This window comes from Antechinus flavipes, chromosome 2 (genome assembly GCF_016432865.1).
Source record: "Antechinus flavipes isolate AdamAnt ecotype Samford, QLD, Australia chromosome 2, AdamAnt_v2, whole genome shotgun sequence".
Classification (NCBI taxonomy): domain Eukaryota; kingdom Metazoa; phylum Chordata; class Mammalia; order Dasyuromorphia; family Dasyuridae; genus Antechinus; species Antechinus flavipes.
Window position 1 is genome coordinate 40,137,874 of NC_067399.1, and position 144,179 is coordinate 40,282,052.

General features: G+C 43.1%; 2 protein-coding genes across 9 annotated transcripts; one reads left to right on the plus strand and one right to left on the minus strand.

Annotated features, from left to right (window-relative positions):
* Nucleotides 1–10,958: 10,958 nt before the first annotated feature.
* On the plus strand, nt 10,959–27,959 carry KATNB1 (katanin regulatory subunit B1). Of its 4 annotated transcripts, none has more exons than XM_051974555.1 (20): nt 10,959–11,159; nt 12,926–13,246; nt 16,154–16,284; nt 17,360–17,477; nt 21,025–21,125; nt 21,414–21,455; nt 22,012–22,095; nt 22,351–22,466; nt 23,012–23,083; nt 23,318–23,468; nt 24,246–24,433; nt 24,645–24,775; nt 24,878–24,928; nt 25,019–25,095; nt 25,185–25,304; nt 25,507–25,656; nt 25,962–26,038; nt 26,182–26,256; nt 27,072–27,188; nt 27,402–27,959. In XM_051974555.1, the coding sequence occupies exons 2-20, from the start codon at nt 13,207–13,209 to the stop codon at nt 27,532–27,534; spliced, it is 1,974 nt and encodes a 657-aa protein (XP_051830515.1). In that variant the 5' UTR covers nt 10,959–11,159; nt 12,926–13,206; the 3' UTR covers nt 27,535–27,959. The 4 variants fall into 4 exon arrangements, with proteins under 4 accessions (XP_051830515.1, XP_051830511.1, XP_051830512.1 ...); XM_051974551.1 differs by lacking the exon at nt 10,959–11,159 and adding an exon at nt 11,199–11,304; XM_051974552.1 differs by lacking the exon at nt 10,959–11,159 and adding an exon at nt 11,716–12,162.
* A 3,011-nt stretch (nt 27,960–30,970) lies between these two features.
* KIFC3 (kinesin family member C3) lies at nt 30,971–89,901 on the minus strand. 5 transcript variants are annotated; one of them, XM_051974556.1, is made up of 21 exons: nt 89,755–89,901; nt 78,169–78,367; nt 75,565–75,704; nt 71,400–71,541; nt 66,606–66,805; nt 55,287–55,352; nt 53,386–53,526; nt 53,071–53,310; nt 51,577–51,750; nt 50,302–50,449; nt 49,962–50,092; nt 49,453–49,564; nt 47,779–47,960; nt 46,799–46,903; nt 42,409–42,539; nt 40,818–40,941; nt 39,716–39,845; nt 38,926–39,155; nt 34,685–34,819; nt 34,404–34,515; nt 30,971–32,942 (listed from the first exon to the last, which is right to left on the minus strand). In XM_051974556.1, exons 2-21 carry the CDS (start codon nt 78,329–78,331, stop codon nt 32,917–32,919), a joined length of 2,832 nt encoding a protein of 943 aa, XP_051830516.1. In that variant the 5' UTR covers nt 78,332–78,367; nt 89,755–89,901; the 3' UTR covers nt 30,971–32,916. The 5 variants fall into 5 exon arrangements, with proteins under 5 accessions (XP_051830516.1, XP_051830519.1, XP_051830520.1 ...); XM_051974557.1 differs by lacking the exons at nt 30,971–32,942; nt 34,404–34,515 and adding an exon at nt 36,343–36,479 and having other exon boundaries at nt 34,691–34,819; XM_051974559.1 differs by lacking the exons at nt 71,400–71,541; nt 78,169–78,367; nt 89,755–89,901 and adding an exon at nt 77,759–78,162.
* Between the last annotated feature and the right edge of the window lie 54,278 nt (nt 89,902–144,179).

Here is a 144,179-nt window from a genome sequence, read left to right on the forward strand (position 1 = left end):
CTCAGTTTCCGCCTCCTTGACTTCCCTGTGCTAAATCCTGGGTCCTGCCAAAAACTCAAACTTATTATATCTGAAGATAGGATTTAGAACTGGAAGAGGCTGTAAAGATCATTAAGTCTAAATCCTCCATTTTATAGATGAGGAAACTGAGGCTGAGAGAGATTAAATGATTGACTGACCCAGAATCATACAGCTTTTAAGTGTCTGAGATAGGACTAAACTAAGGGCTTCCTAACTCCAAGCCTCCTATTATGCTATCGTTTTTCTCTCTTCTGCTACTAAACCTTGTCCCTCCTGCAAAATTCCCCCCTGTCAAGACTGCCTTTCAATCATGGAAGCTTACAACCTGAGTTACATGTCCATCTCCTATATCTGATCACCTCCCATATCTTATTGATTGACCTCCACAATAACTCTGACATCCATTGGTTCCAATGCCTTTTATTTGAACTATTGTAATAATCAACTAAAATTCTACCTTCTGCAAGAAGCCATTTCTGCTCCTTGAAAACTAATGCCTTTCCTCAGTTGATTACCTCCAATTTATCCTGAATACATCTTGTTTGTACCTAGCTGTTTGCATATTGTTTCCCCAATTAGAATAAGAACTATTTTTGCCTTTCTTTGTATCCCCAGCACTTAACCAAGATGCCAGGCACCTAGTGGGCACTTAATGTTTGCTGACTGACTTAACTGACTGGTTGATATTACTTCTCCTCATATGGCTTCTATTCTAGCCAAACTGGACATCTGTTCTCTGAATTCAACAGCATTTAGACTCCTATCCTTATGCATTCTGCCAGGCATTTTTTATGGCAAGTATGTGCTTCCACCCAATCTCTGACTTTCCAAATCTTAATATTCCTTCAAAGTTTAGCTCAGATGCTGCCATCTTTGGGAAGACTTAACATCACTTCTATCATCCCTGGTATTCTCCTATTTCCTCTCTTTTGAAAGCATTCAATATTATTTATATTAATATTTATATTATTACCCTGACTTATATTAGACCTTACTTGTGCACATGTTGTTCCTAGACCTCCATTAAATGTGAGATCTTTGAAACCAGCATTTTTTTTAGTCTGTGTAATCCTCCCCTAGCATGACACCTTCCATATAGTAGGTGATTAATCGACGTTTTGGGGAGTGTGTATGTGTTTAATTAAACTGATGGAAAAGGGAGGTTTTGTTCACTTCATAATTTTTACTGGTGTTAATCTTGAAGTTTTGGGAACCCAGACCCAGACTTTTCTCCAACAGGGTCTCTCTCTCTCTCTCTCTCTCTCTGTCTCTCTCTCAGACAGACAGACACACACACACACACCTCCCTTCTAATCTCCTGAAATGGGTTGATAAGGCCCAGAGAATTTATCTAGTGCCAACTGGTCCCCTCTGATCAATCATTAGCTTCCCACCCTAGTCACATGATTGCCATGTGGTCACTGTGGTAGTCTCTGGACACATCATTGCAACAGACACATAAAGACTATTTTTTTATAATCCTGCTAAGGTTACAATGGCCTTTCCTAGAACTCCAGGGCTATCTCCCTGACCCCATCCTTTCCTAAGGACTCAAATGATTAAGTTTGTGGTCTTTTAAAAATCACTTTAAGGATCATAGAATGTAAGATCATCAGGAACATGGTCCTCTTTATCTGGGAGCCGTTTCCTTAGCCTGGATCCATCTTTTTACCTAATTTTCTCATTAAAGCTAAGCTAAGCAATTGGTATTACCCCTCCTAGCACTGAACACCAGCTGAATAGTGATTTATGCTTCTATGTGCTCAGCCCTAAATATAGCCCTAAGGGACATAGAGAATTAGAAATGTAGCCTTGAACACACACGACCAGTTTCCAATACATGAAGCAGTGTGGCTTGATATACTTGGAATCAAGAAAAATGGAGTTCAAATTCTTTCTCAGACATTTATGTGTTTAACTGACCTCAGTCAAGTTATTCTGAGTCTTGGTTTTCTCATCTGAAAAATGAGAAGACCGAGCACTGATCTTAAAATTTTCTATTTTATTATTTAATTGGATTTTTAATTTGGTTTTCTAGAGAATTTTTTTAATTGCACATCTAATTCATTGATTTATTATTTCTCTATTTTAGCAAGGAAAGTATTTAGAAATAAACATTTTCCCCTAAGGACTAGTTGGGCTACATTCCACAAATTTTGATCCATATAGTTAAATATTGTCTATGGTGTCTTTCAGCATAATATCAGTTCCTTGTTTATCTTTTTTAATCAAGGTTATTTTTGCTGTTGTCTTATCTGAGATCATGAATCTGCTTTTTCTAAGTTCAGCTGAAGAATAATAATTTTTGTTGTTTTGGCCCCATATTTTAACTCCATGTATTAAAATTTTTTGGATGGTATTTCTAATCAAGTCTACTTTCTTTTTATGAATGAGTTTATCCCATATTCAGAGTTATGATGACTAATTTTCCATTTCCCTACAATTTATCTTAAATTTTCTTTTTCCCCCCTCCCTCACCCTCTTCCCCATCTTTACAAAAAAAGAGTGATTAAAAGAGGAGTGTATTCAGAGGAATGATTTCATCTTTCTATGGCCCCTTCTTATTATTCATTAAAGTTACCTTTTTATGTTTCCTTTTAACTCCTTTTTACTTTTTATTAGGAATATTCAAAAATCTTCTGTTTCATTAAAGGATAATTTTTCCTTTGCAGAATTATACTGACTTTTGCTGGATAAGTTATTTTTGTTGTAAGCCTATATCTTTTGCCTTTCATAATATTGTATTCTAAGATTTCTATTCCTTTAGTGTGGTAGCTAATATAGTTACAAACTTGAATATGGATCTTTGATATTTGAATTCTTGCTTTCTGCCTGCTTGCAATATTTTTTGTTTGACCTAGAAGTTCTGGATTTTGGCTAAAACATTCCGGGGAGCTTTCATTTTGGAATTTCTTTCAGAAGAGGACCAATGGATTCTATTTTCGCTTTGCCTTCTGGTTTTAAGAGATCAAGGCAATTTGCTTTCATGTCTTCTTAAAATGAATATACAGGGATTTTTTGTTTTTTTGTTTTTTAGGGTTTGTTTTGTTTTTGTTTGGGGGGGGGGGGATCATAGTTAACAGGTGACTTATTTTCCCAACCAATTACTTTTCATAAATTAGTTTTCTTCTCTTTTTTTTATTATAGCTTTTTATTTACAAGTTATATGCATAGCTAATTTTACAGCATTGACAACTGCCAAACCTTTTGTTGCAATTTTTCCCCTCTTTCCCCCTACCTCCTCCCCCCTGTCCATGGCAGGTTGACCAATACATGTTAAGTATGTTAAAGCATGTGTGTCTTAACAGTTATTTTGCTGTACAAAAAGAATCAGAGTTTGAAATAGTGTACTATTAGCCTGTGAAGGCAGACAAAAATAGAGGGATTGGGAATTCTATGTAATGGTTCATAGTCATCTCCCAGAGTTCTTTTGCTGGGTGTAGCTGGTTCAATTCATTACTGCTCTATTGGAACTGATTTGGTTCGTCTCATTACTGAAGATGGCCATGTCCATCAGAATTGATCATCATATAGTATTGTTGTTGAAGTATATAATGATCTTTTGGTCTTGCTCATTTCACTAGCATCGGTTCGTGTAAGTCTCTCCAAGCCTTTCTGAAATCATCCTGCTGGTCATTTCTTACAGAACAATAATATTCCATAACATTCATATACCACAATTTATTCAGCCGTTCTCTAATTGATAGTCATCCACTCAGTTTCCAGTTTCTAGCCACTACAAAGAGGGCTGCCACAAACATTCTTGCACATACAGGTTCCTTTCCCTTTTTTAAGATTTCTTTGGGATATAAGCCCAGTAGAAACACTGCTGGATCAAAGGGTATGCACAGTTTGATAACTTTTGGGGCATAGTTCCAAATTGCTCTCCAGAATGGCTGGATGTATTCACAATTCCACCAACAATGTATTAGTGCTCCTGTTTTCTCATGTTCCCTCCAACATTCCACATTATCTTTCCCTGTCATTCTAGCCAATCTGACAGGTGTGTAGTGGTATCTCAGAGTTGTCTTAATTTGCATTTCTCTGATTAATAATGACTTGGAGCATCTTTTCATATGGCTAGAAATAGTTTCAATTTCTTCATCTGTGAATTGTCTGTTCATATCCTTTGAATAGCTTGGTTTCTTATAAATTAGAGTTAATTCTCTATTTTGGAAATGAGGCCTTTATCAGAACTTTTGACTGTAAAAATGTTTTCCCAGTTTATTGTTTCCCTTCTAATCTTGTCTGCATTTGTTTTGTTTGTACAAAAACTTTTCAATTTGATATAATCAAAATTTTCTATTTTGTGATCAATAACGATCTCTAGTTCTTGTTTTCTTCTTTTTTTCAGGCTTTTGATTTTATCTTGATACATTTGGTTGTCTCATGGAGCCATTAATTGCTATTTGATAAAATTCTAATTTTTAGAAAATCTTTTACTTGAGCAAGGTTTTACATTTTTGTACTAAATTTTAAATTCTCCAACTTTTCTCTCTGGTGCTTTTTCTTTTTTTCTTTTTTTTAAAAAATATTTTATTTTATTTTATTTAATAATAACTTTATATTGACAGAATCCATGCCAGGGTAATTTTTTTTTTTACAACATTATCCCTTGCACTCGTTTCTGTTCCAATTTTTCCCCTCCCTCCCTCCACCCCCTCCCCTAGATGGCAAGCAGTCCTATATATGTTAGATATGTTGCAGTATATCCTAGATACAATATATGTTTGCAGAACCGAACAGTTCTCTTGTTGCACAGGGAGAATTGAATTCAGAAGGTAAAAATAACCCGGGAAGAAAAACAAAAATGCAAATAGTTCATATTCGTTTCCCAGTGTTCTTTCTTTGGGTGTAGCTGCTTCTGTCCATCATTTATCAACTGAAACTCAGTTAGGTCTCTTTGTCAAAGAAATCCACTTCCATCAGAATACATCCTCATACAATATCGTTGTCGAAGTGTATCATGATCTCCTGGTTCTGCTCATCTCACTTAGCATCAGTTCATGTAGGTCTCTCCAAGCCTCTCTGTATTCATCCTGCTGGTCATTCCTTACAGAACAATAATATTCCATAACATTCATATACCACAGTTTATCCAGCCATTCTCCAATTGATGGGCATCCATTCAATTTCCACTTTCTAGTCACTACAAACAGGGCTGCCACAAACATTTTGGCACATACAGGTCCCTTTCCCTTCTTTAGTATTTCTTTGGGGTATAAGCCCAGTAGTAGCACTGTTGGATCAAAGGGTATGCAGAGTTTGATAACTTTTTGGGCATAATTCCATATTGCTCTCCAGAATGGCTGGATTCGTTCACAGTTCCACCAACAATGCATCAGTGTCCCAGTTTTCCCGCATCCCCTCCAACATTCATCATTATTTTTTCCTGTCATCTTAGCTAATCTGACAGGTGTGTAGTGGTATCTCAGAGTTGTCTTAATTTGCATTTCTCTGATCAATAATGATTTGGAACATTCTTTCATATGAGTAGTAATAGTTTCAATTTCATCATCTGAAAATTGTCTGTTCATATCCTTTGACCATTTATCAATTGGAGAATGGCTTGATTTCTTATAGAGTCAGTCCTCTATATATTTTGGAAATGAGGCCTTTATCAGAACCTTTAACTGTGAAGATGTTTTCCCAGTTTGTTGCTTCCCTTCTAATCTTGTTTGCATTAGTTTTGTTTGTACAAAGGCTTTTTAATTTGATATAATCAAAGTTTTCTATTTTGTGATCAGTAATGGTCTCTAGTTTCTCCGGTGCTTTTTCAAAATTTTTTCTCTAAAATATTTTTATTTATATTTATAAATTGAACTCTTAAAAAAAAACAACTCATTTATTCATTGCCATTGGTAGACATTACCATCCCTCAGCAACCTCTCCCTCATTGAATTTTATGCTATTTAAATTTGTCCAGACCCACATGTGGCTATTTTACTAATCTCTAGGATATCTTCTTTTTCTCAGTGAATTCAGTATATGATTCACAGTTTAGTTGTATGCTCAGTGCCTAATACAGTACCTACCACATAATGCTTAATACTTAACAGATAGGGTACTTGTTGAAATCAAGCAACCTCAAATAACCCAACTTCTTATTTCCCCACTCTAATTCCTATGACCACCTACTTAATTCTCTCAGTGACCCACAGAGATTGTCAAATTCCCTTATCTACCCACTATCTATGACTGAGAACTCAGAAACTTCTTTATCTGATACAATGTCCTGTCATACTATCTCTCCCTGTGTCTTATATTCTTTTCCATTCCATGACAAGTAATCTCTTTTTTTTTTAATAATAACTTTATATTGACAGAATCCATGCCAGGGTAATTTTTTTTTTTTACAAATTATCCCTTGCACTTGCTTCTGTTCCGATTTTTCCCCTCCCTCTCTCCATCCCCCCCCCCCGATGGCAAGCAGTCCTATATATGTTAAATATTTTGCAGTATATCCTAGATACAATATATGTTTGCAGAACCGAACAGTTCTCTTGCTGCACAGGGAGAATTGGATTCAGAAGGTAAAAATAATTGGGGAAGAAAAGCAAAAATGCAAATAGTTTACATTCATTTCCCAGTGCTCTTTCTTTGGGTGTAGCTGCTTCTGTCCATCATTTATCAATTGAAATGAAGTTAGGTCTCTTTGTCAAAGAAATCCACTTCCATCAGAATACATCCCATGACAAGTAATCTCTCTCCCCTTTAGTATCACAGAATCACAAAATGTGACAGTTGGGACAGTCTTCAGTGATTTTCTAAGAAAATCCAATCTATTCACCAAAGGAATACCTACTGTAACATACTATACAAGTGGTCATATTTGGCCACGCCATCATTCTTGCTTTGACTATCTTCTTCTATCTCAATCTTAATCTTTTAGAGACCCAATTGGACTTTAAACTATCTCCTCTTGAGTCTTTTGCTCCCTTTTACATTCAAAGATCAAGTCTTCCCAAAACCTGACCCTGGATTTACTTCCTTCATTCCTACTAAAGTATTGCAAGTTGAAAAAAGTTATGCAACTGTAATGACTAGGAGTACTACATATCTGTTATCAAATCTCAATTGTATAATTCCTGAAAATTCTATGAAAAATCCTTTCATTATCCTCTAGCCCATTCTCCATAATGGCTGTTCCAAAACTTTTTCCCCTAAATTTCTACAATACCTACTTCCCCTACTCTCTTAGCTAAGCCCTCAATTATTGGGGGGAAAAAATCATGGCCATTCACCAAGAGATCCAACAACTTTCATAGCCATTCACCAAGAAATCTCTACTCTCCATTCTCCCTACCAAACAACTCTCATAGCCATTCACCAAGGGATTCCTACTCTCCATTCTCCCCACCAATAACTCCTACTCCCCTCCCAACATCATACTCCATAATCTCTTATTCCAGTCTTTGTTAAAAAGGAAGTCCTTTTCACCACGCCCCCCCCACATGTTTTTAATTCCACTCCATCCTGTTTTATCCATTAGATTGCTCCCACTATCATCAATTCTCTATTCTTCAATTTGTTTCTATTTTCCTGCTGACCTAAGTCTTCCTGATCCTTAAAGAAAAACTCTCATTAGATTATTCCTGCTTATTATCATTGTCTCTACTCCCCTTTCCTAGAAAATCTTAAAAAGGCAATCTTTATATAGAGCCTCTACTTTCTTTCACTCTTTACATAGTGCACTGCAATGTGGTTTCTGATCTCCTTATTCAATTGACCTTGCTCTCTCCAAAATTACCAGTGATCTCTTAATTGATAAATCTAATTGCCTCTTCTCTATCCTCATTTTTTTGGTGGGTCTCTCTTTAAGATGTGATCATCCTGGGCAGCTAGGTGGTGCAATGGATAGAACACCAACCCTGAAGTTAGGAGGGCAGGGTGCAAATTTGGTTTCAGACACTTACCAGCATCCTACCTGTGTGACTCTGGGCAAGTTACTTAATCCCAACTGCCGCAGGGGGGAAAAAAAAAAAAAAAAGGTATGATCATCTTCTCCTGGATATGCTCTCCTCTCTAGGTTTTCAAAATACATTTCTCTCCTTTTTCCTTCCACCTAATGCTTCCTCAATGTCTGCTTTCAGATTCATTATGTGTATCATTCACTACTGAGTAAATCTCTTTTCACTACTTTTCTTAATTGTCCACTTCATTTGCTCCTATAAATTCAGTTGCTACTTCTGTGCAGATCTTTATATCCAGTCCTAGTCTCTTTGCTGAGTTCCAGTACTAGATCATCAAATGCCTATTCAACACATAACAGGCTATCTCAACTTTAATATATCTAAAACAGAATTCATTGCCTGTGTAAAACCTTCTTCTCCCCATCCACTTCCCTTCCTTCCACTTCCACTTCTATCATTGTCAATGTCCTTCCAGTTATCCTGGTTCATAACCTTGGTGTCATCATACATATCCAATTATATTGCCAGATCTTGGCACTTCTATATTCACATTTCTACCAAAACTGTTACCATCCTAATTCAAGTCTTCATAACCAGACTATTACAATACCTTCTATGTGGACTGCCTGCCTTGAGTCTCTCCCTACTTTCTCCAAAGTGATTTTTCTGAAGTGTAGTTCTGATCATATTATTCCTTTAAATAAACTCTATTATTTAGTAATGACCCACGTACCTGGCCCAGGTACTAAATGGGTTTGCTATTTCCTTCTCCAGATCATTTTACAAATGAGGAAACTGAGGCAAATGAGATGAAGTGATTTGCCCAGGGTCACACAGCTAGTGTTTGAAGCCAGATTTAAACTTACATGTTCCTGACTCCAAGCCCCACACTGTCTACCCACTGCCCCACCTACCTGCTCCTCCTATAAACTCTGGGTCAAATATTTCTGTTATTTAAATCTCTTTACAATGTCCCCTCATCCTACTTTTCCAGTTTTCTTAAATTTTACTTCCCTCCTAGCACTTCTTGATGCACATTTTCTACACACATAATTTCTCATCTTGTCTATATGCTTTTTCATTGGTCATCCCCCATGCCTCAAGTGTACTTTCTCATTGCCTGGGCCTTTTAGAATGCAAAAAAAAATTGTGATTTCCTTCAAAACTCAGCATATCATTGTCTTTAAGCCTTTCCTGATCCCTAAAGTCCTGCCCTATTACTAGTATATTCTCTTGTGTATATTATATATAGCAAATATAATCACAATATGTGCAGCATGTACACATGTTAAAAAAAAAAAAAAAAAAGAATATAAACCTCTTGAAGCCAGGGCTTTATTTTTGTTTGTTTTTGTAATCCCATAAGACTTTTTTTTCTCACTTTTGTCCTTGTATTCTTCAAAAAAAAAGAATATAAACCTCTTGAAGTCAGGGCTTTATTTTTGTTTGGTTTTGTAATCCCATAGACTTTTTTCTCACTTTTGTCCTTGTATTCTTCGTTTTTAGCAAATTTCCTGACATATAATAAGGGCCTGATAAAAGCTTGTTGATTGATAAAATCTGAAACAGGTTAATAAAGTTAAAGTTTCCTATGATTTTTTTTTTTGGCTGAGGCAATTGGAGTTAAGTGAAGTCACAGGGTCACACAGCTAGGAAGCATTAAGTTCTGAGGCTGGATTTGAATTCAGGTCCTCCTGACTTCAGGGCCAGCTCTATCCACTGTACCATCTCGTTGCCCACCTTCCCCCCTTCTCCCACCCCATGAATTTTTAAAAAAATGTCTTATTAATGTCTTCTTTTTTATGTCACTGTTCTTTTTCCAATGACTCTCTCTCCCCCCTCCCCCAAACATGATCCTCCCTCTAAGAAAGCGAAACAAAGCAACAGACTGGCCACGTGTGAGAGCCACCCCTGTGTTCAGTCCATCACTTTTCTGAGAAGTTGAGGCACATTTGGCCGGTTCAGTCTCTGGTCATGATTCTTCGTTGCATTGATTGTTGTTCTTTCGCCATTTCACTCCGCATCCGTGTATACAAGTTGTCCTAGGTGTCTCTGCCATCTTCATCTCACTATTTCTTCGGAAGGAATATTCCGTTCCATTCACAGGCTACAATTTGTGGCGCCATTCTCTCTCTCAACGAGTTCCCGCTTTCCTTCTTTAATATATGTATAGATTATTGATCTACAATGGATCATATAATTGATATAGAATGGATCTATATATTATTGATCTACAATGGATCATGTAATTGATATAGAATGGATCTATATATTATTGATCTACAATGGATCATGTAATTGATATAGAATGGATCTATATATTATTGACCTACAATGAATCATATAATTGATATAGAATGGATCTATATATTATTGATCTACAATGGATCATATAATTGATATAGAATGGATCTATATATTATTGACCTACAATGGATCATATAATTGATATAGAATGGATCTATATCAATATATTTTAACAGACATCTGATAGATTTTATATGTATGTATGGGAGGCTTGTCCCAGCCTTCCTGGCACTGGGCTCTCTGGGCCTCCCTTCTTCATCTGTTAAAGCGAGGTGGATTTAGAGCTCCAACTTCTTGGCCAGCTCTAAAACCCTACGACCAATGAAGCATCTCTTTCTGAATGACTTTGAACACTTGGCTCGTCCTAGTGACACTGGGCTCCAGGACTGGAGTGGAAAAGCGACCACCGCTTTTGGAGACTCAAGGAGTCTAAGACATCAGGGTATGGGAGAAGGGGGAAGGGTCTCGCCCCAGATTTGCCCAAAATCAACATGACAGCCCAGCGACTTCACGGTTCTTTTTAGGGCTCTTTCTATTGATTGAGACGCGACCAGCCTCTCAACAATAACATCTGTGATTGGTTAGAATCTGATTGGTTGCTAAGGGGATTGGTGCGGACGCCGTTAGAGGCGTGCCGCAGATTTTTAAACGTAAATGAGAATGGGGAGGAAGGTGATGGGGGAGGGACCAGGAGGGATGGAGCTCCGAGGTAGAGGCGGGACTTAAGAAATCGCAGGAGCACATTGGTTCACCGTAAACCGGGGAGGGAGGACCTCGAACTCCCTTTCATTGTGATTAGTCGAAATAAGTAAAAAAGAGGGGCCGTGATGAGAGAGAGCGGCACAAGGGCCTATTTTGATTGGTGAAGATTTCCAGGAGGCGTGGCATCGACGGCGGCTGATTGGCCTGAAGGCAAAGGTAGGCGGGGACGGAGGCCGGAGGTTTTGTTGTGAGGGTCGGTTGTCAAGCAGCGGCCAATCAGGTCGGAGGATGGAGTCAGGTGGGGGCCGCGCTGGGAGCGGATCCTCCACCATCCGAGCAGCCGCCGCTGCCGCCGCCGCAGGTGTAGCAGGGGGCGAGGGCTGGGGATTGTGGGCCCGCAGGGGCGGGGGGCGATCCGATCCGTGCCTCCCTGAGCCGCGGAACCGGGACCGGGGTGCCGCGAGAGGTCGAGGGCAGGTGGCCTCCCCCGGCCCGGCCCTGGCCCCGTTCCCACCAACCCCCGGTCCGGGAGGAACGGAAACGGCGCGTGCCTGGGGGAGGGGGGAAGAATAAAGAGGGGGACCTGAGGGGGCGGGGCCGGGGCACCGAAGGAAGAGGGTATGGAGGATGGGAGGGAGGAGAAGGAAGAGGGACAGAATTGGGGGACAGAAGGATGGGGGATGGAACGGAAAGGAAGAAACTGGAGAGACAGAACTGGGGGACAGAAGGATGGGGGATGGAACGGAAAGGAAAAAATGAGAGGGACAGAAGGTTGGAGGTAGTGGGGGATGGGGTGCAAAGGAAGGAAGGAATCGGACAGAAGGATGGGGGAATGGAATAAAGAGGAAGAAAGGACAGAATTGGGATCAGAAAGATGAGGAGAAGAAGGAGACAGACCTGGGGACAAAACGAGGGCTTCGAGGGCGGGGATGTGGAGGAAGAAGGAAGAGGGACAGAACTGAGAGGCAAGAATGGGAGGTCTGGGGGAGGTGATGGAGAGAAAGGAGGAACAGAAGGAGAATGGGGGCAGAATGGAAGCAGACAATGAGGGACCGAAGAGAGAAAGGAGGAGGACAATGGGGACAGAATGGAGAGTGAAGCGGGATAATGGGAGAAGGAAGGATGGAAAGCAGAATGAAGAGATAAACAGGGAAGTGGAAGAAGAAATGAGAAGATGGAAGTGGACGGGAGGAAGGAAGCACTTAAGGGCAGAAGGAAGGTAGGGGAGAATAGTGGGGGTTGGGAGAAAAGAAGGGAATGGAGGAGCGACTGATAAAGGAGGGAGGGGGAAGGCGTGAGTATCGTGGTAGAGGAGGGAAAGGGGACTGAATGAACTCGGCCGGCGTGGCTGGGGAGGGCGGGGAGAGCTTGGCAGCTGGGGTGTCCAGTTTGGGGTTCTCAGCCCTTTATTCCAAGTGAACACATTGAGAGGGTCCTGGGACAGTAATGGGAAAGTAGGTGATTTGGCAGAATGGGCTTCCTTCATTCTGTTACAAGGAGATAGTCCCCCTGTGACCCATGAGGCCTCGCCTCCCTTGCTTCCATCGTGTCTTTGTTTTGAAATAACCCCCAGAAAAAGGTCTTTCTGCTCTAACTGCCGCGTGTTGGCTTTCTCAGCCTGCTGCAAGGGAGGAGTAGGGCAGGATCTCTAGGGCTTTGGATTTTGCCATTGTAAACATTGGGCCTTTCCCTGAATTTGTTTCATGTTGGGAAACAAGCATGGTGTCGTCTCCTTGTAGTCACATTGAAGATTTCACAAGCACCCACTTATTTATTGCTAATCAAAATTATCATATTTAAGAGAACCCACTCTTTGGGTGCCACTGCTGAAATGAACAGTGTCACCACTCGGCGTACCTCATTCCCCCAAGCCAAAGTTTTTATTAAGGTTGGTTTGTGTTGGGGATTTTTTTCTTTAGAACAAAAGCTCTTGCCCTTGCTCATACTATGTCAGGTTAATGTAAGTGGGTTTTTTTTTTCAGATTAAGATAACTCTACAATGGACCAAAACTGATTCTCCATGGTCTGGGATGTATGCTGGCAGACACAAACTGCTTGCTTGGATGTCATAAAACAGGACTTAACAAAGGGCCACAAAACAGGGAATTGTCTCTGCCTGGATGTGTCGAAACTACGCTCCAACTTGAGACTTGAATCTGGGGGGGTTCTTCCCCCACCCCACTGGGGAAGTGGAGAGCTCCCCTTGCAATCCTTTCTGGTTGGTTTGGGGGTACACGCCAACTGAAAGGAACTGGCTACAAAAATGGCAACCCCAGTTGTTACCAAGACCGCATGGAAGCTACGTGAGTCTCTTGCTTTTCTTTTTCTCCTGCTGTCTGCTTATTTAACATCTTAGCCACCTGTTGTCCCCTGGGGAATGGAGTGTTCCAGTGGGATGCTCATGTTAGTCCCCCCGTGACCCTTCTTAATGGCCCAAGGATTTTGAATTAAGACTAATAGGACCAAAATTAGACAGAATGAATCAAAGAACATGCCTTCTATGATTTTCCTCAACCCTTAGGGGACTTTTGTACTAGAAATAAGGCTTGTTTTTCTGCTGCCAGACACGGCAGCATGAGACCCCCTTGTTCCCATGGTCGGGCTCCTGGAATATTGCTTGCTGTTGTATTGCCGGGATGGTGGCAAGACAGAAAGTTGAGTTGGAGGTGAAGACCAGAGTTTGTGGGTTGGGCCGCTGCTTACAGACCGTATAAGCTTAGGCAGGTCACTCCCCCTTGGCCTCTAGGTCAGTGATCCCGGCACTCAGGTACTAGCCAGGAGCCCCTAGAGCCACAACTGTCCAAGGTAGACAGGACCTGCCCTGGGCTCTGACTGCAGGGACCAGAGGCCAAGGCAGCAGTGGGGATCTAAGCCTGGGACTCCCCCCTTCCCCTTCTCATGGGGAGGTGACGCAGCTCCCTGTTTCTCTGCTCTGGCCGTAGCTCCTGGCTGACCTTTGCCTGTCAGAGGGGTCCGGGGCAGTGCCGGAGGGCAGGCCCTCACCTTAGTCACACCCCAGCAGATGTGATGAGGTTTTAATGTAGGCCGGGAGGCCGGGGTGGCCGACTGGAGGCTGGCTTACAGCAGGTGGCAGCAGGCGGGCCTCGCTTTGCTTTGGGCTTGCAGCCGATTTCCTCTCTCGGGCACTGGTGGGTGACATCACTGCTGTTTTCCACAGACAGCTAAGCCATCACTTTTCTTGTTGACTGGGTGCCTGCCGCCCGGGCCCCTCCCAGCTCAGGAGCGCCCTCCCTTCCTGCTCAGCTCTGTCCCCTGCAGCGCCCAGTCGGTCATTCCAGGCCGAGAGGCTGTTTTTCCTGATGACCATCTAATCTCAATGCAGCACTCGCCTCCCTCTCCCCTCCCCCATTCCTGCAGAGTCACTGCCTGGGCCTCTAGGAGGTGTGTGCAGCTGCAGGAGGAGGAGAGGCTCTGAAACCCAGCCGACAGCTCCATTTTACAGCAGGGAATACTGAGGCCAGGGCTGGGACGTGACTGAGCCAAGATCACTCAGCAGCAGAACTGGTCCCCAGGCAGGAGCTAGAAAGGGATGGCCATGACAGCTTGGCTGGTGACATCAGGCCCCTGAAGAGGAACCACTCAGGGTGCTATCCTCAGTGGGAGAGGCCGGGAGCCCAGGGCACCCATATGGGGTGCCAGGGAATGTGGAGAAGGCCCAAACCGAGTAGGGGCCCAGAGCCCAGCATCCTGCCCTCAATGCCCACGTGGCCCTGCCCTCGGTGCCCACGCAGCCCTGCCCTCGGTGCCCACGCGGCCCTGCCCTAGGTGCCATGCGGCCCTCCCTCAATGCCCACGCGGCCCTGCCCTTGGTGCCCACGCAGCCCTGCCCTAGGTGCCATGCGGCCCTCCCTCAATGCCCACGCGGCCCTGCCCTCGGTGCCCATGCAGCCCTGCCCTAGGTGCCATGCGGCCCTCCCTCAATGCCCACGTGGCCCTGCCCTTGGTGCCCATGCAGCCCTCCCTCCATGCCCATGTATCCCTGCCTTCAATGCCCACGCAGCTCTGCCCTAGGTGCCATGCAGCCCTGCCCTCAGAGCCCACATGGCCCTGCCCTCGGTGCCCATGTGGCCTGCCCCTGGTGCCCTGTCCCTTCTTGCAGTTTGTAGCTACTTCCTAGATGATGCTGTTGTGCAGGAGTGTACTCTGAGGTCCCCAAGGCCATCCTCACCTGAGCAGGCTGCCCTCCTGTGCTGTCAGCAGCCCAGGGGGCTCCCCGGTCCCAGGGGATCCGGGGCAGAGGGTGCGTGCATGTCTGGCCACGTTCCCGGGGCACACCCCGCCTGCCCTCCCCACCATGATTTTCAAGACCTGTCGTAAAAACAGAAAACTTAGCTCCCGAAGGCTGGACACAGCCCTGCCCTGAGACCCTGGGAGGCCCAGACAGGCCCTGCTGCAACAGCTCCCTGGGGACCCTGCCTCCCAGGACATTAAGGCATGAAAGCAGCACAGAGGCCGCCTGCCTGCAGCCCCGCCCTGCAGCCCACATCAGGCGTCTCTTTCCCCCAGAATAGCCTCCCTCTTCCCTCCCTCCTCCCCTCCCCACTTTATTCCCATCACCTCCCTGGGCCTCAGCTTCCTTCTCCTTAGAATGAGGGGTCGGCCTTCCAGGCCTCTGACCTCCTGTCCTGGGGCTGCTCCTGCCCATCTGGGGCCGTTTCCTCATCTTCAGTAACAAGAATTCCTGGATTGCCCGGTTTGTAGGCATTCCGTGAGGATCAGTAATGGGGTCATTCTTCTAAATTTGGAGACCTCCCCCTCCCCCCTCAGCTCATCCCTTTATTTCACAGAGTAGGAAATGGAGGCCCAGAGAGGCAGCAGCTCGCTGGAGGTTACACAGAAATAGTGGCCTTTCTCACCCTGAGACCACCCCCAGCCACTGGGCCATTCTCCTTCCTTGAAGATGGATGTCAGCGCCTTTTGTGGCTGGAAAGGGGATCCTTGGGGTCCCTTCCTTCCCCGTCTCTCTTGCACCCGCAGCCTCATGGCAGCCATTCAGTTGTTGTCTGGCATGGGAATCCCAGCCTCTTCCCAGCCCTGAGCCTTCTTCCCACAAGCATTTCAGTGACATGAGGGAGGCTGGGGTCTCTGGGCCCCAAGCTGATGGGGAACAGGTGGCATTGGGGGGCTCCCCGCCCCAGGCACAAAGCTTCCAATGACATTGGTCTCTTCCATTCCATCCCCTTCTGCAGAGGAAATTGTGGCCCACGCCAGCAATGTGTCCTCCCTGGTGTTGGGCAAAGGCTCGGGACGGCTTTTAGCAACAGGAGGAGATGATTGCCGGGTTAACCTGTGGTCAGTGAACAAGCCCAACTGCATCATGGTAAGCAGCGCCAGGGCGGGGGGAGGCAGGGCCTGGAGGGGCACGGAAGCAGGCGCGCCCCCAGACTGGAAGCACTAGTCATCTCAGCATTCCTGCTCTTCTCCTAAGTGACTCCAAGGGAATGGGGAAGATGCCCACCTAGGCCCCCTGGGGCCTGAGAGCCAATGCGCCAAGAACCGCAGAGACGGGAGGCAGGCCCGCAGCGCAGGGCTTGAGGCCGAGTACCCGGCCAGGGTCCCAGCTCCATTGTTACACCAATGTGACCTTGGGAAAGCCATTCAGGTTCTCAGGGTCTCAGTTTCCTCCAATGTAAAATGACAGGATTGAGCTACATAATGCGCTAGAACCTCTGATCCTGAGAAAGACGTAGTGAGAGCAGAGGGCAGAATAGCAGGATCAGCCCCGCTTCCTCATCTAGCCTGAGGCTGCCTCGGCACTGTGCTGGAGACAGAGCATGGGCTGCCGCCCTTCATCTCCTGGGGTCCCAGTTTACGGCCATGGCTCTCACCTGCTCTGAGCCCTGTGAGAATCTCATCTCCCAAACAAGACTTTCTCACAGTCTGTGCTAAGTGAGCCCCTGGGGAGCACGGCAGAGCCGGACACTGCAGTCAGGGTGGTAGCAGCATCCCGGGGACCAGGTAATACCAGGGGGAGCCCGCATGCTGCAGCAGTATTCATCCCCCCCTGGAGCATTGGCTCGGGATAGGCCAGGTGCTGGAAGCCTTCGTCCCGGCTCTGAGCGCAGTCTCCAGGGGGCGTGCGAGGGTGTGAGGGGAGCATGGAGAAGGACCAGGGTCTGCGTTGACTGCTTTGGGCTAAAAGGGTCACATGTGAAGAGCAGTAAGTAAGCGAGGGCAACAGGATCAAATCATCTGAAATGACACTGTCCCCCCTTTGAGAGTTGGGGAAACCGAGGCAAAGGAAGGTGATCTTCCCAAAAGTGAGCCACAGAGGCCTAGTTAGGACTCCAGCCCCACCTCCTCAGGTCCGCACTGTTTCTGCTTAACCAAGAGAAGGCTCTGGCCCTTCATTCTAATAGTGCTGCTCCTCTAGGCCACTTGTCTTTTATCCACAGAGCTTAACTGGCCACACGTCACCCGTGGAGAGCGTCCGACTCAACACCCCCGAGGAGCTCATTGTGGCCGGATCCCAGTCAGGCTCCATTCGCGTTTGGGACCTGGAAGCTGCCAAAAGTAGGTTTGGGCCCTTGTTTTTCTCCATTGTTTTTGTCTTTATGTTCCCATTGAGAGTCCGATGGCTTCATGTAGCTGGAGAAGGCTCCTCCCAGAAGTCTTGGTGAAAGGTTGATTGAAGCAGTCAACTCTGTAGGCTTAAGGACTGTCTGGCTGCCTCTGCCACAAGAGGAGAATGAAGGACCAGATCCCCTGATCGAGGGCCCAGAGCCAGGCCAGGCTCTTAGGGCCCAGTGCCCCTAAGCCAGAGATGGCACACAAGCAGTTCTGAGCAGCACGCAGGCGGGGACCAGGCTCACCTTCTACCCAGGGCCTGGTGACGTACAACAGCAATGGGCATTTTGGTTGTTCTTCCCATTACATTCCTGTCATTCAGTATATTGGCCCCCGCCCTGGAAAGCCCTCTGCCCCATCTGGGCTTGCCAGAATCCTATCCAAGGCCCAGACCAGATGCCCCTTCCTCCTTTAGTCCCTGGTCCTGCCCTTTTCTCCCAAGCCAGAAGGGATCTCGCTTTCCCCTGCTCTCTTAGAACACTTGATTTATCAAGCTCTTGTGACATATTTTTCTTCCTATGTTGTACATTACATACAGTAGCTCCTAAACAAACATTGATTTAAATGGAAGGCAAAAGGAATGGAGGAAAGAGAGGGAAAAGAAAGAAAGGGAAGAAAAAAATGGACTCTTGGGGGAAACGTATCATCGATAGTTAGCCATGTGCTCCCCAGGTGCTGGGAAAAGTTGCCCACAAGATAGCTTGTGATAGCTAATTAACGTTAATTGATAATTATTCAAAATGATTTGGATTTTAGTCAGAAAAGGCAGGAGGGGAAAAGGCCATGAGAGTGTTGTTGCCCGTATTGTTTATTTTTCTATTTCATTTGCATTTCTGTGGAATATTGACCTAACAACTATATATATTATATCTGTATATAAAATGGAGATTATATACACATAAACAACAGTATATATTATATACTGATGTAACTAAATTATTGTAAAAGCACTTCCAACCAGCACCCCAATGGCTCCAAGTTCAGAGCCGGGACATAGGCTTCAAATGGCTTTCTTTCCAGCATTCTGTCTCCTCTCATGGCTCCCTGCCCACCACGAAAGCTGCCCTCGTGTGCCTTTGGCCGAATGCCCTTTTTCATCTCCGCCATGGAGCAGCAACAATTGTAGACCATAAGGCGGCTGACTGTCTTGTTACCATTTTGAAAACCTGCTCTTGCTCAAGAACAGAGAACTGCTTGGAAGGCTTAATTCCCAACCCTCTTGGAGAAACACCCATCAGATGGCAAGAACAAATGGTGGTTGTAAAGTACAGCATCCCAACGAACTGGTCTTGCGGCTCTGCACCAAGCCATTGCATCAGGAGTAATGGCGCACAGCCTCCAGCCCTCCTTGGGATCTCCTTACTCAGGCTCACGGTGAGGGAAGCCCGGTTTCTGAGACGCCCTGTTAAGAAAGAGAAGCTTTGGGGGTGGGGCCTGAAGCCCCACTGCAGAGTTGAGGAGTGGGGAGTGTTGTGTGCCCCAATTATCCTTCACCAGCCACACAAGCCTGTAAGTTTCTGGGAACACTAGACACAAGGCCAGACCCCCATCCTAAACAGAAGGTCCCCCAGGGAAGGGTGGGGGAGCAAATGGAGGGGCTTGTTTATGTTTGAGGAGATAAAGGAAAAAGGGAATCAAGGAGCTAGTGCTGGGCTTGTTCCAGAACTCAGTCGCCAGGATGGGGTGCCAGCAGCACAAGAGGCCACCATCAAGGCCCGTCTTCACTGACTCCTTGGACTGGATGGCTTCAGCCTCATCATCCACAAAGTGGGGACAGCAGCCTCTCTTGTGAAAGTATCTTGTGATGAGAATCAGAGCAGGTCATGCATACAAAAATGGCATACAAAAATGCCCTGAAAAGACTTAAAAAGCAGGAAGCGGTAACAAGAATAATTTGTTTTGAGGGAGTGGAGCTAGAAGGTGAGCCACTTGGATTCGACTCCATCCTGTTCCCTCATCCCTCCGGACTAAATTCATGGCGGACACACACACTCTGCTGGGGGAACAAATGCCTTGAAAAGCTGCAAGCAAGGTAGCAAGTCAGTTAAAAGATCTTTTATTAAAGGCTTTCAGTGTGCCAGGCACTGTACCAAGTGCTGGGGCACAAAGAAAGGCAAAGACTGGGAGTCTGCCCTCCAGGAGCTCACGTCCTAATGGGGGGAGGCAGCAGCCATCTAGGTACAAGATAGAGACAGGAAAATCGGGAAGCAGCCTCAGAGGAAGCAGGACATTCATCAAGGGACTCCCCTCTGAGACCTGGGCCTGGCCCATTCCCCCAGACCTCCCAAGCAGATGTGCTGATCTGCAGAAGGTGGAGGGTCTGCCAGGCTCCTCTCCAAGTTTGACGTCAGGGTTTGCAGCACTACTTGGAACACAACGGCAGAAGAGACTCGTTTGAATTGTTGAAAAGTTGGAATTCATTCTCCCTAGAGTGGGGCCTTCACAGGCTGTAGTGCTTACCCTTTACTTGCTGGGCAAACTTCCTCCTCGAGGCAGAGAAGGCCATGGCAGAAGCTACCGGGATTGCCCAGGCCCTCAAGCCTCTAGCAGCTGCATCGGGGACTGAGATGTTAGCGTGTTCTAGGGAGCCCTCGTCCCCAGCAGTGGGCTGGCCTTCCTAGGCCGGGCCCTGTGAGAGCATGGCAGCCTGGAGGAAGTGGCTGAAAGCCAGCTCATCCCTTCCCTCTAAGAGGGTCTACAGATACCCTCTAAACCCTCCCACAGAGTGAGGGGCACCCTACTTCTCATCAGGTGCTGAAGGATTCCACAAACCTGCTTCCTGCCGAGGCCAGGGGATCCCCGGGGCTGGCTCGAGGGGCGCCCGGTGGGGTACACTGATGCCCTTCAGAAAACAGGCTTTATAACACGCCAGGCAGAGCGCACAGTGAGGCAGCAGCGGCTGAGAATTTATAGGCGGCTTCACTGCAGCCTGACGGAAAGGCTCTGGCCGCTGATCAGGCTCCTTCTGTCTCTTGCAATGGAGGCCTGCTGGTTTTCCTTCAGAATGCTGCTTGATCATTCTTAAAAAGGGAAAAACGCAGTGGAGAAGATTAAAGACTATAAAGACGGGTCACGGGATCAGGGTTTGGATAAGTGTGTCTGTGACCCCGAGGCTCATTTATCATGCTCTTAAAACAGAGTAAAGTTTCTTTAATGTTGTCCAAACAACTCTCCCAAGAATTGGTGCCTTTTGTCAGAGGGATCCCCCAGCGAGGCCAGACTTTTGAAAGGATCCCTTGGGCCGAGAGCTTTAGGGATCCTGGTCCCTTCTGCTGCCCCAGAGCCTTGAACAGGAAGCTTCCCCCTGAAAACCAAGGGGCTCACAGAGGCTCCTCTCCCAGCAGCATGGGCACGGATGACGGGCACACAGGGAGCGAGCGCTGCGGGCTGGCTTCCTGCTTTGCCTTTCACCCGTCCTGGCAGAAGCAGCTGCCCTCGTGTTCTGTCAGACAACAAAACCCACATCCCATTCTCTTGTCTTCCCGCTTGGCAGTTCTTCGTACCTTAATGGGGCATAAAGCCAACATCTGCAGCCTGGACTTCCATCCCTATGGGGAGTTTGTAGCCTCTGGTTCTCAGGATACAAACATTAAGGTAAGGCAACCACCGATGGAGACCCCATAGCTCGCTTGTGTGACCCTCAGTGTTGGGAGCGTGGTGAAGACAGAAGGCTTCCCAGATGAGGGCACTGTTTCTGGCCTCTCAGTATGGCCTCCCCCTGACTCCTGGGGCTGATCATGGGGGGAAAGGGGGAGCCCCGACCTCAGAACTTGTTCCTAGATTAGGAGCCAGACTCAGTCCCCTTCTAGGTATTGTTATTGCTGAGTCTGTGGCCTTGACCACCCACCCTCCTGACCTCCCCTCTGCTTCTTTTCTCCCCAGCTCTGGGACATACGGAGAAAAGGCTGTGTGTTCCGGTATAAGGTATGAGGTCGTTGTTGATACAACTGAGAGAACTGTGCTGTGTTTTGGGGCAGAGGAGGAGAGCAGGCATCTGGTTAAGGGAAAAGTGGAAGAGGTGGCCCTTGAGCCTCTCCTTGGACATTACCCTTTCCCTGGCTTTACTTCCTCCCCTTGTCCTGCCTGTGCCCAGCCCTTGCCAGACACAGGCCTGGAGCTCCTCAGCATCCACCTCCTCTTCCATTCTCATCTACTGAACCGAGCAGGAGGCGGCCACACAAATGCCGGCTGAGGACACGCGTTCCCTCCCCGGGCCTTCCTTTTGTTCCTCTCAAGTCGGTTCTCATCACAAGCAGACTCCCGATTTCTGCCAAAGGCACGGCCACCGTTGGGGTCCCCTAGATTAGCGGCCTCCACATCATCTCCGACTTCTCCCTCTCCTTTAACATGGCCAGCCACTCATCAGGACTTAGCATTTCTCTGTTCCCAACATATCCAACACGGAAAAGAAATGGGAAGTGTGGGTGCTGCTGCCACGCCTCCTCAGCCGGCCTCTTGAACAGGCTTGTTTCTCTTTCAGGGGCACACTCAGGCCGTCAGATGTCTCCGGTTTAGCCCCGATGGGAAATGGTTAGCGTCTGCTGCAGATGACCACAGCGTGAAGGTAGATCCCGGCCCCCCCTTCTTGCATGAGCTCAGAGTTGGGACGACGGGTCATTTCTGTAGTCTCCTGCCCGGGCCCAGTGGAGCCTGTTTGCCCTTAGGCCGATGCCAGTGTTTCTGTGGGACAGATTATCTCTCTGATCCAAGGTTTTCCGTGCTCTGTGCGCGAACCTTGTCCCAACCTAGAGACGAGGAGGTAGCTGAACACCCCTCAGTGAGTTCTATGCTCAGGCCTGGCTCTCTCTCATCTCCCCAGCTTTGGGATCTGACTGCGGGGAAGATGATGTCCGAGTTCCTGGGACACACGGGGCCCGTCAACGTGGTAGAGTTTCACCCCAATGAGTACCTCCTGGCTTCTGGCAGTGCAGACAGGTGAGCAGAGCCCTCATGGCAGGGGTTCGCCCTGGGAAGGGCAGCCTTTCATGCCATTGTAACCTCCCTCTTCTGCTGAGAATTTGGGGCACACTTTGGAGCAGGAGAGCAGGGACTTCCCCTGGGAGCCAGGGCCTTTCTGGTTATTGTCCAGAGGGGTCCAAATGAAAGAGCAATTGGCAGGCTAAGTCTGACACAGCTTTAAAAGTCCTTTGAATGGGTCTTCCGGCTTCTTACCTCCTGGCTTTTCTATTTGTTACACGCCCCCAGGCCTTTCAGGTGCATTTGTACCTTGTGAGCCCTCAACCTGCGCTTTTTTCATTCTCTGCTTCCCCTGTGGAGCCTGCCAGGAGGAAGTCTCTCTCTGGGTGTGCTTGACTCCCAGGCCCATATTCTGCTGTCTCTGGTTCCATCCCTAGACAGATGTTTTGGGAAAGTCTGGGTCCCTGTGATTTATTGCCATTTAGAAGTTCTTTAGGAGAAGGACCCCCACATAGGGCTAGGGACAAGCCTACCTATGTCCTGGGGATCGTTTCCTCTTGCAGGACAATCCGCTTCTGGGATCTGGAGAAGTTCCAGGTGGTCAGCTGCATCGAAGGGGAACCTGGGCCTGTCAGGTATGTGGGCGTGCCCTCAGCGTCGGGCTTTTGGGAGATGAGGCTCCCTCGGTCCCTCGTCAGGCAGATTTAGGCCCTTCTGGACCCTTGGGATTCAGGCTGAGCACAGACAAAGCTTGTTGCAGAACCACCCTGGGCTTCTGAGGGCCTTGGCCAGAATCTCCCTTGGGTGGCAGGAGTGGTTTCCCAGTGGCTCCTGGGTGACCCCCTTCTCCATTCCCTGTCTGTTGCCAGGAGTATACTCTTCAACCCTGACGGCTGCTGCTTGTACAGCGGGTGTCAAGACTCCCTCCGGGTGTATGGCTGGGAACCGGAGCGTTGCTTTGACGTGGTCCTGGTGAACTGGGGCAAGGTGGCCGACCTGACCACCTGCAACAACCAGCTGGTGAGTGCAGCCCGCGGGCGGCCGCCTTCCCACAGTCCAAGCCGTGACTGGAGCCGAGTCTAGTCGGTGGAACTAATGGCTCCATCTTTAGACAGCACTAGGTCCAGCCCTCCCCATCATTATTTATATATATATATTTAAAACTAAATCTAATTTTAAAAAGAAACTAAAAACCCTATTTTCCTTTCCTACCTGCTCACCTCATTGAGGGGAAAAACACCCAAGCACCCTTGTCACAAACCCGCATAGTCGAGCAGTCCAGGCTCCTGCGCTTTCATGTCCAGACATTTCCGCTCCCATCTGCCCCAGGGCCAGTCCCTTGCCTCTGGCTCCATCAGGGCCTCCATTGTGACACTGATCCCGGTTCTGAAGGCCTTCAGGCGTGTGTTTGCACAGGGTCGTGGTGCCGGTATAAGTTGGGCAGTCATCCCCAGTGCGTGGCCCGACCAAGTGCCGCCGAGCCCTCCTGGGCCAGCTTTGCCAGGCGGAACCCCGGGCCTTCGTGTGCGGCTCTCCACTTGTCTGTGATTTGGAGCCTGTGTCCGTGGGGCTAGTGATAGTTTGCCAGCATTTGCCAGTTTAGAAAAGCCATCCAGGGAGAGACTGAGCTGAGTGTCCGGGCATGGGGCCGCCCAGGGACCAGGAGGTGCCAGCTCGCCGGGCCCCCACTCCCCAGGCCAGGGGCTCCCTCACCTCGTGCATCGAAAGGGAAGGGCTCGGGCTGCCTGGTCTCCACAGGCCCTTCCAATGCTGACATTCTGGTTTCTTTGAGCCCAGATCGGCGTCTCCTTTGCCCAGAGCAATGTTTCCTCTTACGTGGTGGATCTGAACCGGGTCACAAGGTCTGGGACTATTGTGCAAGACCCAGTGCAGGACAGCAGGCCCGTAGCTCAGCCCACACCCACCGGTTCCACCATCCGCCGAGGCTACGAGAGGCCGGCCACAGCCTGCAGCAAACCCCAGAGGTGAGCCGGGAGCCCGGGGCGCCCTGGGCCAGGTGCAGAGGGGGATTCTTCCCAGGGGACAGGCTTGAGCAGGTGCCGGGCCACGTGTGGCCCTGAGCTCCCTGAGAAAAGCAGAGGCCGGGAGGCCGGCCTCACCCAAAGGCTTCCCTCTCCCATCTTCTCTCCCCTCCTCCCTCGGCCTCCTCCCCCTCCCCCCGGCCCGGTACGTCAGGGTGAAGCAGAACTCGGAGAGCGAGAGGCGGAGCCCCAGCAGCGAGGATGACCGTGACGAGCGGGAATCCCGGGCCGAGATCCAGAACGCCGAGGACTACAAGGAGATCTTCCAGCCCAAGAACAGCATCAGTGAGTCCCGGGCCCCGGGCGGCCAGAGAGGCCGAGGCGAAAGCAAGGCTGCTCTGGGAGTTGGGCCTGGCCTCCCTCCACCCCTTCACTTTACTTCTGCAGGTCGGACCCCACCCAAGAGGAGTGAGCCATTCCCCGCCCCTCCAGAGGACGGTGAGTGGGGGGGAGGGTGGCGGCCTTCCCCCCTCACTCCCCCAAGCCCCTCCGAGTGTGAGCTCAGAGAATCTTTGTCCTTTTCCCCAGACGTGGCCATAGCAAAGGAGGCGTCCAAGCCCAGCCAGGCCATGGACGTCCAACTCCCGATGCCAAACAGAGGAAACGTACGTCTTGGGGGCCTGGGGCCGGGCCGGGTGGCGAGGGGGGAGGGAGGGATCCGCCCTGACACCCACTGCTCCTCTCTCCCCTCTAGTCTGACTTTGTGCCCAGGGTTCCCGTTGCCACCTCCACCCCAATGCCCAAAGCTGAGCCTGCTGTCATTCCTGCTGCCAGAAATGAGCCCATCGGGCTCAAAGCCTCCGACTTCCTACCTGTAAGGAAAGTGGGCACAGCCAGGGGGGTTTCAGGGCCTGGGCGGGGGGAGTAATCATGGGGCCCGCACTCACCTTAGAGAGGATGGGCCCTCCCAGCTCCGGCCCCGGGCCTCGTGCACCCGCTGGGGTCGGAGGAGCCAGAGACCCAGGCCCAGCTCCTCCTGCACACAGCCCAGCAACCAGCCTTTTGCCTCTGCCCAGGCCGTGAAGATGCCCAACCAGTCAGAGATGGTGGATGAAGATGCCATGTCCCAAATCCGAAAGGGCCACGATACCATGTGTGTGGTTCTGACCAGCCGTCATAAGAACCTGGACACGGTGCGGGCCGTCTGGACCACGGGCGACATCAAGGCAAGGAGGGCCTTTAGCTGAGGGGTTCACCGGGGGCTGCTCCACCACTGAGCCTGGGGGGTTCTGGCGGGGCCCAACCAGAACCAGACAGGTGGGCCTGAACTCGAAGCTCCACAGGCCCATGCGTAGATTGGGGACATCCAGGGACTTGGATGGAAAATGCTTCTTTCTGGGGCCCTTTGTAGTCATACACTGCATGGAGGAACCTGCTTCTGAGGGGCGTTCGGGGCTTCACCAGGGCTTTGCTTTGGGACTCAGAGGCCCAGGCAGCTCCTGACACCAGGGCCACGCCTCTGTCTCCCCAGACATCCGTGGACTCAGCCGTGGCCATCAATGACCTGTCCGTGGTTGTAGACCTCCTCAACATAGTGAATCAGAAAGCGTAAGTGCCCGGGCCCGCGCCGGGGCAGGGACTGGACCAGGGGCCCAGCGTGGGCGGGGGCCCAGCAAGGACGAGGGGCCCGGCAAGGACGAGGGGCCCGGCAAGGGCGGGGGCCTCAGACTGGCTGCTCTCTCATCCTGCAGGTCTCTTTGGAAACTGGACCTCTGCACCACTGTCCTCCCACAGATTGAGAAGCTGCTTCAGAGTAAATATGAGAGGTGAAGGCCGAGCATCCCACCCACCCTCACGCGCACACACAGGCACCCACAGGCCTGCCCCACCATGTGTACACTCTCCCTGGCCCCTTGTCCCCATTATCAGGAGTCTCTGGCTGACCCCGCCCTATTCTTTGGGGAGTTCCTGCCCCCTTGGAGCCGGAGGCAGCATGTGGAGGCGGGTCCCCCTAGAGCAGCCCCAGCCTCTGTGCCTTTCACTTGGGAGGCTTGGCTTACAAAGTGTGTGGTTTGGGGAGAGGAGGGACCCTTCTCAGCCACAGCTGGCTCCCCCTGCCTCCAGCCGAGTGAGATCCGCTCTCTGCCGCCCTGCGGGTACCTGAAATCCCGGGGCACTCGGTCACCGCAGTCGTGTCCGACTCCATGAAAAACCCCATTTGGGGTTTTCTTGGCACAGATCCTGGAGTGCTTTGCTATTTCCTTCCCTTGTTCATTTTATAGAGGAGGAAACTGAGGCAGGAAGGTGAGATGACTTCCCAGGGGGTCACAGCGAGTGAGTCAGACTGTGTTTGAACCCAGGTCCTCCTGACTGCCCGGTGCTCTGTTCCCCGAGTTAAGACTAGGAGGCCCCTTCCCCTGTTCTGTGAAACAGCCCCGTCACCCAGGAGCCAGAAAAGCTGGCTTAGCCCATAGCGCGACTCTCCCTTTCCCCCTCCTCACCCCCCCAGGAGCAGAGGCCAGTCCTTTGCGGCCCCCAATCTCTCGTTTTGTGATTGAGAGCCTCCACAGCCTCTCCCCAAGTGGGTTTCCTTGGGAGCCCACCGGGGCCCAGTCCCCTGACTCTGAATCTCTCCCCAAAGCTACGTGCAGACGGGGTGCACCTCCTTAAAGCTGATCCTGCAGCGGTTTCTACCCCTGATCACAGACATCCTGGCTGCCCCGCCTTCAGTGGGGGTGGACATCAGCCGAGAGGAGAGGTGAGGAGCTGGAAGGGGGGCTAGATGGGGGCTAGATGGGGTGATTGGGCAGAGGAAGCTGGGCAGGGCTAGGAGGACACCAAAGGAGGAGCTCTAGGAATCCCATTGGGGATTCCTCCTACTGCCCCTCTTCCCTGGGCCTCCCGGGAGGGTGATGGGAGCTGGCCAGGGGGCGGGGCCCGGCCTCCCTCACCCAAGTCCTCCTGTCCCCAGACTCCACAAGTGCAGGCTGTGCTACAAGCAGCTGAAGAACATCAGCCACCTCATCAAGACCAAGTCCGGCCTCAGCGGCCGCCACGGCAGTGCCTTCCGGGAGCTGCATCTGCTCATGGCCCCCTTGGACTGAGTGACCAGCACATCCCCGGGCTCGCACGCGCACCCTCTGCCCGGCCCCTGCTCAGCCTGTCCCCAGGACCTCCACACACAGAAGGGGACGGGGCTGGGCCGGGACTCGAGGCAGAGAACCCCCCTCCTGCCCCTCGCCCCCCAGGCTTAGAGGTTCTGGAAGCCCGGCTCTCCCACTCAACGTCGCCTCTCCGTTCTCCCCGTCCCGGACCCGCTCTGGGGCCCAGCCACGTCTGTTGGGTTGGGACCCGTGTGGGCTTTGTCCCGAGAGACTCGGACCTCCACCCCGGCGTCCACACGGCACTCAGAAACTCCCTGCCAGCGGTGCGGGCTCCCAGCTCTGCGCGGCTCCTGCAGAGGGAGGAGAGGGGCCAGCCGGGGGCTCCTGCAATGACTTTGTTCTCCAATAAACAGCTGTCCAACTTGGCCCCTTCTCCCTCCTTCCGGGCCGGCCTGGAGGGCGTCATGTAGAGGGGCTCTGGATGAAATCTGGATCTGGGCTCCTTTGGGGAGAGGTCTGGAAGCTTGCCCCTGAGGACTCCAGCAGCCGGGCGGGCGGGCACAGCAGCCATTGATCCTGGCTCTACCACGGCTAACCCCCAAGCTGGGGGGCAGTAATAGCTGGAGGGCCTCCCTGAGGACCCAGAGCATTGGCAAGGAGCTTGGTGTGAAGTCAGGGTGGCCCCCCTGGAGCTTGGTGTGAAGTCAGGGTGGCCCCCCCTGGAGCTTGGTGTGAAGTCAGAATGGCCCCCTGGCAGGATCACCCCCTGGTGGGACCCGCCACCCTGATAGGATCAGTCTCCTGGCAGGACCGGCCCCCCCCCAGCGGGATAAGTCCCCCTGACCCCCGAGCCGAATCAGTGTAGGACTGCGCTCTGACCACCAGAGGGAGGCCGAGACCCAGCCTTCCCCGTCCTGGGGCTTCCCTTTTGCTGCTGGTCCTCTCTCATGAGAAGGGCCAGAGAGACGTAGTGGGAAGAGGCGTCCCTCCATCTGTGTACACACGTGTGCCGGGGCCACCTTGAGCTCTCACCGCTTAAAACTTAAAACCCCTCCATGCAAAGCTGCAGATGCCCAGGGTGGGCGGGAGGGCTCTAAAGCAGAGATCCTCTGATGCTGGGCCCACTGACCCATCCCCCTGCGTGGCCAGAGCAGACCCAGAGAAGCCCTGGCTCCGAGCTGCCCATCTGGGGCCTGCGTGACTGGGGCTGGCTTAGGGTCTGATCCCCGCAGCTCCCGCTGGCCTTGGTGCTTAAACACTGGGCACTGCCGGCCGAAGGCTCGGGCTAAGCATTAGAGCGCCTAGGCAGGACTGGGTGGGCAGCCCGGACTGGGCCCGGAGCCTGACCCTGGGTCCTGAAGGGGCAGCGGAGCAGGAGCTAGGATGGGGGCACGGGTCCCCTTGCTTCCCTTCCTGGCATCTCAGTCCGCAGGAGCTATGGGGGTGGGGGGGAGGGAGGGGGGGAGGGACACAGGGTTCTCACGGTGAAGTTCACCAGTGACACCAGCACAACTCAGGCCATTTTAGGAGCAAATAAGGAATTCATAGAACTGTTGGACAGCCCGGGGGGGGGGGGGGGGAAGAAGAGTGACAATATGGGGGAGCCCCAGAAGCCTTCCACAGCCCTGTTGGACATTCCAGGTTTGATGGGGCCGGGTCTCTGCTGCTCATTAGGGATGAAAGCTGGCTGTCCAGTGCACGTACTCTTCCTTTTCTCGTCCCCATCCCCGGTACAGTCCATCTGAAGCGGGGCAGACAAACGTCCACTTCCTCTTGGGACCGGGTCACCTTCATGCTTAAGGAATTATCCGGCCTGCAGCTATTTGCTGAATGGACAACTGCGGCAGGTTAAGGGTCTCAGCCAGACTCTGAGATGCCACAAATCGGATTAGCTCCTGAGGTCAGTAATCCGTCTGACCTCGGCCCTTGAGTGTCCCAAGGAAGGGCCATTGGATAGAACTTGAAAGCACATTGGCAGAGCCATGGTGAAGGAGATCTATCCCATATTTGACCACCTTTGCCTGGGGCTTCAGCCAACTGAGACAATCAGCCTGAGATGGGTTAAATAAGATGCTTACAGAAAGATGGACCCATCCCTAGCCAAGTGCCTCACGGAGCGGGCTCGAAACGGCCAAAGACGAATGATCTGGCTGTCGTTTATAGAATGGCAGAGAATGCTCCGTTCTGGTTAGGCCATACCCAGAATACCGTTCAGCTCTTGGCCACACCATTGTAAGAGGGAGTGTATCCAAGAAATGTCCTGTAAGGATCTTTTGAGGATTATGAGATCCACAATTAAAGACTCTGGTTGGGAGAATGTGGCAATCTAAGTGTTTAAAGGGCTGGAATATGGAAGAGGGATTACCCCCAAGTGGAAAAGGGAGCAGTAGACAGAAGTTACAGAGCTCAGCTCAACTTTAAAGAGATTTCTAACACTCGGGGCCATCTAGCAGTGAATAAAGACTCTCGGGAGACGTGCTCCTTGCAGCTAAAAATGTTCAAGGCTAGACACGAGAGAATTCCTTCACTGGACGACAGACTAATTTCTCTGGTTCTTTCCAGTTCTACAATATGGCTTTGGGCCTAACCGAGGGGGTATGGCAGCTTTAATTCTTGGTTCCAATTTTTCCAATTGGAAAAAATCACCAGGGAGGATTACCTACCTCATGTGGCCGTCCTGGGCCCGGACAGGTACTGTGGGATGGGGGTGATCAGCAGGCCTTTAGAGGTCCCAGCTGTGAGAACAGGCGTTGGGGGGAACCCTCTGGCAGCACCATCCACACATCCATCCTACCTGCTGCTCAGCCTGCAGCTGTCTGACCTTCAGGCTTCCCAGGAGAGGGATCCAGTTCCCACACCTGTTCCCAGTTTGGACGGGGCTAATCCCTTGCCCCTCTGCCCACCAGACAGGAGCCAGTGAGGGGTGGGGAAGCAAGCAAGGGGACAGGTGGCCAGAGGATCAGAGTACCTGCCCCAACAAAGGACAATTCCATTATTCCCCTGGCTGCAGGGTGGATTAGAGATGAAACAAATGTGGTTGTTTAATTATGGAGATAAATTAAAAGATACCTTTGAAGAAAAGTGACTTAGATGCAGCTAGTTTCCCCTCCTCTGAGCCTAAGGGTGAAGAGATGCAATGAGGTCTTCCACAGAATCTTCCCAGTTTTGTAGGAGTCTCTTTCACAAAATCTGGCCAGTCTTTAAATAGGTCTCTGTGTCCCTCACCTCCTCTCTACCTCCTCCCCCCCCTTCTCCACCTAGGGGAAATGATATATTGAGACAAGTGTCCATAATCAAGTGAATCAGATTCTTACATGGGCCCTGCCCTTCATATTTCAGTCAAATGGTGGCTGGGGGCCCCCAGCTATCAGCCTCCCCCCAACTCGAATCCCCTTCTACAAAGGAGAAGATGGCTGTACTAAAGTAAGTTCCCATGTGATTTGTGCAAAAGAGCTCTCTTTATTAAAATCAGTAAAAACAGCTCATATTCCAAAAGATCTTGGTTAGGAAATATGAGACAAACATTAAAAAGGGCTGTAGTGGGAAAAGAGAAATCAGTGCATCTGAGATGGACGGAAAGTGTCCGCGGCCACATGGTGACACGTGGGGCCCCAGCCACCCCCCATCCCCTCCCAAAGACCTCTCTGCCTCCAGGAGGGCCGGGTCCCAAACTTCACCAAAAAATGAGCCGGAGGGCACCGAGCCTCTGAGAGATATAAATACGTGTCCAGCAACAGCCCAGGGGGCCATTGAAAGGGGAAAAACAAAATATATCTCCGCCGATTCCATTAACTCCCCAGCGGTGTCTATGTACACTTATACACAGATATGTACAGATTCACTTTTCACACTTTTGCTTCCCACGGGGAGGGAGCTTAGCTTGTTGCCCCCTTCTGTGTTTTGGGTTTCCAGCCCCTCTTCCCCTCCCTTGGATTTACCAAATATGAACCCGAGAGAACTGGGAAGGTGAGGCGGAAGCTAAGGTTTCAGGACTGAAACCCCCTCCTGGGGTAAGATGAACCCCTCCCTGGGATTTCGGCAGACCTCCCTGCAGCTGTGGGCACACTGCCCTGGCTGCCTGCCCACAGCCACCTTCATTTTGAAAGCCAGTTTTCCCCCAGATGCCCCATCCTTCTGAACCAGCCTGTCCCTGTTGCTGTCATCTCTTCCCTCCAGGTGACTGGATGGGGAAGTCTTATTGTCTTTTTCCATAAAGTGCATTATTCCCTTGGGAAGCAGAAAGAATGGGTGTTGTGCCAGGAGAGGGAAGGGAGAAGAGCCAAGCGCCTTTTCCAAAGCCCCACAAAGTTCTTGGGTTGGTTGTGGAGTTCCTACTTGGGTGTTCCCAGCCTCCCTCCCTCCACACGGCAAGGAGAAGTCAGAGAAGCTTCTTGGTCCTACCAGCTATCCAGAAAACCAAGTCATGGGAATGGATGGGCCTGGAGAAGGAAGGAGGTGGGTAGCTCTGCGGAGCAGGGAAGGGCAGTGGGCTTAGAATAAGGAGTCACTGTGGAAAGGGAGAGGGTTACGCCGTGGAGAAAAGCCCCTTCCTCCTCAGAAGTGTCCACTCCAGTCTTGAGGTGCAGCTAGAGAGTGTCCATGGGAGGGCAGCCCACACATGAAGATAATTCCTTGGTGCTGTCATGTTCTCAGCTGCTTTCCTCCCTCACAGGGAGATCTGAGCTTACTTTTTTGCACATTGGCTTTTAGGGAACATTTGAACCAAAAACCCCGCAAAGAGCAAATCCTGGCCAATGCCACAGAGTTCCGTTCCAGCCCACGGGGATCTGTCAGCAGGACTGAGGCCTGAGAGGGACCCAGGGATGTGAGAGAATAGGCAGACAGAGCCCCCAGGTCGTCCCAAAGGTCCCCTAAATGCCCCCCCCGCCCCATCCACAATTAGGTCTGAACCAGAGCACGGAGTGTACCACTTGTGTCGGCCACCAGAAAGGTGGGTCCCTGCTCCCACCAGCTGCTCTAACACCCCCCCAGGTGAACCAATTTAAAGCCCAAAGCCAGTTGCCTCTTCGCGACCTAAAAAGCTTGCAGCCGCACTCAGGGCTGGGAGGCCAGTCCTGCTGGCTGGGATGTGCAAGGGTCCAGCCAGGCCCACTGGGCCCCCACACACAATCTGTGCTCTCTGAAGCCTGGGCTGGGGAAAGATCCGATTCCTTCAAAACTAACTTCACATCTGTCGGGGATAGGGCCGGGGAGAAGCAGAGTGTCTAAGGCAGAAAGAAGCTCTCTCCTTCCTGGGCCTAATAACAGTCTTTGCACAATTAGGGTCCTTGATTCTGGGTGGAAAGGGAGGTGGAGAGCAATATGCCGTATTCTTCCTCGGATCTCCGCGGCACTGGGCACCCAGATGTGGCCCCTGGTGTGTCACACGGGCACCGGCTTCATCTTCCCTACAGCAGGAAGGAGGAAGGAAAAAGCATCAGCAAAGGTCAAGCAGTTCCCTGCCTCGCACCAGCTTGGTGGCCACCCAAAGCAGGCCCTGGGGAGCCTGGGAAGGGAAAGGACAGGACCCCGTTAAAAGAAAGCTAAGACAGAAGCCCTGAGGCTGCATCCTAGCAGGGAGACCAAGGGCCTTCCGGCATCCACTCTCCAGGCAGAAACCAAAGCCGACTTTCACCAGCGAGGCCAGAAGTGCACCCCATCCTCCCCAAACACTCACCGAGGGACATGTCAGACACACCCCCAGCTTCAGGCTGAAATCAAAGCCAACAAAACAATTTCAAATTCCTCTCCTCCCTCCTCCTCAGGGACAAAAAGCTTCAGATCTGACCTGCTGGTCTCGGGGAGAGAGTCCTGAACCAGAAAAATCCTTAGCCCTCAAGCTGCCCCTGACTTTGTGGGATCGCCCTCTGAGCATCAGATGGGAAAGATGAAAAATTTCCAAGGCAGGAAGGGTCTTTTCACCTTTGACACTTTGTGGTTTCTACTTCCCAGGATAAAAACAAAAGCAAAAAATACGCTTTCTGGATTCAGAAGGACACCAGTCCGGGTCCAATGTCCCAGACCGGAAAGGCAGGCCCTACTACTGATGCATTCTTCTTGCCATGGTACAAAGGTACTGAAGTCAGCAAGACCCAAATCTAAATTCTGCCTCTGACAGAGCCCTGTCAGCTCACATCTTGAGGTTCCCTCGTTGGTATAATGGGGGCCTCTGAGGTCCCTTTCAGCTGCTCTAAGACTATTGAGACTCAAGTCAAGAAGCCAGACCGGCCCACCCACCCCCACCCCCGACCCTGGGCTTTCTCTGGCCCTTTAACTCATTTCCTGAGTGAACTCGGTCTTTCTGGTCTCAGCCCTGTCTTTGCCCATCTGCAAAATGGGCAGATAACAATCTCCTGAAAGGAGATGAAATTGCCTTGAAAAAAATTTAAAAGCATGATTCTAATAATAAAAATAATTTGTCCTAAGGGAGAGGAACTGGAAAAGGATGGGCCATTTGGATTCTCCCAGTCACTGATGGACAAGCACATTCTGGGCCATTTGGATTCTCCCAGTCACTGATGGAACAAGTACATTCCATACTGGGGTTCAAAGGCAAATCACTCAACTAGTAGGTGAAGTGGATGCAACTTCTTTTTCCCAATGAGAATTAGGGTTCAGTCCCAAGTCTGTGCCCAGCTTTCCCCAGACCATCTTAGTCAGTGAACATCTCTATGAGCTCTCAAAGGATTCCCCAGCATCAGGTCACCCAAGTGATTGAGAGGCTCTTGTTTTCCCATGATCTGGGAAGACTGGTCAATGAGTAGGTGGTAGTAGACCTCCTTGCCCACTCATCCTCATCATCACCTCCCTACACACAAGTCCTGACTGCAGGAGAGAAAGCTTCTGGCTCCTGGGTTCTGTGTACTCACCTGAGGTCTGCAACTTTCTCCGGATTGAGCTGGACCGACTAATGGGAGTCCCAGAACTAGAAGAGGAGTAGGATCGAGCAGAAGATGGAGTCTGCACTAGACCTCCCTCAAACTAGAAAGAGAAAAAGGAAAGCTGGAATCAGGTCAGAGTGAGGGCAAGGGAGCTGGGGGCTGTCCCGGGGCACAATAAAGCCAGCAGAAGGGATGAAATGGAGGAGGATAAATTCCACAGAAAAGGAACCAGCCCCCCAAGAGGGTGGTCCTGGGGCAGTGTCTGTTACCTCCAAGTGTTCCTGACTAGACCATGACATCAGCTCAGCCCTCCGGGACCCTGGGCCCAACTCCACGGATCTCACTCTCTCAGCAAACTTCAGGGAACACAGGGTCTCGCTGGTGTTCTTTTCCACTGGGGAAACCTGCAGGTGACACAAGGCTTTCATTCCCTCTGCCCCTGCAGCCAGGTCAGGCCAGGTCATAAGGCTGGAGATTCCAAATTTATCCACAAAACCCTGGGTTGGAAGGGACCTCGGCAGTCAGCCAGGCCATGAAACTTCTTCAGTCTCCATACAATGAGTGGTTGTCTGGGATCTCCCAGAAAGGGTAAGAGGCTGCGAGGGAGTCTCGTACTTTGAAGAGAGACCCCCATCAAAATAGCAATAGTAACAGATATGCTCTAGAAATTACAAAAAGAAATTAACTCATCTGGAGGAAAAAGTCGTAAGAGGAATTAAGTGAAGACCTGAGGATAGCCAACCAAAATCTTTAAATTAAGTTAATGGTTTGTCTGCTCTGCTCCATAGGGATCTTAGACTCAGACCTAAGGAGAAATCTAGTTCAGCCCCTTCATTTACAGATGGAGGAACTGAAGCAGGATCACATGGTTATTAAGTATTTGAAATGAGATTTGAACTCAGCTCTTTCTGACCTCCAAGCTTTAGCACCTTTTCTGCTATAACCAAGGTAGTGAATCTGAAAATAAGATTAGTGGTTGATTCACCAGCTACAAGGGAATCAATGATCCAGAAATGATATTATAGGGTCTTATAATTTACAGAAAACTGGAACCTGAAAAAAATCTGTCCTGGTCCTCCTACATAAGCATCATCCCAGGAAACAAATTCAATTGTTTGGGCCATGCACTTTGATACTGTGGGGAGAAGCACATTTCATGGTGGGATACAAGCCCTGGGCCTGAGAGTCCTCAGGACTCTCTCTAGTCTCTAGTATTCTAGTCTCAGCTTGGTGACCAAGTTACTTTCCCTTTCAGAGTCTCCAGTTTAATCTGTATATATCACATTTGAACATAGCTACTTTGAATCCCTCATTAGGCTGTGAGATCCTTGAGAATGGGAAATGTCTTTTGCTTTTCTTTGTATTCCCAATAACTTAGCACACTGCCTGGCACATAATAGGTGCTTAACAAAATGCCCATAGCTGACTAAAATAGCCAATGTGAAATTACGTATTGTCAAAGATATTCATTATATGTGGTGAATTTTCAGGGGTGAAAATTAAGTTAATTAAACTGATTTTAAAATTGTGACGGCATCTTCATCCTGATATATTGCTCCCTTTTCTAGGACTCTTTCTTACATTGCCTTTTACCAACAGAGAATCACAGCAGGGAAGGATCTCAGAGACCGTATAATCCAATCTGTCCCTGACCATGGATCACCTCTTCAACATCCCCAATAGATAATAAGTGTCACCTGTGGGCCTCTGGGAATTTTAGAAACAACTAGGTGGGGAGGTAGCTAGAGGGCCAAATAGAGCTTTCAGTGAGAAAGACCCATGGTGGGGTACAATGGAGAAAGCCTTGGGTCTGAGTCTAATTATAGCTGTATTCCTTGGTGTCAAGACCAAGCTTGCAGACCCCCCACTCTGCTTTGGTTAGAGTTTGGAGATGAGGAGCCTTTTCTAAGTGAGGAAAATGTTGTACCTGGGACTACCACAACAGCTTTTGGGTCTGTGGGTCTTGTTGGGGACTACTGTCTTGTGAACAACTTTCTGGGTCAGTTGACATCTTTTTCTTCCCCAAATGGAAGCCTTCTCTGACTTAGAGCCCTCTATCTTGCACTGTGTTAAGAGAGAGATAAGAGCAGTAAGTCTCTAACTGGTGATCATTCATGATGTCACCTTTTCTAGGATTCTTTAATTGCCTTTACTAACAAGAGAATCACAGCTTCAGAGATCATATAATCCAACCTGTCCCTGACCATGGATCACCGCTTCCTCATTCCCAGTAGATAACAGATGTTGCTTGTGGGCCTCTAGGGATTTTAGGATTTTAGGAAGATGGGCAGGGAACAGTTATGAGCAACAGAGACATAAACTGAAATGGAATAAAAAGAAAGAGGTTCAGATCAAGGCTTCTTAACCTACAGGTCCCTAAAGTCGGTTTGTTAAAAATATTTGGATATATATTTCAATGTGATTTTGCAATCCTTTGGGTTTGATTGAATGCACTTAAAAGCAGGATTCTATTATACTGTAAGAAATAAGAAGGACCGTTTCAGGGAAAAACCTGGAAGACTCGTGTGAACTGATGTAAAGTGAAGGAGCAGAACAAGAAGAACATTGTATACAGTAACAGAAACATTGTATTATGAGTAACTCTGAAAGATGTAACTGACTTTGCAATTAATCTCTGCTATTGTATCTTAGTATCTAACTTTGTACCCTGTGATATCACTAATTCTGGCTTCAGTTCACCTCTGTAATACTCCAGGCCCACAGACCACTGTATTTTACTCCGTTTTCTGGACATTACTTAACAAGTGTCTCAGGATTTGGCCCCTCAGATTTCAGTGTTGGTCTGATAGACCCTGCTTCTGTTTAGGGATCCCTAAAACTCACTTTTCAAAAGATTTTTAATAAATTAATAATAAATTATTATTTTTAATTAAATTAAAATAAATAAATTTCATTATTAAAATAATAATAAAATTAATGAATTAATGTTAGGTGTGGTGAGCAGAGGAATTGATAAAAATTAATCTCTTAGGTAAGCAGGAAGAAGGCTCTGATAATGGAGATCAGTTTAGTTCCTTGGTCCCACCCTCTAATGGTAATCCAGTCAGAAATCTCAGTCATGTCAAGACCCTGAGACTAAATTTTCCCCATAAAACAACTTAAGCCCCAGGGCTTGGCTGCTGCCTTCTTTTGGGTCAGCACTCTGCCACATGGTTTCTTTCCCCTTCCCCTTCCCCTATGCCACTTGGTATCTCCTAACTCCACCAGCTACAAGATATAGCTACCCTAATCAAGATAATGATTCAAGACAATTCCAAAGGACGCACGGATGAGCAAGGCTATCCAGAGAAAGAACTAATGAACTCTTGAGTGCAGATTGAAGCTTACTTTTTTTTCCTTCATCTTTATCTCTTAGAACATAACTCATGGAAATATGTTTACATGATTTCACAGGTAAACTTGATATACTGCTTGCCTTCTCAATGAGCAGGAGAGGGGCTAGAGGGAGGGAATTTGAAGCTGAACATTTAAAAAATTTAATATTAAAAATGTTAATATAATTGGGAAATATTTAATGAAAAAAATTAAAATATAATTTTTAAAAACTTGCTTCTGAGCACATGTTTAGAAGCTTCCCCAGACTATTGCTAGAGGAATCCATGACATAAAAAAAAAAGAGTTAAGAATCCCTGATGTAGATGAACTATTGCATGGAAGATCTCAAATGGTCTATATACAGGAACACATGCTTGAGGACTCAATCCTAACCTTTGGGGATGGGGCACATGCTTGAGAGCCCATCCCTAATCTTTGGGGATGACATCAGGCAGGACAACCATGATGTGCACGATGTGCACCAAGAGGAAAAAGAATCACCATGGACCTGCGCCATGGGGACCCTGCTAATCCACAGAAAAGAGGATTTAAAGAGCTGTTCATCCCATAATGGTGCCTCCCCCTCTGCAGAAAGAAGAGCTGGAAAACAAGGGGATCAAACCAGAGCAGGGGTTCTTAACTACTTCTGGGTCAGGGCAATGATAAAGTCTATGGCTCCCTTCTCAAAACAACAGCAACAAAAACACCACATACATAGGGATCGATGAAGGAAACAAATTATATGAAAATAATAGTGTGAATTTTTTTTCCTATCCAAGATCATAGATCCCAAAATCCTTTCATGGAACTTTTGAGGTTCTGTGGACCCAGATTAAGAAACCCTGATCTAAAAAGTCCCTAGTTCTAAATCCAATGACTTATGGCTGCCCTCTGCCTCCAGAATACACCAGTACAGAAAGCTCATTCCCCCAAGGCACCCGGAGGAGACTCAGTCAAGTCTGTGTACACTTGGCTAATCTTGCTTCCTGTGCCCTAAGCCTCAAGAAGCTTCTGTCACAGGAGGGAGTAGCCTTCTAATTGCAACCCAGGGGTGAGGCAGGCGGGGCACCACTGCCAGGTTTTTCCAACCACACCCCCACTTAACCCGGGCCAGTAGAGAGAGACCCCCCCCCCCCGCCGCTCCCTTTCCCCCCTCTCCCGCTGGGGGGCTCACCTGTACCAGCATGAGGGTTTTGCTGTCCCCACTGAGGGAGTCCTGGAGGAGGTAGGTGAGTTTGGAGTTTCGGAACGGCACATGGCCCTGGCGGGATCGGAGCGCCGAGATCACGTCCCCCAGCGCCGATAGAGACTTGTTGATGTACTGGGCCTCGCGGAGCCGGCTGCCCTCCGCTCCCGACTTGCCCACACGTTCGGAGCCAGCCAGGTCCACCAAGTTTAGCTTCCCTGCAGGAGGAGGTCAGAGGAGGACCAGGTGGCAAGGTCGCTCCTGGTCTAGCCAGCCTTATCACCTCAAGGCCCTTGAGACAGACCAGGACCATGAGCTGGCTGGGCCACAGGACTAACCAGAGACCGCAATCTGTGATTCTCAACTACGTTCCCCCGAAAGGAAAAAAGCCCCGGGAGAGCCAATCCGAGATCATTTTTGGAGCTGGGTTTCTGGAAGGACACATTCCCAGGAATAATTGGCCCAGGAACAGCCCTGATTAACTAACCCAGGACTAACAGCCCAGGACTAACATAAATAAGTACGAGAACCAGAAAGAAGGAATTATTATCCAACCTCAGCATGACTTTATGTTCTTTGGGAGCAATGAATCGATAATGGGTCGGATAACCTTATCCAGAGCCAGGAAAGGGGGCCAAGCCATCTGCTTTCCTGTGACTCAGCATCGGCTGCCCCTGGGTCTCCCCCGCTTCTTTTCGAAGCCCTGGGGGGTTCAGGCCCTCACTCCCTCCACTCTCTTCCCTCTCCCCACCCTCCCTCCAACACCCGAGACACTCACCAGTGGTCCGGAGTCCCGTGCTATAGTCAGTGCCCCGGACGGTGATGATTAAAAGGGCGTGGGAGCGAGAGCTGTGCTCATTGAGGTTGGTAAATTCGGTGGTTCGGTTGGTGTGGCCAAACTCAAATACCTGAAAGGGGACAGAGCAAAAGGTGAATGCATTGATTCTCTGTGCCTATGGACAGGGGTCACTGAGCGACTCTGATACCCCACACAGTATTGCTTGATGCGGGTAAAAGATTTCCTTCTTTCCCCTTCATTCCCATTCCTCTTCTCTGGGATTCACTCCTTCCCCTCAAAGGAGTCATGTGTGTTCCTAGGAAATGAAAAGGAAGGGGAAGGAGCCCTTTCCTGAGGACCCTCTCCTAGGCTACAGGTGCCATCCCCCAAAGCTACCTCACCAATGATTTCATGGTAGCCAATGGTCCGTCAACCAGTTTTTAAGCCATATGCTGGGCTTCCAATGCTCCCTGAGCTTCCTCTGTTCTCTCTTCCCGCTACAGAGGAAAGAAGCTGTGCTTCTCTAACTCTCTTTTTAGACTAAGGGTACAGAGGTATCACTGAACCACAAAGGGTCAGAGTGGGGAAGGATATTATAGGACACCTAGTACCAGTTGTTTTACAGTCAGGGAAACTGAGGCCAGGAAGTGACATCCTCCAGGATACCTGGGGAAGTGAAGGAAAACTGTCCCAATTCCAAATGCAATGCTCATGATCCTGTAAAACCTTGCCAGTCTTGGATGGGCTGTTTGGGGAGCACCCACTCCCACGTCTTCACACCCTTTCCCTTTATTATTTCCAGTTTACCCTGTGTATAGCTTTCCCATATACAGCTTTGTCTTTCCCTATTAGCTCCTTAAGACGTGGGACTGTCTGTTGCTTTTCTTTGTATCCCCGCCAGGACTAATGTGTCCTGGCACACAGTTGGTGCTTACTAAATACACATGGCTGGCTGACACTCCCAGTCCAGGGAGAAACAACTGAATTCAAAGAGGGTGAGTCTGTCCCTGGACTGAAATTCCCATCCCAGGACAAAGGTCCTCCCCCCAGGGCTGATCCCCAATCGGAAAGTGGGACATCCCCCAATCTATATCCTACGCACCCTGTTAATGTCTTCCACACTCTGTACTTTGAACTCTGTCAGCCCTGGGACGTACAACTGGCCACTGCCGTCAGGACACAGCTTAATCTCGAGCTTCTCCTGGGGTTCCTTTCCCAGCAAGTCCCTGGAAGAATGAGGAACAAAGGTTGTCAGGGCAGAACTCGGCCGTGAGCCACCCAGCTGAAAAAAGCACAAACTCGATCCCTTTCTTAAAACCAAAATTATAGACCGACCTATCTATAACTTATTGTCTAAAGCAGGAATCTCCGGCCTTCACTGCCCCTACTGGGCACTGGCCATTCTTGCCTCTGAGATGCTGGAAGGAGAGTCTGAGAGCAAGGCTTAAGTGAGCCTCCAGACTCCCACCAGAGTTTGGAAGACCCCCCCCCCCTCCCCACTAGCAGACAAACGAAGACTGACATCACGGTCTTGAAAGGGGCTGTTTTGTTCCACCCAGGTCAAGGTCCCCAAGGCTCTTCTCAAAAAAGCTGAGTCCCAACATTCAGCTATGGGCTTCCTCATTAGCCCAATTAAAGCCTGGGAGGGTCAGTCTGTTACCTACAATCCACTTCAAAAAGTCTCTGGCCCAAGTGAGGCACCCGGCGTGCTGAGCACTGGGAATGCAGCAGAGCAACAGTGGCCCTGCCCTGACTCTCAAGGGTGGAGGGGTTGGGGGGGCCCCCACCCTAAAAAGGCAGCTAGGAGGCAATGATAAAAGGTGACATGGAAGTGATGGGAGCAAAGGAAAGCCAGGCAAAGGGCTAAGAAATGTGAGAAAGGGGCAGTGAGATGGTTTAGTGGATAAAGCTCCAGCTCTGGAGTCAGAGGGACTGAGTTTGAATCTGGCTTCAGACATTTACTAGCTGTGTGACCTTGGGCAAGTCACATAACCTGACTGCCTCCTCCCCCCCCAAAAAAAGTCATTTGAGAAAATTAAGAGTATTCTGAACCAGCAAACAGGAGCAGTAGGGGATCTGGCATTTCACAGCTTGTGAAATTATGTTACAAATAACTCACTTGATCCTGATGAGAATCCTATGAGGTTAGTACTGTGACCCCATTTTAAAATTAATTGAAAATTTCTAAAAGGTACCCCATTTTTACAGATGAGAAAACTGGGGAAAAGAGTGGCTAAGACTTGCCCAAGATCACGCAGCTATAGCACTAAGAGAACAAGTGTGTCTAACATTATTTCTTTTAGAATTCCCATGACAGCTCAGGACTGGAAAATGTACCTGCAAAGGTCAAAGGGCAGACCTGAAGGGGCACACCGATCATGGAATCTCAGAGCTGGAAGGGGCCCCCACTCAGTGGCCAGTAACTGGTACCCATCAGCCACTCCCCGGCCAGCATCCCTGACAAATGGTCAGCTGACTCCCACCCGAATACCTCCAGGATGGGAGCCTCTCTCTGCCTGTCCCCTCATTTTGTTCCTGAAGAGCTCCGGCTCTTAGGAAACCTCTTCCTTCTGCCCAGCTTAGCTCTTTCTTCCCGAGTTTTCTCCTTATTGATCCCACTTCCCCTTGCAAGAGAGCCATCCCTCCCCCAAGGAAAGTGTGAGAGCTTCCCTCCCCATCCCACCGGCCGCTACCTGAGGGCTTCATTGTAAATCTCTGCCACGCTGACCGTGATGGTGTACTCCCAGTCTGAAGACTTCTCCTGCACCTCTGAGAAAAGCAGCTGAAGGGCCCGCTGATTGATCCCCGGATTTTCAACAGTTCCCTGGAGGGAGAAAGGGAAACTCCCCAGGTCAGACTTCTCTACCTTAATTAACTCAGGCCCAGACCCTGATGTAGAAATCTGACCAGATCTAAATCCTCAGAGTGACGTTCAAAGCTTTCATTTTGGACTCACCCCAAGCTCATCCCTAATGCAGATGCTCTGTCCCTAAGGAGACCCAGGTTCAAATTTTCCCACTCTGTCACTCCCTATCCATGGGACTCAGGTGAGCCCTTCCGTGTCTCAGTTTCCTTTCTAAAGAATGACAGGGCTGGCCTAGGTGTTTCTAAGAACTTTTCTGGGTCTAAATCTGCAATTCTTCCTCTCCTACAAAATGCCATTTTCATTCCCACCGCCATGTTTTTGCTCGAATACTTCCTACCACTCAGAATGCCCTTTATTACCTCTCTTCTATGCCCATTGAAGCCCTCTCCATCCTTTAAGGCCCAACACAAGCCCCACATCCTCTGGGGAGCCTTCTCTGGCTCTCATTTCCTAAGGCAATTACTGTATGTACAACCTAGCTGAGCATACTTAATAGCATATTGTCTTGTATTCAATCAATCAATCAATCCGCAAATATTTGTCAGGCATTTTCTATAATGAGTCTCTTCCCTAGGGGCAGCTAGATGGTGCAGTGGATAGAGCAGCAGCCCTGAAGTCAGGAGCATCTGAGTTCAAATCCAGTCTCAGAAACTTAACACTTCTTAACTGTGTGACCCTGGGCTAGTCACTTAACTCCAATTGCCTCAGCAAATAAATATATATAATGTCTCTTCCCTATGCTGAGCTATCTCGGGGGATAAAACTAACACAGGATAAACTGTTTTCAAAGATTTTGGTCTACTTGAGAACTCGAGATAAATGAGATCCAAAATAAGAAATGTTTCGTTGAATCATACAGTGTATTTGAGGATGGGCTATTTGGGGGCCCAGAGCTATTTAGGGGCCTAATACAGTATCCTGCAATCAGGAGCCATATTAAATGTTTGGTGAAGAACTGGCCCAATCAGCAATGCGGGGTTGCATATTCAGAGCAGAAAGGGATCTTGGGGATGATCTGGTGCAGTGGTTCTCAGCCTCTTCACACAAAGACCTCATCTCACAGAGCCATAGGTCCCCCGCTTATCCAAGGTTAGACACGGTGAGAGGCAGAGGTGAGGAGCAGAAGACATAACCGGCCTGTCACTGAGCGAATTTTGCCTTCCAGATGGTTTTCACACTCCCTGAAGACAGGGGACTCTGCCTTGCCCAGAGCCTCGGAGCCTGGTTGGAATGGGGAGCAGAGATCTGCTCCCCTCTATGCTCTCTTCCACTTGACTCAGCCTGGCGCCCGCCCCACCCCTGCCATCTATCCCTCCCCCCCACCAGCCTCATGAATCACGGAGCAAGAACTGAGCTGGTTTGTGGGGACGGGGGAGACGGAGGCCACAAGCGTGGACAAAAGGTGAAAAGGCATTCACGGAGCGCTTCCCATGCGCCAGACTCAGAGCTTCTAAACTCTCTGGGTCCAGGTCGGGTTTCTGTGGAACTGCTTCATCCGGAAAGGCCTGTTTCTGTTCCTCTTGCCCCAGATCTCAAAGTCCTCCTCCTGGGCAGCTGCTGCTCCTCCCCCCTTCCCACCCACTCTTCTCTCACCCACAAGAGCTGAAAAGCACCGCTCTATTACTATGAACATGCCAAAAAAAAGTTAAATAAAGCCCAAGGGCTGAGATTTCTCCTCTCTCTCCCCATTGTCAGGAAGTCCTTATCGTTAACCTAAATCTCTCCTGCTTGCTCCTGCTTGATTCATTGGGAGGGAGGACAGGCGGGAAGCCCTTTAGACATTCAGGGACCATCATCCCCCTCATTCGTCTCCTCTGGGATTGAATGATCCTATTAGTAGCTTTCCTCATGGGGTTTGGATCCCCTAACTCTTTGGGGACATCTTCTCCATTGGGATTGCCAACCTACCTTGGACTGAGCAGCCAGACGGAGGCCGAGTATCAGGGAGATTCCAAATAATCCCCCATTGGGGAGGATGGCCGTTCCCATGGAGACAGCTTTCAGAAATGCAGCCCTGCCTTGCTGGATCACTCCCTAGACTGGACATTCTCCGGGGTGAGGGCTGGCACTAAGTTCTGTGGACTGGCCAGTGGACCAAACACTTGCTCAAAGTCCCCTGATAACATCCTCGTCGCCTCAAGTCACAAAGGACACAGTCGGCCCCCGGCCATCCAACTGTCACATACCAACTCATTTTTCAAAGGATCCTGGACCTTGGGAGTGTTATTCCTGCTGTCAGCCTCCCAGATCATGGTGGGACCTGGCAGCTACCACACCCAAGTTCTAGCACAGTACTCTGCATACAGTAGGCACATTATAAATGTTTGGTGAACTGAACTGTCAAATAGACTTTTACTGAGTCTGCAATGTGCAAATTCTTCTGGGACTTCCAGTATATGTCCCTTTGTCAAAGACTGCGAGCATTCATAGGTTATTTTTAAAGTTCACAAAGCACTTACTATGTGTTACTTCATTTGATCCTCCCAACCACCCTGTGGCTGCTGTCATTATCCCCATTTTATAACTGAGAAACTGAGGGGTGCCAAGAGAACCCCAGGGCCACATGGATAGTAGCTGGGGCAGGACTTGAACTCAGGACCTGCTCACTCAGGGCAGATGCCCTCTCCTCCACTTGCCAGAATCTCCACCGGAAGGCTGTTCCCACCCAGGTAATTCCAGGTGGTGAGAGAATAGGAAATGTCTCCTCTACAGCATCCAGGACAAATGTTAACAGAGCCTCTTCCTGGGGGATGTCTAGTGACTAACTCGCCACATCCTGAGGCAGATCACTCCACTGTTTGGCAATTCTAATTCCAGTGAACACAGCACTAGGCCAGGAGTCATGAGACAGGGGACCTGAATTCAAATCCAGCCTCAGATGCTTCCTATGTGTAACCCTGGGTGAGTCATTTCATGCCTTTTACCCCAGTTTCCTCAACTATAAAATGGGCTAGAGAAGGAAATGGCCAATCACTCCAGACCTCTGCCAAGAGAATCCCAAATGAAGTCAAAGCTGGACATCACGGAACAACAACTGATTACTGAAACAAAAGTCTGCCTCTCGACAACTTCTCTCCACTGACTCTGGCTCTGACCAGAGGGGCTGAGCAGAATGGATTTTTTTTTATTATAATTTTTTTTAATCCATTATCCACATAATAACTGTGCCAGTATCTGAAGCCGGCTCTTCTAGACTTTCTAGACACCCCATGGTAATGTGGGCTTCCCCCACTTAATTCCTTATTTTCTTCTGATCCTAAATTAAGGGGAGGAGGAATGGGGAAAACTTAGAATCAATGGACTCTGAGGGCAAGCCCAGCCCCCCAGTATGGGGCAAAATAAAAGGAGCATTGAATTTGGAGTCACGTGGTATGACCTTAACTGCAACTCAGGCTCCTCATTTGACAAAGGTAAAGGAGAGACTAGATCATTATTAAATTCTCTTCCAGCTCCAAAAAATCAAAGATGCTACAGTCTATGACTCAAAGCACTTAATCATTCTCCAAGCTACATGTGCTAGATGATCCCTTGACAAATGGAGGACAGGGCCTCTAGTCCCCTTGATGTCTTGGTGCCCCTGTCTTGGTTACAATACAGAGTCTGTGCCCTTCCTAAAGAGTGCTCAGAACTGGACAGAGGGCTCCCGATGTGGTCTCATCAAGGACGAGGAAGAGGATTATAGATTCTCGTTCTCACTCTGGACACTCTATTAATGCAGCTTAAAATCACCTGAGCTCTGGGAACTATCACAGTAGAATGATGTCCACTCTGATACCAAGATTATTTTCCTTAAGACTGGATTGACCAGTAAAACCTTAGTCCTATTCCTCTTAGTAGAATGATGTCCACTGAGATACCAAAATCATTTTCTATCTCTGTTAATGCAGCTTAAAATCACCTGAGCTCTGGGAACTATCACAGTAGAATGATGTCCACTCAGTTACCAAGATCATTTTCCTAATTAAGACTTGGTTGACCAGTAAAACCCCAGTCCTATTCCTCTTAGGATGAATTCCAAATAGCTAATTAGAATGAATTTATCTTTTATAATGTTGGTCTCTGGGCCCAGAAGTCCCTTAATAATGGAGGCCTGAATTCTGACTCTCAGGCCAAGCACCCCAATCTCCCTTTGGACATCATTGAGAAGATGCCCAACAGGGCAGCCGTAGTAGACCAGAAGCCAGAGTCAACATACAAGAAGTTCCCCAAGAGCCTACCTCCATTGTGTAAGTTTTGCCAGCCCCAGTCTGTCCGTAGGCAAAAATGCAGACATTGTAGCCATCAATGCACGAAGTGATCAAAGCCTGGACTTCTTGGAACACCTGCCAAGGAGGATGGGAGAAGAGAATGAAAGTGACTCTTTCAGGGAGGCAGTTTGTCTTCTCTCCTGCAAATAATGTCCCCATCAGCAAAGAGAAGAGACTGAGATTCTGGCTCACATTCAAGACATCTCAGGGCTGAATGGTTTTATTTCACAAATTTAGGGAGACTTTTGGGAAAGTTCTATTCATTTACTCATTCATTCAGCCAACTGATCAACCCACCAATAATAATAAATTCTTTATTAACAAAATACAACAACGTATTGTTATTACTGAATGAATAAATGAACAGAGCCTTCCTAAATAGAACTTTCTCAGTTAATCATGTCATTATGTAGACAAATAGATGAATAATAGTGCATTTATTTAATAACAAGCAGATCATTATATAGCTGAATACATTTCTTACTGTTGAATGAAAGGAATTTTCCTAAACTTATGAAATTAAAAGGGCTTCCTTAGATTTTATACTGAAAAAGGGAAGGGAATAAGCATTTCTAAAGCACCTACTGTGTAAGGGAATAAGCATTTCTAAAGCACCTACTGTGTGCCGGGTACTGTGCTAAACAAATATTATCTCATTTGATCCTTAGAACCACCCTGAGAGGTAAATGCTATTATTATTTCTGTTGACAATTCAAATCTGGCTTTAGACACTTAATCATTATGGGACGATGGGCAAATCAACTTAACCTGTTTTCCTCAATTTCACCACCTGTAAAATGGTTATAATAAACAGCACCTAAATTTGTGGAGTTGTTGTGAAGATCAAGTGGGATATTTGTAAAATGCTTAGCACAGGGTCCGGCACATAGTAGGTACTTAATAAAGGCTTGTTGATTGGCTTTTTCAGGGGGGAGGGGAACATCACTCACATCTTGTTGGGTTGCGTGTGGAGGAAACACTTTGTCCAGCTCAAAAGACACTGGCTTTCCTTTGTGTAGCAAGTGGATGACAGCATCATCGTCAGAGTCAAAAGTCACCGCGTTGGCAGCCTCAGGCCCGTCCCCGTCCTCTTTGGTGATGGGCCGGACCCGGCCAATCACACGGATGTTTCCTTCATTACAGAGTGCACGGAAGAAAGGTTAAGAAAAAAGATCAGGGCAAAATGGAAATCAAAATCGTGACAAATTCTCACAACCTTATTTCAACAAACATTTCCCTCAGCCCAAGAAGCACTTAGCTCGATCATGCACACTGGCTACAAAGCTTTTTCTATTATTTTTCTCTGTGGAGGGCACATATAACACATAATACATGATAATAAAATTATCACTAATATAGGATTTGTGCAAAACAAAGTAGCATTTATTAAGAGCCTACTATGCGTTGGGTACTGTATTAAACACGTTATAAATATTATTGCTTTTGATCCTCACACAACCACCTCAGGAATGAGATGCTATTGGCATCCTAATTTACAGTTGAGAAATCTGAGACAGTTAAGTGACTTTATCAGGATCACACAGCCAGTTAAGTATTTGAGCCTAGATTTGAACTTGAGTCTCTCATTAAGCCCAGCTGTGCAGAAAGAATTCTATCAGTAACAGCAAGACAAGACGATTACTGTCAGTAAAACTTTAGAGACCCACCAATGGTTGACAGCAAATACAGACACCCACTTCCAACAAGATTTCTGAGACTAGTTAGAGCTCTAAAATTATTAAATACTACTCTGATAAATACAATGATCCAAGACAATTCAAAAGGACCCATGATGAAAAATTCCATCCACCCCCCAGAGGGTAAACTGATAAACTGAGTACAGATTCAAACATGCTTTTTTCTCTTTCTTCAATTGGGGGACAGAGAGAGGAGTTTTTGCAACATGGCAATATTTTTGTATGAATTTACACATATAACTGATACATCACTTGCATTGTCAAGGAGTCAAGGAAAGGGTAGAAGGAAAGATGAGGATGTACAACTCAAAATTTAAAAAAAAAAGTTAAAGTTTTTTTATTCATAGTTGGGAAATATTTAATGAAGTAAAAATATCAAAATAAATACAAATTAAATAAAAATTTACATGTAATGGGAAAACATTTGAATGAAATAGATAATTTTTTTAATTATTAAGCACTTTTAGTAAATATTTATGCTACATCAAGTATAGTGCCAAGTGCTAAGATTACAAAGAAAAGCAAAAACAAGTTGTTTATATAATTATGAAGTTTATGCAAAATAAAAGATTCTCTCTCAATAACATTTGACAAAGGACATTCACTAGCAACCCCAGTCATCCTAGCTCATTCCTTAGGGTAAGAATAAGCATATATTTAAGCACTTTTATGGGGCAGGAATTGTATTAGGTACTTTACAAATATTATCTCAATTGATCCTGAGAGACCAGGGGGTCTTGTTCCATTGCTGAAAGATGCCATTTATTCAATTTCAGAAACTTTCTGAAAACGTTTTCTTCTCTTCTCAACCTGCCCCCTAATCCAGAATTGTAGCACCAGTGTAGCACTGATGGCTCTAACTCCCTTCTATTCTGCTCCCCTAAAACCCTAGCTCAAACCTACCCACCCTCCTCCTTTATTCCTCACCTTTCAGCCTCACCAGCTCATTGTGGCACTTTTTGCGGAGCTGCAGTTCCCGGCGGTATTTCCTCAGCAGTTCTCGATTTGTTTTATTCACTTCTTCGATGGCTTGGCCAATCTGAGGGAAGGAAGATGGAAGAGGTGAGCAAGAACTAAGTAGTCCTCCTCTTCTTCCCCCAGCATGGTATGAGAACCCAGAGCCCTAAAAGGGCTTCCCTTTTCCCCATATCCAGACAAGATGGCCCACATCCAATCGGTGCCTGAAGCTTGGGAGACAGCACTGAGCCAGGATTTGTCTAGGCTCTACCACTAATTTGTTGTGTATTCCTGGGCAAGTCACTTGTCCCCTTCTCAACCCAAATTTTCTCCTCTATTAAATGAAGGAGCTGGAAGGAATCCAGATCCAGGATTCTAGAGGCCTCAAAATGCATTAAGAAAGGCTGGAGGTGGGGATGGCAATCATGTCTGTGGTTGGGGTGGGTAAGAAGCCCACCTGGCCCCTTGCTAATGCCCACCTCTGCTTTGGCACTCTTCAGGGCTTCCTGCAGCAGGAGAGGGAAATCTCGAACCTGCCTCTTCAGGCCATTGTAATCGTTGGTGAGGGTCCGAAGGGCTGGCTGCAGAGTCAGGAGGTTGGTTCTGACGCCTGGAAATGGGAGGTGGGAAATGGAAAGTCAGTGATTGCTACTATGAGGGATATTATTTATTACCTACTATCAAAGGGATATAGTGAATGATTAAGCACTCTTTTTTTAGCCAAAGGCAGGGCAGATATTGTCAGAAAATGAGGTCCAGAAAATCTGGAGGGAGGGGAAAGCAGTAGGAGAGAAGGGCTCTCTCCTCCCCCTCTCTCACCTGCCAGGTTTTCATGCACAGCCTTCATTTCTACTTGGGCTCTCGCAAAAGCTTCCTCAATGGCCCGATTCTTGTCCTCTTCCATGGTCTGCATCTCCTCCAGCATCTGCCCATGAGCCCGCTCCAGCTCCGACTCGTACATCATGATCTGGGAGCCGGGAAGAAGAAAGCCTGGAAAAGCTGCATCCCTGGGCAGCTTTTCCTCTGAACAAGGTACATCGATCCCCCACCCTCCCTACATTCCCACTGCAGGTGATGGCAAAAACCTTGAACGGGCGGGAAGTCAGGGAGGAGACACAGAGGATCTGTTTTCTAGTCTCTGCTTTGTCACTAACTCCCTGGCGGAACCCCTGCCCCTCTCTAGGTCTCAGAGATCTGACACCGATCCTATGAGTCAATTCAACATTCATTCATCCATCATACATTTATTGAATGCCTACTGTGTTGCAAGACCCTGACTTAATGATTCTCTTCAGTCTCAGGACGGCCCAGAACTCTTAAGTCATAAGCAATTTTTAACCCATTAATTTTTTATTGTTTATTTATTTGTTTTGCTGAGGCAATTAGGATCGACTTGCCCAGGGTCACATAGCCTACTATGGGCCAGATACTGTAATAAGCACTGATGATACAAAAAAAGGCGAAAGACAGTCCTAGTCCCTGCCCTCAAGGAGTTTATAATCCAACAGGAGAAGGAAAAAGCTACATACAGGACAAACAGGAGAAAACTAACAGAGCAAATACCAGAATCAAAAGGGTTTTGTTGGGACTTAAGGAAGCCGCAGATGTCAGGAGCTGGAGTGAAAGAGGGAGGTTGTTCCAGGAATGGGAGACAAGAGAAAATGCCCAGGGCCAAGAGATAGAGGATTTTGTTCCTGGAACAGCTAAGAGGTTCAACCATCACCAGGCTGGCAGCTGGGTGATAAAAGTCTGGCCATGGAAACTCCCCAAGCCCATCCTCTAAGGCAGCATTAAAGGGTTGCCTCAGGAGAAGAGAGCATACACTGATGAAATCATGGCTCCTTAGACCCTTTTAGAGTGGAAGCTCCATGAGGGCAAACATTTCACATCCCTCCCAGCACCAGTGAAGAGTTCTGCACACAACAGGGGCTGAATAAGTGCTTGGTGAACAAACTCTGTTCTCTTTCTCTATTTCTATCTCTCTCTGCTTTTTCTCTCTGTCTCTCTTTCTCCTTCTGTCTCTGTCTCTTTATCTCTGTTTCTGTCTCTCCTTTTGCTTATGCAAGGATATGGAAGCTTCCTCAGGGACCATACCTGGGCCTTGAGCTGGTTTGTCGTGTGCTGAGAATTCTGAAGCTGCTGTTCCATTTCCTTCAGCACTTGCCTCTGCATCCCCACCTGCTCTTGTAAATACTGGTTCCGGGCTTCGGTTTCACACAGGGCCTGCTTAGTCTTGGATGAATCTACTTCCACCGTCTTGATGATGTACTAAAAGAGACACATAAAGGAAAGTTACGATCTTACCAGGAGAGAGACAGAGAGACAGAGACAAAGACAGAAAAAAAGAGAGAGAGAAGAGAGAGGAGAGGAGAAGAGGAAGGAGGGATGAGGAGGAGAGGAGACAGACCCAGAGGCACAGAAAGAGAGACACAGAGAGAGGGCAGGAGAGAGAAAAGGAAAAGATGGAAAGGAGAAAAATGAAGACAGAGACAGAAAACAAAAAGAGGAGAGGGGAAGAAACAGAAAGAGAGAGAAGGGGAGGGGAGCATGGAGAGGTGAAGGATGCAGACCAGACTAGCAGAACACTCTAAGACCAGCATCCTTCCTAAGGTCTCCCTACAGCCCCTTTAGCCCCAACAGGACAGAAAGGACAAGCTGACCCAGGACAGTGGCAGTGGCCCAAGGAGCAGAGCAGCCCCTGTTAGGAGTCAGAGCCCTGGGCTTCAATCCTGGCTCTGCAACTTAACACCTGATGACCTCAGTTTCCTTTTCTGCCAAATGTCAGAACTGGACTAGATCAGTGCTTCTTAAAAGTTTTCCACTTACAACTCCTTTTTGCCTGAGAAATTTGTACATGACTTGAGTATACGGGTATATAAAATAGGTATGCAAATCAAACATTTACTGATAATTGCATGACCCCCTATTTTCAGTTATGAGATCTCCCACATGGCGTCGAAAACCAGAGTTTGGACTAGCTGATCTCTAAGATTCCTGGTCAGGTCAGGGAAGAGCAGGGTTCGAGTCCCATAGTTGTGGGACTCTAAGGGAAATCCATCTCCCCAAGGCTCAGTCTCCTCATCTGAAAAATGGGAGAGGGGGGAAGGGATGTCTCCGAGGTTCTGAGATCATAGGTTCTCAGTTACTCAGCTCACATTGATTAAACAGCTATCATAGCCGGGCACCGAGTTCAGGGCCAGGGCTACACAAGACAAACCACACTAGGGTCTTCCTCCAGGACCCTCCGGTCCAATGGGAGAGACAACGTGGGTATGTCCAAGAAGAAGGTCCCTCAGACAAGTCCCGAGATCCCTCAGCCTTTCCTCCACATACGGTGAAAGGGCGGGCCCAGCTCGTTTCTAGGAGTCATCACTTCCTCCCTCTCTCCCCCAAAGTCAGTTTTCTCGAAGTTACCCAGAGTGACAGCCAGGGCAGGGCCGGCCACTGGGCGCGTCATTGAAGAATGCACCCACCCCCCAGCCCCCGGGGCTGCTACCTGCACGGGTAGAGTCCCCTCCCCTGGGAGTTCCCGCGGCCGGCCCCGCCTCCAGCCTGACGCGTCCGCGCCGGAGGGCTCCTGGGCCTCACCTTGATGGGCTGAGGCTGCGCCTTGAGGGTGGCGATGGTCTCCTGGCTGTCCCGCAGGCGCCGGCTCAGCCGCTCCTCTTCCTCGGCCTTTTCGGCCAGCGAGTCCTTGAGGCGCAGCTCGACCTCGGCCAGCCGGTCGGTCTTCTGGTGCACTTCCAGGTCCAGCTCGGCCAGCCGGCTCTTGTTCTCCTCCGTCTCCAGCTGCAGCTGGGCCAGCTTCTCCCGCAGCTGGGCGCTCTCCTGGGGGGAGACGGAGGGTCAGGCCGGGCCGCCCGCCGCGTCCGGCCCAGCCCCGGCCCGGCCCGGCCCGCACACCTTGCTGTGCTCACACTCGGAGCACGGGGGCGGCCGCGCCCGCAGCTCCTGCAGCTCCGCCTCGCATCGCTTCATGTCCTGCCGCAGCCGCTCATTCTCCACTATCAGCAGGTCCCGGTGTTTTTCCAAGTCTGTGCCCCCCTGGAAGGAGAAAGGCCGGCATGGGCAGGGCCGCGGGGGGAGAGAGGGACCCCGACGGTCCTTCCGCCCCACCCGGGCCGGGGTCCCCGCGGCTTCTTTCCCCGAGGGTGAAGGCCGGAGACCTCGGCCAGCTTTCACACCTGGCTTCAGGGCAGCGCTGAACACGGTTCTCCCCAGTGGCAGCTGTGCTGTCCTTTAGGGGGGCGAGCCGGGAGCATCTGGGCCCGTTCCAAGCCGGGCTTCCTTCTCCACAGTATTTGAATTTGGACACGGGGTCAACAGCCCTTTTTCAGTAGCAGGGACATATCTCTAAGGGGGTGCAAAAGTGGCGTCCTCGTGGTGAAATGCACGGGGGTATCCTGGTGTATGCATGTATGGGGGGGGGGGGTATGCATATGTATCCATATGTGAGATAGAGGGATGGCTGGATGGATGGACGGACAGACAGGAGATAAATGACAGATATCAGATAGACAGATGGATAGATAGGCAGGTAGATAGATGGATAGACAGATATTAGATTGATAAGACAGGTAGACAGATGGATGGATAGATAAACAGGTAGATAGATGAATAGACAGGTAATTAGATAAATGGATAGATGGCCAAACAGATAGATGAATGGATGACTAGACAGACAGACAGATGAGTGGATGGCTAGACAGACAGATAGATGGACAGGCAGATAGATAGATAAATACATAAAAGGATGGATGGATGGATGGATGAATAAAAAAACTGCTAAGTGGTAGTACGGTGAGCAGAGTGCTGAGCCTCAAGTAAGGATGATCAGAGTTCAAATATAACTTCAGATACTTCCCAACTGTGTGACTCTGAACAGGTCACTTAACCCTGTTTTTCAAAGTATTTAACATTTATAAATACTAGATTTATCACATAATAAATAGAACATAAACATCTACATGTGTATACACATACATATAATACAAGCTTCGGAGCATTTAGGTTGCAGAGAATAGAGCCGAGTCTGGAAGATTGAAGTTCAAAGTATACCTTAGAAACATTGTTGTTTTAGAGACTGGATCTCCTCATCCTGCCTACGCTAGAAGTGCAGCTGTGATCATCACGGAAGCTTTGACCTGCTCCATTTTGAAATCTGGGCAAGTTTGGTGGCCAGGTGTCGTCCTCATCCCAGAAACTCACCAGATCAGTGTCAGACTTAGCCTGGGCACCTGAGAACTCACCAGCTACTACAGTCCACCAACCTCAGTCATAAGACCCACCATGGCTGACCTTAAACATGTATTAGCTATGTCACTGTAAGCAAGACATTGAAACTCCAGTTTCCTCACCTGTAAAATGGAGCTAATAATAGTACACACACTCCTTTACGTGGTTGTCATGAGGATCAAGTATGGTAACATAAAAAAACAAGCTTTGCAAACTTTAAAGTGTTATATAGATGCTAATTACTATATTGAATAATAAAACTTTTGTGTTTCTAGATCTCTATATACATGTACATGAATTTATGACTAGAGACAGAGACAAAGATAAATAGAGAGATAGATGGATGCATGGATAAGAGCAATAGCAAACAAGATAAGAGAAAGAGAGACAGACAGACAGACAAAGACAGATGGATGGATGGATATAGATGTAATAAGAGGACTAGCCGACATAAGGACCAGAGATGGTGATGGAGATGGAGGTGGAGATGGACACACAGTGAGCATTGTGGGAAACACTTCAGGTTTCAGCACATCTCCTGCCCTGTGTATATGTCAAAGGTGACTCACCAGCTCTGAGCGGAGTCTATTCACTTCCTGGACTTGGCCAATGAGTTTTTCCTTCAGATTTTCCACCTGACAACAGAAAACCAAAGTTATGCTAAGTCAGTCCTCCCTCCTCACGGCACACTCCCTGTGTGACCTTGGGTGGATGACCTCTTTAGACCACAGTCCTTTTTTGGAGAGAAGGGAGACTGACTGCCTCAGCATCTTTCCCTATAAAATGACCCCATGCTCTCTACTTGGGGCTTGCCTCCTGACTCCTTTCTTCCTAGAATAAGAATGACCTCTCTAGGTCTTCCCCAAGCCATGATCTCCTCTGTTCCTCCTGAATGTCTCATTCATTAAGTTCTCTCTTCAAATGCAATGAGCCCCAAGCTATGAGTCTACTCTGGAGTATGGGAACAGAGCCAAGGGCAAGGCAGAAGCCCCGTGACTGGGTTCTGAAGGGTCAGGAGAGAGCGTCTGAAGAAGAAACAGCCCACATTAGCCTCTCCATGCCTTCCACCCAACCCTCCTCTTGATTTTCCAGCTGGCCTGCACCTATCAAGAGATAATTGGGCTTAGGCATTCAGGCCTTCCAGATCCTGGTATTGGGGTCTCAAGACAATGTCTGACTTATACAATTAACTGTCTTCCATTAGGAATTTTTCTAATATATAGTTATGTGGGAGGTGCAGGAGATAGGACATGACTTGAATATATCCAAATCTATATACTGGTGGGATAATATAACAAGGTTCCTGTGGTTCCCCAATCAGAAGGCTCTGGAGTCTCCCTATTCTCCTATAGATTTATCATCCCTAAAAGGAAACCTAAAATAAACCTGAGTACGTTCAGAAAACTCCTGTCATATCTCTTAACTGGCACAGCTATATTAATGGGACTCCAAATTTGGGGTTTCCTACCCCCTTCTCTAACATCAAAAATCCTCCCTGGAAGGTATATCATTTTTAAAAAATGCAGATCTTAAGAGTCAGGAGACCAGGCTTCAAATCTGGGATCTGCCACTGACCACAAGCTATGCATGGACCAAGTGATTTAAGGAGACTTAAGTCTCCTCTCCCCATCCATCATCCATCCATCCCACAGTTGCCAAAGCCATCTTCCTAAATTTCAAGTCTGACCATGTTATTTTATTTTCCTCCTCAATAAGGCCCACTGGATCCACTTTGAGAATCTCCTCTGATGGACATTTGAAGCCTTTTGCAACCTGGTCCCAGATACCTCCTTCAACCTTGCACACCCACCACAGTCAAACCAAAGCATCTTTCTTTCTGTCCCTTATACCTGACAATTCACTTCTGCAGCATATCTAAAATATTCCTTTCTTGCCCACTTCTCTGAAGTCCCTATTTTTTTTTTTAAGCTAAACTCAATTGCCACCTTCTGCATAAGGTCTTTCTTGATGCCCTGAGCCACTAATATCTTTTCCCCCAAAATCACCTTATATTTATGAATACGTACACACACACATATGGACACAAGTGTATGTATGCATATATGCATCTGTAAACTCCTAGAAGTTAGGAATTTTTTCACCTTTGTCTTTGTCTCCCCAGCATCTGACATAATACCTGACACATAATAGGTACTTAATAAGTGCTGTACATAATAGGTGCTTAATAAGTGCTGGCACATAACAGGTGCTTTAAAAATGCTGGCACATAATAGGTATCTAATCAGTGCTGGCATATAACAGGTGCTTAATTAGTGCTTACTGATTAATCAACATAAGATCTTCTGTTTAGCAGTTAAGGTCCTCATGACCTGGACTCTTCCTACCTTTCCAGTCTTCTTACTCCAATCCAATGACACCAGCCTATTTGCTATTCCTCCAAGATCCTTCATGTCCTGAACTCCGGACATTTCCATTGGTTGTACCTCATGCCTGGAACTCTCTCCTTCCTCAACTCTTCTTTCTGGCTTCCTTGTCTTCCTTCCAGTCTCGGGTAAAGTCCTCCCACCATCTGTAAGAAGCCTTTTCTGGTCCTCTACAACCTTGATGCCTTCCCTCTGAGTCAGTCCCTCAATTTCCCTGTCTATATATCCTGTTTGTAAGGTCATTTGCTGTGACTATGAGCTCTGTGATGAAAGAGATTGTCTTTTTGCTTTCCTTGTATCCCTAGCACTTACCATTGCCTGGCACACAGTAGGCAGCTGATAAATGCTTACTAGCATGATGTTTCTCTCCAAAAAGGGAGACACACTGGGCTGGGACATAGAATAAAATCTGAAAATAAGATTTCCCAAGTAAGTCTGGCCAAGCTCAATTCTTCTCAGGCATCTCAATAGGAGTACTTGTGAAGTTTCCTCATTGGCAAGACAGCAAAAAATCCAATGTGGGGGACCTTACTCCCTCCCCTCCCAAAAAAATGAAAGCCCCGTTGCCAAAAACATAAACATTAAGTCATCTCCAAAAATACAGGAGAAGAAGGGATACCTGTTCATCCACTTGGGCCACATCTATAGCAATGCGAGCCCAATTATTTAGCAGTTATGCACCAACGTGGTGTTTGAGGTTTGCTGTCTACCCCCAGGGCTCCAATCTGAGTCTGACAGATGACATAATGCAGATGCAAAATGCACAAGATGTTTAAGGTAAGCACATCTGCTTGGGACGGGCTTTTAAAAAAAAATGAATGTCTCATTTCATGAGCAGAAGTGCATACTCCCTTCCCCAGTGGTCAGCTTCTGGAGAGGATACTCAGAAGAATAGAATTTGCTCCTGTGATTTGGAGATGAGGGAAAAAGAGGAAGCACAGAGGCAGGAAATAAACAAGGTGGAAATCAAGAATGCAGGAAGCCAGGATTGAGAAAAAATCAATTGAAAAAAATTTAAATTAAAATAAAAAAGCAAAAGGAAGGAGATAGGAGGGGAGAGAAATAAGAGCATGGAGTTTGAAGGCATATAATATCCAAAGGAGAGAGAGTAAGTAATTTGAATCTGATCTGGAAGCAAGGGTAAGCTAGAAGTCAGGAAATGATGTTGTCCAAATTGTAAGGTAGGAAGGTATATTCAACCTGCTCCAAGTAGAAATAGCTGATCAACAGAAGGATGGAGGAGGGGAAGGTCAAAATCAGACTGAGGTGAAGGTGTAGATCATCAAAACAACCAGTCTACTGATAGAAGATAAAATTGGAAGAAACCTTAGCAGCTCAAGATGACGCCCTGAAGCAGGTTGGTCTTGGGAGTAAATACCAAAATGGAACATTGTCTGGTCTATTTGATTCTAGAAATAATAGGGAATTTATTGAGTTGGGAAAGGAAGACCTGGGTCCAAATCCTACCTCAGATAGTTGGTGACATCAGGAAAAATATTTAAACTTGTAGGACCTCAGTTTCCTTTTCTGTAAAGTGATAGGGTTGGACTCAATGGGTTTTTTTTTAGGTTCCTTCCTGCTCTAAATCTTTGATCGAGAGGAGCCTTTCCATTTTAGAAATAAAGCAGTTGAGGGCAAGAGATGAAGACATTTGCTAAAAGTGACACAAGGGCTAGATCTGAATCCAGATCCATACCACTGTAGCTCTTTACAAATTATGCTCCAACTCAAAAGTTCTCTCAAAAACAAGCCCAGAAGCTGATTTTTCCCAATTTTCAATGCAGAGACAAGAGTTTCACAGCTTCAAAGGAAAAAAAAGATTCATTTCCTCTGAGCCTTATCTAAAAGTTGATACAATCTCACTACTGATAGTGTCATGTCACATCCCTGTGACCCGGGGACAAGAGACAAGACACAGCTGTGCATTGGAGAGGAATACGTTAGCTGCATAGACGGGGCTCTGAGAAGGATGATGTAGGGGAAGAGAGGAGGAAACGATGCATCTTTGCTCTGAGAGGGACCTTTCTAAAGGGAAGGTAAATACTGGCTCCAAGGTTGGCAGCCTGCTCCTGTAGGGTCAACAAGATCAAGAATGAAGAGGGAAAGTCAGGAATTATATGAGCAAAATTATAAAGAAGTCTCCACACAAATAAAGTCAGACTTAAATAATTGGAAAAATATTAAGTGCTCTTGGATCGGCCGAGCAAACATAATAAAGATGACAATACTCCCTAAACTAATCTATTTATTTAGTGCTATACCAATCAGACTTCCAAGAAAATATTTTAATGATCTAGAAAAAATAACAACAAAATTCATATGGAACAATAAAAAGTCGAGAATCTCAAGGGAATTAATGAAAAAAAAATCAAATGAAGGTGGCCTAGCTGTACCTGATCTAAAATTATATTATAAAGCAGCAGTCACCAAAACCATTTGGTATTGGCTAAGAAATAGATTAGTTGATCAGTGGAAAAGGTTAGGTTCACAAGACAGAATAGTCAACTATAGCAATCTAGTGTTTGACAAACCCAAAGCCCCTAACTTCTGGGAAAAAAATTCATTATTTGATAAAAACTGCTGGGACAATTGGAAATTAGTATGGCAGAAATTAGGCATGGACCCACACCTAACACCATATATCAAGATAAGATCAAAATGGGTCCATGACCTAGGCTTAAAGAACGAGATTATAAATAAATTAGAGGAACATAGAATAGTTTATCTCTCAGACTTGTGGAGGAGAAAGAAATTTGTGACCAAAGATGAACTAGAGACCATTACTGATCACAGAATAGAAAATTTCGATTACATCAAATTAAAAAGCCTTTGTACAAACAAAACTAATGCAAACAAGATTAGAAGGGAAGCAACAAACTGGGAAAACATCTTCACAGTTAAAGGTTCTGATAAAGGCCTCATTTCCAAAATATATAGAGAACTGACTCATTTATAAGAAATCAAGCCATTCTCCAATTGATAAATGGTCAAAGGATATGAACAGACAATTTTCAGAGGATGAAATTGAAACTATTACCACTCATATGAAAGAGTGTTCCAAATAATTATTGATCAGAGAAATGCAAATTAAGACAACTCTGAGATACCACTACACACCTGTCAGATTGGCTAAGATGACAGGAAAAAATAATGATGAATGTTGGAGGGGATGCGGGAAAACTGGGACACTGATGCATTGGTGGTGGAGTTGTGAACGAATCCAACCATTCTGGAGAGCAATCTGGAATTATGCCCAAAAAATTATCAAATTGTGCATACCCTTTGATCCAGCAGTGTTTGTATTGGGCTTATATCCCAAAGAAATACTAAAGAAGGGAAAGGGACCTGTATGTGCCAAAATGTTTGTAGCAGCCCTGTTTGTAGTGGCTAGAAACTGGAAAATGAATGGATGCCCATCAATTGGAGAATGGCTGGGTAAATTGTGGTATATGAATGTTATGGAATATTATTGTTCTGTAAGAAATGACCAGCGGGATGAATACAGAGAGGACTGGCGAGAATTACATGAACTGATGCTAAGTGAAATGAGCAGAACCAGGAGATCATTATACACTTCGACAACGATATTGTATGAGGACATATTCTGATGGAAGTGGATTTCTTTGACAAAGAGACCTAACTGAGTTTCAATTGATAAATGACGGCCAAAAGCAGCTACACCCAAAGAAAGAACACTGGGAAACAAATGTGAACTATCTGCATTTTTGTTTTTCTTCCCGGGTTATTTATACCTTCTGAATCCAATTCTCCCTGTGCAGCGGGAGAATGTTCGGTTCTGCAAACATATATTGTATCTAGGATATACTGCAACATATCCAACATATAAAGGACTGCTTGCCATCTAGGGGAGGGGGTGGAGGGAGGGAGGGGGAAAAAAAATCGGAAAAGAAACGAGTGCAAGGCATAATGTTGTCAATATAAAGTAATCATTAAATAAAAATTTAAAAAAAAAAAAAAAAAAGAATGAGGAGGTACCTGGGATGTGACACATAAGACCATTCAATGCCCCTGGACAGGACAGGATAAAACATCTGGAAATGACCTTCAGTGAAATAGTAATCCACCAGAACCTTTGATTTACCAGCCAGGAATCTCGGGTTCATAATTAACTTATGCAAGGTCACAGAGCTGGTATGTGGTTGAACCAGATCGGCTGAATTCCCAGACCAGGGCTCTCTGTCCACCACAGTCCAAGCTTTCTAAACAGGGCCGGATCACAGGGGTGACCCCAAATCCAGGTATGACCCCAGACTGACCTCGTCCCTCGAAGAACTCTCTGGATAGCACCCACCAACTACTCTAAAGCGGGCTCAGCTTACAGCCTGGGATTAGAATAAAGGGGGGAATTTGAGGCTGTGAGGAGCATTGTCACCTGTTTCTGCCTTCCAGTTGGGAAAGTGTTTTTCATTTTCAAGATCTGCTTGTGGTTGAAATACATTCTGGACATCTCTTAACACCTTGTACTCCTCTTTCCCAGGCTCCAAAATAGTCAGAGAAACTGAGTCATCAATTAGCCTGGAGAGTAGACCTCCTCACCTCACTGCCCTACCCATCTCCTGGGAAAATGGGAAGTCTGGGAAGTCTGAGCCTGTCCCTGATCAGATTCCCAAGTCATCATCCTCTGCAATCACATTAGGTTGTTTTAAAAAAAAAGGTTAAGAAAAAGTCATCTGCCCTGCTCAGGTATGTGTTTTCCCAGCCCTAAGGTGTGGCCATTTTACTTATCACTTTTTAAACATGTTAATTATCTTCTTCCCTTGTCCTATATGCTAATGAACTGCTGACCACAGAGAGTGTTTTATCTCTATTTGTGGCCCCCCACTTTGACAGAATGCTTGAGACCCTTCTCCAAACAAGGGTTTAAAATCCATAAAACAAAACACAGGATGAAAAGAAAATCAATTATAGTGAAAAAGTTATTAAAATGTTACTAAAAGCAAATAAACAAGTAAACAGACCCCTACCTAATAAGCCCTCCTCTCTATGAAGCTGGATCAAGATTCACAATTCTACTCAAAATTTTAAAAGACAGCAAGACTCAGAGCTCCCCTCCACAGATCCCTATTTTGAAAGATAGAAAGTATTTGCATTTCAGAAAGAGGACTATGGGAATTGAATGTGGATCACAACATAGTATTTTCATCATTTTTTGGTTGTTTGTTTGCTTTTGTTTTTCTCTCTTTCTTTTTTTTTTTCTTTTTGATCTGATTTTTTTTCGTGCAGCATGATAAATGTGGAAATATGTTTAGAAGAATTGAACATGTTTAACTTATATGGGATTGCTTGCTGTCTAGAGGAGAGGGCTGAGAAGGGAGGGAGAAAAATTTGAAACACAAGGTTTTCCAAGGATTTTCCTGAAAACTTTGCATGGCCTCTACCTGAATACTCCCAGTAACGAAGGGGTCACTCAAACAATTCCTTCCCTTACTAGATGGCTCAAATTGTTAGGAAGTTCTGCCTTCTATAGAGCCCCAAACCTCAGAATATAGATTAGAAATTCTAAGATCTCAGAAATCGCTGCAATTGATAGAGGGGTAGGGAAGATATATTAAGTATGTGTATATGTCGCTCCAAAATCCAGAAATCAGGAGGATTCCAAGAAAAGGGAAAGACTCCCAATGAGTAGGAGTCCATCAGACTTAAAACTCAGGTAGGTTTAGTCATGGCCCTCTCTCTGGCCCTCAATTTTCTGCTCTTTAAAATGAGGGGTGGTCTCTAATGTTCTTTCCAGATCTGAATCCAGGAGCTGATGGCAGAGAAGTTTCTGGCTCCAACTCTCCTTCCCAGTTCATTTTACACCATGTCAAAGACATCTCCAGGCCCTTCTCTGATCTTGTCTTGTTCCAGGAAAAAATGACCTTTTCTTCCTCAGTCCCCCAGCCACTCTTTCAATACCTTCTAACTTGTATTACGATAGAACTGAAGGCAGGACTCACCCCAGATGATAAACAATATGCAAAAGGGAATGGTATCCCCAGTTCCAAGTGTGGTGCCTTTTAATTCTGTTTATCCCACAAATCCCTGTTGAGTGTCTGAGAGTATCCAAAGGAGATAAGACGCAGGATGGAGGAAAGAACGCTAGCTCAGGAGAGAGAAAGCCTGACTTCAGATGCTAGCTATGGCCCTTATTAGCTGTGGGGTCATGGACAAATCGCTTTATATCTAGGAGCCACATCTGCTCCTCTGTAAATGAGGAGGGCTGGATTCCATGACGCTGATAATAATCAGCACTCATATCATTTTTATGGTTTGCAAAGCACATTACATCTTCTCACTTGAGATCCTCACAACAGTCCTGGGAAAAGTCTCATTTTACAGATGAAAAAAAGGACTCCAATAGGACTAGTCAGAATGTGAGGCAGAATCTGAACTCGGATCTTCTTGACACCGAACCCCCATTGCTCTAACTCATTGCACCCCTAGTTCCAGGTCCCTTACAGTACATGAATTTACAATCCAATCAAAGAGAAAATAAGCAAGCAAATGCTACAAGAATAATGCCATGCATACAGCAGATGCTTACTAATTGTTGGCTTGAATAGATAAAAGGGAAAGAAGTGACTTTGAAGCTGGAATTTATTCTAGATTTCCTACAAGCCAAAAAGACAACAGGCTTGGGCTTCTTGGGATAGGTTCACAAAGCTGCCTAAATCCCTAATTTCTGTGACAATGAAAAGCTCTCCTTGGCGATGTGCTAGAAAAACTAAGGAATGCAGAGAGAGGACTGTGGGAACTGAATGTGGACCATAGCATTTTCACTCTTTCTGTTGTTTGCTTGCATTTTGTTTTCTTTTTCAGTTTTTTTTCCCTTCTTGCTGCACAAGAAAAATTGGATCAAGATAACTGTATAAATGTGTGTGTGTGTGTGTGTGTGTGTGTGTGTATATTACATTTAATATATTTAACATGTACTGGATTATCTGCCATCTAGGGGAAGGGGGAGTAAGGGGAAAGGGGAAAATTTGAAACACAGGTTTTGCAAAGGTCAGTGTTGAAAAATTACTCATGCATATGTTTTGTAAATAAAAAAACTTTAATAAAAAAGAGGAAAAGAGAGAAGAAAAAGAAAGAAGAGAAAAAGAAAGAAAAAGAGAAAGAGAGAAAGAAAAATGGATGAAATTATATACAAGTTCTTAAAAGGAAGCAATGGAGATGGAGTTGAAACCATCTAAGCTTGCTTGGCCAGTGCATCAGCACATAGCAAGCATTCAATAAATATTAAATTAACTGTGACACTTAGAAACAATCAGTCAAGAAGCATTTATTAAGCTCCTACTGTGTCCCATTCATTGTAAGCTCCTTAAGGGCTTTTACCTCTCTTTATATCCCAAGCATTTAGAATAATGCCCAGCACATAGTATGTGCTTTATAAATGTTTGTTGCTTAATTGATTTTGACAGACTCTAAGGAGAGGAAATTGAGGTCATTAGAAAAATGTCAATTGATTGTAGTTGGGATTTTTTTTCTTTAAATATAAGAAGCTGTGATCTCTTTAGGAACTAAGATAGGAGACATACTAGGTAAGGTGAAATACAAGCTGAAGAAGGTGTGGCCAAATGCTAACTAAACCTCAAATCAATATCTGACCTGCATCCTTAGAACTGGTTTGGGACACTGAAAGAAAACTATTTATTAAATCAGAAACAATGATTAAAGAGTTTGGACCATTAGACAAGCGATGGCCTTATGTTAAAAAGAAGGAAAAAGGAAGTTATCTGAGAAATTACAAAGCTCCCCAATCTTAAAATCAATACACTGGCCCCAAATCCAAGGCCACCACCAGGATGGCCTCACAGAGAGTGGGGCCAGTGGGACTGACCTAATCTCTTTCTGTGATAAAGAACTGTCTTTGTCTCATTCTGGCTGGCAGAGTTGGAGTGTGAGATAAGGTTTTACCCCATACCATGCCCTTCTGTAAAGTAGGAAAATACCCACGATTATCAAGTGGGTGGAAGGTCAGAAGCCCTACAAAGAGATCTGGGAACAAGAGGATCTGACCTTGAGCCCAGAGCTGCTGGGTATTTTCTTCAGGGAATGACCTAGATGGGGAAACAGAATGTGCTCATTAGCTAATTCAGTGTGCGGAAGACACCGGGCCAGGGAGGCGACCAGCACCTCCAAACACAAGCTCCACTGTTCCATTTTGGTAAACCGGAGAAATGGTCAGACGAGACCAGAATGAATTAATTCGCTGAAGACAGATGCAGGGCATTATAAATAGACAGAATGTACCAGTAAAAGCTAGGAAAGGGCAGGTTTTATGACAAGACAAAAGAAAGGGTGCCAGGCAATAGAAGGGATGACAGCTACATAGATTTTGGTGATTCTTCCTTAGGAGATTAACTTGAAATTGAAAGACAGGAAGAAGTTATGGAAGGAATAGTTATTGGTTCTGAAGTTAAGGCACCTGGGTTAGAAGCCTGGCTTGGTACTCCGGGAACTGAGTAGGAACTAACATGTTCCTTCTCTCTGGGATTAATCTAAGTGACCCCAAAGGCCCTTCCAGATCTTAATTCTATGATCCTAGAGCATTCCTGAGAAAGCACTGAAGAGAAAATTATGATCCAAAAAAGTCCTTTACTCCTTATTTGTAAGAAGTATTAAAGTATTTTTCTTTTTATGAGTGTTCTTTTTTTGTTTTGAAGGAAGGGAGGGAGGGAAAAAAAAGAAGGAAGGAGAGAAGGAAAGAAGGGGAGAAGAAAGAAAGGAGGAAAGGAAGGAAAGGAAGGAAGAAGGGAGGGGACAAAAGGATGGAAGGGAAAAAGGAAAAAAGGAAGGAAGGAGGAAGGAGGAAAGGGGAGAAGAGAAGGAAGGAGGGCAGGAGGGAAGAAACCTCCAAGCTTTTAAAGTTAAGCAAATATGCCTCTTTCAGTCAAAAGCTGAACCTTATCCACCAAAGCAGCAATCCCTCACTCCAGAGGCACTGGGTCACTTCTCTCTAGCTGGCATTCTTACACTTCACGAGTCTTATGAGTTCGATAATCCCAGCTACAAGACCTTCCAGAAAGCCAAGCTTTAACCCCTTGGGGGAAGCATGCTGCTCAGGCCATGAAGGGGGGAATTAGGAGAGCAGTCCCAGGAACCTCCATCACTGCTCCAACCACTTGACCTCCTAACTCCTGCAACCAAGCCCAAATGAAGCCAACTTTTTGTGAGACCCTAAAACAAGGAGGTTTTTAAAAACTGGTCTTGGAATAATATAGTATAACAATATAGAGATTTCTGAAACTCCAGAGATTTCATGAAAACTTCTAGTTGGGAAAAAGCTTAGAAATCATTTTGCCCAAATCCATTACTTTACAGAGAAAACAAATGAGGACTAGGGGTGAGAAATGACTTGTCCAGAGTCGCACCATAACTAGCCAGTTTGAACCCAACATTTGCTCTGGAGTGAAGCATGTTGGGTACCTCCAGTAGGACCTAAACTCCTCAGCCCCATATTTAATCTCTCCTCGAGCATCCTTTGATGGCAAGAGTCAGTACCTGAGCTTGCAGCTGCGTGGATACAGCTTGCTGGTCACTCTCCCGAAGGGCCAGCTTTTTCTGCAACGCCATTAACTGCTCCTGCAGTTGGCCCTTTTCTTCCTGGAGCTGGGACATGGACTCCACCATCTTCTGGATCATGGGTAACTGGCGGGCCCCAGATAGGCCTGAGCACTTCCCGCTGCCGAAGAGCCTCCCACCTGTAACCGAAAGGAGCGTCAGAGGGGGACCCCGTCCCACAGGGCTCCCGGAGTCAGGGCTCCATGGGGAGGGAAGGGGCACTGGTGGCCAGGGTTCAGCCACTGATCATGAAGAGAGATGGAAGCAGAAATGAGGACATCAGCGGAGAGCCCCCAACAGGGAGCCAAGATGCTTGCCCTAGAAGCAATTCAGAAAAAGCCACAGGACAGATACCAGCTCCTCAGAGGGAGGAGGTATGGGGCGGGGAGGGGGAGGGAAGAGAGGGGGGAACAGGGGACTCTTGTGGCTTGCTTAAGGCTTTGGGTTCCCTGCTTCAGTGTGATAAGGGGTTCGAGGAGGAAGAAGGAAGCATCCAGTCATTGCAGATGTATTAAAATGTTTCCTGGACCATCCAGTCATTTCACATCTAGAGCCCTATTTTACAGATCAAGAAACTGAGACTAAGACAAAGGAAGTGAATTGCCCAAAAGTCCCCAAAAAATTAGTGCCAGAGCTAAGACTAAAACCTGGTCATTCTGAGCCTCCCGGTCCAGGACTCTCTTACTGACTTAAGTCACTTAAGAAATGTCTTTTTTGTGCTCTGAGCCGCTTAGGATTTGGACATTTTCTTAAATAAAGGTTAACTGGTCAGTCCCTTCAGCACTGTGGGGGAGTCCAGGTAGTCAAGCCTCCAAAGGTTCTTCTTGGCGACGGAAAAACCCTTCCCAAGACACCCCAGAGAAGAAATCCCAGACGTCCCGAGCAACGGGGGAGGGGGGAGGGGCAAGGCGTTTAGGGGACCCCCAGGGAAGGCCCCGCGGGAGGGGAGGAAGTGGGAGTGGCGTGTGGTCCGCAGCCTCGGCCGCAGAGAGCACGAGGGCAGAGCGGAGGGTCGGGGCCCCGAGGCCGCCCCCTCCCCGTGAGGCTCACTCCCCACGCACCCGGCCCAGTGGGCCGTCCGGAGGGGCCCCCCAGGCACGCGCAGGTGCCCCCAGGGAGCGGCCGGGAGAGACGTCCTCTGACCCGAGAGCCAGCCCGCGCAGGGAGGGAGAAGGGAGGGAGAGAAGGAGGGAGGAGGGAGGAGGGAATCCCACCAGCCAAGAAGTCCAACTAGCTCGGGGGCGCATTGGGAACGGAGGATAACCCCAATGCCCAGGAGCAAAGGGGGCAGGGGAGCCGGGGGGATGCAGAGAGGGGCAGGCTGTGGCTCTGGGAGGTGTGCCTTGAGACAGGCAGCCCAGACTCAGCAACGGTCAAGTGTCAAAGGGGAGCAGCTCAGAGCTGAGGGGGGAGCCCCGTCCCTGGTTTGACGCCTCCCCTCCCCCAGCAGCGCCCCCTCCTCTCCCTCCTCCTCTTTTTCTTTCCCTCTCCCCTCCTTTCTTCCTCTCCTCTTCTTCCTCCTCTTTGTCTCATCCTTCTCCTTTTTCTCTCCTCCCCTTCTGTGTGTCTCTTTCTCTCTTCTTTGGCCTCCTTTTTCTTCCTCTCCCTTCTCCTCCCTCTTATCCCCCCTTCTCCACCTTCTTCCCCTTTTTCTTCTCCTCCTCCTTCCTTCTTCTTTTGTATTCATCTTCTTTTTTTCATCTCCTTTGCAGTCTTCATCTTTTCTTCTCTCTTTCTCTCTTCCTCTGTTCCACTCCTCTTGTTCCTCCTCTTCTTTCTCTCCTCCTCCTCTGTTCTTCTTTGTCTTTTCCTCCTCCTTCCTCTCCTCCTCCTTTTCTCCTTCTGTTTTTCTCTCTCCCTCAGTACTCCCTTTCTCTTCCTCTCCCACCTCCTCTTTCTCTTCTCCCTTCTCCCCCTTTCCCTCCTTCTTCTTTCTTCTCTTCTCCTTCCTCCTCCTCCTCCTTTTCCCCTTTCCTCCCTCTCCTTTCTTCTCTTCCCCTTCTCCCTCTTTTCCTCCTTTTCCTCTTCCTTCTCCTCCTTTTCCTTCACCTCCTCCTCCTCCTCCTTCCTCTTTCTTCTGTTTTTTTCTCTCTCTCCCTCTGTCCCTCCCTCTTATCCCTCTTCTTCCTCCTCCTCCCCCCTCCCCCTTTCTCCTTCTCCTTAACTGCTCCTTAGGTTCACAGGCTGGCAAAGGGTGGTTCCAAGCTTGTGTGAACAAAGCCTTCTCTTAGACTAAAACCACATTCCTATTTGGAAACTCCAAACCCAGGGTTGGCTTCCATATCATCACCAAACAGCCTCAGCTTAGAGAAAGGGATGATAAGGACGACAAATTGTTTTTGGAATAAAAATAAAGGCCAGAAAGGAACTTTTCAGGAAAAATACAATGTAAACTCCAAAGGACTGAGTCCATATAAATTGAGAAAGAGACAGAGACTGAGAGAGATATTAAAAATATAAATAGAAAGACATAGATTATGTAAAGAGATTTAAGCTACATGATAGAAATGATAGAGAAAGAAACAGATGGATAGAGGAAGACAGAAGAATAGATTAATAGATGAAAGACAAAAGAGATAGATAGGAGATGATGGAGGGATAGATGACAGACTGATATAGATGAGAGATAGCTGGATAGAGCATCAAGTAAGCACCTACTACGTGTCAGGCACTGTGCTAAACTCTCAAAGAAAAATCAAGCTAGGCAGTACCTGCCCTTCTATTCCAATGGGGATAGATAACATAAGAACGACTGAGAAGGAGCAAAGACTATCCAGACAGGGCCAAATCAAGGACTGTAGAGAGGCCTGGACCCTGGCAAGAAGGAGGTGGGGGCCAAGCCTTTGGGAAAACACTGCCCAGGTTTAATTCTCTGTAGTGATTTCACTCACACCAGACCCTGAGTGTCTTTTCTCCTTCAGAACAGGGTCTGCCACTGTTGCAGTGCATTCCCCTCCAACAAACACTGGCTAAAGTCGGCAGGATGAGGTGGTTGATGCAATCACTTGGCTCGAACTTGGCTGGGAGTTTCTGAATGTCTCTCACATACAGAGGGGCCTTCAGTCCTGCAATCTGTCCCGGACAGAGAGGGGAGGTTGGAAGAAATGATCCAGAAGCTCCTTGCAAAGCTCCCTCCAAAGGCGCCATTTCTAAGCTCCAGCCGAGCGGTGGGACCTCCTCCCCAGGACTTTGCCCAAGGCTCCTGCCGCATGAATATTGCATGAGGTGTTGAAACTCTCCACAGATCACGAAACCTGGGCTGTGCATAGGACAGATCATTCCTCAGGCATCTTTGGCTCTGCATTTTGTCCTAAGGGTTTGCTTTGGCCTCCGAGCCCCACACCTGGCCAGCCACTTGGCAAGGGGTGAGGAAATGGCCAAAGAAAACCCGCAGAGTCCACCAGGGACAGCGGCGGCAGCGGCTAAAGAGCAGCCATCAGGGCGGCACTTGAGAACACAGGAGGGGGTGGACAAGCAAAGTAACAAAGATCATGAGATCAGATCCGTTCAGGATAAAAAGCAGAAGGGAAGGAGGTGAGGAGGCACATGGTGAGCCAGAGGCCTCCCGAGTCCCAGCCTCTGGTCTGGGGGCGGCTGCAGCATCCAGTCCAGCTTGTCACTTAATTCCCTTAGAAATCTGGCTTTTTTTCTTTCCTTTTATCACCTGGATCTCTCTCCTTTCCTAAAGCCCCAACTCTTTCTGTTCCCCCCTCCAATTCTCCCCAGAATTCAGCAGTCACAGAGAAATACAGCCCAGAGGAAGCTACCAGAGTCAGGGGAACACTCGCCACCTCGGGAGTGGTTCCAGCCTCCGTATCCAGACAAGTTTAGACACACAGTTAGTTAACCCTAGAGGAGAAGGGAAGTGATCCACAGATCCCTGACTTCTCTTTATGGACACTTTCTGCCCGGTTTCTTGCTCCTTCATGGGCACCCTGAGCTCCCTACACCCTCCTCTCTGCCCTGAGAGCAGAGGTCAGGAGAAGGGAGTGCAACTAAGAAGGTCAGTCATCACTGTACACCTATCATTACTTCTAAAAGAGGAGGGGGACAGAGACCCTTCTCTAAATTCAAGGCAGCAAGCAAGTCAGGGGACAGCGGACTTTAGGACTGGATTTAGGGCTGGAAAGGACAACTCTCATTTTTACAGAGGGAGAAAAGGTGAGTGACTGGCCTGAGCTCATGCAGCCGATAAAAAGTATAATTTTTGATCACAAAGCCTCATATTCCAGAGGTTTTGTCTCTTTTCCCTGACCGGCCCGGAAATTTCTCACAAGTGAGGAGGGGAATCAGGTACTTTCTACCAAGCAACAAATGATCTCTCTGGGCTGCCAGCCTTTTCTCCTCCCTACAAGAACCCAAGGCAAGACAAAAACCACTGAAACTCAAGCCTGGAGCTCAGTCATCGAAGCCAGCCATCACCTAGTTACAGGTGGGAAGGTGAGTGGGTGGGGGCAGGGAGGGAAAAGTTATAACTAACACAGGCAAAGAGTTTCCGAAAAGTGAGGGACCAGGAGCATTCGACTATTCGTTATACTTCCATAATCAGCTATGTCAGGAGTTTCGGGGAAAGGGGCCGGGCCCATCTGGTCACCATAATCCAGATGAGCCGTACCCCAGACCCGTGGGTCTGACCCCGGCACGTCCTCCCTACCGGTCCCCGAGCCGCAGACTGGCTCTGAAAGGGAGCCGCCCCTACCTGCTGGCTCCTTGCTATCCCCTTCCACTCTTTACCTGTTTTCTCAACATTCATGATGTGGGCTTCCTGTGCCTGAGCCGAGTCTTGGGCCCGCTTGGGGGCCAATGCCGGCCTCTTCTGCTGCTTCTCCTCCTTCTTCACCTGACTCTTGCATGCATACACCTTGTCCTGGAGTGCCTGTGGTCAAGACACAACCACAACTCCTGTAAAGGGCATCGCAACACTGGGGACAGAGATGCCCCGGCCTTGTGGGAGGCCAAAGGGAGGAGGAGGAGGAGGAGGAGAAGGAGGAGAAGGAGAGGAGGAAGCATCAAGAGCCCCTAGCTCAGGCACTGGCAAGATGGTCAGGTGTCTGAAAATTCTCAGGTTACCCAACGCATCCCAGCGAGCTTGTCAGAGCAGACAGGGATCCTGACACCATCTGCCCCAACCAGCTCGCTCATCTCGACACGGAAGGGCACGGACAAGAGCCCCCTAGGATGGCGGGTCTAGGGAGGGCCAAGTCTTTATCCCCACTCGAGTCCTAGTGAAAGCTGGGAAGGGACTTCAGAGATCATCAGGTCGAACCCCTTCATTCTGCAAATAAGGAAACAGGAATAGTGACTGCCGAGGGCTATAGAGCTATTAAGAGTCTGAAATGGAATGGAGTTCTTATTGTCAAGCAATGTTTCAGTCATATCTGACTCTTTGTGACCCCGCGAGGGGTCTTCTTGGCAAAGACACTGGAGCCGTTTGCCATTTCTTTCTCTAGCTCATCTTACAGATGAGGAAATGAGGCAAATAAGAGTTAAATGGGGTCACACAGCATCTGAAACCAAATTTGTCCTGAGGAAGGCAGTTCTCCTAACTCCAAGCCCAGCACTATCCACTGCACCATCTAGCTGCCCTAGAAAATGAACCCAAGTCCGCTCGACTCCAAGCCCGACGGCTATCCACTAAGCCATGTCTACCTGCAGTGTCTGCTTGGGGCTCATGACCACACTATGAGTAAAGCTCTTCAGATAATCTTGTCTCCATTATCTGGATAAATTGCATGAGGTCTAAGAGGGTAAGTCACTTTCTCTGGGGCACACGGCTGGGAAGTATCAGACAGGGGACTTAAAACTCAGCCTTCCTGCCTTAGGGAGAAGCTCCCCCGGCTCCCACTGCACTGCCCAGTGTCCTTTCAGCTCTCCCTGTGGCTCCCTTAGGTCTTTCTGGGTAGCCGAGCTACGACTTTGCTAGGACTCCAATCACCACCCACTACCCAAGCCCGGCATGATGCTCCCAAGACTGCCGAGACATCAGGCAAACACGGCAGCCTGGGGACCCAGAATTATCAAAGCTACTTTAGAAAGGCCGCCATGGTGAGGGGTGGCAAGGGTGGGGGGATAGAAGAAAGAGGGAAAAAAGGGTGACCCACAGTGAGCGTTGGGAATCCCTTCTATCAGAAACAGGAAAATGTGGAGAACGAGCGTAGAGTGAAGAAGAAAAGGAAAGTATGGTGAGAAGGACAAGCATGGGCACAAAACTATTCTGTACTTGGAAAATTGATGGTACTTTACTAATAGTAAATAATTACATAGCACTTCAAAGTTTGTAAAGCACTTCATATATTTTATCTCACTTGTTCCTCTGTTCATATTATTCCCATTTTACAGATGAGGAAATTGAGGTAGACAGATTTGCCCAGGATCATATAGCTAGTAAATATAAGCCAGTAACTCGAGTCCTCTTGCCTTCAGAGCCAGCATGGACCTCCAGGACTTTCTACCTGGCAAGTTCTACCTTTGCAGTACCAGGCCTGATCAGTCCCAGGAAAGGATGAGTTGTTCCTAACGGCCAAAGAGGAAAGGCTTCCAGGACAGCAGCTATTCTTGTCTCAGGCTCCCCAAAACAGCTAGGATCAGAAGGAGCCCCCCCACATCCATGTCAACGAGGCAACCTTTCTCTCTTGTGATGAGGAAGATAATGAGCTTTGGGTCTCCAGCTGGGCTTCTCATCTCCGATCTCAAAGGATGTGGAAACACAAAGCAGTTTTCCCAAGAGCTAAAAAGGAAGTGGATTTTTCCAGACCCACTTTGTATCAGGAGAGAAGCCCAGAGGTTAAAAACTCAAGAGTTACCCAACAACTCAGAAATGGAAATTGGAAACAGATTTTGCTGACTTCCAAGTGTTCACTTCCAACCACAACACAGCCTTCTCTGTAATCAAAACTCAAGAAAACAACCATCCCAGAACTGCAAGACCAGAGGAAGGAGGGTATGAGGCAGTTTCTGGCCCACTACCATCCTCCTCTGTCACTGCAGCAGCTCCAGTCAAAGGGAGAAACACCAAAATCACTTCTCTGGCCTCTCTCTCTCAACTCTTGCTTGTCCAAACCAGTCTTTCTTCAGATGTTACACAAAACAGGACAGGTTTGTTGCTGCCGTTGCAGTCGCTAACCCTAACCCACCTTTAGGCACAGTGGAGTTCAAAGAAGAGACAGTGAAGTGGAAAAAAACTTAAACTTCAGATTTGGTATCTCGGAGCCCACAGAAGCTTTCCATCTTCAATAAACTGCTCAGAACTTACAGTGGAAATGAGGAAACTATTCTTCAATTCTAGACTCAACTAGCCCCATGCCTTCCCCTCTGGTAATTTATTATTATTAATGATGATGAGGATGATGGTTAATATTCATGAAGCACTTTAAGGTTTGCCAAGTGCTTCACAAATATCAGTACTCAACACTCTGAGAGAGATGCTATCCATATCCCCAATTTAAGATGAAAAAACTGAGACTGAAAGTAGTTAAGGATCACAGGATCTTAACCATATATATATATCTGTCTATGTATGTAAAGGTCACACAGCTCATAAGCATCTGAAACTAAATTTTCCCTGAGGAAGATGAACTTTCCTAATTCCAGGCCCAGCACTCTATCCATACACACTGCCATATATGTAAATACATATATATATATATAGACACTTGCACTGGGTATTTGTATATTTGTATACATGTGTGTATAATTATTATAGTAAATATATTATTTCACTTGAGATTGTCATAATTGCCCTGAGGTTGGGGAATAGGAAGATAGGAAAGATGCTATTATTTTTGCCACTTAACAGATGAAGAAACTGAGGCAGAGAAAGGTTAATCATAGGGTCTCCGAAGCACCTTCCCGACTCCAAGACTCAATGTCCAATGGTATAACCATAAGGTAACATATGTCTTTGCATAGGTTTGTGCACAGAACAGCATCTCGGTATATTTAAACCAGCTAGGGATATAAAAGGATGGGATCAGAAGGAGCTTTAGGCATCCCCCAGCCCCAAACCTTCATTTTATAGAGGAAGCAATCAATCCCAGGGCTGGGACTCCCATTATCAATAATAATGAGCATTTATATAGCACCTTAAGTTTGCGAAGCTCTCTGTCATTATTACCTCATTTAATCCTTATAAACAAGCTTGTTAGGTAGGTCCTTTTATTATCCCATATAATAGATGATAGTTAACATTTATATAGCACTTATTTCGATCAGACTTTACACATGGGGAAACCAAGACTGAGGGAATTGATCTGCCCAGGAAATAACTGAGCTGAATTCAAATTCAGGTCTTCTCTGCTCTCAAATATAGCACTTTGGCCACTGAACCCTGACTTCTCCACATCCATAGCAAATCCCTGGGGCTGCATGGGAAGGTAGGCTAAAGGGCTGAGAAGGACCCGGCCAGATCCTCCACCTTCCCTCAAGAAGAGCTGTGTCCTGCTGGGAATTCAGCATCCAACACATGAAAATCTTTTCTAGCTCTATTTGCGCAAGTTTTAGGAATTAAAGCTGTGGAAGGGTGTGAATGGATCCCAATTGGCTGGTCAGGTTGCCCAATGGTACCTGTCCTCCCTGAGGGGTTCCTGTGGAACTCAGCAGAGCTGACAGACAGTCCCTTCTCATTGTGTTCAACAGCTTTTCAGGGAGAGGTGGAGAACCTTCTGTCACCTCGTTAGATCTTTATAAGATATCTTAATAAGGCAAATTGCTTCACTGGTACAGGCTCCTAGGGAGGCTGTGTGCTAAGGATCCTGGCAGGAAGATAGGTCTCCGTCTCTCCTCTGATAATCCTTCCCCTTGAAAAGTTAACAGAATCCAGCTTGCCAAGGGAAGAGCCATCCTCTTTCCCCTCTCTTCTAAGGGACTGAGGATTTCATCTCCCTTGGAGGTGAGTCCTTACCTGGACAGTCAGGTAGAGTCTCCGAGGGCTTCCAGATCCAGACAAGTTTGCTTTGAGAGCTCGACGCTGAGCTGGGGTCGATTGCGTAGAGGTCTGACCTGAATTCTCTTCACTGCCACCCACTGTATCCTTACCAAGACCTTGGGGAAAATATAACTCAGATTAAAGAGATTTCACCAATCAATCAATCAATTAATCAATCAATCAGTTGTTATTTTTAAATGCCTTCTTGTGGCCTCCTCCTTTCAGGTATAGAAGCTGATATTGGATGTTTATCTTGCTGGCACTTCTTTCATGGCCCATGCCCTGGTTCCCAGTCCCGCCATCAGCCAGACAGGCGAGCTTCAGTCATTTAAGGGGATAAGTGGCCCAGAAAAAGACTTGAAGGAGAATAAGGTTGATTGTCTTTGTGGAAAATTTTTTCAGCAGCCCATGCAGGCTGCTTATTTTTCTCTGTTCCACAGTTTCCAGGATTTGATTATTCCCTTTCTGGGTTTTCTAGCCATTTCCCTGCCTCCCTTCTCCCCTTCTTGCTTTCTTATCTTCAGCCCAGTTTAGTTGCCTGTTAGAACCCTAGAGAGGGTGAAAGAAAATAGGAAAAAAACAGACCCCTTCTGCCACTTGTTAGCAGGTCTGTTCAAAGACAGAGGTTAAAACTCATGGGTAAGGTGATTAACTGTGGGGTTTAGTTTCAATTATCTCAGCTCCCCTCACCCCCTAAGTGTACTGATAACACTGAGCCGAACATCTCTCGGATGGAAATTTCACGCCCGATTCCTAAGACCTCTCTGGACACTCATTAAAACAAATGCTTGCTGTGAGCCCTCAGTCTCAGCTGTCAAAAAAAAAAAAAAAAAGTCCTCTCTAATAGTCTAAAAAAAGACTTCACATGCTTTTTCAAGTCTCACCTCTTTGTTCCCTTGGCCCGAGGTTTGCTGAGAAAGGGCTGTCTTCTCGCAATAAGAGAGCTGGGTGGGGCAACTGACAATTCCTCCCCCACTCCCTTTTAGCCCTAGTTCTAGTTTGGCCCATAGGTGGTCTGGCCTGACCCTGGAGTGATCAAATAGGGTATTATGTCAGGTACTTGGTCTGTAGGAGGTCTGGCCTGGCCCTGAGGTGATCAAATGGGGTAATATATGTCAAGTGCTTTATGAACTTTAAAGCAGAATACAAGCTTTCATCATCACCATCATCATCATCACTACGATTTTATGTTTTTCTAGGTCCAAAGGAGACCGAGTCATTTTCTAGACAATATTAGAAATTCGCACTGTCCCTACAGCAAATGAAACCGATGATCTCTTAATTCGTCAATCTGACGACCTTTACTTATCCTGTCTTAATCCAACTGATCTTCCCAGAGTGGACAATAACATTCACAATAAATGGGAACCTCCTTGTTGAGAAGGTGGGAAACCTTATTCTCATCTCTGGAATGCGAGGGGAAATGGAAATAGATATAAAATAGCTAGCCTTTAAAGCATGAAGCATTCAAGGAAACCTCCACCCAAGGAACTTTTCTTTAGCCAGCCAACTAGCATTGTCAAAGACCACCCTCCTGATACCCACTTTTGCTTAAGATGTGTGAAATAAAAGGACTGACTCCAGAGAGAGAGAGAGAGAGAGAGAGGAAAAAGAAAACCAACAACAACAAAAAAAAAAGCCTTTCTTCTTTTTTGTCTTGTGGCCAAAAATAAATAAACGGAACGTAAGCAGAGTCACCTAAGACTAGTAAGAGAGCAGTCGGTCACATGTAGCTCCCGATTCCAGACAATACTGCCTTTAAAACTCCACCAGACTATTTAACTCACATCTCGATGGCCCTTAGTCAAGTCCCCCAACACTGGTGAAAGGGGAGCAGGGAGGCTGGTGTGACCCAGAAAAATAGAACAAATGAGCTGCCAGAGGAGTAGGAGACTTGAGCAGCCGATGAGGTGAGCCACACTGGGATTGGCTTCCTTCCCCTCCCGGCCGCCCCTTCTTCAAGCTACTTCCCGGGAAGGAGTTCCAGTATCTGGAACTAAGTACCCTGGAGAGAGCTGAGCCCTGGCAAAGCCCCCTAGAGACCCCAAAACAGCCACGGGATGCACCGGACTTGCCCAGCACACTCTGAACACAACTCACAAACAGAGCCCCAAGCGGGATCAAATGTCAGAAGCCTGCGAAGAAAACATTAACCAGACACTTCACTTACCTTGTTTACGAGATGAGGGAGAAAATAAAAAGGGCTAAACCAAGAGCTTCCAGATGAAGGACAAAGGGAAACCAGCGAACGACCACCTGGACAGATCAGACATCACACCTCTTTTTTTGTTCTTTTTGTTTTTCTTTTCCTTTTCTTTTTTCTTTCTTTCTTTCTTTCTTTTTTTTTTTGACCACGGATTGTTAAAGTTTAACTTTCCTTTCAAGACTTTGCTTTGCAGTCAGAGAAAGAAAGGCGGACACCCAGATTCCCGGGGAGACTCAGCCAGAGCTTTTGGGCAGCTCGTTGGCCACCCTGTAATTACCTGCCTGCTTATGACTGGGTTTAGGATTCAGTGGGAAACTTTAGTCTCATCTGTGATATCCGGAGAAAAAAAAAACATTTTAAAAATGCGGACTCACCAGTTCTCCACCTCCCCTGGCTGGCGTGTGGGAAAGGGCGGGAGCACGGAGAGGCGGGGCTGGCCATCACAGGATCCCCACTGTCCTGGGCACAGCTTCCTTTCCACGGGGCCCTGGCAGAGGGAGCGCTGCCCGGATTCCAGGTCTTTAGAGATGTAATCATCGCACGGGGTTCAATGGTCCACGAGCTCCTGGGGACCTGAGGAAGAAAAAGGATGTAGCGGCAAAGGTGGGCAGCCTGGCTTCCCAGGAGGAGGCAGCCCGGGGCGCCAAGGCAGGTACGTCCAGGAGGCTGGCTTCCTATAAAATGGCCCCACAGATGAGCCTTCTGGGTGAGGGTCTGGGGACGTGTCACTTGATCTGAGGACAAGGACAGCTGAGACAGAGCTTCCAGCTGGATCCCTCCCCGAGTGACCTGACACAACTAAACAAGAGGGGGTTGGCTGGCATTTAGTCCAGGCTCTCCTGCCTAAGGAGGGGGCCTTTCCACAGTCACCGCCCCTATTTTGGCCCCCATTTCTTCAACTACATCCCAAAGAGCCAGCAAGATCCTTCCGAGGAGGTCTTTCCAGCCCTACATCTCCCAGAGGGAAAAGGGGGGTAAGTAAACCAGTCAGCCACAGCAACTTCATTACCCTGGCTAAAGTGGTCTCATCCCAGGGTGATCACCTGGAGAAACAGAAGGTATCCCCTGTCCCTGACTTTCCTGTGCTTCAATTCCTCCACCTTGATACCTGACAATGTATAAGTATACTTAAATATGCGCAAACAAAAATATAACTTGACATTTCTGTATTTAAGGTCCACTCCGCCAGTCATGCAATAAGCATTTATTAAAATAACTTAACAATTCTATATTTAAGGTTTACTCAGCCAGTCATGCAGTAAGCATTTATTTAACAGCTACTTAGGTAGCTAGATGACATAGTGGATAGAGGACTGGACCTAGAGTCAGGAAAACTCATCTTCCTGAATTGAAATCCATTCTCAAGCATTTGTTAGCTATGTGACCCTAAGCAAATCACTTCACCCTGTTAGCCTCAGTTTCCCCATCTGTAAAATGGGCTGGAAAAGGACGTGGCGAATCACTCCATTATCTTTGCCAAGAAAATCCCAAATGGGGTCACAAAGAGTTAAATATGAGAAAAGCAACCAAAATCAGAACAGACCTTGGAGTTATTTAGCCCAATCCTTGTATTATATTAAAAAACTTGAGACCCAGCAAGATAAATGTGTCTGCTCAAAGCCTAGCAATCTTTAACAGAGGATGATTCTTGGAGGGTACAGCTTATATGAAAGGATGAGGGCTTTGTTGACTCTTGGAGAGGGGGTGAGATCAGCCATATTACCTCTCATTCCTCACAACTAATTCCAAGCATCTATGGTGAAGCATTTACTAAAAAGGTAGGATTTATCAGTCTATCAATCAAAAGCATTTGTTAAGCACCTACTACTCAATAAACATTTGCTAAATGCCTACTATGTACCAAGCACTCAATAAACATTTGTTAAGCTCCTATTATGTGCCAAATAGCAATAAGGATTTAAGTACCTACTATGTGCCAGGTACTCAATAAACATTTGTTAAGTACCTACTATATGCCAGGGATTCAATAAGCATTTGTTAAGTGCCTACTATGTACCAAGCACTCAATAAACATTTGTTAAGCTCCTATTATGGGCCAAATATTCAATAAGCATTTGTTAAGTGCCTACTATGTACCAAGCACTCAATAAACATTTGTTAAGCCCCTATCATATCTCAGGCACTCTATTTAAAGTGTTGGAATACACAAAAAGAAAAGCTCACTAATGAACTCACTGTCTAATGGAGGACAATAAAATTGATCCTGATGGGAAGGATTCCTAGGAATATGGGGTAAACCCTAGGACTCTATAATATGGCCACCCAGGCCAGATGAGGCAACGAGAAGCCCATGTACCAAGCCTTACCCCACCCCCAAGATGTTGGAACTCAGAGCATGACCCCTTTGTCTTATTCAGTTCCTCCCTCTCCTCTTTTCTCACCCTTCTTCCACTTCTTCGACCCTTCATTAAATTTCTGAAGCCATCAACATGAATTGGTGCAAATCCCGGCCCATGTACCTTTCTTCACTCTAGGTGCCTCTTGCCCACATCTCCCCCCATGAATCATCCACAAAGGGATTCATCCAACTCCTTCCTCCAGGTCCCCACACAGCCCGCCGTCTGCCCACAGGTCTTCCCTGGCTCCTGCCATGTGATTTGGCTCCTTTCCTTTCCAAATGAAGGGCTTTGTGGCCCATCTTTCACTTGCTTCCTGCACTCAAGTAGTCAGTGGGAATATTCAGAAGCCTCCTTCATCTCCCCATTGCCCTCTGGGAAGCTCAATTCTTCAGAGACTGGGAAATTCTGTGATTCACAGCATCCAGTATTAGAAGACTCACAAAGATTGTAAGAGTGTTTTTGTTGCAGGGAGAAGCTGAGGAATCAATTCAAGAACCGGGCAGTTTTATAAAGGCAATTCATGCTATTCAATTCTGTGCCTAACTCACTGTGGAGCTGTATTCCTAACCAATCTAATCCAATCCCATAAATACATAATTATTACTGGATAAATACAGAACCATCAGGGAAACAAACATTCCACAAACACCCAATCCCTGCCTTAATGGATCTTTATAAAATGTATGTTCAAATGATCCACTTCAATGGGGTGTGAATATACAGATCAAATAATATCAGATGGATTCTTTTCCCACTGGATCATCATACCAAACCCTTTGGAATTACTATGAATGTATTAATAATCAAATTAACAAAAACCATATGATCATCTCAATAGATGCAGAAAAAGCATTTGATAAAATCCAACATCCATTCCTATTAAAAACTCTTGAGAGTATAGGAATAAATGAACTTTTCCTTAAAATAATCAGTAGCATCTATTTAAAACCAGCATCATATGTAACGGGGACAAACTGCAACCCTTCTCAATAAGATCAGGAGTGAAACAAGGTTGCCCACTATCACCGTTACTATTTAATACTGTATTAGAAATGCTAGCTTTGGCAATAAGAGTTGAGAAAGAGATTAAAGGAATTACTATGAATGGGGGGCTCAAAAATGTTGTGGGGTTGGATGCAAACAACACAATGGGGACCCCTCCCTGTCGATAGGATGACTTGTTGGCCTGAGACCTGTTCGTGCTTCTTGTATATCTATTTGCAAAGGCTTACACCTTTTCTTCATGTATTTTCATTAAGGATACCCTTGATACATATGTAAATTCTCCTCATAAAGATTTTATAGAGACAACAAAGTAGGCATATGGGATGGTGATGATTAATGGCCTCTTGGCAGTCTTTTTTGGTCATGAGTCAGTAAAAGTTTTCCCCAAAAAATGTTGGTTATCTTCCCCCTTTCCCATAGCTTGAGAATGGATTTAGTTGCTTTTCCCATCTTTCTTTTCCCTCACGTAACTCCTGCTTGGTAAGCACAATAGGATGCCATGATATTGGGACCCAAGTGGATCCTGTCTCTCCTACGCCTAATGGCAATAGTATATTCCATGATCTCAACATCTGTTCATTCATGACCTCTTTGTTTGCTTTCCAACTTCATCTTTAAATGTTCTTAAGACGACCGGGCTTAGAGCTCATAGCCAACTTTCTGCAAATTCAATTTTTTTCTCTTCCATTTCTTCTCTTTCCCTGTTTCATGAGATGATGCCATTCAGGATATTTCTATTGTCGTCCTCTGGGAGAATTACCAATATTTGTCCTCATAATCTCATGAGGTTGTTGCTACTGGTCCCGAGGATGCCTCGGAGGACCAGGAGATGATTCTGTGACATGTGAGCGAGTTGGATTGCAGTGAGGGAGGGCCGTACAGAGTCACCTGCCTTTCCCCTCCAGAGCCATGTGGGTCTAGTGGCCAGATAGAGATCAGGATGCCTGGAGATGGCCCTGGACTCAGCTGAGATCTCTAACAAGTCTCGATGTGACTGAGGAGACGCCCATTCAGTGATTAAGGCTGGCTAAGAACTGAGGCCGAAAATGGCTTTACAAGGTTAAAGCTCAATGGAAAACCTTATTTCCTATAAGATAAAATTCCCATTTCTGTGTTGGTTGTGAGGACAAATGAGATAATGTTTGTAAAGGGATTAGCACAGTACCGGCACATAGATGCTAGCTAATCTTATTATGACTACCTTATTGATCTATCAGACTAACATAATAGGGTTTCCACAGCATGGAACATTCCCAGAGTTGCCTTGCCCATTTTTGGACAGTCACGGATGCTAGTTGAGCTCTGAAGACTTTGGGAATGACAAGTCAGTCTCCTCATTGACTGCTGGATTTGTTGCTGGGTCTGATTCTTCATGATCCTGTGGATCATGATGTTTCTTTGCAAAGATATTCCAGTAATTTGCCATTTCCTTCTCCAGACTTGCCCAGGGTCATACAGCTGGATTCGAACTCAGGTTTTCCTATTCAAGGTCCAGTGTTCTAACTATTGAGCAACCTATCTGCCTGCTGGATTATCGAATCTTTAAAAGTGACCATTCCATTATTGTTCGGTAAGAAATGACCAGCAGGAAGATTTCAGAAAGATTTGGAGAGACTTACATGAACTGATGCTGAGTGAAATGAGCAGGACCAGGAGATCATTATATACCTCAACAACAATACTATATGATGATCAATTCTGATGGACCTGGCCATCCTCAGCAATGAGATGAACCAAACTAGTTTCAATGGAGCAGTAATGAACTGAACCCCAGCGAAAGAACTCTGGGAGAGGAGTAAGAACCACTACATAGAATTCCCAATCCCTCTGTTTTGTCCGCCTGCATTTTTGATTTCCTTCACAGGCTAATTGTACACTATTTCAAAGTCCGACTCTTTTTGTGCAGCAAAATAACTATATGGACATGTATACATATATTGTACTTAACATATACTTTTAACACATTTAACATGTATAGATCTATCTGCCATTGAGGGGAGGGGGTAAGGGGAAAGAGGAGAAAAATTGGAACAGAAAGTTTTGCAAGGGTCAGTGCTGAAAAATTACCCATGCATATATTTTGTAAATAAAAAGCTATAATAAAAAAAAAATCAATAAACTTCTAGTCATTTGTTAAATGCCTAAAAAATAAATAAAAGTGACCATTCCTCACTTCTTGTTTTCCTTTTTCTTCTGTAGATCATGTCAATAATATTTGAAATTCTCCTGACAAGGGTAAAAAAGAAGTGATACCATTCTTCCAAAGAAGCAGCATATAGCATATAGTATACTATATGCTAGCTAGAGTAGGCTAAGTGGGCTAAACCTTGGGCTTCGTTTTCTAAGTATACATGAGGGAACAGTAATCCTAAGATACAAGTGCCCAGCTTTGGAGGCAAACTGGTAAATTCAAGAGTCCTAGAGGTACTAGGTATCCTGGCTGGTATGAATTGTCAATAGGGGAGTTTCTTCATCAGAAAAAATGAATTCTAAAAAGGGGAGGTGTTCAACCTCTGACCTGATCTTCCAGATGACACCGATCTAAAGCCAACTGCATGGAACAGTGCAAAGCCAAGGTGAAATATAAAGTGCCTACTCACCAGTCCTACAAATAGCAACATGTCCTGTTCCGTGTATCATTTTCCCAAGAAAGTATGAGTCGTTATAAATCACTATAACCCATTTTAAGTCTCGGTTTAGACACACCTAAGAGCCTCTGTTTAGCATTTCTTTAATGTAGAATAAAAAAATAGCTCTCCCATATCTGATTCATATTTTACACAAAGTACCTTTCTATACCTCCTTTTTAGGGGGAGATGCTCAACACAAGACAAATTTGAGCCTATAAAACAAAGAATGTGAGAAAAATAGCCTACCCACTCCATTACAGACCAAACAACTTCAGGGAACAAACCCAGTTTTCATCTGCCTGGGACCAAAATTGAAAGAAGCCCCTGGAGGAGAGAGGGAGAAAGTGCAGTATCTCAACTCCCCAGGTCCAATAGCACTTAGATATATAGATTAGAATTTAAGGTCCTCCATATTCTGGCTCTATCTTGCCTTTCCAGCCTTATTTCACATCAATATTCTTCTCAGATTCTCTAGTTCATCCAATCCCCAGGTCCAACAGCACTTAGACATATAGATTAGAATTTAAGGCCTTCCTTATTCTGGCTCTATCTTGCCTTTCCAGCCTTATTTCACATCAATATTCTTCTCAGATTGTCTAGTTCATCCAAATCAGATTACATACTGTTCACCAAATTTGTCATTTCACCCTCTGCCTCCATGTCAGTTCTTTCCCATACCCAATATAAGCCATTATGTCAGCCCCAAAAGTAAGGCCAGGAAAAGTAGGGCTCCGTAACTTCATGAGCTTCTCTCCTAGAAATCCATTCATGTTCCACCTCGAGGACACAAGCCTTCTGGATAGGATTCTCCAGGTCCAGTCCAAGACCCTTAAGATCCAATTGCAGGATGTTTCCCCAACTACCAGGGAATTGCTTCCTGAATTTTGAGTTTCCACGGCAATGAGTGTGCTAAGTGTTTCCACACCAATGGGTGTGGCAAGGTGGGTTACATGGTAATAATGCCTTACCTCAGAATTCTTAATTTCATTTTTAGGCTCAGCTCAGGTGCCACTTGCTTTAGGAAGCCTTCTCTGATTCTCTCTTCAAATTAACTTGTATTACAACTATATTTATTATCACCTTAGTAGAAAGTAAACTCATTGAGGAAAGAGGTTATATTATTTTTGCCTCTGCATCTCCTCAGTCTAATATACAAAAAGTTGGAGTTTAATAAATGTTGTCTTAGATCCACATCCAGAGAGAGAATTATAGAGACTGAATGTGGATCAAAGCATAGTAGTTTCACCTTTTTTGCTATTATTGTTTGATTTTTCTTGTGATTTTTTTCCGTTTTTGGTCTGATTTTTCTTGCACAACATGACAAATATAGAAATGTGCTTAGAAGAATTGTGTATTTAATCTATATTGTATTGCTTGCTGTTTTGGAGAAGGGGAGGGAGAGAAGGAAAAAGAAAAAAATTGGAGCACAAAACCTTACAGAAATGGATATTAACTGTCTCCATGTATTTGGAAAAATACAATATTATTGAGAAAAAAATTTAATGTTGACTTGCACAAAGTTGTAATGGAATCAAACCAAGTGAGAGGAATAGCTAAGAAGCCAAGAGAATGGAGAGGAGGAGATGTGTGGGACAGCTCAGGTAAAGAAATCTGTAAAATGGTATCAAAGCCAAAAAGAACCAGAAGGGGAGAAGGGACCTCTAACCTATATATGTGGATCCCAGCCGGCACTGCTGACTCAGGAAACTCTATATTTACATAATGTTTTTTGCATTTAAAAAATATATATTTCTCAAATATATTTTAATCTGGTTTGGTTGTGCTTGAGTTTTTACAGTCAATGCGACCTGGAATATTTATTTGAAACTTCTGAGATGATTCTAGAGGGGTGATCCCACAAACCTGAAGGATAAAGAGTTCCACTGCTTAAATAGTGGATTCTCCACTCCACACACAAGCTGATTAGAAAGCAATGGAGGAAAGGAGAGGGAATTGGCAATTATTAAGCACCTACTATGTGCTAGGCACTGTGCTAAGTGTTTTACAAATATTCTCATTTGCAATCCTCACAATAACCTTTCCAGGTGGGTTTGTTTTATATCACCATTTTATAATTGAGGAAACTGAGAGGCAGAAAAGTGACTTGTCTAAAATTACTGAGCCAGTAAATGTCTGAGCCTGGATTTGAACTCAGGTTTTTTAAATTCTAGATCTAGTCACTGCCCAGGGCTAAGGTGTTCACTTTACAATCCCCTATTTATATATTTATATCATGTTTATATATTTATGTTTATAAACATATTATGTAAACATATACAAATAAATTTATAATATATAACACTTAAAATAATAACAATTCCCTGGATTACAGTGAGGCTTAAATGAATTCTTACGAGAATGTGCTTTAAAAAGCTCAGGATACTACTGAAATAAGAAGAGAGAAGGATATTAACACACACACACACAATTGAAGAAGGAATTCTACTTTTTCCAACGATATGCTAAAGGATAAGTCAATTCACGTAAAATGAGGCACTGCAAAAAATCTTGACTTCTAATTCTGATTCAAGATACATCCTGGCTGTGTGAATCTGGGCAAGTCACTCAATTCTGACCTCAGTTTCCTCATCTCTAAAACGGGGCTAAGATTGCACTGCCTAGCTCTCCTAGGGACACTGAAATGCTCAAAGAAATGGAGACCCGTGAGTTGCTCTAACTATTGCTGGCAGAAGACAAGGTGATTGGAGAAGAAGGACCTTTAGAGATCATGGTTGGGCCCCTGCCTCCAACACTGCAGCTGGAGATTACAAAGGGAAGCTTGATTCCAGTGCTCTGGGACAGATGACTGATATGACCAAAAAAGAAGGGGAAGGTTGCACTCGGAGCCCAGGTCAGGGAAAGCCCAGAGAAGGAAAGCACAGGAGGAAAGAGTGACTCAGAGCGATACCGGACAGGAAGAAAACAGCAAAAATTAGCAACCGGTTGGATATGAGAGGTCAAGAACCTCAAGGAATCCAAAATAACTTCCGAGTTTTGCGTCAAGAGAACAAGACTCTGTTCTCTATCCAGCAACCTCCCTAGATCTTTTTAGCTTAATGGTGACCTGGACCAACCTTCAGCCTAAGAAAGTAATGGGTCAGGAACCTAACCTACCTGGGTGTGAACATTCCCCTAAACACGGGTGGATCCCAAAAGTCAGGCAGGAAGAAAAGGGAATAGAGATTAGGATCAGAGGCAGCCCAAGGCAGCAGTCACTCCTGGTTCAGTGTGAGAGTGCAGCCCCATGGAAATCGGGGAAGGATGGCCGAGCTTCCATCGGCCTGGTTTCCAGTGGGCCTCGGCCTGGCCACTGTCAAGGACACAACAAAAGGCTAGCAAAAGTTCGTACTCCCCAGGCTGGGGGCCCGATAAGCTGAGCCCCAAGAGAAAGGTCTGGGGCGGTTGGAAAATGTACTTTGGTTCATTGCTCCAGTCTTTGGAAGCCTTGATCTAAAATATGGACTTCAACATGGAAACTTCGCTCTAAAATAAGGACTTCTATATGCTGATTCTGTCCTGGCCAAAGAAAAGGTCCAGAGGACTGTTGGAAAAATACTCGTAGCGAACAATTCTTCAAATTAAATAGAGCTGTGGGATCCTGAGCAAGTCACCTTGCCTCGGTTTCCTCATGTATTATGCATTAAATGTATTAATGCATTAAGTTGTAAATGTATTAAATGTATTAATTTAAATGTATTAAAATAATAGCACCCTACCTCTCCGTGTTGTTGTGAGGATTACATGAGATAAACACAGGTATAGCACTTTGCAAATCCTTAACAAACGGTACAGATGCTAGTTGTTGTTATTATGATCATGATTGTGTTTTTCAGTATACTAGATACCAGAAATGCAAAGACTGACAAAATATGGACCTGCTTCTGAGATTCTAATTTAACCAGGAGGAGATATGCATGAATGAAAAGCTATGATAAAAGAACGGCATTCTAAGTACTTGTCCTGGCTACACTATATTTGGGGTATTAGGTTCCGTTCTGGGTGCCAGATTTGGGTAAGGACACTGGTCATCGGGAAGGCATTCAGAGAGGGCCTTGAACATATACCATATAAGGAACTGGGGGGAGGGGGGGTTAGAGTAGAGAAGGGCCTGCAAATAGCTGTTTTTCAAGGCCTGTTATAAAAAGAGGGATTCAACTTGGTCTACTTGGGTCCAGAGGGCAAAAATGGGGGCATTGTGTGTGGAAAGAGGCAGCTTTGGGCTTTATATAAAGACAGAACTTTCTAGCTGGGTAGGATTATCCCGGCATGGGATGGGATGGCCTAGGTGGGAGTAGGTTCTCCCTAGATAGAAATCCTTGGGCCTTAAAGACTATTTGGCTGCAGCAAGGATACTCAAGTACACGGTGAACTCAATGGCTGGCCTCCAAAGTTCCTTCTATCTCGAAGTTCCTCTGATCCAGTGAAATTTGAAGGAGAGATCCAAGTATGAGAAAATTGAGAAAAATCCTTTTTATCTCTCTGGGGTCAAGTAAGGAAGTCTTCCTGGAAGAAGTGACACAGGAGAGGTCTTTGAAGGAAGAAATGGAATTCAAAAGATGAATATGAGAGGAGGGAGAATCCAGATATAGGGGATGATAAAAGCAAAAGCACAAAAATGGTACAGGGGAGGATTTAAAAAGAGATCTAGAGAAATTCAATTAACCTGGAACACAGCATAGGAATGGGGTATAAAGATCAATTAGTCAATCAATATTCATTTAAGTTGCTGGAAGGGTAGGTTGGAGCCAGTTTATGAAGTCTTTGAATGCCAAGGTAAAGAATTTATACTGAGATAGCCACTGAAGTTTTTTGAGTGGAGAAATTACTGTGGGCAAAGGCACATACAACAGCATTAAGTGGGCAGTGGAAACAGTGGAATATTTGGAGAAGGCTAGAAGGAGGGAAACCAATTAATTAGGAGACTATACTAATTTAAGACAGAAGAAATAAAGGCCTAAGCTTGGGAGATTGCTTGGGAGTAGAAAGGAGGGGATGGAGATCTTGTGGAGAAAATGTGGGAGGGCCTTCCACTTACAAAAGACAGAAATGACTGAAGAGAAAGGAGACCCTCCCATCCCAAGGCGTTTGTTCACCAATTCTAAATGCACAGATCCCCTCCTTTGAAAAAAGCCCCTTCCCTTTCCCTCCCCGCCAAGGCCCTCCGTTTGGCTCTCCTCCATTTACACTTTTAACGGCCAGGCTCTATTCCGGTAGCTGCCCAAGGAAACCGAGCTACGTTGTCTGCCTAGGACCCCTCCTAAGAGCGGCCCCAGGATTGCCCCCTTCCACCCCGACCTCCTCCCTCCGGCACCCGTATTTCTCGATGTCCACACCGGCTTCATCCTGAGACGTGCAGCCCCCACCCCCCAGGGAGGGCTGCCTATTCAGATCCACCCAGGAGGGGTCTCGGTAATCGACCCCCACCTCGCCCCACCCCCAAGGTAACACAGCGAGCGAGCTGGCGGGCCCGGGCTCAATCCAGTAAGGGAATTTAAAGAGCTGAAATCTCCCTAAAGAAGCTTTAAAGCATAAATTAGCCCCGCCCCTCTGTCCCTAACTGCACCTCTAAACTAGCAGGGAAGAAAATGCCGAGGTGGGGGCTTATCTTGGGGTTCCTTACAGAGCGCATCCTGCCTCCTCCCCCCACCCCGCAGCCCCTCCACAACCGGGGCCGCCGCAGCACGTCGAGTGCCCGGCTTGACGGGGACCGGGTTCCCCTCGAGGGATCCCCGGCAGCCGGAGGGGGGGTGTCCTGGGGATGCAAAGCTGGGAAAGGCAAGCTGGCCCCAGAAAGATCTCCAAGCGTAGGCTCTCTGGGGTGGAGAGAGAAAGCCAAGCTGGAGCTGGGCTGGAGACTGGAAAAGCCAGGAGGTGGTCGTCCAGATGGAACTGGGGGCGGGGGGGAGGCTTTTACCACTCCCTTCTCCGCCCCCCAAAGGTGGAGGCCCCAGGGCCAGTGACTCACCTGGTCCCGGCTGCCCAGCCCGGGGTCCCTCCCGAGCGGCAGCTCCCCTGCCCCCGGGAGAGGAGCTCCAGGGCATTGCCTGCTCCGGCATCCCCGCGGCCGCCCGGCCGCCCGGTATGAAGCAGGAATGTCACACTGTCGTCTCTGACCTCCCTCTTCCCCCCCACCCCCCCCTTACACTTTCCACAGGAAATGATTAACTCGAACGGCTGCGGGTTCCCATGGTAACCGGCTCTCAACACTTGGAGACATTCTTCGGTGCTGGAGGTGGGCAAGCAGCCAGAGGCTGAGGAGAGGAGCTGGAGAGGAGGGGTGGGGGGGCGGAGGGAAAGGGGGTTCCCAGGACCAGCCAGCCCCGCCCCCCCAGGTACGGGGCCGAGGTAGCGAGCACACACGTGCTTGCACGCGCTCACACGCATGCACACCCATGCACACCCGTACGGACCCTTGCACACTCACAGCGCAGGGACGAGTTGCAGAACGCCCCCTTCTCCCCAAACCCTCCAGCCCCCCCTCCCAACCCCAAACACGGGTCAAGGTAGTCAGAGCAGGTAAGGAAGAAAAGACACAAACTAATTTGATGTCTAAGGGGGAGAGGGAAGAGGAGACCCCCGACAACTCCTGAATCAGCAGAGAGCTCCAGACCAGACCCAAGAATAGTTATTCCCCCTTATCAAGCCCCCAGACTAAATCTGCTGCTACAGAAGGAAGGGATTAGGAGGACCTTAAACCCAGGAGACAAGAATGACAGCTGACCTTAGGAGCAGTAACTCAGGGAGCCATTGTTCTTTGTCTCCCAAACAGTGCCGGCATTTTATTCTGAAGAGAACAGCAATATTTCCCCTCCGGCGTGTGGAAGGAGTAAAAGAAAGAGACTTTACACGCAGCCTGAATGATGATTCTGCGGGAGATAGAGCGGGGGTGGGGAGGGATGGGCTCAGTGTCCCCTCTCGGCTTTCCAGGTAAAAAAGACAGAATCAAAGGCAGCGAAGATGCTCAGAGAGATAAAGGCTGGTTTTGTCTGCTGCTGCTGCTGCTTGGTAGGAGAGTGAGTGAGAATTGTCTGGATTTGGGCCCTGGGCTGAAAGTCAAGAATCTTGATCAAAGCAAAGTCCTGCTTAGACTGCAAATTATGTATCAGGGCCTCTGGGTTCTCAGATGGAACATAATTTGTCTATTTAGAAAATATGATAAATAGAAAGATACTGGGAGGAAGAGGTGTCTATACTTATGGAAAATGTCATCAATAATGTCCAAAAGGGTCATCATCATTCTCTCTCCTGACAGATTGCACTCCCTCTGAGACTTAGTAAGCCATCTTAAAGAGTTTCAAAATGATTTCTTCAACCTGGAGATGGGCTCTACAAATTTAGCTAGGTTGCTCATCAGACACAAGAGGCAAAGAGTCTCCAATTTTTAGAAGTATTTATCTACTTACTGATAATCACAAGCAACTAATATTTTCCTTCCCACTGTGCTCCTCCCCCCAGTTGGACAATTTAAAAGAAGGAAAAATAAAATTCATCATAAATATGCAGAATCTGCCAAAACCATTAACCAAGTCCAAAAAGATATGGCTCATTGTATATTTTAAATAGGACACTTGGTGACACAGTGGATAGAATGTCAGGCCTGAAATCACAAAGATGACTCTGTGAATTCAAATCTGGCCTCAGATGTTGACTTGTTAGGAAGACTAGTGTGACTAGTGTGATCCTGGGGCAAGTCACACTTAACTTTGCTTGCCTCAGTTTCCTCACTTATAAAATGATTTGGAGAAGGAAATGGCAAATCATTCCAGTATCTTTGCCAAGAAAACGCCAAGTGGGTCACAAAGAGTCATTGAACAACAGCAGGTTTTAAATGCATCCCCTCTCTGGCAAAAGTCTTTTGGGCAAATGATAGCACAACTCCTGGTCACCTGCAAACCACAGTGAAGCATTTGAATAGGTCTTTGATAGAGACTGTATGGAAGTGGATTTAGAAATCCCTTATTTGTCAGAATCCTTCATAGAAGTTCTCCCATCATACTTGATCATGACCCACAGTAACTCTGGCTTCTCAAAGACAATGAGAAGGAACGATTGGCTAAAGGTAGAGTGATACAAGGGCCTGTCTTGATGGTCAGAGGGTACTCATTGAGTGATGGATTTTTAAGCCACAATAGCTGATACCTAAAATATCGCATGCTTTCTAAAAAATAAAAATTAGAAAATGTTTTCCTTTGTAATCTTGTGTGTTTTATTGTATGTCTTTAGAAACCTTATTCCAAAGAGTCCATAGACTTTAGTAGATTGCCCATCATACACACACACACAAACACACACACCTTTAAAAATTCCTGATCTTGAAGGTTTTAATTAGGTGATATCTTACCATGTTTTTGTTCTAAAAGGATCCCCGGATGGGTAATTCTTTTGACAATTCAGTCCCTCGCTGTTTTTTTTTTTTTTTTTTTTTCCCCTGCAATTGATAGTTACAGTGGTTCTCAAACTTTGGTTATCGGTATCTTTATATTATTAAAAATGACTGAGGATCTGTCCAAAAAGTTTTTGTTTATGTAAATTATATTTATACTTACCATATTAGAAATAAAAACTAATTTTGAATTTGTAGATCCTCCAAAAGGATCTCAGAAATTCCCAGAATTCTTTGAACCACACTTTGAGAACCACTAGGTCCTAGAACACAGGAGAGTTGAGAAATGTCCTAGATCCCAAAGTCAATATATCCTCCATTCTCTTAGGAGACCTACACCCAGCACTCCATGATACCTTTCCTATTCATTTAAGTCCCTCTTTGTATTAGGTCCAACATTTTTTGAAAATAAAATTCTACTGAAGGAGCCCTTGGCCAGTATGATTGGAAAAAAAATGGATCTGAAACTTTGGGAATTTATTTTGAATATCTAACACTAAAGACCTAGCTGTATTTAGAAGGTTTAACAATTATTCTGATAGCAGTTCTACTATTATTAGACTCAAAGAGACTTTAAGAAGCCAAGGAGAAAGGAAAAGAAAAACAAAGAAGGGGGAGGGATAAGGATTTTCTGAATCCAAATTAAGAAATCTGGCTGGAGATGCTGAAAAGAAGTATTACATGGCTTTTATTTTTATCTATTTTCTTTTCCATTTCCTTTTTTTCCTTTTTTTTTTCTTTTTTGTAGGTTAGTTGCTCTGGAAAGCATAATCTAACGGCCATCACTACACCAGCCACCTCACAAAATGAACATGTTGAGAATACTGGTGGAATCCATAAACTTTCTTATCGCTCCCTTGGAAGAACATGGCAAATTCCAGGGGAAATCTTGCTAGTGCCAAGAATTCTATTTGGGAGCATCCCAGAAGACCTTGTTGACAGGATGCCACAAGAGACAATTTTGTGATAGAAATAGTCTAAAAGATTTATGAACAATTTTCTTAATTGCAAAGCATTCATTAACCTTACCATGTGTCTGGCGCTGTTCTAGGAGCTCAGGATACAAATACAAAAGGAAGATTGTACCTGCCCTTGTCTTCATTAGGCAAGAGACAGGAGGGAACAACGCAGGGAGAACCAAGAAGTTGAAGGAATTCTGTTTTGCCACTAAAGATAGCACCATGTCCTTTTCCTCCTCCCAAATCTTCCCTTTAAGGAGGGTGTCCAGAGAATCTGTGTACATTTCTCTAAACTTCATGATGCCCTTAGTCCAGGTTTTTATGTTATCTTCCCCTATTTGTTTGTAACTACTTCTTGTATTCCCTCATGCTTAGCATAGTGCCTGGCACATAGTAGCCACCTAATAATAGTTTATTGATTGATATCAATTATTGATTGATTAGGTTATTGATCAACCTAAATATTAGTACTAATGCTGCTGCTGCTACTACTACATTACTACTGCCCCTCTCACTATTACTACTACCACTACCAGCACCACTACTTCTACTATCACCATCCCTACCCACTACCACTACTACCATCACTGTTATTAACAATAACAATAATAATAATAATAGCTGACATTTATGTAGCACTAGAAGGTTTAAAAAGTACTTAACTACCCCCATGGAGGTGCATATTACTATCCTTTAGAGAAAAAAGGAAAAAAAAAAACCATTATTCACTGATATATGTTCTTGTATATGTATAAATACATACATATATACACATATGTGTGTATACATATATATGTGTGTGTGTGTGTATTTGTCTATAAACACTCAGGCAAAGTGGAGAATTGAGATCATGTTCCAAATAATTGGAATCCCAAAACTTGATCACTTTCACTCCAAATAAATTAAGCTCATTGCCTCATTTCACTTCATGAGTAAACACTTCTGTTTGTTGTAAAATGCACCAGTCATTTGTCCACTGAACTCTCAGTTTCAACAGGAAATCTGCCCTTTTCCCAGTTTTGTGACCTTCCCCTCAGGTAGCTCCAAAGACATGCCTTGGCAGGGAAGTCAGGAACAGTCATTGATTGATAGATAGAATTAATGAAGGTCAACTGACCTTGTTTTTTTTATCAGCTCCCAGAGAGAAAAAATGAAAGGAATGTCAAACAATGCATTTAGGTAGATATGTACTTTAAACACCGGATAATAAAAAGATTTAGTGAGTTTAATCAGGGGTGGAGAATCCAGCCACGAGGTAACTCAGCCAGTCTCTCTTTCCTTTCTCTGCCATTCTAAATCATAGTCCTCCTACAGAAAACCTGAGCAGTAATCTCGGTGCTGACCATCCCAGCCTTCCATGCTCTTAATTTCTTTCCCCTGAATGGTTTGCAATGTAGCGTTCATACCAATGACACATTATTTAATTAATGCTATTTCCTCATTCTTTCTTCTTTCCCATTCATTCCACTCCATCTGCTGCTCAAATTTAGTTGCCAATATTTTTAGCCAATTTTTTTAGTGACAATTTACACTTGGATTAAAATGATCTTCCTTCAAGTTCTAGCTCAAGGGACTCTGCCAAGAGTCATCCATGAATTCTGCCCATTCCCCTCAGTCAAAGGGATGTCCCCTTCCAGAGAATTTTGTATGGTTTTTCTGTCTTTTACATTTATCACACACAGCATAATACTAGGTACATAATACATTCATGAATGCTGGTTGATTATCGTATTCTGGCCTCTTATCATTCATACTATAACCTTATTAGATGTTCATCTTCCATGAATCTCCACCCGCCTTTTTATAGCCCCTTCCTCTGCCGTGTTTATAACTTCGGGACCTGTCATAGCATTTCCCAACATAAAAAATATATACAGGACCTGTATATACACAAAGGCTTAATTAAGGATTAGGATCTCTCACTCTCTTCTGTTCAAGATTTATGGTAACGCTACGTTCTATCATCGACAAATTATTCCATTCAGAAAGTCAGTCAACAAGCATTTGTTAAGCTCTCACCTTTTCTGGTGGTCTTCATTCTCTTCCACACAAGTTATGACCCCACACTGGCCGCCCGGCTGTTCCTCATGCATGACACTCCACCTCCCACTCCCATGCTGTTATCCAACTATCTCTCATACCTGGAATGCCATTCCTCCTCACTTCTGCCTTCCCATCCCCCTTCCCCAAGGCTAGTACCTTCCCTCTGAGATCAGTTACTTCCCATGCGTCTGTATATTTTTGTATGTACAGAGTAGTCTGTATGTTGTCTCTCCCATTAGAATGTCAACTCCTTGAAAGCAGGATTCTTTTTTGTTTCTTTCTTGCTATTCCAAGCACTTGGCACAGAATCTCACATAGAGAATGCTGCTTCTTGTTGTTGTTACTGACGGTGCTGACGGTGGGCCTTCCTTCTCAAAAAAGACCAATGACATGGCAAGGGTCATTTCTTGAACTAAAACCTGGGAAAGATCTAAATTCTGCTTGACTGACTGACTGCCTGACATTGTGCTAACATTTTCTAAGTTCTCTATTAATTAGAAGATTCATCAGCTTTGTCTCAGGATATGTCTATTTTCAGAAAGTATTTTCCTTTCTGTAAGGAATCTTTAAAACTACCAGGTGGCACAATGGATAGTGCACTGGAGCTGGACAAAAAAATAGCCCATTTCAAGTCCTGCCTGGCTTATTAGTTGATGTGACTTGGGTCAATCATTTTACTTCTGCCTCATCAGTAAAATATAGATTAACAATGGTATTTACTTTCCTACCTTCCAGGGTAATTGTGACCATAAAATGAAATATTTGTAAAATGTTCTGCAAACCTTAAGGCTCTCTATAAATGCTAATTATTATTTACTATTTTATTAATCATAATAGCATGTATTTCTTGTTTCCTTAAATAAACCAACTATACCTGGAAGCAAAGATAAGCAGGAACTCTCTACGCTATAGTTGAGAGCTTTTTATTCTTCTTGAAAGAAATAAAAAGAGAAAGAAAGGGAGCAGGAGAAAGAGGGGGAGGAAGGGAAAGAGGAGTAAGAAACAGCAACATCAGATAATAGAAATGCTGTGCTGCAATTTAAAAAAAGAAAAGGAGGGAAAAGGATTTAACTTTATACAAATGTTTATGGCAGCTCTTTTTGTGCTGCCCTCACTTTCCAAGGGGATGACCATCAGTTGGGAAATGGCTGAATAAGTTGTAGTATGTGAATGAAAAATACTATTGTGCTATAGAAAAGCTATAGGATGCTTTCAGGAAAACCTAGAAAGATTTACATGAAGTGAACAGAATCAGGAGAACCCTATACCCAGTAACAACAATATTGTATGAAGATTAACTATGAATGACTTAGCTATTCTCAGTGCTACTGTGATCCAAGACAGTCCTGAAGGACTCATGATGAAAAATGCTCTGCCTCCAGGGAAAGAACTGATGACTTCTAAATATAAATTGAAGCATGCTACTTATTTTTTTCTTCCTTCTTTCTTTTGTTCTTTTTTCTTCTTTTCTTTCTCTCTTCCTTCTTTCCTTTTCTTCTTCCCTTCCCTTTTTCTTTCTTCCTCCTTCCCTTCCTTTCTTCCTTTTCCTCCCTCCCTTCCTTTCTTCCTTTGTTCATTCATTTGTTCCTTTTTTCCTTTTCTTTTGTTCTTTCTTTTCTTCCTTCAATTTTCTTTTTTTCTTCCTTCCTTCCTTTCTTTCCTTTTCTTCATTCTACTTTCTTTTTTCTTCCTTCCTTTATTTTGTTGTGTGTGTAAGTTTTTTTTCCCTCTTCAAAATGACTAATATGAAAATGTTTTACATGATTACACATGTATAAACTATATCAGATTGTCTTGGAGAATGGAGAGAGGAAGGAGAGACAGAAGGATAGAATTTGGAACTCAAAATTTAAGAACAAATATTAAAAATTATTTTTACATGTAATTGAGAAAAAATAAAATATTAAAAGAAAGAAATGCTGTGCTTGTTTTTAGAAAATCATTATTGCATCTCCTGAGCTTTGATGGCCTTGCAGTCCTTCCTCTTCCTCCTCCTCCATTCTTATCTCTCATATAAATATAACAAACAGGGTATCACACCACCCACGGTTACCTTCCTAATTTCTAAGACAGCTGATCACCTCATTTTCAGTTACCTTCCTCAGGGGGTGGTCCTTGTTTGCAAACAGCAGCCAGAAACTTAAGCTCTGCCAGTTACCATAAACTCTTACAAAATTGGGACTTAGTCATAGCTGCAAGTCTCAACCTTCCACCTGTCCTATCAACGTCACCATCGCCTAGGTGAATGGAGTCAGAAACCTAGGAAGTCCCCACATAGGCACTCGCATCATGGTGTCTCCATTCTCATCTTCCTGGAACCGGTACCCTGCCTGCCTCTTCTCCCTAATGTAGTCACATAAATTTTGCCCACACACACTGTAGGAGGTAAATGAGAGAGAGGATTATTGCAATCTGTATCTGAATGAAGTATTGGGGGCTCTGGTGTTTATGGCCGTTAGAAATAGAGAGATACACACATCCAATAATCATTATCAAGCCCAGGAAACCTTAATGATTTGAGCTTTGGGAGTAGTGCAATCAGACACCCTTCTCCTTCACCCCAGCACCCTCACTTAAAAGGGCAGTATAGTAGAAAGTTGAGTAACGCAGGTAAATCAACAAACTCATCTTGGGGATCCATTGCATAGCAAATCATTGGTTTTCTCTGCATTGCTTTCCAACTGCCAACGAAGTTGTGAATCAAATCCAGACACATGCGTAGAGCTTTGGGGAATGGGGAGAGGGAGGGAGGGAATGGTGAGCAAATTGATTAAAGCAGGGGCCCAGGGAGTTCAGACAGAGGAGAATGCAGCAAATCAGTCCCCACTTAATGTGGCTGCTCTGCTAAAAAAAAAAAAAAAAAAAAAAAAACTTAAACAAAGGCTCCAGGAGGAGAAAATAGTAATCTCCAATCTCCACTCACTGTATTCTTCTCTGTATCCAGAAATCTCATGCAATGATTGAGTTCATGATTAAAAATTAAGTAAAGGAGGAAAGGAACGAGCATTTATATTGCTTCTATTGTGTATAAGGTACTGCACCAAGTGCTTTACAAATCTCTCATTTCATCAGGAGTGTGTCGCACCTGGCAGCAGTAAAATCTAGAAACAGGGCCAGCCTCCAAAGGTTAAATTGGGAACAAACTGTGAAAACAAGCAAATCATTCAGGAGTATTGGGAGAGAACAAAGATGAGAAATGTCGTGGAGAAAAGGCATGATCTAATTCAGACCCAGCTGTTACGATAACTTATCATTTAAACAAGACAGACTAGCCTGATCTTCGGTGAACAACCCCCATTTTCTAAAAGAAAAATCTGTAAAAACAGGAGATAAAAGCATACATTGTGACACCCGCCACATCCTTACTCTGATTTGTCTCATTTTTAAAAATGAACACTAAGCATGATAATTGTATAAATATGTATGCATACATTGGATTTAACATATATTTTTAAAATATATTTAACGTATATTGGATTGCTTGCCACTTAGAGGAGGGGGCGGGAGAGAGGGGGGGATATTTGGAACCCAAGGTTTTGCAAGGGTCATTGTTGAAAAATTATCCATGTATATGTTTTGAAAATAAAAAGCTTTAATAAAAAAAAATAAGTGCTAGACCACCATCCATTTCCATAAGGGAAAACAAAAAATAAAGTAGCATCGGTGAACTCATATTTTATGATTGCTTTCAATAGAATCCCAGCTTTTCAGTCAAATCCGCACTAGCCCAGGACTCTTTTATCAGCTGCAAATCAATAATTAAATTTTATTACCACTCTGCAGCAATATTCAGACCAGAGTGCTTCATATCTGTATGTCAATGCTTCCTTATTATATGCAACTCACCTAGAGCCAGAATCTTATTTCTTTCAAAATCCTGAGCACCTCCTTTAGGAGAAATGCTTTTTGAGATTAATGGCAATAGGCAGGCTGAAACCTTCTGGGAAGAAGGGGAAATAAAAAAATAATTAGTTCAGAGTGATTATTGTACTAATCCACCATTTCAGGAGTAAACCATGTTTGTTAGCAGTGGGTACAAGGCCCTGATGGAATAAGAGACACAGGGGTTGGTACTCTTTGCCTTTTTAGAATGACCTTGCTCCCCTTCCCCCTCCCTGCCCGTATCCTCAGGAACTATGGGTCAGTGGGCTGTGGGATACTTGTAAAGTACTTGGAAAACCATAGAGCTGTATATAAAAGCCAGCTATTATCATCTACCACACTCCTCACCACCCAACCCGGTTCACAGGAGCCTGGGGAAAAGGTCAATAAGCCCAAGGAAATGGCCGAGACAGAGATATACCTATTTTAGGGAAGGGAAGAAACAAATGTCCTATCCAGACTCAATAACTACATTTCTTCCTTTTAAGCCAAAAAAGACAGGAAAAGAGTTAAAAAGCTGCCTGAGGGTGGGGAAAATAGGTTCAAACTAAAATTAAATGATTCATTAGGGTTCAATGGGTAAATAAAATGAGGAGCCCCACAAAGTTCCTCTCCTTCTGTATTACAAAACCACAACACACAGCATCATGACAACACCTTGGCCCTCTTGGAATAATTCCTTAAATCGTGTTGTAAGACAAGTTTATGAGGCATCAACAACCCTGTGCTGAAGATGTGGACCTGGTTGGATTACATCACTCAGAATGACATCAGACTGACGGCACCAATGGGGATGTTCCCCAAGCAGCCCCTGGGAGCTTTGAGACCAATCAGGAAGCCTCCCCAAGGGGAGCTGTAGGAGTAAACTATCTGCTGACTTAGGGTTTGCTTAATAGCAACCAATATTCCGTTGACACCCAAGTCACTCAATTGTCTAAACTTGTAAAGATGCTATCTGGTACCTGGGACATAGCTGGAGGTGGGTTTTATTTTTTGATTGTTTCTTTGTTTTTAATGTATGTTCATTAACCACTTTCCATGAGAAAAGGGATTATGTTTTTTTTTTTTTTTTTTACCTGTTTTAGCACAGTGCTTAAAATAGAGCAAACTACATAAATGCTAGTTTTGCTTTTTTCTTTATATCCTCGGGACTTAGTAAAGTACATAGTAGGGAACTTAATAAATAAATGTTGACTGACTCTTACAGCTGCCACTACTCAGAGTTCTCCAGAAATAGAGCAGACCTGCCCCAAACCTGCTGCTTAAGCAGTTGTGGATGAGCAGAAATTCAGTCAGGAAGAATTTAGGAGTCACCTGTTCCTCCCTCATTCTCATGCTGGGCGGCTTAGGTGATGGAGAAATATTTAAGTGGGAATATCCTATTGCTGTGGGAGATCTTAGACCAAAACCTGGAGAGAAGTCAGGGCTGAGATAGTGGCCAGCCATCTGTGGGGAAATAGCAACTGTCCACAACTCACAATAATAAGACTTTTCAGGTTAACAAAAGTCTCTCCTCCCAATAATCCTGTGAGGCAGGAAGTATGAGGATTGTTGTCCTTATTAACAAAAAAGGGAAACTGAGGAATAGAGAGTAAATGACTTATCCACAGTCACCCACAGTTAGGTTAGGTCTTATGATATCTAAACCCACCATGATTTCTGTTTTAGCCATTTAGAGGGAGTATGGATTAAGAGTGAAAGGAGTATCAAAAACTGAGTTTTGGGCAATCCCCACAATCTACACTGTCGATAGAACTCTGACTCAAATGCCAGTTCTGGGCTAGAAAGGAGAATTTAACATTTTCTAAGAGTGCCTGGCCCAGAGTTAGAAAGACCTGAGTTTATAATGTGACCTCAGACACTTACAGCTGCATGAGCCTGGGCAAGGCACTTAACCTTGTTTTTCTCAGTTTCCTTATCTGTAAAATGAGGAAAACAACAGCACCTCCCTCCCAGGATTGTTTTGCTGATCAAATAAAGTAACATAAATACAATTGTTAAGGCTACAAAAATCCTTGCTATTATTAAGAGGTCCAAAGCCAAAAGGGAGTGTGTAAAGAAGAGAAGGGGAGGGGAGTTGGGGATAGGGCGGGATTCAGTTTCTCACATGCTTACCTCTAAAACCATCTCTCAATAGGGAAAATATTGTTTTCTAACTTTTAAAAGATAGCTTATAATCTCACATTCGGCCCTCACTTGCTAAAGATTATTCACCTTTTTTAGGGTTTAATGACACTAGTGGTTTGGTTCCTCTTAAAAAAAGTACAAAAGTCTGTTCTTGTATCTCTACTGATACAGACTCCTTGGCTTTTAGGGAGCCTGGAAGTCGATATATTTTGTAATTAATAGAGGCCGCAAGCTTGTTCCAAGATGTTAGCCGATCCTACATTTCTAGGGATGGTATTGACTGGAGCCAGAAGGCATGAGGTTTGCTGCCAACCAGTATTTTCCTTTTTTCTTTTTTAAATTTATTTTCATTGGGAAGTTAAACACCTAACAGAATGGGTATTTTCACATACAGAATAGGAAAGATTATATATGAAACTATAAATCTCCATTATGTGCCACTGGTTTTTCTTTTTCAATATATAATAAATACAACATGGGACTTTTGAAGCTCCCTGAAGCACTCTGTGCTTTTTTTTTTTTTAATTAAAAAACAAGTTTATATATACTTTAACATATTTAACATGTATTGGACTACCTGCCATCTAGGGGAGGGGATGGGGGCAAGGAGGGGAAAAATTACAACAGAAGTCATTGAAAGGGTCAATGTTGAAAAACTCCCCATGCAGACGTTTTGTCAATAAAAAGCTATAATTTAAAAAAATGAAAAAAAAACCAAGTTTATTTTTATTTTGAACTTGACAAATGCAAGAAAAAAATAATAAGTACATCTCTATACATAATAGAACAAAATGAAAGGGTGTACATGAAATTACAGATCTCTTCCATACTGCTGGCTTTTCTTTTTTAAGTACAAAGATAAGTTCATAGCTTTCAACGTCATGTGGTTGTATGTTTTTCTAACTGATCTTCCCTCTCCTCTCATCTGGGAAGCTGACATTTTGGGGAATGACTTAACAAATTGTGGTATATGACCAAATGGTCCTGAGCAAGAAGAAACGATGAAGTGGGCAATGGCAGAGGGAACTGGCAAAACCTTTCTGTAGAGTCAAATGAGGAGAATTCGGAGAATAAGCCAGGTGATCAATTAACATCACAGAGAAAAACCCTGAGACTTTAGGACTCTGGTCAATGTTATCATTGCATTGATAGCAAGAAAAGAAAGAAGATTGAAGCAAACTATTTATCTCCAGACACACCCAGAGAGAGTTCGAAAGAGGGGGGGAGGGGAGAGAGACATAGAGAGAGACAGAGACAGAGAAACAGAGACAGAGAAAGAGGCACAGAGAGAGAGAGAGATGGAGAGAAAGGAAGAGGGAGAAGAGAGAGGTGGTGAGAGAGACATACAGAGAGAGACAGAGACAGAGAGAGACAAAGAGACAAAGAAAAAGGAAGAGGGAGAGGAAGAGATAGAAAGAGAGAAAAGAAAGGAGAGGAAGGGGGAGAGAGAGAGAGAGATAGAAAAAAAGACAGACAGAAAAGGGGAGGGACAGAGGGGGAAGGAGAGAGAGAGAGAAAGAGACAGACAGAGACAGAGAGAGAGACAGAGACAGACAGACAGAAAAAGAAGGAGGGAGAGGGAGGGAGAAGGAGGGAGGGGGAAAGGGAGAGAAATGAACTTAAAATGCAGAAAGAGCCAGATATTTTCAGACATAGCTAATGTAGGGAGTTGCTTTGAAGACATGTATAGACATGTATTGAAGAATTTTTAAAAATTTCTTTTACTGTGAGGTTGTAGTGGATGTCACAGGCTGGGGCAGGAAGACTGCTCTTCCTGAGTTCATATGTGACCTCAGACACTTTCTAGCTGTGTGATCCTGGGCAAGCCCCTTTACTGTTTGCCTCAGTTTCCTCATCTGTAAAAAGAGCTGGAGAAGGAAATGGCAAAGACTCTAGTATCTTTGCCAAGAAAACCCAAATGGGGTCGCAAAGAGTCAGATATGACTAAATAATTACTGAACAATAAAATATATATTACTATAGAAAGCCAAGGTAAAGCCAAATATCTGCAACAGGCATTCACTAATTGGCCCTTCAGTCTTCCTCAGCAAAACGTTTAATCTATTTCTGACCCAAAGAGTTCTAAGATGTCAACTGCAGAAAGCATCCCGACATGAAAGGGCCGTCCTGGTAGGGTGCAGCTGCACGCCTGTTTATAGCCGCTGCCAGGCCCCCCTCAGCCCAAAGCTTGAGCTCACAGGAATGTGTGTGTCAGGAGAATCCCAAGCAAAGCGTGCACTCGAGGAGCCTTTAGAGATTCCTTTTTCCCCAGGAGCCCCAGGAGCCTGGTACAGGCTGCTCTGGGAATCTCTGGTCTCAAATGCTCTGCCAATGACTCCCTGCAATGCCTTCTGTCCCTAACTTCTGCCTCTGTTGATCTATTTGTAAAATGAGATTAGCCATTCCCAGTCACCCCCCCACACACACATACACACAGGAGTTTGGGGAGATAAACAGACCTTGCTCATTGGCTTTGAACTCTGGAAATAAAAGCCCCAAAATGCTATGATTACCACGATACGAGCTTCTGGGCGGCAGACACACGGGCTGTTAAACAGCATTAACAAGAGGAAGCCACTTAACTTTATTTTCAGTGACTAATGTGACCCACTCTGAGAGAAGGATGCTACCTGGGTCTTTTTTCAGTCAGTCAGCAAGCATTTATTAAATACGTACAATGTGCTAGGAATTGGAGTTATATAGAAAAGAAAAATCCACCTTGATCTCTGGCTTCTTCTAAAGCAAAGGATTCTAGTAGTCCATAAACTGCAGTGACCACAAGGAGAGATTTCAGGGGTCCATGATCTTAGACTTATTAGGGCTTTTTTTTTTAATCTTGTCTTTATATTCCTAGTACTTAGCAAAGTGCCACGCATATAATTGACATTTAATAAATGTTCTTTGCCTTACTGAACTCAGAAAAGGCATTTTTTTTTCATTAACCTCTATTTTCTTCAATTTCTTTCAATCCTGAATGAAGGCAACAATTATTCTGAGAAAGGGTTCAAAAGCTTCACTGGACTTCCAAACAGATCAGGACACAAAGAAGTTTAAGAACTTCTGAGCTAGAGGATGTTTAATTTAAAGTACAATTGTCTGCCTGACCAAAATAAATGGACAGGCTTTTCATTCTTAATTCTTCTACTCGTAATCTCTCCCTGACTTTGTTTATTTTGAGAAAGGCCCAGGAAGAAAATGGCTTCCCCCAAAATTATAACTATACATTAAATCGATGATTTCTTCTATCAAATCCAACCCAAAGCAATTGTTTTACTGAGTCGGTTTAGCTGCAAACCATTCTGTGGGGCTGGATGACAATCGTGTTTCTACTGTACAACATCAGGTTCTTTATTAACCTGTGTTCATCTTTGGACTGGGTGAGAGGTACATACCTTGGACTTTGCTCATGCTTCTCTCGGCCTTTCCCATGGAATATGCCAGGGCAATATTAACCTTTTGCTTTTGGAGATCTCCCCTCCCTCCAAAGTGTAATAAATGACTGGACATCGGAGCTTCTGTTTCCTAACGTGGCCTTGGAGCTGAGAAACTAAACACTGCCTGGAGGAAGGATCAGTAGTTCCCATATTGTGAGTTATTAATATTTTATGCCCTTAGCCAATAAGGGTCCCGGCTCATAAAACTCATCAGTAACAGCAGCTTTGTGCTTAATAGTTTTTTTTTTTTAATTGATGTTGAATTGTTTATTTTATTCCTTATGCTGCTTTGAGTCTCTCAACTTAGGGCTATTTGCTTTTAATTACTGATTAATGTATTTCTTTTATATTCTTTTCGGTATTCTATTCCATGTATTTCTTTTTTATTGCTCCTAATTGGGTGATTTGGTGTTCAGGTTTTCTACGGGGTGTCTAGTAGCAACTAATGAAATCATCCAGTGTCTTTCTTTCTCAACTTATTTCTGTCATGGTGGTATTTGACTCCTGCTCTTATTTCCTGAAATCATCAAGCAACGAGGGCCTTGCCTTTCATTCAGATCCACAGCCACCTATCTCAGAGCCAAGGGAGCGATAATTGTTCTTGCTTTTAAACTGTGAGCAAAATTCTGTCATGAAAAATCTATAGCTAAGCTAATCAAAGACTGAAGCTGACAGAAAAGGCATTGCACAACTTAGTTTACAGGAATATCAGAGTCCTTTAGCTGCCCCTCTATCTTCTCCTGCGGGCCCCCCCCCCCCCCAGATTCTCTTTTTCTGGCTCCTGCTTTGCATGGACATATAGGGGACTCATCAAAAAGCAGAGAGGATTTCAAGGTTCAAGGCCATCTTCTCAGTACTGGAAAGAATGGCAAAATATTGGAAAGATGCCGAATCAGAGGACATAGGTCTGAATCCCATTTCTGCCGATTATTATTATTATTATAAGTATTATTATTATCACCACCATCATTACCATAATTATCATCATTATTAACAATAATAATGATAGCTAACATTTATATAGTTCTTAATATGTGCCAGCATAGTTCTAAGTACTTTACAATTATTATCTCATTCAAATCTCACAACAACCTTGGGGAGGCTCTTCCCAGTTTGTTTATAAATATGAACTGAGGCAAACAGATTCATTCTGCTAAGTTTTATATTTGATGATATTCAGAGAGAAATCATCTCATAACAAAGGGCCCTGGTTTTTCCATCCACAAAAGGAGGGAATTGGTTTAGATGGTCTCTAAGGGCCTTTAGTTCTAAAGCTATGATTCTATGGTCTGAGAGCTGACTCCATTCATATAACAATAACAATAATAATAGCATTTATAAAAAATATCTTAAAGTTTGCAACATGCTTTCCAAATATTATCTCATTTGATCCTCACAACAGCCTTGGGAGCTAGGGGCTATTATCACCATTTTACAAATAAGGAAATATATGATTTGTCCTGGTATACACAGCCTAGTAAGTGTCTGAGCTTGGATTTGAACTCGGGAATATGAGTCTTCCTGCCTCCGAGTCAGCACTCTAAAGTGCCATCTAGCTGCTTCAATGCTTGTTGAATTGACTTGTATGTCCCCAATTTCCTCTGAGATTGCTTCCCATTAGTCGTTGTGTTTATCAGTCCATGAGCTCCTTGAGGGAAAGGACTGTTTTTCCTTTCTTTGTATTCCCAGCACATAGCACAGTTCCTCCCAAATAGTAAGAGCTTAATACATGCTTGTTAATTGATTGCTTTTCATCCATTTACAAGAATCAACTATTTGATCCGCTCACCATAATTTGTCGAACATATAGCTCCCAGTGCCCTCCGTCCTAAAATTGCCTTGTATTTATTTTGTATGGATTTGGTATATATGAATATATGACTTGTATCCCCTGTTAGAATTCAAGTCCCTTGAGGGCAGGAACAATTTCATTTTCTTCTTTTCATTTCCAAGGTACCACACCACCCTAACCCATAATAGTTATTTACTAAATGCTGGTTGGTAATTTGTTCTAAGATGATTTCTCTCTGAATATCATTCTGTATAAAACTAAGAAGAATGAATCAATAATCATGATAACAATAATGCTGAAATATTAATCAATGGGTATCAATAGCAATTTTACCAATGGGGTTAAATCCCTGATTGGCAATGGCTCCTGTGCAACTAAGTAATTATAAGGGCAGAAGAAGCTTAGAGTTGGGCATCCTCAAAACCATCATGAGGATTCATTTTTCACAATGCATAATGGAAGAAGGGGCACCTCTTTATGTTCTGGATGCTATTAAGGCAAGATACATGAAAAGAAATGCAAGATATCCAACTACTAGAGGGATTCCAATATGGATGACTCCAATCACTAATGAAAGCACATGAATTTGATTGATGTTTTGAATGCTTTTATTATGCACCAATGTATGCCATAACAGAACCAGAAATTGATCTTACTAGTTACTCACAAGTATTCTTTCTATTGCTTTTTGTCAACAATAGACTCATTCCAATTTATGTAATGACATGTTACAAATCAAATCAGGGCAATCATCAGAAATAACTTTGTCCTTAAACCCAGATTAAGTGAAATGTGAGCAAAATTTAAGGTCACAAAGTTAGAGTGGGAAAAATTAAAGAAGTTAAGGGCTAAAAAACTATTCTTAACACACATTCCAGAGGAGCTACCTAATTGAAAAAAGGGAGAGCAAAAACAAATGAAAAGCCAAAACAAGACAAAAAATTCATTTCCTCAAATAATTTTGGAAAAGAGATGGGTGAAAAAGTGAAACCTTTCAAAGTTTTTTTGCATGTGTTTAAAGGTACCATCCAACTAATAGGCCAACTATCAAAACAGAATGGTACAAAAAAACTAGCGTCCTCTAAGTATGACGAACAAATGGATTGTCCCACAAGATTGCCAAAAAGTATATTTCAAGACCTGGACAGAATTGCACAGGAAGAAGATGATTTCAGGGAATAAGAGCAGGATTCAAATTACATCATGAGAAAAATAAGTTGAGAAAGAAAGACACTGGAAAATTTCATTAGTTGCTACAAGACACCCCATAGAAAACCTGAACACCAAATCGCCCAAGTAGGAGCAATAAAAAAGAAATACATGGAATAGAATACTGAAAAGTATATAAAAGAAATACATTAATCAGTAATTAAAAGCAAATACCCCAAAGTTGAGAGACTTAAAGTAGCATAACGAACAAAATAATTCAACATCAATTAAAAAAAACTTTTAAAAAATAGGTTTGAAAAGCAAAGAAATTGGAAGAGAAAGAAAGCCTCTAAAAAGAATATGAACCATTTCTAGTCCTCCATAAAGTCATAGGAAGTCCAACTCATTAACAGGATAAGTTGGATCAAATATGAAACATAAAGTTTGCATACTATTAATAAAATCAATAGTATTTTATTATCTTCCAATGAGACAACATATGGAAAGTGAATTTGTTGTCACATCTGACTTCATGGCCCTCTTTGGGGTTTTCTTGGCAAACAGAGTAGTTTGCCCTTTCCTTCTCCATCTCTTTTACAGATGAGGAAACGGAGGCAAACTAGGTTAACTGACTTGTCCAGGGTCTCATAGCTAGTCAGTATCTGAGCCCAGATTTGAAATCAGGAAGTTCAAGAAGGTCCAGCAATTATTCTATCCATTGTGCCATCTCGCTGCCCCGGAAAGTGAATTGCGAAACCTAAATCACTATATAAATGCTTGCTATTATGCTGGATCTTCTCTGTGACACTAAAAGATATATTCCGAAAATAACCATAATTACTGGATCCACTGCTTCATAGTGGCACATAAATGACGAGCAAAAACCTTTACTAGATTCTTCTCTGATGCAAGCCCTGACCCCATTTTTATTAATGGAAAATATCACATATTTATTACCAAAAGATGACAGTTCAAGGGAACCCTTCAAATGGAGGCTTAGTCATGGATTGCAAACACATAAAAGAGATCCACATTCAGTGAGAATGCCAGAATGTTCCCATGGACAACATACCACCAGCACAATAATGTCAGGAACAATTGACATTAGTCTCAATGATAACGACTGATATTGTTTCTCTCCAGAATGAGTGACCCAATAGAAAGAGCATTAAATTGGGAACAAGAGGAACTGGGTTCAAATCCTGTCTCTTAATACTTGGGTGATCCCCAACAAGTCACTTAATCTATTTCCTTTTCTGTAAAGAAAGATGTTAAAGTAGGTGACCTCTAGGATCTCTTTCAGGTCAAAATCTATACTCTTATGGTATGAAATATCACTTTCCATAGATACATTATGAGACTATTAGGACTCTGCCTATCCTTAACTTTGTTATCATAATCCCTGAAGAGACCTGATTGTGACTTTCAAGTTAAAGAGTCACGTCAGAACATCACATTAGTCACTTGAAGTACATGAATGATATTAAGTTATATTAAATAGTTATTTTGTCTCCTGGAGCCTTCCTCCAAAGATATCCAAAGGTCATTTGGACTTCCTGTGTGTGGGAGTAGAAGGAAAAAAATAGATACTTGAGGCTTTGAAGTTGAATACAGGGACCAAATTGAACTAATGGATGAATGTCTTATTTATCATAATTTGGTATAGGGGAAAGAGAACTGGACTGAGCATTACAAAACTTTGCCACTGGCTAATTGCATGATCTTAAGAAATTCACTTGACTATTTTGTGACACAGTTTTCCCAGCTATAAAATAAAAGATGGATGAGTTGAGCTTTGATACTTTTCAATACCCTTAGGGAGTATAGAGAATAGAGTGCTGGACCTGGAGTCAAGAAAACTTCATTCAAATTGGACTTCTGACATTAAATAGTTGTGTGACTGACTCTGGGCAAGTCACATGCTCTGTGTGCTTAAGTTTCCTCATCTGTAAAATAGGAATAATAATGGTATCTACCTTTCAAGCTTGTTGTGAGGAAAAAATGAGACATTTGTAAAGTGCTTTGCAAACCTTGTTTATTTGTATTCCCCAGAACTTAGTGCAGCTGGCACATTGTTTTTTTTTGGTTTTGGGTTTTTTTTTTTTTTTTAGTTTATTTATTTTGAATACACTTTGTTTTATGAATTATGTTAGGAGAGAAAAATCAGAGCAAACAGGAAAAAACACAGGAGAGATTTAAAAAACACATACACACACACAGAGAGAGAGAGAGAGAGAGAGAGAGAGAGAGAGAGAGAGAGAGAGAGACGTAAATATAGCCTGTGTTGATTTACATTCAATCTCCTTACTTCTTTCTCTGGTTGCAGATGGCATTTTCTGTCCAAAGTCTATTGGGATTCCTTTGAATAGCTGAACTATTGAGAAGAGCCAAACCTTTTATCATCACACAGTCTTGCTGTTACTGTATAAATTGTACTCCTGGTTCTGCTTGTTTCGCTCAACATCAATTCATGTAAATCTTTCCAAGCCTTTTTATAATCAGCTTGTTCATCATTTTTTAATAGAACAATAATATTCCATTACCTTCATGTACCACATTGTTCAGCCATCCCCAATTGATGGGCACCCACTCCTTTTCCAATTCTTTGCTACCACAAAAAGAGCTGCTACAAACGTTTTTGCACATGTGGGGTCCTTTTCTCTCCTGGCACATTGCTGTTGATCAGTCACTTGACCTCTGGACTTTGTGTGGTTTTCTTGGCAAAGATACACTCAAGTAATTTGCCATTTCTTTCTCCAGTGTATCCCCATTTTATAAATGAGGTATAAAGGCAAATAGGGGTTAGGTTACCAGTCTAGGGTCATCCAACAAATAAGTATCTGAAGTCAAATTTGAATTCAGATTTTTGGACTCCAAGTCTGGTGCTCTATCCATGGCACTACCAAGCTGCCCCACAGTTGGCACATGAGAACTTCATTCATTCATTCATTTGCTCATTTTTTCAGTTACTCTCTCCAGAGCTATTAAGACCCTATCATTCCCAGAAAGAGTATGGAAAGATTCCAGCTTTTAATTAATGTACACACAGATCCCATTGCAAGGATCGTGTCCTTCTTATTTTGATTTCAAAAGCGCTCATACGACATCAAGACCGAAAAGACAGCCACGAAGATGACTGTTCCAATTAATCATTGTTTTGGTTACTCTTGTTTGATGTGTTGACGACTAACCAGCACCTGAAGCCAGGCTTTGCCAAGCTGTAATTCCTCGATTCATTTATGTCAAAGTGAAGCTGGAGAGTCACATTGCACAAAGGTGGAGTCATCAAGGGTGGAAGGAAAAAAACAATCCTCGTGTTAGGAAGTGGCTGATACCGAGCTTGGGGAATGCAAGGGATGGAACATCCTGGGTTGCTTAAATCACAGCTCTTGTTTTTCTTCCCTTAAGTTTCAATGATAAACATTCATCCGCAAGTTGAGTTTTCCCTGGGCCCTGTGAGATGGGGAGTGAGTGAAGAGAGAAAGAACCTTGGAATGAGGATCTTGAAGACTAGACTTTGGAACTTGCTTTGGTTTTCTGGGTGATCTTAAAGCAAGTCACTTCCTCTCTTTACCTCATTTGTAAAATGAGGGGGCAAGGTGAACTAGAACATCCCTAAAGTCCGTTCCAGCTCAGACATTGTGAGTTCTGTCCATACTAAAACAAATAAGGAAGAAATGCTTGTATATAAGTGACCAGAAACATATTCACTTGTAGGGGAGGGAGATCTCCAAAATCCAAAAACAGAAGAAAGATTTTGAGAAAGCTGTATTAAGCAAAATTTTGGCCAAGCAGGGATGGGGGAAGGGGAAAAGCCTCTCTAATAAAAATAAACTATGTTTAACTTTGTTTTGGTTCTAGGCTTCTGTGTTGGGGGAAGAAGATATCATTTTAAAGGAAAGGTCCTGATTTTCTAATTTTAATGAATGAGTGCCTGCCCAACTAATCCAAAAAAAGGAATTCACAAAATCTGGCTTTTTACGTCATACAAACCCAAATCAAATGTCAATTACAAACCCAGAATTACACAATCAAAAATAGAAACTGTGAAACTAGAGTAACCACCTGAGTCATGACTAAGCCCGGGGATTTCCCTCAAGTTCAAAGTCATTATTGCTTTGGGACTCTGATCACAGGGCTGTGGTTGGGTTGCTGAGTATTGTTGTGAGACAATACAATGAGACAACATAGAGTTAGCATTGATGGCTCCTAATGCTCAAGAGGACAGCCATAGTTACTATGGAAGTCTCTCAAAGGACTGCTTACAGCCTTAACAGTTAGCATCCTCCTAATGCCTTGTCATATTGTATTCCTGACACTTGACCTCCCTCTCTTTCCAGTAGTCTAGCTGAGGAGGGGTAGCTATAAGTGGTAGAATGGATGGGCCTAGAATCAGGAAAACCTGAGTGTAAATCTGGCCTCAGATATTTATTAGCTGTGTGACCCTAGGCAAGTCATTTTGCCCTGTTCACCTCAGTTTTTTCATCTGTCAAATGAGTGGAGGAGGAAATGGCAAATCACTTTAGTATGTTTGCTAAATGGAGTCACCAAGAGTCGGACACGATTAAAACTGAACAACAATAACAAAGCTAAGGTGATGATATTTCATCCTTGTGGGAAATCCCTTTACCAATGCAAATCAAAACATTTATCTCTGATATTCTTAGAACTGGAGTTTTTAATCTGTTAATGATTTGATTAAATATAATTGGTTTTCTTTGTAATTTTATGAATTTTATTCTATGTGTTTAAAAATACAATTCAAAGGAAAAGGATCCATAGCTTCATCAGACTGCCAGTCTTGAGAGATCCATGACTCAAAAAAGGCTAAGAATCCATTAGAGGTGGTCAAATAGGTGGTGAAGTAGACTCCAGCCCTGGAGTCAGGAGGACTGAGTTCAAATCTAGTCACAGACATTTGTCTGTGCTGCATGACCGTAGGTAAGCCACTTTAACTTGATTGCCTTGAAAAAAAAAATCCTTTAAAGGGATTGAATACTGTTTCAGGGAAGGGGTAGAATTTGAAACTCAAAACTTAAAAAAATATATGCTTATAATAATTTTTATATGAAATTAGGGAGTAATAAAATGTTTCTTTAAAAAACCCATTAGAGAGGGCCAGTTAGGTGGCGCCAGTCTTGAAGTCAGAGGACCTGAGTTCAAATGTGACTTCAGACACTTAACATTCCCTAGTTGTGTGACTCTGGGTAAGTCACTTAACCCAATTGCCTGGGGGGGGGGGGAAGGGAGGGCGGAGGGAATCAGAAAAAAACCCATTAGAGGAGTATTTTAGAAATTAACCTAGGACTTAAAGAGGTTTAAATGACTTTCTCATAGTCACCCATAGTTATTTTCATTTGTCTTTCTGACTCCAAGGCTAATATTCTAACCATTACCTTAGCAATTGTCACTTGATGTCTGTCTGGTTCAGTTTCCTCATCTGTAAAATGGGTCTCATAATAGCATCTGCCTCTCAGGGTTTTTGCAAAGATAATATAAGATAAAATAAATATAATATATATTATGTTATATATAATATAAACATAATAAAATAAATATAAATATAAGATAAAATAAGATATATATTTATAAAATATTATAAAGTTATATGAATGCTAGTGATGATGATGGTAATGATGTATCACCTCATCGCTGGGAGTGGTAGTGGACTTCATTATCAGCATTCAAAGTGGCTTTGGTACTTATTGGTACATAATCTGACCTATAATACCATAATTGGCAGCTTAGGCAAAAAGATCTATTGCTACAAACTTAAAAGTTTATATGAGAAACAAAGTTTCTCATGATCTGCTTTTAAGAAAGTAAAATCTGAGGCTTCATTAAATCACAAGTAGCTTTAAGGGTTAACTAGAAGCCTAGATGCTATTGATTTGTCTCCAATGACAATTCACTTTGAACAAGCAGATACTAATTAGGAATGAAGAAGTTCTCGTTCACGTGATGCAAGTATGTTGTCCTTTCAGTTTCCTGGCCAAGGAAACAGACCTAGGAAAGTGGAGAAGATGTCTAGATCTGATAATAAGCTTTAGAAGAAAAAAAAATCAATAAAATGTTACCTTCTCATGTTTCCCTGTTTGCCAAGATTAATTTGGAGACTCCAGGGCCCCTACACGCTATGAGTAAGATCTGGGAGAGATTCCTTCAAAGAGCATCGTCATGGGAGAAAGGCTATGTGTCTCCCTAAGGCATCTGAGCACCTATGATTGAGTCAGTGATTTCTTCAGAAGGCTTTGCCAATAAGGCAATCTTTCAAGAAAAAAAAAAAGGGGGGGTGGGCTTATTTACCAGCAGGTAAGAAAAACAGATCTAGTCTTCATTGAATTCCAACTTATTTTGAAAGTTAATTGAAGATGCATGTTGATCGATTGTGCATGTTTCACCTATAACAGATTGCTTGCTGTCGCAGGGAGAGGGGAGGGAAGGGAGGGAAGGAGAACAATTCGGAACAGAAAGTCTTACAAAAATGATGCTGAAAACTATGTTTACGTGTATTTGAAAAAATAAAACACTATTAAAAATACAAGGTACCTTTTAAAGAACACTTTAAAAAGCAATTTAAAATGCAAAGGAGAAAGAAAAAATACAAAATTAAATAAAGACTGAATTAAAAGTGATTCACATATTCCCCAAAATACAAAAGCATTAGAAAAAAAAATTCTCTTTTAAGTTTTTCCTAACCTGCCAGAGATTATTTAACAATAGCAACAGTCTCCACTCTTTTATAGATTCCAGACTCATTAGCAAGTGCTAACAAGAGGACATACTAATACCTTGTATTTATTACACCCTTCTTTGAGGAACTTACAGCAATTTCACAGACTTCATCCAACTAATCTTCACTAGAAACCCATGAGCAATTAGGAACTGACAGATATAATCTTCCTCATAATTGTAGAGATGAATAAACTTGAGTCATGAAAAGGATAAACGCTTATCAGAAGTACCTAGATGGTGGAGTGGATACTCTACTCTAACTGGTAATCCTGAGCAAGTGGATTTTCAGGTCATTCAGTTGTGTCCAACTCTTTGTAACCTCATTTGAGATCTTCTTGGCAGAGATCCTGGAGTGATTTGCCATTTCCTTCTCCAGCTCATTTTACAGATGAGGAAACTGAGGCAAACAGTTAAATGACTTGCCCAGGGTCACCCAACTAGGAGGTATCTAAGTACAGATTTGAACTCAGGGTGATGAGTCTTCCTGACCCCAGGTCCCATGCTCTAGGCAGTATGGCACCACTTAGATGGACTTAAAATCCCTAAGCAGTTATTTTATACTATTTATCTTGTCCTGATAGGAACATCTGCAATTCCATTTAATGTGCTCTGTTAGTTGCAAGAGAATGAAAATATTTCCAATCTGGCCTTCCAGGTTATGAAGGCCAGGGTAGCCTGTGTTACATATATGTGAATAAATATACCATATAAAATAACTCTATTTATCTATATGTATTTATGTACATATAAATACATGTATGTGTGCATATGTGTGTGTGAATCTAGCTTCTTCTAGTAGAATGTAAACTCTAGATATTCAATAAATGTTTCTTGATTGACTGATTGAAAGCACTGTATATAACACAAAATATTTCCCTGTCTTTAGGCAAAAGTTGGTGACATTTTAGAGTTTTTCTCATCACTAAACATATATTACTAAAAGTTCCAAGCTTAATAATTGTGAGAAGTTTTCAAATTATGAAATAGAGGTACAAGGGGCTTTAGAACCCAGAATGACAGAATTTCAAAATCAGAAAAATTTGAAAGCCATCTATCTAGAAGACCCCATTGGGTCTGTAACCTACCTGACAAATGGTCAATCACCCAGGCTTTGCCTAGAGATCTGGAAAGAGCTTCAGAAATGGAAATACATTGTGCCAAAATGTTTGTAGCAGCCCTGTTTGTAGTGGCTAGAAACTGGAAAATGAATGGATGCCCATCAATTGGAGAATGGCTGGGTAAATTGTGGTATATGAATGTTATGGAATATTATTGTTCTCTAAGAAATGACCAGCAGGATGAATACAGAGAGGACTGGCGAGACTTACATGAACTGATGCTAAGTGAAATGAGCAGAACCAGGAGATCATTATACACTTCGACAACGATATTGTATGAGGACATATTTTGATGGAAGTGGATTTCTTTGACAAAGAGACCTGAGTTTCAATTGATAAATGACGGACAAAAGCAGCTACACCCAAAGAAAGAACACTGGGAAACGAATGTGAACTATCTGCATTTTTGTTTTTCTTCCCGGGTTATTTATACCTTCTGAATCCAATTCTCTCTGTGCAACAAGAGAACTGTTCGGTTCTGCAAACATATATTGTATCTAGGATATACTGCAACATATCCAACATATAAAGGACTGCTTGCCATCTAGGGGAGGGGGTGGAGGGAGGGAGGGAAAAAAAATCGGAACAGAAACGAGTGTCAATATAAAGTAATTATTAAATAAAAATTTAAAAAAAAAAGAGAAAAATCAAAAAAAAAAAGAATTTCAAAAAAAAAAATGGAAATACATGTACAACATAGTTGTTTGAACACAGAAGACAATGTTGGATGAAACCTCAGAACTTAGAATATTAGAACCAAAAATATCTTAAAATTGCAAAAGGTAGAATGTCAAAAGCTAGACAGACCCTTGGAGTCATAGATCACAAAATGCCAGAGCCAGAAGGACATTTAGGAATCGATTTCATTTTATAGATTAGAAAATGGAAGGAAATTCTCCCCCACCCTCCCAGAGAAGAAGAGAGGTGCACCAAATATGGCACCCAGGGGAAGTCAAAGGCAATATGGTGAAGTAACAGGGAAGCAATGCCTCAAATTTATCCAGACAGAACTAGAAAAGGCACCAGAGGAGGATCTGAGTTCAAATTCATGTTCACTTAACCCCAATGGAAAATGAAAAAAAAGAAAAAAAAGGGAAAAAAAAGAAAGAAAAGAAAAAGTATCAGATTGAATCCTAGTGGGGAAATCTGAAGAAAAGAAAATCACAGTGAGTCATTTTTCCATCCCAGAGATGTTTAGGGAAACAGCCAGATTTGTGGACACTGGAGTAGGGCTCTGGTTGTATGAAGGACAAATGTGAACAACCACTATCCAGTTCTGGGTCACAAATTCAGGTTAGACTGAGGATGAGATGTGCTCCTCCCATAGCACAAGCCCTAGGCTGTGCCAAGAGAGGAAGAGATTCAGAAGCAAGCAGCATTATAGCTCAAGCCTCAGGAACAGAGCAGAATCTTGGTTCTACCTTCTAGCCTAGTCTGAACTACACGGACAACAAGGCAGGAATTTCAGATCAAAGGAGGATTGTTGCGCTGCAGCTCTCTCAGCTGAGCGTTGCTGATCAGTCTTATTGCTCAGACCAAGGGGGAAGTGATTAGATCTTGCTCTGGATCATATCATCTTGGGAGCACTGGAAAGCCTGAGAGGTTATTACCTGGGTGAGGCTTTCCATCTCTTCTGCCAAACTCTTAATTCCCTTTCAAATTCTTTCTTCTATAGAGCTATCACTCCAAAGGTCTCTCTAGATTTTGACGTTCTATCTTTTTTTTTTTCCAAACTCTCCCTGTGATCCTGGAATAATAAAACACACAAGATCCAAAGAAAGCAGCAACAGGATAAACACAGACCTTTCCTCTAGAAGTCCATAGAATTTAGCCCTAATATCAAATCTGAAGTCAGGAAATAGACTAGGAGAATGAACAAACAAAAAGGCTCCCCATCATAAAAGGCTATTATGAGGGTAGGGAAGCTCAAGACACAGAACCAGAAAAGTAAGATGCTAAAATATCCACAACCAAAGACTCAGATCAAAATGCAGCTTGGACACAAATTGAACTAGAATTCTTGGAAAAGATGAAGCAAAAAAAAAAATTTAATTAAAAGATGATGTTTATCAATGAAAGTGGATTATTAGATGGAAAAATTGGAAAAAAGAATGTCAAAAGCTAGACAGACCTTTGAAGTGATAGATGTATAGAAGAAAGAATTTGAAAGGGAATTAAGAGTTTGGCAGAAGAGGAAAACCCAAGTAATAAACACCCTGAAAAAAAAAAAGTCCAAGTAATAAACACCCTGAAAATTAGAATGGACCAAAAGGAAACCAATGACTCCAAGAGACAAGAAATATTAAAACAAAGTCAAAAGACTGAAACAATAAGAAAAAATCTAAAACATCTCATACTAAAAACAAAAGATCTGGAAAAACATATAAAGAAATGATATTTTAAGAATGATTTTACTTGAAAGCTGTTATGGGCCAGAACTCTAAACTTGAAACAAAGGATCCTTACAAGGTCAGTGGAATTGATAGAGACAATAGTTATCTCATTTACCATGGCTCAGTATGATTGATTTAATCCTACAAGGAGCTGTTATGGGCCAGAACTTGAAACAAGATATTAAGTGGAATTGAGGAGACAATGGTTAAATCTAGTTTAGCATTAATTTAATCCTACAACAAATAATGGTTTCCTAGTGATACAATGATTGGTGTATACTCAGTGTGGGGCATATAAACAAGAAGCTCTCAGGGCCAGAAAGACAAGTGCACTAAAGCTCTTGGAGTCTCAGCCAGGATTTAGTCAGGGAGATTCAGAAGCTAGAGAAGGCAGGCGGGAGCTCAAGCTCTCAGAACCAAGGCCAGACTGAAAGGCTCTCCAGAAAGTTGCCCAGCCCCAGGAAGGAGATAATAAAGGATCTAGACTATAAGAAAGCTAACCAGACTGCGGGAAAGGAGACAAGACTTGGAAAGAGACAATAAAGGATTTGGACTTTAACCCCTGTCTGTACTCGTGTGGTGATTACTGAACTGAAACAGAGGCTGGCTCCAGAGACCCCAAGAAAACCCCAACAAGAGAATATTGCATTTTAGAGAAGAATATTACAGAAAGTTATAACTAAAAAAGAGAGACTACATAGCATATTTCAAGAAATCTTAAAAGAAACCTATCGAGATCTTTTAGAACTAGAGGGCAAAGTGGAAATAGAAGAAATTCACTGGTCTTGTCTGAAAGAAGTCCCAAAATACTAACTCCCAGAAACATTATAGCCAAAATCCAGAGTTTCCAGGATAAAGAAAAAATACCATGGGCAACAGAAGAAAAAAAATCAAGAGAAGCCATAGTCATAATCACACATGATGTAACAGCTACCATTATAAAGAAGCCAAGAGTTTGTAACAATATTCCAGTAGTTAAAAGATAAAGGCTTATAGCCAAGAATCAATTAGCCAGAAAAAATAGAATCCTATAGTTAGAGTGAGGAAGGTGGAGAGGGAAGAATGACCCTTTAATAAAAGAGAAAGCTTTTCAAGGTTTCTGAAGTTATAATTCAGAAGTTAAGACAAATATGAAAAGGTAAACATTCAACATGCTTACATTCAAATATAGGTGATGATACATCAGGAATCATAGAAGGAATCTAATTAAACAAGACCTGTTAGTGGTTCTATTTATATCTTAAGGATCATAAGAAAAAATTAGAAAGGGAGGAGAAAAGGAATACACTGGGAGACAGGGGAAAAGGGGAAGGTAAAGTAAGATCAGGAGAGATTATTATGCATAATCTGGGGGGCCACAGATATCTTTACCAACAAGTAGGAGGGAGTTGACTTACACCTCACCCTCTGAACTAGTCAAAGGAGAGAAGAAAACACACAGAGTTGATCAAGCAGAAATACATTTTATTCAACAGGGAAATATGAGGGAAATGGGAGAAGGGAGAAGGGTATATACGATTACACAAAACAAAGTATAGGATATCCAAAACTCTTTATAGCTCTTTTGAAGTAGTAAAGAATGGGAATTGAAGAGGCTACTCATAAATTGGGAATGGATAAACAAGTTATAGTATTTGAATGTGTGAAAATACTTTTGTGCTACAAGAAATAATGAGGAAGGCCATTTCAGAGAAACTTGGGATAATTTATATGAACTGATACAGAGATAAATGAATAGAAGCAGGAGAACAATTTAAACAATGATCACAATATAGTGCAGACCAACTTTCTTTAAAGGTATTAGAAGCTCTGATCAGGTGATCACTAACCAATATTCCAGAAGATTAATGATGACTGAAGCTATCTCCTATGTGATAGAATATAGAATGGTGTCTCATTCCTTCCTTCCTTCCTTCCTTCCTTCCTTCCTTCCTTCCTTCCTTCCTTCCTTCCTTCCTTCCTTCTCTCCCTCCTTCCCTCCTTCCTTCCTTTCTTCCCTCCTTCCCTCCTTCCCTCCCTCCTTCCCTCCTTCCTTCCCTCCTTCCTTCCTTCCTTCCTTCCCTCCTTTCCTCCCTTCTTCCCTCCCTCCTTCCCTCCTTCCCTCCTTCCCTCCTTCCTTCCTTCTCTCCTTTCTTTCTTTGTTCCTTCCTTCCTTCCTTTTCTTTTTTTTTTTGATATGACCAATGTGGAAATGTTTTATTTGATTATATATATTTATAATAGTTATTTTGTTTTTCTCTCACTCTCAAAAAGAGGAGGTGAAAAGAAGGAAAAAGGCAGATTTTTGCTGACTTCAGATGTAATATAAATTGATGAAAGTATGCATAATAGTTTATCACATTAAAAAAATTATATATTATTCAATAACCCATTATATACATATGACATATAATTTATATTTCCTATAAATCATACTTACACACATAATTACACACAAATTATATGTATTAATATAATATTGAAAAAAGCTTGAATTGTTTTAAAAGACGAAGCACACTGAATATTAAACAAATCCCAGAATCCTGATGCTACCATTGAGGGAATGAGTCATTTCGTTTGTGGTCACCATGATTCTTTTTAAAGGCATGTATCTTTTTAAAATTTTATTTTATTTTTAATTACATGTAAACAATTTTAATGTTCTTTTTAAATTTTGTATTTCAAGTTGATTTGTTATATAATTTATATTATATATCATATATTATTATACATACTATATTATATTTACAGTATAAAATATAATGTAGATTATATAAAGCCAGCAAAAATTCTCTCTTCTACTCCCTTTTCTTCTTTCCCCCAATTAATAATGAGAGAAAAACAGTACCCCATTACAAACATTATAGTCAAGCTAAACAAATATCATATATTACATATATGATTTATTATATCTTGTATAGATCATACACATATATTAAAATTTTTAAAAGATAGTACAGAAAGGAACTGTTCATTTAAGTCTCCATTTTCATGACTCCATTTGGGGTTTTCTTGATATTGGAATGGTTTCCTTCTCCAACTCATATGAGGAAACTGAGGCAAACAAGGTTAAGTTACTTGCCCAGAGCCACAGTAGGATATATCTGGAGTCAGATTTGAACTCAGGAAGATGAGCCTTCCTGATTCCAGCTCCAGTATGCTATCCACTATGATACCCTCTCGTTTTCCCAAGTGCCCTGAGCAAGGCATTAGCTGAGCTTTTAAGAGAATCAAGTTTTTATAGCTTTCAGGTTACTGTTCTTACCACAACACCACATTGAGGAAGCAATAATAAAAATAATAATTGAAAGAAAAAATAAAATGGAAAGGATAATAGAGTACAATTTAACAAACCCTGACAAAAAATGTGGATGACAAAGTCAGCAGCTGTCCTGTTTCTTCTTCCAAAAAAAAAAAAAATAAACATTTTCAGGATGAAAGTACTCATCATCACATAATTTAGAGCTGGTAGAAAAAAAAACAACAAGAAAACAGAAATTTTTAAAAGGCTAGGGCTGGGAGAGGGTAGGGAGCTGAGCAGGAAGGGGGTGGGGAAGATATCTTGAAGAGTACATGAATGGCCATTGATATCAGCAAAAGCAGCTGATATTTATATCCTCTTCCCACTTCCACCTTACCTCGTTGTGTTTCTGGCATTGTAATACACAAATCTTCATCTTCCTTCCACAAGGATAACATAGGGAATGTAGAGCAACACATAAGCCCATATTGAGGAAAAGCAGAGCTATGCAGGAATCCACAGATAAATTTTGCTGCAGCTTAAATTGCTTTAAAGAGCTAAATACACGGAATATTAACCAAATCCCAGAATCCTGATACTACCACTGAAGGAATGAGACACTTTGCTTGTATTCACCATGATTTTTTAAAAAGGCGTATATCTTTTTTAAATTATATTTTATACTTTAATTACATGTAATAAAATGTCAAATTCTCTCCCTCTTTCTTCTACTTCCCTACTTCTTGAGAAGGCAAGCAGTTTAATATATAGATTATACATGTGAAGTCATACAAAATATTAGTCATGTTGCAAAAGAAACAAACTACAGACTAAAAAAAAAAAAATAAGAAAAATAAAGACTCCATCAGTCCTTTCTCAAGAAGTAGATAGCATTTTTTATCATAAGTTTTTTCTAATTGTATTGGATCATTATACTACTAAGAATAGCTTAGTCATTCTTAGTGGATCATGAAACAATGTTTTTATGACTGTGTACAATGTTCTCCAGATTCTGCTCACTTTACTTTGCATGGGTTTAAGTCTTCCCAGATCTTTAGGAAACCATTCTGCTCTTCGCTTCTTAATAACACAATAGCATTCCATCATAATTATGTATCACAATTTATTCAGCCATTTTCCAACTTCAATTTCTCATTCTTTGCTACTATAAAAAGAACTGCTATAAATATTTTATATACATAGGTCATTTCCTTTTTCTTTGATCTCTTTGGGATACAGACATAGTGGTGGTATTGCTGAGTCAAAGGGTATGCACGGTTTTATATTTTAAGGCTACATATTTTTATTGAATAATTGAATTAAAGCTACCCCAGGGAAAGAACAATGCCCAGGAAAAATGTAACTTCATATTGGTAAGTGTAAACAATCAGCAAAGCGATCTGGCAGGAAAGGGAAAATATTGTCTTTATAGATTATTACCAGGGAAGAAATCTTTAAACTGATCTCTCTTCCCGATATCTCTACAAGAAAAATGTGTTCTGATGACTCAGAGGGTGCAGCCTCCATTTTTCTAATATGCAAATCTTCCTTCAAGGCCACTAACTTAAATCAAGATTGTATCATAGATATATTAATCACATCAGAGTTTTGCTTCATCATCTCTTTCCACTCCGCTCACCACTGATACTTTTTATAGGTGCTATAAATCTCGCCATGCTGGAGCATATAAAATGCATGGCATCTGTGTTTGTGAAGACAAAACCCGTAACAACATGAGTGTGCTATAAAGGAAAATTACTTTTGAGAAATGGAAAACTGGTTGGCTAATAGAGTCACCTAAATCACAGGATATAGAGTGAGAAAGATCTTTCTTCATCATCAGGATAAAACAATTTTCTATACTCAACACTCACTTTGGTACAGATTCCCACAATATAATTTTTCTTGAACCAATGCCTGGGTATAGTTGTTGTGATTAGGTGGCAAAAAAAATATTTCTATCTTTAACAAAAACAGTAACAAAATACAAGTTGTTCCTACTTTTGTATATCCCTTAAAAAAAAAAAAAAGCAATCTTTCCTTTTAAATTGTAACACCGTATCTGTGGATAAATTTCAAGGGGTCAGCAAACTTCAATGGGAAAAAAATTATATCTTCATTTTTACTAATCTGTTTTCTTTTGCAACTGTATGTTTTATTTTATGCATTTAAAAACAATATTCTACAAATGAATGTAGTATGGCTTTACATAGATGTATATGAATGTGTATTTATATATATATATCATGTATATATATTATATATATATTTGTGCTCATGATTATAGATCTCTATGTATATGTATGTATGTATGTGTATGTGCATATCTATGTACATGTAAATATATCTGTACTTAATTATAGCCTTCTTGGGAGAGATGGGGAGAAGAAAAGGAAGAAAAGAATGAATCAAAAAATGCACAGAGTAAAAAAGAAAACTTACAAGGAAGCAAAGATGGGCAGTCCTAAACAGAATGTATAGTACTTATTATATAGGCTTTCCTGAAATGGACATTTATTGTCTCATATTAAGAATCCTTCCGTGTTTTGCTGTGCACCTGGCAATGTTTTTTTTTTTTTTTCTTTTTCTATATTTTTTTATTTAAGTCTTAAATAAATAAATAAAATTTAAAAAATAAAAGCAGTATCCTGAGAAAGGCTTCACCATATTGACAGAAGGGTCAATGGCATCTGACTTAATTCTAACATCCAACCCTTCTACTCAAAAGCATTATGCCAGGCTTAATATCAGATCACCTGACCAGAATTTTCAACAACAAAAAATGTTCCACAGACAGACCCACTTGAACAGGACATTTCTAAAGGAAGTACCTCAGTATACCCTTTTCCAAAAAGGCTGCCATTTTCAAGTCAAACACATTTCATTAAAATTTGAACAGCTTGATGGAAAACTAAACCTCCCCTGTTATACATTGCATTTATGCTAACCCTGCTACTCAGAACCATAGTTTTAGAGTTTGACAGGATCTTATAAGTCACTGAATCCAGCTCCTTCATTTTGAAGATAACGAAACTGAGGTTTAATGAGTCTAAGTGGCTTATCCTGGGTCACACAGCTAGTTAAGGGTCAGCGTTGAGATTTAAACCTTATTCTCCCTGGGTTCTTAAAGCCACCAGCCACTATCTGCTAAGCCACACTGACTCTCCTTGGGTTAAGGTTGTACAGTCTTTGAAGATTCCTACAAGCAGAGATTAAAAGTAACCTGAGCTGTGACACACACATCTACCTCCCACATTAAAGACAATAACATACCTGCCAAATCGTTGCCCAGCCTCTGCTCCAGGATCTCCAAGGAGGGGGACCCCACCACTCCTCAAGGCAGAACATGGTGGACAGCTCTAAATGCTGGGAAGTTTTTCCTGACATCAAGGCTATAGTGACCTCTCTGTTCCTTCTATTCATTACTTCTGGCTCTGTGCTTTAAGACCAAATGGAACAACTGACATCCCTCCTCCACACGTGAAGATGCTCTCCTGACCTCCGGCTTTTTAATGTTACCATGAAGGGAATTCTGAAATTCCTCCATTTGGCAACAAAGTGTCATGGGATTCAAATCAGCATGAAGTCTCCCTTTCCCTCTCTGCTGGGAAAGTGAAGCCGGGGGAGAGGGTGACTTAGCATTGTCCCCGTTGCCACTGGCATTCCCCTTCACCCTCCTTCCCTTTACCTGAATGCAAGATGGGGTCAACAATGAAACTGAGCTCCTCCTTTCCTGATGATGTCTTTGTCCTCTGGGAGTGTGGAGGTGAAGGCACATGGCTTCTTTTGGGGCACGGCTGCCCCCCCGGATCTTCTCATGATATGGAGTCTCTTTCTCTTGGGTGGTCTCCCTAGCATCAGCAGCTGCTCTGTTTCTTCCTCTCACCAAGGCCAAGCCATTCACAGTAAGAATCACCAGAGAGCCCACTGCATACATGGCAAGCACAGGATCCGTGACTTATTCAGATGAGAGATGGAGATCAAAAACCTATATGTTCTCCTTTGCTTTTGTGTCATCTGGGCAGCCTTGAAGCCTGTAGTGACAGCCTGACTCTTGCCTCCTGCACCAATCGGTGGCTTAACACTGCAGTAGATTCTGAAGTCTCCTGAGTGAGACAAACTCCCTCGAGCAGCACATGGGGGCTCAAGGTCTCCTCTTGGGAGAGACCATGTTCAACTACTATATTCAAGGTAACACTGGAAAACCTTCTGGGTCCCACCAATACTCTGAAGATCACAGGATTCCCCTTGGATGGATCTCCTTGCAAGGGAGTCTGGCTTCTCAGAGACTGGAATCCAGAGGATGTGATAAAGGAACAGTCATCTACAAGTAAGTAGTGCCTCTTATTGCTTACAACCTTCTGACAGGTAGCAATGTCTTCTGGCCCTACAATCCTTTCAGTTTTCACCAAGGTTTTCTCCTTAAATGAGAAAAAAGTCTTATCAGGTAGGTTACCCACAGCAACGCAATTCCCCAGTGTCCACTGGGGAATTATCTTTCCTTACTTGCTAAGCTGCCACTCCAACAACCATTAAGGATCAGACTTCTAGTCGATACTTAACTCCATTCCAAAAGTCAGAGAGGTCCAGTCTATTGATAGCTATTCTCCAAGCTCTCCAAGGATCACTCCAGTGCTAATTAATGACAGGCTCTAGAACTCAGGCAGCATCCAAGCCCTGTGCCCAGATGGCCATAAGTTCCTGCTGGAGAAGAAAACCAGATGACCAGCTATGGCATTATCTGACCAGAGCCATTTGCAAGGAATCCCAGCTTCCCAGCTTCTCCTATTTCTACCTTGAATGTGCAATGGCACTGATCTGCTGATGACTGGAACAAGTGGGCTGCCCTTCCTCCCCTCTTCTCCTCCCTCTTCAAATGTCTGTGTCTTCAATTAAAGAAAAGCAGATTGAAAATGTTTCCCACCGAACTATATAACCACTCAAGCAACATTCCAACAGGTACAATTTCTTCCCTGTGCAAGCACACACATATTGGGTTATGGGAAATTGTGCTTAATGAATGCAATCCTTTTAATTCTTACAAGGTGTTTTTCTTTTGTCATTAGAACAATAAAATGAGCCCAAAGGAGGGAGGGACATTTTCAGGATCATTTGTGATTGCATATTCTATCTCCTTTATTCCATTCAAGCCCCACTTCTATATTTCATCTTGGACTAGAGATTATCAGGTGTTCTTAAAGGCTATACCAGTGGGTTACCCAATCCTTAGCACAGTGCCTGGCAAATTGTAAGTGCTTAATAAATGTTTATTGACTAATTGGACGAATGGCTGCTCCTTAAAACCTGCCAAACCTTCGTGTAGGACTGCAGGTTGTCCATCTGTCTGTTTCTATGTCATTCGAGGAGCAGCCTAAATTCAGCTCATTCCCAGAAGGTTGGCCACCAGGTGAAGAATTTTGTTAGTCCTTACCCTTGATGATACCTCCATAGAGAGTTTGTGACTTGAACGAGAGGAAATCATCTAGTTCCAGAAGTGCTGAAGTCTAATCTATATGGACAAATCAGGCCATAAGCATTGATTGAGAGAATGCTCAAGAGTATTTTTATGGAGGTCAAAGAAAACAACTAAATTGGCAATCATAACAGTAACACATCACTAGTGCTTTACAAATTACAAAAGTTGCTTTCCTTAAACCATTATGATTATCAACTCCACATTACAGGTGAAGAAATTAAAGAAGAGGTTTTGTAAATGTGGGTGTGGGTGTGTATTTTAAGAGTATTTTAGTTTTTCCAATTATATATAATGTCAATTTTTAGCATTCATTTATACGAGATTTTGAGTTCCAAATTTTTCTCCTTCCCTCTCTCCTCTTTCCCTTGTTCCTAAAATGGTAATAAGAGTTGATCTAGATTATATATGTAGAATCACTTAAAACTTATTTCCATATTAGTCATAGTGGGGAAAGAAGAAGGGGACCAAAAGGGAAAAAACTATGAAAAAAAATAAAATAAGTGAAAAAATAGGCTTCTAGGTACATTCAAAGCCCCTCATTTCTTTATCCAGATGCATTTTCCATTCTGAGTCCTTTATAATTGTCTTGGATCATTGTGTTGCTGAGAAGAGCTGAGTCATTCAAAGAAGATCATCCCACAATGTTGCTATGACTATGTACAATGTTTCTGATTCTGCTCATTTCACTTTGTATCAGAAACTGAGGTTTAAAGAGATTGTTAAATGACTTGTCCCAAGTTACAATCACTCTCTCCCATAGATTGTGATCTATTAATTTTCTTTTCTCACATACATACCATGGCATCTCTTAATTCCATGTCGTTTTTATTATGTCTGGAACGAGCTCCCTTTTCCCCATCATCTCCTAGCTTCTTTGAATTTCTTCCAGACTCAGCTGAAATTCTATCTTCTGCAAGAGGCTTTTCCTCGTTTCTTCCAGCTGCTAGTGTCTTTTCTCTCAGATTGCCTATTTATTATCTACCCATCCATCCATCCCTCCATCTATCATCGACACATATGTGTATGTATATAAACATATATGTGTGTATAAATTGTAGAAAGCGATACAATTACCCAAAATACAAATACTTTGTACAGATTTTAAATTTGTTCTTGTAAATAGTACAATTCCCCAAATTATGTAATATACACAGAGAACAAGGATTATGACACATGACATCACTTTTTGCATGTGTCTCTGCTATTGGACTATGAGTTCCTTGAGAGCAGAAACTGGGGTTTTGCCTTATTTACATATAGCTACTTAGCCTTTATATATCACTGTGAGATTTGCAAAACATAGTGTGTGTGTGTGTGTGTGTGTGTGTGTGTGTGAGAGAGAGAGAGAGAGAGAGAGAGAGAGAGAGAGAGAGAGAGAGAAAAGAGAGAGAGAGAGAGAGAAAAGAGAGAGAGAGAGAGAGAGAGAGAGAGAGAGAGAGAGAGAAGAGAGAGAGAGAGAGAGAGAGAGAGAAGAGAGAGAGAGAGAGAGAGAGAGAGAGAGAGAGAGAGAGAGAGAGAGAGAAAATATATATGTGTAAAATTTCATCTGATCCTCACAACACTTCTGGGAGTAGGTGCTGTTGGTAACACTATTTTACAGATAAGGAAACTGAAGTAAAGTGACTCATTCAGGGTCACCTCACTAGTAAATGTCTGAGGCTAAATTTGAACTCAAGTTATCCTGACTTTAGGCTAAGCATTCTGTCTATTTTTCCTACCTAAAAAAATGTTTTTATGTGAACCCCTAGCCAATACACTACCCACACTTATCACAGTACCTGGCACATAATCTAATAAATTCTTGTTAACTGCCTGCCTAACTGAAATATCAGAACTGAGATTTCAGCCTTGATCTGCTGAGTCCTGGCCCTGAGTTCTGTCTATTCAACACACTATCAGCTAAGAACAGTAACAGCTTTCATTTTTCTTGCCACAGAGTAGATAATCTTTGTTTATTTTATTTTTGCTGAGGCAATTAGGATTAAGTGACTTGCCCAGCTAGGCAGTGTTAAGTGTTTGAGGTCATATTTGAACTCAGGTCTTCCTGCTTTCAGAGCTGGTGTTCTAACCACTGTACCACCTAGCTACCCCTAGAGTAGACAAAATTAATTCTTCAAATGGATCTAATAATATTAATATCTGACACTTTTAGAGTGCATTTAACATTTCTAGACATCTTTGCATGTAGTAGCTCATCTGATTCTCACAATAATCCCGGGAAATAAGAAGCCTTACCATTACTGTTCTCATTTTTACAGATAAGGAAACCGAGGCTCAAAATCATATCATTTGTCCAGGGCCATATAGCTTGTCAAGTCACAGACTTACAATTCAAATTCAGGTCTGAGGATCTTGAGAGACTCCAGGTTTACAACTTTTTGAGGTTCTTCTCAAATTTAAACCTGAATCCCCAAAGACACTCTGCAAGCAAGTCTATTCAGTGGTTCTGAGGTCTCCGTGCTTTTGTTGTTGTTAAATAAAAATATTTTTTCATAGAAAACAAATGCATGCTAGTCACTCATATTTTCTTATTGTCAGTTATTTTATCATGCCTTGAAATCTCCATAGCTTTTTGGAACTTCTCCTAGAAATTTTTATTTTATCCTGGTAAGGATTCCTTCATTCTTCCTTCATAACACCCTCAGGAAATGCAAGATTTGTAATGTTATTGTTATTATTTGTTTTTCTAAGCATAAAGCTAGGTGAAAGGAGAGAATGATCTTCTGTGACTAACTCTGCCCACCCACACAGAGTGGCAACATTTCAGAGCCAGAATGAAGATACTCAAGAATCCATTTCTCCTTGCTCTGTGCAGATTTCTAAACTGTCTCTATTGTTCCAACAGCCACATTAAGAACAAATGTATTGCTTTTAATTAAAAGATTCACAGAGTGCCAGATTTTCTGACTTCGGTCCCTTCAAGCGGTGAGGCATTGAAACTATAAAATTTTTCCTATTTTTATCAAGGTTGCCCAACATCTCTGGGTAAAAAAGTGAAGGCTGTAATTTGCCTGAAAGTATTTACCTTAACATTCTGTTTTGTTGGGAAAAGGAGAACATACCTTACACAATTAAAAATACAGGACTAAGAATTTCTTGGGTAGTTATAGATTCTATCAAGAGAATCAGAATTCTAAAATCTGTAATATTTACTTGTTTAACTGGGAGAAAAACAATAAGGGTTTTCTTGTTTTGTTTTTGTTTTCGTTGTTGTTGTTGGTGGTGGTGGTGGTGGTGGTTTTTTTTTTTTTTTTTTTAGCATTTCAAACAGTCTTGGAGTTACCTGGGTTAATTAAGTGCTGCAGATTGTTAATAATGAGGATGGTAATAAACTATAGAAAACTATACCTGCAGATCCACTAATTAGTCAAATTCTGGGCCATGCCATTAGTAACTGAAAGCCTGTTATCCATTAAAAGCTGTCCATTCAAAAAAAAAACTGTCAAAACGATAACAAATAGCTTGTCCCTTCCGGATAATTGCAGAAGGGGTTCATTTGGAAGAGCCATGGGGATGCACTGTTTAATTTGTTGCCTAGTGAGGTTGACGATTTTGAGCAGCCCTGCTCACTTAAATCCAACTCACAGGCAAGTCAAGACATCATCCTCACGATGACACTAGTCCTCTTCGAGAAGAGGGATGAACAGCAACCACAGAAACACACATACCAATTTAATGGAGCTAGACTAATCTGTCTGTCTAAAACATTTCTGCTTTCTCTTTACTTATTGTATCATTATTTTAAAACCCTTTTTAAGGGTTCATAGTGAAGGAGACCTTTACCAAACATCTAAAATTCATGATCTTTTCAAACTCTAGGGTCTGTGGCTTTGGTGATATGAATTTCAATTCTCCAGTTTAAATGGATTTGAACCTTTTGAAGAGTTTCTAAGATTTTCTGTAATAATAAGGAAAGCATAAAATTGCTGGCTTTGGAGAAGGAAACACATACTCCCAAAATGCATAAAAGAGTGCCACAATGTCCTATTTTTCAGAATATAGTTAAAAGACTTAAAAGATTTTCCCATTGTTTCTGGAGAGAAAAAATATTCATAAGGAAACTAATGAAAATCTTTAAAAAATATTGCTGAATGAGTTGTTTCCTTCCTTCTCCCCCTACCCCATTTTCCTACCTCTCTTGTACTAACTACACATTGGAATTGCCAGGCAACACCTGAGATTTCAAAGCATGTAGATGAATTAATAAACCTCTTCCTCCCACTCCTTCTTCTGTTTTGAAGGACGGGAGACTTCCAGTGATAGGATGCCAGACAACGCTACCAAGGATTTCATCCACAGCTGTAGAATTCATGCACCAACAAATCTTGTATGCGCTTCTACCTTATGTGGTTTTTCTGATCTTTACACTCTGTTCAATGAAAAAACAAGTGAAGAGTCTTTGAGAAGCTGGCTTTTTCACAAATTAAAAAAGAGGAGAGAGAGAGAGAGAAAGACACAGAGAGAGAATTCATGCATAATCATTTCTGCTTGTATGGTTCCCTAAATTTGGAGTCAAGGAACTTGGGCCAATATCTCAGCTCTGACACCAAGAGGATCTCAAGTCTCAGTTTCTTCATCTGTGAAATGGCCATAATAATATTTACACAGTCTAACTCACAGAGTTGTTATTAGGAATGCACTTTATAAATAACAATACATTATATAAATGTTAATTCATAAGATGATTGATATTATAGCCAGAAAGGATCTTGATAGAGACTGGATTAGGAACTGTGATTTCATTAATATTGGGATCTCCCTCCATCAATGTAAATCTGTATCTTCTTTGCAATTTAGAATCTTAGAGCTGATCAGACTATGGGAGAGAGTAAATGACTTGCCCAGAATCACACAATCAGTAGCAACAGAATCAAGACTCAAACCCAAGTCTTCCTAATTTTGTTTTGCTTTTATTTTTGAGAGGCAATTGGGCTTAAGTGACTTGCACAAGGTCACACAGCTAATGGTAAGTGTTAAGTATTTAAGATCACATTTGAAATCACGTCCTCCTGACTCCAGAGCTAGTATTCTATCTACTACCCTATTTAGCTGGTCTTTCTAGTTTCAAGGACAATTCTTTATTATCTATCCCAATGGTTCCCAATTAGTTATTATAAGCTTTTTTGGGGTCCCCTACAATGATCCAAGACATTGGCGGTAAAAATTTTAATGATCCCTCCAATAATAATAGTTACAAAGAGTAATAGTGATGTTATCTCAATCCTCTTTGTACAAAGAACAACAGATCAACCAACCAATCACCAAAGAGTATTATGACTATAATATTAAATCACTTGGGAGTTCACAGCCCATTTTTATTTTTATTTTTGAAAGGAATTTAAGAAACAAAAAATATTGAGGATCACTTTATTACTCTATGCTACCAAATCTTTCATTTTATGGAAATTTTACTCATTTTACTCTAAAATTAAGGGACTTGTCCAGGGTCACAAGATTATTCTATTTATTTTTAATATGTTTATTTATGCAGTCATTCTTTTATTATTGACTTGAAACTTAATAGCATAATACTATTATAAGGAACTTTCCTCACAACTCTGTGAGATAGGGAGTAGAAAATATTATCATCTCAAATAATATCAAATATCACTTTATGTATGTGAAGGCTGAAGTTTATTTTATATATATATGTGTGTGTGTGTGTGTGTGTGTGTGTGTATAAAGAAAATTGCCCAATGTCACATAGCTTTTAAGAATCAGAGCGATTAAGAACTGGAAGTTGAGTGGATGCCCATCAATTGGAGAATGGCTGAATAAGTTATGGCATATGAATGTAATGGAATATTATTGTTCTGTAAGAAATGATCAGCAGGACGATTTCAGAAACAACTGGAAAGACTTATATGCACTGATACTGAGGGAAGCAAACAGAATCAAGAAAACATTATATCCAGTAACAACAATATTATGTGATGAGCAACTGTGATGGACTTGATTCTTTTCGACAGTGCAATGATTTAAGGCAATTCCAGGCAATAAACTTGGGATGGAAAATGCCTTCTACATCCATAGAAAGAACAATGAGGAGTGTATATAGATGGAAGATTACTCTTTTGTTTGTTTGTTTCTCATGATTTCTTCTCTTTTGGTCTGATTTTTCTTGCACAACATGATAAATATGCAAAAATATTTAAAAGAATTGCACATATTTAACCTATGTCAGATTATTTACTTTTTTGAAGAGGGGAGAAGTAAGAGATATAGGGCAGGAAATTTGGAACTCAAAATCTTACAAAAATGAATGTTGAAAACTGTCTTTACATGTATTTGGAAAAATGAAACACTGTAGCATTTTTTTAAGTATTCGTATAAGCAAAATCAATGTAGCCAACATTAGAAGGAAAGCAGAAAACGGGGAAAACATCTTAAAGCAAATTTCTTTGATAAAAAAAGTATCTTGTCTCAAATATATAGAGAACTTTGTAAATTTATGCAAATATGAGTCATTTTCCCTTTACTAATGGTCAAAGGATATGAATGGCACTTTTCAGATGAAGAAATCAAAACTACTTATAATAACATAAAAATGTTTTAAATCATTATTGATTAGGTAAATGTAGATTCAAAGCATATTGAGGCATTACCTCACACCTATGTAATTAGCTGATATGATAGAAAAGGAAAATGACAGATCTTGGGAAATGAGGGAAAACTGAGACATTAGGACTCTGTTGACACGGTTGTGAACTGATCCAATAATTCTGAAGAAAAATTTGGAACTATATCCAAAAGTCTCTAAAACTGTGCATACTCTTGACAATTAAAAATTTTAAAAAATTGAAAAAACAAGGAAAAAGAACTTAATATACCAAAAAAAAAAAAATTATAGCAGCTCTTTTTGTGATGGCAAAGAATTGCAGTTTATGGGGATCTTCATAAATTCAGGAATAACTGAACAAATTGTGCCATGTGATTGTGATGGAATATTACTGTGCTTTTATTTTTCTTGTTTTATTGTCTATGTTTCACAATATGACTAATATGGAAATATGCTTTTTAAAAAAGATGTTATTAAGGATTTCTTTTTTAATAATAGCTTTTTATTTTCAAAATATATGCAAAGATAGTTTTCAACATTCATCCTTGCAAAACCTTGTGTTCCAAATTTTTCTCCCTCCCTTCTCTTTTCCCCTCCCCCCGACAGCAAGTAATCCAGTACATGTTAAACATGTGTAATTCATCTATACATATTTCCACAGGAAAACATATTTCCACAGAGAGACAAAAAGACAGAGACAGAGACAGAGAGACAAGGAGAGAGAATTTGGAAGTTAAAAAAATAGGTAAAATCATTTTTGCATTAATTGGGAAATAATGAAGTATTGAAATTTAAAAAGAAAAAAAAAAAAGTCAGAGCCATGCCTTGACCAAACACCTAACCCAAGGTCCCCTTTCCACCATACCACCTGTCTAGTTTGACTTCTAAGACATTTAATTCAAGACTTCTTTCTAAAAAATGTGGAGAATTAAAATGAGCTCTGCCAATGGATTTATAGAGATTATCTTCTGAATATCTGTGTTGATAAGGATGTCAATCTCATTACATCAATATAGCAACTGCAAGAAACCTCCTTCCTTTGTTGCTTATTTGCCTAATATTCAAGAGAAACTTGATTCATGAGGCTTCTATTTTCTCAAACAATGGATTTATCCAAATTTAAAAGAAAATAAAAATCAACAGAAACAAAAAAAAAACAGAAAAATAAGAATGGCCACCTCAATGAACTTTCCCTTTAATGTAACTTACAAAAACAAAGAGGGCCTCATGACAATTACTACCATCCATTCTCAGGTATTAAATCACTTCACTTCATTCCCAGGTTTATAATTAAATACCATTTAGCTGGATTTTCTGCATGCCATGCAATTATTTTCTATCCTTAGGGATCTATTCCAGACACTTGTTTTTGCTAGCCTCCCCTCCTTTAAATGTAATTTAAATAAAACACTTTAATTGAAATCTCTAAGTAATTTCAATGGTACATGTATCAAAGCAGTAAAGTGTTTACCCCCAACTGAGACTTACTATAAACTTATATTGAGTTTTTATGAAAACACAAACCGACAATGCTCCCTTCCAAAAATAGAACAGATTCGGTTTTCAGACCAAAGGGAGGAAGGAAATGGTTATTTTTTTTATTAAGCAATTGCAATGTGCTGTGCTAAACATTTTATAAATAGGTCATTTGATCTTTACAACAGCCCTAGAAGTTAAGTGTTATCATTCCCATTTTATAGTTGGGGAAACAGAGAGGTTAAGTGACACGATCAGTATCACCTAAACAAATATATTTTTATTTATATCTTTTATGGTTTTGGGAATAATATTAGAGAGTACTGGAATAGGAGGATTAATATGCCCAAAGGGCTTTAAAACTGGACATACCTTTGATTCAGAAATACCACTGCTAGGTTTGTACCCCAAAGAAATCAAAGGAAAAGGAAAAGGACTATGGTGGCCAAAAAAAAAAAAAAAAAAAAGGAAAGTGAGAGGATATCCATCAACTGGGTAATGACTGAACAAAATATGATATATGATTATGATGGAATACTATTGTGCTGTAAGAAATGATGAACAGGAGGATTTTGGGGAAACCTAGAAGGAATTTTATGAACTGATGCAAAAATGAAGTGGGAAGAGAACATTGTACACTAATATTGTAAAATAATTGTGAATAAATTGGCTATTCTCAGCAATACATGATTCAAGATAATTTCAAAGGACTCATGATGAAAAATGCTATTTACATCCAGAGAAAGAACTGGCACAGTTTGAATGCAGATCAAAACATATGATTTTCACATTTTGTATTTTTTCATGTTTTTTCCCTTTGCTCCTTTTTTTCCTTTTGTGTCTTCTTTCACAACACAACTAATAGGGTATTATGTTTTGCACAGTTGAATATATAACAAATTGCCATAATAAGTTTTATGCTGTCTCAGGAAGGAAGGAGATGAGAGGGGAAGAGAAAATTTAGAACTCAAAATTTTCTTTAAAGTAATGTTAAAAAAGATTGTCAAGAAGGAACTGGAGGAAAATAAAATAATTTTTAATAATAGCCTTTTTATTTTCAAAATACATGCAAAGATAGTTTTCAACATTCACCATTGTAAAACCTTGTGTTCAAAATTTTCTTCCTCTCTCCCTTCCCTCTAATTAGCAAGTAATGAGATGTAGGTTTAAATAGGTTAAATATGTATGATTATTCAAAACATAATCTCAGATAAAATAATGTTAATTTATTTATTTTTGCTGGATCATTTGGGTTTAAGTGACTCATCCAGGGTCACATAGCTGGGAAGTATTAAGTGTCTGAGGCCTCATTTGAACTCAGGTCCTCCTGACTTCAGGGCTGGCACTCTATCCACTGCACCATCTAGCTGCCCCTTAAAATAATATTTATTTAAAAGAATAGTAGAATTTATTTTTTAAAAACATACATTACTTTATGAATCATGTTGGGAGAGGAAAATCATAGCAAAAGGGAAAAACCATGGGAGGGAAAAAAAAAAAAACAGAAAAAAGAAGTGAACATAGCATGTGTTGCTTTTCATTCAGTCTTCTTAATTCTTTTTCTGGATGCAGATGGCAGTTTCTGTCCAAAGTCTATTGGGATTCCTTTGGATCACTGAACCACTGAGAAGAACGAGTCTTTCATAGTTGATCATCACATATTCTTGCGGTTACTATGTACAATGTATTCCTGGTTCTGCTTGTTTTAGCCAGCATCAGTTCATGTAAATCTTTCTAGGCCTTTCTAAAATTAGCTTGTTCATCATTTTTATAGAACAATAATATTACATTACCTTCATGTACCACAACTTGTTCAGCCATTCCCCAATTGATGGGCAACCACTCATTTTCCAGTTCTCAGAATAGCAGAGTTCAAAAGAATCTCAGATTTCCTCTAGTCCAATTAAAAAAAAATCATCTCAGAATATAGACCCAACCTAAAATAACTCCAGGAGGAAGTAACACTACTTCCTGTAATAGCTCCCATTTAATTTCACTCACTTGGATGTTTTCTTTATACAAAAGTAAAAACTTATTCTCTGAAATGTTCACCTATTTGGTGCTAATTTTGTCCTCTGAGGTCAAAGTAAACAAAATGAATGCTTCTTTCCCCTTGAAATACCCCCCAAATCTTAAACAGTTATCAGCAGCCTCTATTCTTCTCATCCCAGTTTTTTCAACCAATCATTTGGGTTGATGAGTAATTCTGCCTCATTTAAATCCAATTCCCTCACAAGTCAAGAAATCATCCGGAATGTCATCGTCCTCTTTGAAAATGAAGGGCAAACAATACCCCTCTTGTGTACACCTCCCATCTTGTCACTGTTCTTTACAAAATCAGGTGCCCAGAACTCAGCCCAACTGTTTACTTGATGTCCATCCGGAGCAGAATTAGGAGTAGCTATAATCTCCCTTTTTTGGATATGAAAATGAGAGAAGAAGATAAGGTTTTGTTGATAAAAGAAACTCTCAGGTGAGAAGATTCCCTCTACTAAAACAATTTATAAAATTTCTAGTCTTAGACTTATCTAGAATAGAGGTGTCAGAGTTGTGGCCCAAGGAACTTCTGAATAAGGCCCATACCAGATTAAAATATAAGTGAAAAAATTTAACAAAAGAAATAAAAACATAACAAAACATAGATACTCTTAACTTGTGATTTTCTAAGTCTATATGCAGCACACAAATTCTTATGTAAGAATTAATATCCCTTTTTACACTTGAATTTGACATCCCTGGGCTGAAGAAAAGTGATCTCTGCAGGGTCACACAGCCAGTACATATCAAAGTCAAGACTCTGACCCAAAGCTCCAAGGGCAATTTTGTATACTAAGCCATTTAAGATCATTTTTTTTTTTTTTTTTTTGCTAACATAAGACACTGACTCATTCTGAGTTTCCAGGCAGCTAAAATCCCTGGGGGCCTTTTTTACACAAACTGTTATCCAGCTGTGCCTTTCCCTATTCTTTCCTTGTGGAGGATCCTTTGAAATCTGAATGTCTGACTTCACATTTATTCCTATTAAACATCATCTTATTATATCTGACCCATTCTTCTAAGCTGTCGAGATTGTTTGGGATTTTACTTTTATCATCCAGCAGTTAGATGAATTAGCTTTCTAGCCCTCCCAGCTCTGAGTCATCCACAGATGCAATGCAAGTCTTTGTATCTTTATTCTGTGACTTAAGGAAAGACTGAAATTGTTTTACATCAGAGAACCTAATGATGAAGTTAGCACACTACTATCAGTCTGAGACTGTCTTTCTTTCAATGAGGAGCAGAAAATAAGGATGACAGTTGCAGTTAAATGGTACAATGGATCGGGTTTGGGCCTTGGAATCAGAATAATAATTATTATTAATAAATGAGATAATATCTGTGAACTACTAAGCGCAGTGCCTGCCACGTAGTAGGTACTATATAAATGCTAAGTATTATTAGAAAGTTTGCAAAGACCTTTGCAAATATTATCTCATTTGATTCTCACAACAATCCTGGAAAGTTGGTGTCATTATTTCCATTTTGCATATGAGAAAACTGAGGCAGAGAGAATTTAAATAACTTGGCCAAAGTTGTGCAGTTATTAAGTATTTGAAGCTGAATTTGAACTCAGAGCTTTCTAACTCAAGGGTCAGCACTCTGTACACCACAGCACCATTTACCTGTTCTTATTCTTTTTTTGTATGATCTTGGAAAGGTAATTTAATATCTCCCAGACTCAGTTTCTTCATGTGTAAAATGTAGATAAAAATAGCATATCACAAGTTGTAAAACTCAAATAAGATGGCATAGATAAATTGCCTTGCAAACCAAAGAAAGAAAAATAATTGTCAGATATGGTAGGAAAGTGCATGGGGTCTAATGCCAAAAGATCTCAGTTCAAATCCTTTTCTGTTATTTACTATCTGTATGTCCTCTGGACGTTCATTTTCTCATATGTGAAATTAAGAGGCTCAAATGAACTCCAAGATCTGTTTCAGCCAGCTCAAAATCTATGAGCATGTGAGACTTAATTATAACTGGTACCAACAAATCTTTTCTCAAAAATCTCCATTGAAATTGTTTTGCTAAAAGAATAACATTTATTCACAATTTTTCTAGTTTTAAATATTCCTTCCTTGTCTCCAACCCCTAATGTGAGGCAGCTTCTATTATTCCTCTCCCTTATTTTTCTCCTTGAAAGGACATTTTGATAATAATCAATAGGAGTCTCTTACAAGTTTAGGAAGGCTGAATGATAGCTTTCTAAGAGTCACATAAAGCAAGCTTACAGAATTATTAATGGAGATTAATCATTTCAGAAGCTGGGGGATATGGGAAATTATCTCCCCGGAGGGGAGCTACTAGAAACCCCAGTCCTACCTGGTCACCAGGGACAGTATTTTGTAATTTGCTCACATGATTCTAGAATATGGGCATGATGCAGGTTACATGGTAATCAATCAATTCACAAGTGTTGATTAAATACTTACTATGTGCCAGGCACTATGTTAAGTAGTGGGCATTACAAGTACAAAGAATGCAACAATCGCTCAGGGAACTCATATTCGAATAGGTAAAATAACAAATACAGATACAGATATGTTTTATATACAAGTAGCACAAATATAAAGTAAATAAAAACAAAATAGATGGACATCTTTTTTTTTTTTTGCTGAGGCAATTGGGTTAAGTGACTTGCCCAGGGTCACACAGCTAGGAAGTGTTAAGTGTCTAAGGCCAAATTTGAACTCAGGTCCTCCAGACCTCAGGGCTGGTGCTCTATCCACTGCACCACCTAGCTGCCACTAGATGGATGTAATTTGAGAAAGAGAGTTCTAGCAGTTGGGGGCATCAAGAAAGGCTTCTTGCAGAATTGGGTGCATCATAAAGGAAGAGAAGAGAAAGGAGTGCATTTCAGCACTGAGATGGCCAAGAAGAGAGGGAATGGAGCATCACGTGCATGAGGAACAAAGAGATGCTCGGTTTGGTCAGACCATGGAATATGGGAAGGGAAACAACATGCAAAAAGATTTCACCCATAATATCCTTTAGAATCAATGTAAAACACTTTGGCCATAAAGCAGAATAAAAATCATCTAAATGGAATGTATATGACAGATAAACTATTGCTCACCATAGATAGGATCCTGCATTGCTGGACCAATTATTATTATTATTATTATTTTGCTAAAAGTAAAATAATATAAAATTCATGCAAGTAACATCGGAATTTTAAGTCCACTTGAAGAAAAGAGAAAAATGGAATGGAATAAACAAATATACGAAGGGTTAATTATTCACATTATGAAAATTTCCTTCACTTTTGGAGAGGATTCATTGAAAGGTAGCTCTTATTGCTTAAAAGTTTCAATATTTGGGATTGAAGACAAGGAAGGAATATTTAAAACTGGAAAAACTGTGAATAAATGTTATTCGTTTTAACAAAACAACTTCAATGGAGATTTTTGAGAAAAGATTTGTTGGTACCAGTTATAATTAGGTCCAGAAATCTCCTTTCAGTTTATGAAGTCACTCTATAAAATAGCTTTGTTTACTACAAAGTTTGGAACATGACATAGTAGAAAGTACAGTAGGCTGCAAAGTCATGGCCAATGGGCACTTCCGTGTGACCTCACTCAAGTCCCTTCATTGCTACAGCCCTTGCCTTCATCTAAAAAACGAACATCAAACGAGATAATGTGCGTAAAGTGCTTTGCAAAATTTAAAGAGCTGTATAATTAAATTTGAGCTATTACAAAATGAAGGGACTATACTAGATAATTGCCAAGGCTTTAAAATTGTAATACTCTCTGCCAACTTGACTCTAGCCAATGGTTCTTACACTCGGGTTGATCCATAGCACCATCTAGTGAAGAAGAAGTACAAAATGCAAGCTTCGTTAGCTTCTGCAAAGGAACAGGCTTGATTTCAGTTGACTCTTACTTAGCCTTTTATCCTCTTGATGAAATAACTAATCAACTGCAATACATCTAATGAATTAGCCAATTAAGAAGTTTGGGAGCATGCAAGTAACAAAAAAATAATAACACTACATGTACTATGGACCTCTTGTTCTCGAATCAATTTACTTCTTGTTAATTTTAATTAAATATTTTTCTTTGCAATGAATCTGTTTCTAAAGAAGCTTTGACTGGTGACTCAATGAAACCATTAATTAGGCTAGTCATCAATGGTGGCTCTGTAACCAACTTCTCCTTCGCAAACTGATTCTTTGACTTGAGTCAGAACTTAATAAGAATTTTTTTTGAAATATTATGCTATAATTGAAGGAAACTTTTTGTAATTGGTAAAATAATAAAATCACAGATTTTAGAACTAGAAGGGAACTCAGAGACATCTCTTCTAAGCTCTTCAGTTTACAGATGAGGAAATTTTGAAGCCCAGAGAATGACTTGCCTTTGAGTTGACAATGGACAGCAAATGTCAGCAATGTAATTGGGATCCTAAATTTACTTATAAGATAAACTTTTTGAAGAATACTCATTAGTTAGTTTCATTAAAAATTATTAATTTGATGATTAGAATTTATACTAATTTTAAGGGAGCATAATATTAACTCTCCATCTTCCTAGTAAAATTAATGAAACGGAACTCTAAAACCATGGAACCTATTAATCTAGCCTATTGTTCAGAGTAGTTGGCATGGGACCACCTTAGAGGTTACAGATTATGAAAAAGTCCTTTTCAGTATATTAGTCCTTTGTCTGAGACTAATCCATGCCAGAGCGTGCTTTATAATGAGATTGTATGTAGTCCATAATTCTGCTCGATCATAATAACAACAATATATCACATTTGTGTAACGCTTTCCAATTTTCTTTTTTAATCTGATTTTCTTTTCTTTTCAATTGCAGATTGCCCCCCTCCCCCATCCACCGAGAAGGCAAGAATTACTGCTTTCCATTTTTCAAAGAGCTTTTTATACATTCTCATTTCAGCTTCATAATGGAAATAGAGGTGACTCTAGAGGCACTAGATGAATGAAGACGTGATTAAAACCACATATTACATCGCCACACAATGCAATAATTATTGTATAGACAAAAACACATAAGCACAAAACCTAATTTATATCATATAACTTTGAGAGGATTTATTTCATGCAAAATTTATAATCCAAATTACATTAAGGGAGATGAATAGAGAATAAAGAGCTAGCCAGCATCACTAAAACCCAAATCAATCCCAAGTACAGCAGTTTAGGCTTTAGGAATAGTTTTAAAGAAATGGCCCAGTGTAAACAATGAAAAAGAATATAAAGAACTATGGTGATTGGGCATCTATACTAAAACAGACATCTCAAACTGTGTATTTAATACACCTTAGTCCTTTAATACCTACTGCCAGCTTAAATGATGCAGTTTTCTGCTGGATAACTGTGTATCCTTTACTGTGTATCCTGTGTATAACAGTATAAACTTGTATCCTTTTCACAAGGAATTTTAATGTAAAAAGACATGTAATTGTAGTTAAAACAAGCACTTAAAATTAGAAAAATTGAAGGTTATTAAAACATATCAGAAAAATCCTAAAATACTCTGTTGCTTTCATGGCTAAAACTACAAAACTACATGATTACTTTCACTGTATATAATTTTTAAAAATTATATACTATATACATATATACTATATATAAATTATATAAATAATTTTTAAAAAGAAAAATTAGGATAGTTTAAAAATTATATTTAAAATTTGCACATTTAAATAATAATGCATTCATTGTTTCCCCAACTACTTTATTTGTAATTTTGATTTGGAAATCCTATTTATAGATCCCACTTACCATCATCTCTTTTTTCAAAGATAAGAGAGGGCTTTTGGAGGTTTTTGTAATGATTATTTTTTTCCTGCAATGAGTATTCAGCTATTCCAGCCTTTCTTTTGCAGTCTACTGTATTCTATTATCCCTTGATTAATAGACCTGCCAATTCAATGAACTGATATGATCCCAACAATGGCTTCAGCCTGAAGGAAGCCAGTTTTTTTTTAATCCTTATACCACTGCTTCAGCTGAGTATATTTCTATCACCTCCAAGCTCTGTCTAATAATCCATTTTGCTTTTGCCAATACAAAAACATTTTGATTTCATTTAGGCAATATTTTTGTTTAGACGACATAGCTTTATATAATCGAAATTTTAGAATTTCTTTCCTGTGATAGTCAGAGGGTTTTGTAATAGTCTAAGTAAAACTACAGATCAATAAAAATATCATTAAATGTGTCTACTGAAGCTCAATCTCAGAATGGAGAATGTTGCTCAGAAGCACCTGCTTCTGGGGAAATACTGGAGTAGGGCAGGAAAGGAGGAACCCAAATAAATATACAACTATTAAGACATTGAGCCATAATGGCTCACCTTGTTTACTTTCTTAATATGACTGATTAAGATAGTTGATAGATGTGTGGGAGTACCAGCACTATCAGAATGCAAATTAACAAAAATTACATGTTGTAATTGAAAAAAAATATTAAAATTTTAAAATAGATTCTTTTTTTAAGAAACAATTTTGAGTTCCAAATTTTTTTCCTCTTTTCCACCTCTTCTTCCCCTCTCATTGAGAAGGCAAACAATTTTACAAAGTTTATATTTTACATATGCAACCATATATACTTCCATATTAGTCATGTTGTGAAAGAAAACACAGACCAGGAAAAAAAAACAAGAAAAATAGAGAAAGATAAAAATAAAAATTTGTGTCAATCTACTTTCAGATTCCATTAGTTTTTTTCTCTGGAAATGGATGGCATTTTTCATTATAACTCCTTCAGAATTGTCTTGGATCTTTGTTTTGCTGGGAATAGCTAAGTCATTCTCAGTTGATTATTATACAATATTGTCATACCATATACAATGTTCTCCTGATTCTGTTCACTTCACTTTGCATCAGTTCATGTAAATCTTTCCATATTTTTCTGAAACTTGTCTGCTCATTATTTGTTATAGCCCAATAGTATTCCATGATAATCTTATACCACAATTTGTTCAACCATTTCCCAACTGATGGGCATCCCCTCAGTTTCAAATTCTTTTCCATCATAAAAAGAGCTGCTATAAATATTTTTGTATATATGTATATTTATCCTTTTTAAAAAATTTCTTTAGCATACAGACATAATAGTGATATGATTGGGTCAAAATTTGAATGGCCTTTGGGCATAGTTCCAAATTATGCTCCAGAATGGTTGAATCAATTTGCAACTCCACCAACAATGCACTAGAATCCCAATTTTTCCACATCCTCCCCCCCAACATTTTTTATTTCCCTTTTCTTTCATCTTAGCCAATCTGATAGATATAAGGTTGTACCTTGGAATTGTTTTAATTTCCATTTCTCTAATCAATAGTGATTTAGAGCATTTTTTCATGTGACTATAGACAGCATTGATTTATTTTTCTGAAAACTGTTCACATCTTTTGACTATTTATCAATTGGGGAATAACTCGTATTATTACAAATATGACTACATTCTCTATATAGTTGAGAAATGAGGCTTTTATCAAATAAACTTTTTGTACTTTCCTTCTAATCTTGATTGCACTGATTTTGTTTGTACAAAACTTTTTAAATTTAAGGTAATCAGAATTACCTATTCTTTATCTCATAATGCTATCTCTTATTTTTTCACTAATTCTCTT

Coding starts and splice junctions, on each gene's coding strand:
- KATNB1 (XM_051974555.1), top strand. CDS start 13,207: ATGGCAACCCCAGTTGTTACCAAGACCGCATGGAAGCTAC. Junction 22,467..23,011: donor GCTTCTGGCAGTGCAGACAG/GTGAGCAGAGCC, acceptor TTCCTCTTGCAG/GACAATCCGCTTCTGGGATC. Junction 27,189..27,401: donor GACATCAGCCGAGAGGAGAG/GTGAGGAGCTGG, acceptor TCCTGTCCCCAG/ACTCCACAAGTGCAGGCTGT.
- KIFC3 (XM_051974556.1), bottom strand. CDS start 78,331: ATGATTACATCTCTAAAGACCTGGAATCCGGGCAGCGCTCCCTCTGCC. Junction 71,542..75,564: donor GACTCTACCTGACTGTCCAG/GTAAGGACTCAC, acceptor TCTTGACCACAG/GCACTCCAGGACAAGGTGTA. Junction 34,516..34,684: donor CTAGTCAGGAACACTTGGAG/GTAACAGACACT, acceptor TTCTCTTTCTAG/TTTGAGGGAGGTCTAGTGCA.